The sequence below is a fragment of the Myxine glutinosa genome, chromosome 6 (assembly GCF_964187855.1).
Source record: "Myxine glutinosa chromosome 6, kmMyxGlut1.1, whole genome shotgun sequence".
NCBI lineage: Eukaryota > Metazoa > Chordata > Myxini > Myxiniformes > Myxinidae > Myxine > Myxine glutinosa.
Window position 1 is genome coordinate 116,661,542 of NC_136266.1, and position 144,179 is coordinate 116,805,720.

Below are 144,179 nucleotides of genomic sequence, written 5' to 3' on the forward strand. Positions count from 1 at the left end.
AAGTGTTTTTTCCACACTAATACAATGTGCAATAGTGGTTTCCTGCACCAACACAAGTGCGAAAAGTGGTTTTTCAACACTAACACAATTGCGAAAAGTGGTTTTTCAACACTATCACAAGTGCAAAAAGTGTTTTTTCCACACTAATACAAGTGCAAAAGTGGTTTCCTGCACCAACACAAGTGCGAAAAGTGGTTTTTCAACACTAACACAAGAGCGAAAAGTGGTTTTTCAACACTAACACAGGTGCGAAAAGTGGTTTTTCCACACTAATACAAGTGCAAAAGTGGTTTCCTCCACCAACACAAGTGCGAAAAGTGGTTTTTCAACACTAACACAAGTGCGAAAAGTGGTTTTTCAACACTATCACAAGTGCAAAAAGTGTTTTTTCCACACTAATACAAGTGCAAAAGTGGTTTCCTGCACCAAAACAAGTGCGAAAAGTGGTTTTTCAACACTAACACAAGTGCGAAAAGTGGTTTTTCAACACGAACACAAGTGCGAAAAGTGGTTTTTCCACACTAATACAAGTGCAAAAGTGGTTTCCTGCACCAACACAAGTGCGAAAAGTGGTTTTTCAACACTAACACAAGTGCGAAAAGTGGTTTTTCAACACTATCACAAGTGCGAAAAGTGTTTTTTCCACACTAATACAAGTGCAAAAGTGGTTTCCTGCACCAACACAAGTGCGAAAAGTGGTTTTTCAACACGAACACAAGTGCGAAAAGTGGGTTTTCAACACTAACACAAGTGCGAAAAGTGTTTTTTCCACACTAATACAAGCGCAAAAGTGGTTTCCTGCACCAACACAAGTGCGAAAAGTGGTTTTTCAACACTAACACATGTGCGAAAAGTGTTTTTTCAACACTAACACAAGTGCGAAAAATGTTTTTTCCACACTAATACAAGTGCAAAAGTGGTTTCCTGCACCAACACAAGTGCGAAAAGTGGTTTTTCAACACTAACACAAGTGCGAAAAGTGGTTTTTCAACACTAACACAAGTGCAAAAAGTGTTTTTTCCACACTAATACAAGTGCAAAAGTGGTTTCCTGCACCAACACAAGTGCGAAAAGTGGTTTTTCAACACTAACACATGTGCGAAAAGTGGTTTTTCAACACTAACACAAGTGCGAAAAGTGTTTTTTCCACACTAATACAAGTGCAAAAGTGGTTTCCTGCACCAACACAAGTGCAAAAAGTGGTTTCCTGCACCAACACAAGTGCGAAAAGTGTTTTTTCAACACTAACACAAGTGCGAAAATTGGTTTTTCAACACTATCACAAGTGCAAAAAGTGTTTTTTCCACACTAATACAAGTGCAAAAGTGGTTTCCTGCACCAACACAAGTGCGAAAAGTGGTTTTTCAACACTAACACAAGTGCAAAATGTAGTTTTTCAACACTAACACAAGTGCGAAAAGTGGTTTTTCAACACTAACACAAGTGCGAAAAGTGGTTTTCCACACTAATACAAGTGCAAAAGTGGTTTCCTGCACCAACACAAGTGCGAAAAGTGGTTTTTCAACACTAACATAAGTGCGAAAAGTGGTTTTTCAACACTATCACAAGTGCAAAAAGTGTTTTTTCCACACTAATACAAGTGCAAAAGTGGTTTCCTGCACCAACACAAGTGCGAAAAGTGGTTTTTCAACACTAACACAATTGCGAAAAGTGGTTTTTCAACACTATCACAAGTGCAAAAAGTGTTTTTTCCACACTAATACAAGTGCAAAAGTGGTTTCCTGCACCAACACAAGTGCGAAAAGTGGTTTTTCAACACTAACACAAGAGCGAAAAGTCGTTTTTCAACACTAACACAGGTACCAAAAGTGGTTTTTCCACACTAATACAAGTGCAAAAGTGGTTTCCTGCACCAACACAAGTGCGAAAAGTGGTTTTTCAACACTAACACAAGTGCGAAAAGTGGTTTTTCAACACTATCACAAGTGCAAAAAGTGCTTTTTCCACACTAATACAAGTGCAAAAGTGGTTTCCTGCACCAACACAAGTGCGAAAAGTGGTTTTTCAACACTAACACAATTGCGAAAAGTGGTTTTTCAACACTATCACAAGTGCAAAAAGTGTTTTTTCCACACTAATACAAGTGCAAAAGTGGTTTCCTGCACCAACACAAGTGCGAAAAGTGGTTTTTCAACACTAACACAAGAGCAAAAATTGGTTTTTCAACACTAACACAGGTGCCAAAAGTGGTTTTTCCACACTAATACAAGTGCAAAAGTGTTTTCCTGCACCAAAACAAGTGCGAAAAGTGGTTTTTCAACACTAACACAAGTGCGAAAAGTGGTTTTTCAACACTAACACAAGTGCGAAAAGTGGTTTTTTCCACACTAATACAAGTGCAAAAGTGGTTTCCTGCACCAACACAAGTGCGAAAAGTGTTTTTTCAACACTAACACAAGTGCGAAAAGTGGTTTTTCAACACTATCACAAGTGCAAAAAGTGTTTTTTCCACACTAATACAAGTGCAAAAGTGGTTTCCTGCACCAACACAAGTGCGAAAAGTGGTTTTTCAACACTAACACAAGTGCAAAATGTGGTTTTTCAACACTAACACAAGTGCGAAAAGTGGTTTTTCAACACTAACACAAGTGCGAAAAGTGGTTTTCCACACTAATACAAGTGCAAAAGTGGTTTCCTGCACCAACACAAGTGCGAAAAGTGGTTTTTCAACACTAACACAAGTGCGAAAAGTGGTTTTTCAACACTATCACAAGTGCAAAAAGTGTTTTTTCCACACTAATACAATGTGCAAAAGTGGTTTCCTGCACCAACACAAGTGCGAAAAGTGGTTTTTCAACACTAACACAATTGCGAAAAGTGGTTTTTCAACACTATCACAAGTGCAAAAAGTGTTTTTTCCACACTAATACAAGTGCAAAAGTGGTTTCCTGCACCAACACAAGTGCGAAAAGTGGTTTTTCAACACTAACACAAGAGCGAAAAGTGGTTTTTCAACACTAACACAGGTGCGAAAAGTGGTTTTTCCACACTAATACAAGTGCAAAAGTGGTTTCCTCCACCAACACAAGTGCGAAAAGTGGTTTTTCAACACTAACACAAGTGCGAAAAGTGGTTTTTCAACACTATCACAAGTGCAAAAAGTGTTTTTTCCACACTAATACAAGTGCAAAAGTGGTTTCCTGCACCAAAACAAGTGCGAAAAGTGGTTTTTCAACACTAACACAAGTGCGAAAAGTGGTTTTTCAACACGAACACAAGTGCGAAAAGTGGTTTTTCCACACTAATACAAGTGCAAAAGTGGTTTCCTGCACCAACACAAGTGCGAAAAGTGGTTTTTCAACACTAACACAAGTGCGAAAAGTGGTTTTTCAACACTATCACAAGTGCAAAAAGTGTTTTTTCCACACTAATACAAGTGCAAAAGTGGTTTCCTGCACCAACACAAGTGCGAAAAGTGGTTTTTCAACACGAACACAAGTGCGAAAAGTGGGTTTTCAACACTAACACAAGTGCGAAAAGTGTTTTTTCCACACTAATACAAGCGCAAAAGTGGTTTCCTGCACCAACACAAGTGCGAAAAGTGGTTTTTCAACACTAACACATGTGCGAAAAGTGTTTTTTCAACACTAACACAAGTGCGAAAAATGTTTTTTCCACACTAATACAAGTGCAAAAGTGGTTTCCTGCACCAACACAAGTGCGAAAAGTGGTTTTTCAACACTAACACAAGTGCGAAAAGTGGTTTTTCAACACTAACACAAGTGCAAAAAGTGTTTTTTCCACACTAATACAAGTGCAAAAGTGGTTTCCTGCACCAACACAAGTGCGAAAAGTGGTTTTTCAACACTAACACATGTGCGAAAAGTGGTTTTTCAACACTAACACAAGTGCGAAAAGTGTTTTTTCCACACTAATACAAGTGCAAAAGTGGTTTCCTGCACCAACACAAGTGCAAAAAGTGGTTTCCTGCACCAACACAAGTGCGAAAAGTGTTTTTTCAACACTAACACAAGTGCGAAAATTGGTTTTTCAACACTATCACAAGTGCAAAAAGTGTTTTTTCCACACTAATACAAGTGCAAAAGTGGTTTCCTGCACCAACACAAGTGCGAAAAGTGGTTTTTCAACACTAACACAAGTGCAAAATGTGGTTTTTCAACACTAACACAAGTGCGAAAAGTGGTTTTTCAACACTAACACAAGTGCGAAAAGTGGTTTTCCACACTAATACAAGTGCAAAAGTGGTTTCCTGCACCAACACAAGTGCGAAAAGTGGTTTTTCAACACTAACATAAGTGCGAAAAGTGGTTTTTCAACACTATCACAAGTGCAAAAAGTGTTTTTTCCACACTAATACAAGTGCAAAAGTGGTTTCCTGCACCAACACAAGTGCGAAAAGTGGTTTTTCAACACTAACACAATTGCGAAAAGTGGTTTTTCAACACTATCACAAGTGCAAAAAGTGTTTTTTCCACACTAATACAAGTGCAAAAGTGGTTTCCTGCACCAACACAAGTGCGAAAAGTGGTTTTTCAACACTAACACAAGAGCGAAAAGTCGTTTTTCAACACTAACACAGGTACCAAAAGTGGTTTTTCCACACTAATACAAGTGCAAAAGTGGTTTCCTGCACCAACACAAGTGCGAAAAGTGGTTTTTCAACACTAACACAAGTGCGAAAAGTGGTTTTTCAACACTATCACAAGTGCAAAAAGTGTTTTTTTCCACACTAATACAAGTGCAAAAGTGGTTTCCTGCACCAAAACAAGTGCGAAAAGTGGTTTTTCAGCACTAACACAAGTGCGAAAAGTGGTTTTTCAACACTAACACAAGTACGAAAAGTGGTTTTTCCACACTAATACAAGTGCAAAAGTGGTTTCCTGCACCAACACAAGTGCGAAAAGTGTTTTTTCAACACTAACACAAGTGCGAAAAGTGGTTTTTCAACACTATCACAAGTGCAAAAAGTGTTTTTTCCACACTAATACAAGTGCAAAAGTGGTTTCCTGCACCAACACAAGTGCGAAAAGTGGTTTTTCAACACTAACACAAGTGCAAAATGTGGTTTTTCAACACTAACACAAGTGCGAAAAGTGGTTTTTCAACACTAACACAAGTGCGAAAAGTGGTTTTCCACACTAATACAAGTGCAAAAGTGGTTTCCTGCACCAACACAAGTGCGAAAAGTGTTTTTTCAACACTAACACAAGTGCGAAAAGTGGTTTTTCAACACTATCACAAGTGCAAAAAGTGTTTTTTCCACACTAATACAAGTGCAAAAGTGGTTTCCTGCACCAACACAAGTGCGAAAAGTGGTTTTTCAACACTAACACAATTGCGAAAAGTGGTTTTTCAACACTATCACAAGTGCAAAAAGTGTTTTTTCCACACTAATACAAGTGCAAAAGTGGTTTCCTGCACCAACACAAGTGCGAAAATTGGTTTTTCAACACTAACACAAGAGCGAAAAGTGGTTTTTCAACACTAACACAGGTGCGAAAAGTGGTTTTTCCACACTAATACAAGTGCAAAAGTGGTTTCCTGCACCAACACAAGTGCGAAAAGTGGTTTTTCAACACTAACACAAGTGCGAAAAGTGGTTTTTCAACACTATCACAAGTGCAAAAAGTGTTTTTTCCACACTAATACAAGTGCAAAAGTGGTTTCCTGCACCAAAACAAGTGCGAAAAGTGGTTTTTCAACACTAACACAAGTGCGAAAAGTGGTTTTTCAACACTAACACAAGTGCGAAAAGTGGTTTTTCCACACTAATACAAGTGCAAAAGTGGTTTCCTGCACCAACACAAGTGCGAAAAGTGGTTTTTCAACACTAACACAAGTGCGAAAAGTGGTTTTTCAACACTATCACAAGTGCAAAAAGTGTTTTTTCCACACTAATACAAGTGCAAAAGTGGTTTCCTGCACCAACACAAGTGCGAAAAGTGGTTTTTCAACACGAACACAAGTGCGAAAAGTGTTTTTTCCACACTAATACAAGTGCAAAAGTGGTTTCCTGCACCAACACAAGTGCGAAAAGTGGTTTTTCAACACTAACACATGTGCGAAAAGTGGTTTTTCAACACTAACACAAGTGCGAAAAATGTTTTTTCCACACTAATACAAGTGCAAAAGTGGTTTCCTGCACCAACACAAGTGCGAAAAGTGGTTTTTCAACACTAACACAAGTGCGAAAAGTGGTTTTTCAACACTAACACAAGTGCGAAAAGTGGTTTTTCAACACTAACACAAGTGCGAAAAGTGGTTTTTCAACACTAACACAAGTGCAAAAAGTGGTTTTTCCATACTAATACAAGTGCAAAAGTGGTTTCCTGCACCAACACCAGTGCGAAAAGTGGTTTTTCAACGCTAACACATGTGCGAAAAGTGGTTTTTCAACACTAACACAAGTGCGAAAAGTGTTTTTTCCACACTAATACAAGTGCAAAAGTGGTTTCCTGCACCAACACAAGTGCGAAAAGTGGTTTTTCAACACTAACACAAGTGCGAAAGTGTTTTTTCAACACTAACACAAGTGTAAAAAGTGGTTTTCCAACACTAACACAAGTGCGAAAAGTGGTTTTTCCACACTAATACAAGTGCAAAAGTGGTTTCCTGCACCAACACAAGTGCGAAAAGTGGTTTTTCAACACTAACACAAGTGCGAAAAGTGGTTTTTCAACACTATCACAAGTGCAAAAAGTGTTTTTACCACACTAATACAAGTGCAAAAGTGGTTTCCTGCACCAACACAAGTGCGAAAAGTGGTTTTTCAACACTAACACAAGTGCGAAAAGTGGTTTTTCAACACTATCACAAGTGCAAAAAGTGTTTTTCCACACTAATACAAGTGCAAAAGTGGTTTCCTGCACCAACACAAGTGCGAAAAGTGGTTTTTCAACACTAACACAATTGCGAAAAGTGGTTTTTCAACACTATCACAAGTGCAAAAAGTGTTTTTTCCACACTAATACAAGTGCAAAAGTGGTTTCCTGCACCAACACAAGTGCGAAAAGTGGTTTTTCAACACTAACACAAGAGCAAAAAGTGGTTTTTTCAACACTAACACAGGTGCCAAAAGTGGTTTTTCCACACTAATACAAGTGCAAAAGTGGTTTCCTGCACCAACACAAGTGCGAAAAGTGGTTTTTCAACACTAACACAAGTGCGAAAAGTGGTTTTTCAACACTATCACAAGTGCAAAAAGTGTTTTTTCCACACTAATACAAGTGCAAAAGTGGTTTCCTGCACCAAAACAAGTGCGAAAAGTGGTTTTTCAACACTAACACAAGTGCGAAAAGTGGTTTTTCAACACTAACACAAGTGCGAAAAGTGGTTTTTCCACACTAATACAAGTGCAAAAGTGGTTTCCTGCACCAACACAAGTGCGAAAAGTGTTTTTTCAACACTAACACAAGTGCGAAAAGTGGTTTTTCAACACTATCACAAGTGCAAAAAGTGTTTTTTTCCACTAATAGAGTGCAAAAGTGGTTTCCTGCACCAACACAAGTGCGAAAAGTGGTTTTTCAACACTAACACAAGTGCAAAATGTGGTTTTTCAACACTAACACAAGTGCGAAAAGTGGTTTTTCAACACTAACACAAGTGCGAAAAGTGGTTTTCCACACTAATACAAGTGCAAAAGTGGTTTCCTGCACCAACACAAGTGCGAAAAGTGGTTTTTCAACAGTAACACAAGTGCGAAAAGTGGTTTTTCAACACTATCACAAGTGCAAAAAGTGTTTTTTCCACACTAATACAATGTGCAAAAGTGGTTACCTGCACCAACACAAGTGCGAAAAGTGGTTTTTCAACACTAACACAATTGCGAAAAGTGGTTTTTCAACACTATCACAAGTGCAAAAAGTGTTTTTTCCACACTAATACAAGTGCAAAAGTGGTTTCCTGCACCAACACAAGTGCGAAAAGTGGTTTTTCAACACTAACACAAGAGCGAAAAGTGGTTTTTCAACACTAACACAGGTGCGAAAAGTGGTTTTTTCCACACTAATACAAGTGCAAAAGTGGTTTCCTGCACCAACACAAGTGCGAAAAGTGGTTTTTCAACACTAACACAAGTGCGAAAAGTGGTTTCCTGCACCAACACAAGTGCGAAAAGTGGTTTTTCAACACTAACACAAGTGCGAAAAGTGGTTTTTCAACACTAACACAAGTGCGAAAAGTGGTTTTTCCACACTAATACAAGTGCAAAAATGGTTTCCTGCACCAACACAAGTGCGAAAAGTGGTTTTTCAACACTAACACAATTGCGAAAAGTGGTTTTTCAACACTAACACAATTGCGAAAAGTGGTTTTTCAACACTATCACAAGTGCAAAAAGTGTTTTTTCCACACTAATACAAGTGCAAAAGTGGTTTCCTGCACCAACACAAGTGCGAAAAGTGGTTTTTCAACACTAACACAAGAGCGAAAAGTGGTTTTTCAACACTAACACAGGTGCGAAAAGTGGTTTTTCCACACTAATACAAGTGCAAAAGTGGTTTCCTCCACCAACACAAGTGCGAAAAGTGGTTTTTCAACACTAACACAAGTGCGAAAAGTGGTTTTTCAACACTATCACAAGTGCAAAAAGTGTTTTTTCCACACTAATACAAGTGCAAAAGTGGTTTCCTGCACCAAAACAAGTGCGAAAAGTGGTTTTTCAACACTAACACAAGTGCGAAAAGTGGTTTTTCAACACGAACACAAGTGCGAAAAGTGGTTTTTCCACACTAATACAAGTGCAAAAGTGGTTTCCTGCACCAACACAAGTGCGAAAAGTGGTTTTTCAACACTAACACAAGTGCGAAAAGTGGTTTTTCAACACTATCACAAGTGCAAAAAGTGTTTTTTCCACACTAATACAAGCGCAAAAGTGGTTTCCTGCACCAACACAAGTGCGAAAAGTGGTTTTTCAACACTAACACATGTGCGAAAAGTGTTTTTTCAACACTAACACAAGTGCGAAAAATGTTTTTTCCACACTAATACAAGTGCAAAAGTGGTTTCCTGCACCAACACAAGTGCGAAAAGTGGTTTTTCAACACTAACACAAGTGCGAAAAGTGGTTTTTCAACACTAACACAAGTGCAAAAAGTGTTTTTTCCACACTAATACAAGTGCAAAAGTGGTTTCCTGCACCAACACAAGTGCGAAAAGTGGTTTTTCAACACTAACACATGTGCGAAAAGTGGTTTTTCAACACTAACACAAGTGCGAAAAGTGTTTTTTCCACACTAATACAAGTGCAAAAGTGGTTCCCTGCACCAACACAAGTGCAAAAAGTGGTTTCCTGCACCAACACAAGTGCGAAAAGTGTTTTTTCAACACTAACACAAGTGCGAAAATTGGTTTTTCAACACTATCACAAGTGCAAAAAGTGTTTTTTCCACACTAATACAAGTGCAAAAGTGGTTTCCTGCACCAACACAAGTGCGAAAAGTGGTTTTTCAACACTAACACAAGTGCAAAATGTGGTTTTTCAACACTAACACAAGTGCGAAAAGTGGTTTTTCAACACTAACACAAGTGCGAAAAGTGGTTTTCCACACTAATACAAGTGCAAAAGTGGTTTCCTGCACCAACACAAGTGCGAAAAGTGGTTTTTCAACACTAACATAAGTGCGAAAAGTGGTTTTTCAACACTATCACAAGTGCAAAAAGTGTTTTTTCCACACTAATACAAGTGCAAAAGTGGTTTCCTGCACCAACACAAGTGCGAAAAGTGGTTTTTCAACACTAACACAATTGCGAAAAGTGGTTTTTCAACACTATCACAAGTGCAAAAAGTGTTTTTTCCACACTAATACAAGTGCAAAAGTGGTTTCCTGCACCAACACAAGTGCGAAAAGTGGTTTTTCAACACTAACACAAGAGCGAAAAGTCGTTTTTCAACACTAACACAGGTACCAAAAGTGGTTTTTCCACACTAATACAAGTGCAAAAGTGGTTTCCTGCACCAACACAAGTGCGAAAAGTGGTTTTTCAACACTAACACAAGTGCGAAAAGTGGTTTTTCAACACTATCACAAGTGCAAAAAGTGTTTTTTTCCACACTAATACAAGTGCAAAAGTGGTTTCCTGCACCAAAACAAGTGCGAAAAGTGGTTTTTCAGCACTAACACAAGTGCGAAAAGTGGTTTTTCAACACTAACACAAGTACGAAAAGTGGTTTTTCCACACTAATACAAGTGCAAAAGTGGTTTCCTGCACCAACACAAGTGCGAAAAGTGTTTTTTCAACACTAACACAAGTGCGAAAAGTGGTTTTTCAACACTATCACAAGTGCAAAAAGTGTTTTTTCCACACTAATACAAGTGCAAAAGTGGTTTCCTGCACCAACACAAGTGCGAAAAGTGGTTTTTCAACACTAACACAAGTGCAAAATGTGGTTTTTCAACACTAACACAAGTGCGAAAAGTGGTTTTTCAACACTAACACAAGTGCGAAAAGTGGTTTTCCACACTAATACAAGTGCAAAAGTGGTTTCCTGCACCAACACAAGTGCGAAAAGTGGTTTTTCAACACTAACACAAGTGCGAAAAGTGGTTTTTCAACACTATCACAAGTGCAAAAAGTGTTTTTTCCACACTAATACAAGTGCAAAAGTGGTTTCCTGCACCAACACAAGTGCGAAAAGTGGTTTTTCAACACTAACACAATTGCGAAAAGTGGTTTTTCAACACTATCACAAGTGCAAAAAGTGTTTTTTCCACACTAATACAAGTGCAAAAGTGGTTTCCTGCACCAACACAAGTGCGAAAATTGGTTTTTCAACACTAACACAAGAGCGAAAAGTGGTTTTTCAACACTAACACAGGTGCGAAAAGTGGTTTTTCCACACTAATACAAGTGCAAAAGTGGTTTCCTGCACCAACACAAGTGCGAAAAGTGGTTTTTCAACACTAACACAAGTGCGAAAAGTGGTTTTTCAACACTATCACAAGTGCAAAAAGTGTTTTTTCCACACTAATACAAGTGCAAAAGTGGTTTCCTGCACCAAAACAAGTGCGAAAAGTGGTTTTTCAACACTAACACAAGTGCGAAAAGTGGTTTTTCAACACTAACACAAGTGCGAAAAGTGGTTTTTCCACACTAATACAAGTGCAAAAGTGGTTTCCTGCACCAACACAAGTGCGAAAAGTGGTTTTTCAACACTAACACAAGTGCGAAAAGTGGTTTTTCAACACTATCACAAGTGCAAAAAGTGTTTTTTCCACACTAATACAAGTGCAAAAGTGGTTTCCTGCACCAACACAAGTGCGAAAAGTGGTTTTTCAACACGAACACAAGTGCGAAAAGTGTTTTTTCCACACTAATACAAGTGCAAAAGTGGTTTCCTGCACCAACACAAGTGCGAAAAGTGGTTTTTCAACACTAACACATGTGCGAAAAGTGGTTTTTCAACACTAACACAAGTGCGAAAAATGTTTTTTCCACACTAATACAAGTGCAAAAGTGGTTTCCTGCACCAACACAAGTGCGAAAAGTGGTTTTTCAACACTAACACAAGTGCGAAAAGTGGTTTTTCAACACTAACACAAGTGCGAAAAGTGGTTTTTCAACACTAACACAAGTGCGAAAAGTGGTTTTTCAACACTAACACAAGTGCAAAAAGTGGTTTTTCCATACTAATACAAGTGCAAAAGTGGTTTCCTGCACCAACACCAGTGCGAAAAGTGGTTTTTCAACGCTAACACATGTGCGAAAAGTGGTTTTTCAACACTAACACAAGTGCGGAAAGTGTTTTTTCCACACTAATACAAGTGCAAAAGTGGTTTCCTGCACCAACACAAGTGCGAAAAGTGGTTTTTCAACACTAACACAAGTGCGAAAGTGTTTTTTCAACACTAACACAAGTGTGAAAAGTGGTTTTCCAACACTAACACAAGTGCGAAAAGTGGTTTTTCCACACTAATACAAGTGCAAAAGTGGTTTCCTGCACCAACACAAGTGCGAAAAGTGGTTTTTCAACACTAACACAAGTGCGAAAAGTGGTTTTTCAACACTATCACAAGTGCAAAAAGTGTTTTTACCACACTAATACAAGTGCAAAAGTGGTTTCCTGCACCAACACAAGTGCGAAAAGTGGTTTTTCAACACTAACACAAGTGCGAAAAGTGGTTTTTCAACACTATCACAAGTGCAAAAAGTGTTTTTCCACACTAATACAAGTGCAAAAGTGGTTTCCTGCACCAACACAAGTGCGAAAAGTGGTTTTTCAACACTAACACAATTGCGAAAAGTGGTTTTTCAACACTATCACAAGTGCAAAAAGTGTTTTTTCCACACTAATACAAGTGCAAAAGTGGTTTCCTGCACCAACACAAGTGCGAAAAGTGGTTTTTCAACACTAACACAAGAGCAAAAAGTGGTTTTTCAACACTAACACAGGTGCCAAAAGTGGTTTTTCCACACTAATACAAGTGCAAAAGTGGTTTCCTGCACCAACACAAGTGCGAAAAGTGGTTTTTCAACACTAACACAAGTGCGAAAAGTGGTTTTTCAACACTATCACAAGTGCAAAAAGTGTTTTTTCCACACTAATACAAGTGCAAAAGTGGTTTTTCAACACTAACACAAGTGCGAAAAGTGGTTTTTCAACACTATCACAAGTGCAAAAAGTGTTTTTACCACACTAATACAAGTGCAAAAGTGGTTTCCTGCACCAACACAAGTGCGAAAAGTGGTTTTTCAACACTAACACAAGTTTGAAAAGTGGTTTTTCAACATTATCACAAGTGCAAAAAGTGTTTTTTCCACACTAATACAAGTGCAAAAGTGGTATCCTGCACCAACACAACTGCGAAAAGTGGTTTTTCAACACTAACCCAAGTGCAAAAAGTGGTTTTTCAACACTAACACATGTGCGAAAAGTGGTTTTTCCACACTAATACAAGTGCAAAAGTGGTTTCCTGCACCAACACAATTGCGAAAAGTGGTTTTTCAACACTAACACAAGTGTGAAAAGTGGTTTTTCAACAAAAATCACAAGTGCAAAAAGAGTTTTTTCCACACTAATACAAGTGCAAAAGTGGTTTCCTGCACCAACACAAGTGTGAAAAGTGGTTTTTCAACACTAAGACAAGTGCGAAAAGTGGTTTTTCAACACTAACACAAGTGCGAAAAGTGGTTTTTCAACACTAACACAAGTGCGAAAAGTGGTTTTTCAACACTATCACAAGTGCAAAAAGTGTTTTTTCCACACTAATACAAGTGCAAAAGTGGTTTCCTGCACCAACACAAGTGCAAAAAGTGGGTTTTCAACACTAACACAAGAGCAAAAAGTGGTTTTTCAACACTAACACAGGTGCCAAAAGTGGTTTTTCCACACTAATACAAGTGCAAAAGTGGTTTCCTGCACCAACACAAGTGCGAAAAGTGGTTTTTCAACACTAACACAAGTGCGAAAAGTGGTTTTTCAACACTATCACAAGTGCAAAAAGTGTTTTTTCCACACTAATACAAGTGCAAAAGTGGTTTCCTGCACCAAAACAAGTGCGAAAAGTGGTTTTTCAACACTAACACAAGTGCGAAAAGTGGTTTTTCAACACTAACACAAGTGCGAAAAGTGGTTTATCCACACTAATACAAGTGCAAAAGTGGTTTCCTGCACCAACACAAGTGCGAAAAGTGTTTTTTCAACACTAACACAAGTGCGAAAAGTGGTTTTTCAACACTATCACAAGTGCAAAAAGTGTTTTTTCCACACTAATACAAGTGCAAAAGTGGTTTCCTGCACCAACACAAGTGCGAAAAGTGGTTTTTCAACACTAACACAAGTGCAAAATGTGGTTTTTCAACACTAACACAAGTGCGAAAAGTGGTTTTTCAACACTAACACAAGTGCGAAAAGTGGTTTTCCACACTAATACAAGTGCAAAAGTGGTTTCCTGCACCAACACAAGTGCGAAAAGTGGTTTTTCAACACTAACACAAGTGCGAAAAGTGGTTTTTCAACACTATCACAAGTGCAAAAAGTGTTTTTTCCACACTAATACAATGTGCAAAAGTGGTTTCCTGCACCAACACAAGTGCGAAAAGTGGTTTTTCAACACTAACACAATTGCGAAAAGTGGTTTTTCAACACTATCACAAGTGCAAAAAGTGTTTTTTCCACACTAATACAAGTGCAAAAGTGGTTTCCTGCACCAACACAAGTGCGAAAAGTGGTTTTTCAACACTAACACAAGAGCGAAAAGTGGTTTTTCAACACTAACACAGCTGCGAAAAGTGGTTTTTCCACACTAATACAAGTGCAAAAGTGGTTTCCTGCACCAACACAAGTGCGAAAAGTGGTTTTTCAACACTAACACAAGTGCGAAAAGTGGTTTTTCAACACTATCACAAGTGCAAAAAGTGTTTTTTCCACACTAATACAAGTGCAAAAGTGGTTTCCTGCACCAAAACAAGTGCGAAAAGTGGTTTTTCAACACTAACACAAGTGCGAAAAGTGGTTTTTCAACACTAACACAAGTGCGAAAAGTGGTTTTTCCACACTAATACAAGTGCAAAAGTGGTTTCCTGCACCAACACAAGTGCGAAAAGTGGTTTTTCAACACTAACACAAGTGCGAAAAGTGGTTTTTCAACACTATCACAAGTGCAAAAAGTGTTTTTTCCACACTAATACAAGTGCAAAAGTGGTTTCCTGCACCAACACAAGTGCGAAAAGTGGTTTTTCAACACGAACACAAGTGCGAAAAGTGGTTTTTCAACACTAACACAAGTGCGAAAAGTGTTTTTTCCACACTAATACAAGTGCAAAAGTGGTTTCCTGCACCAACACAAGTGCGAAAAGTGGTTTTTCAACACTAAGACAAGTGCGAAAAGTGGTTTTTCAACACTAACACAAGTGCGAAAAGTGGTTTTTCAACACTAACACAAGTGCGAAAAGTGGTTTTTCAACACTATCACAAGTGCAAAAAGTGTTTTTTCCACACTAATGCAAGTGCAAAAGTGGTTTCCTGCACCAACACAAGTGCGAAAAGTGGGTTTTCAACACTAACACAAGAGCAAAAAGTGGTTTTTCAACACTAACACAGGTGCCAAAAGTGGTTTTTCCACACTAATACAAGTGCAAAAGTGGTTTCCTGCACCAACACAAGTGCGAAAAGTGGTTTTTCAACACTAACACAAGTGCGAAAAGTGGTTTTTCAACACTATCACAAGTGCAAAAAGTGTTTTTTCCACACTAATACAAGTGCAAAAGTGGTTTCCTGCACCAAAACAAGTGTGAAAAGTGGTTTTTCAACACTAACACAAGTGCGAAAAGTGGTTTTTCAACACTAACACAAGTGCGAAAAGTGGTTTTTCCACACTAATACAAGTGCAAAAGTGGTTTCCTGCACCAACACAAGTGCGAAAAGTGTTTTTTCAACACTAACACAAGTGCGAAAAGTGGTTTTTCAACACTATCACAAGTGCAAAAAGTGTTTTTTCCACACTAATACAAGTGCAAAAGTGGTTTCCTGCACCAACACAAGTGCGAAAAGTGGTTTTTCAACACTAACACAAGTGCAAAATGTGGTTTTTCAACACTAACACAAGTGCGAAAAGTGGTTTTTCAACACTAACACAAGTGCGAAAAGTGGTTTTCCACACTAATACAAGTGCAAAAGTGGTTTCCTGCACCAACACAAGTGCGAAAAGTGGTTTTTCAACACTAACACAAGTGCGAAAAGTGGTTTTTCAACACTATCACAAGTGCAAAAAGTGTTTTTTCCACACTAATACAATGTGCAAAAGTGGTTTCCTGCACCAACACAAGTGCGAAAAGTGGTTTTTCAACACTAACACAATTGCGAAAAGTGGTTTTTCAACACTATCACAAGTGCAAAAAGTGTTTTTTCCACACTAATACAAGTGCAAAAGTGGTTTCCTGCACCAACACAAGTGCGAAAAGTGGTTTTTCAACACTAACACAAGTGCGAAAAGTGGTTTTTCAACACTATCACAAGTGCAAAAAGTGTTTTTTCCACACTAATACAAGTGCAAAAGTGGTTTCCTGCACCAACACAAGTGCGAAAAGTGGTTTTTCAACACGAACACAAGTGCGAAAAGTGGTTTTTCAACACTAACACAAGTGCGAAAAGTGTTTTTTCCACACTAATACAAGTGCAAAAGTGGTTTCCTGCACCAACACAAGTGCGAAAAGTGGTTTTTCAACACTAACACATGTGCGAAAAGTGTTTTTTCAACACTAACACAAGTGCGAAAAATGTTTTTTCCACACTAATACAAGTGCAAAAGTGGTTTCCTGCACCAACACAAGTGCGAAAAGTGGTTTTTCAACACTAACACAAGTGCGAAAAGTGGTTTTTCAACACTAACACAAGTGCGAAAAGTGGTTTTTCAACACTAACACAAGTGCGAAAAGTGGTTTTTGAACACTAACACAAGTGCGAAAAGTGGTTTTTCCACACTAATACAAGTGCAAAAGTGGTTTCCTGCACCAACACAAGTGCGAAAAGTGGTTTTTCAACACTAACACATGTGCGAAAAGTGGTTTTTCAACACTAACACAAGTGCGAAAAGTGTTTTTTCCACACTAATACAAGTGCAAAAGTGGTTTCCTGCACCAACACAAGTGCGAAAAGTGGTTTTTCAACACTAACACAAGTGCGAAAAGTGTTTTTTCAACACTAACACAAGTGCGAAAAGTGGTTTTTCAACACTAACACAAGTGTGAAAAGTGTTATTTCCACACTAATACAAGTGCAAAAGTGGTTTCCTGCACCAACGCAAGTGCGAAAAGTGGTTTTTCAACACTAACACAAGTGCGAAAAGTGTTTTTTCAACACTAACACAAGTGCGAAAAGTGGTTTTTCCACACTAATACAAGTGCAAAAGTGGTTTCCTGCACCAACACAAGTGCGAAAAGTGGTTTTTCAACACTAACACAAGTGCGAAAAGTGGTTTTTCAACACTATCACAAGTGCAAAAAGTGTTTTTACCACACTAATACAAGTGCAAAAGTGGTTTCCTGCACCAACACAAGTGCGAAAAGTGGTTTTTCAACACTAACAAAAGTTTGAAAAGTGGTTTTTCAACACTATCACAAGTGCAAAAAGTGTTTTTTCCACACTAATACAAGTGCAAAAGTGGTATCCTGCACCAACACAACTGCGAAAAGTGGTTTTTCAACACTAACCCAAGTGCAAAAAGTGGTTTTTCAACACTAACACATGTGCGAAAAGTGGTTTTTCCACACTAATACAAGTGCAAAAGTGGTTTCCTGCACCAACACAATTGTGAAAAGTGGTTTTTCAACACTAAGACAAGTGCGAAAAGTGGTTTTTCAACACTAACACAAGTGCGAAAAGTGGTTTTTCAACACTAACACAAGTGCGAAAAGTGGTTTTTCAACACTATCACAAGTGCAAAAAGTGTTTTTTCCACACTAATACAAGTGTAAAAGTGGTTTCCTGCACCAACACAAGTGCGAAAAGTGGTTTTTCAACACTAACACAAGTGCGAAAAGCGGTTTTTCAACACTAACACAAGTGCAAAAAGTGGTTTTCTGCACCAACACAAGTGCGAAAAGTGGTTTTTCCACACTAATACAAGTGTAAAAGTGGTTTACTGCACCAACACAAGTGCGAAAAGTGTTTTTTCCACACTAATACAAGTGCAAAAGTGGTTTCCTGCACCAACACAAGTGCGAAAAGTGGTTTTTCAACACTAACACATGTGCGAAAAGTGGTTTTTCAACACTAACACAAGTGCGAAAAATGTTTTTTCCACACTAATACAAGTGCAAAAGTGGTTTCCTGCACCAACACAAGTGCGAAAAGTGGTTTTTCAACACTAACACAAGTGCGAAAAGTGGTTTTTCAACACTAACACAAGTGCGAAAAGTGGTTTTTCAACACTAACACAAGTGCGAAAAGTGGTTTTTCAACACTAACACAAGTGCAAAAAGTGGTTTTTCCACACTAATACAAGTGCAAAAGTGGTTTCCTGCACCAACACCAGTGCGAAAAGTGGTTTTTCAACGCTAACACATGTGCAAAAGTGGTTTCCTGCACCAACACAAGTGCGAAAAGTGGTTTTTCAACACTAACACAAGTGCGAAAGTGTTTTTTCAACACTAACACAAGTGCGAAAAGTGGTTTTTCAACACTAACACAAGTGCGAAAAGTGGTTTTTCCACACTAATACAAGTGCAAAAGTGGTTTCCTGCACCAACACAAGTGCGAAAAGTGGTATTTCAACACTAACACAAGTGCGAAAAGTGGTTTTTCAACACTATCACAAGTGCAAAAAGTGTTTTTACCACACTAATACAAGTGCAAAAGTGGTTTCCTGCACCAACACAAGTGCGAAAAGTGGTTTTTCAACACTAACACAAGTGCGAAAAGTGGTTTTTCAACACTATCACAAGTGCAAAAAGTGTTTTTTCCACACTAATACAAGTGCAAAAGTGGTTTCCTGCACCAACACAAGTGCGAAAAGTGGTTTTTCAACACTAACACAATTGCGAAAAGTGGTTTTTCAACACTATCACAAGTGCAAAAAGTGTTTTTTCCACACTAATACAAGTGCAAAAGTGGTTTCCTGCACCAACACAAGTGCGAAAAGTGGTTTTTCAACACTAACACAAGAGCAAAAAGTGGTTTTTCAACACTAACACAGGTGCCAAAAGTGGTTTTTCCACACTAATACAAGTGCAAAAGTGGTTTCCTGCACCAACACAAGTGCGAAAAGTGGTTTTTCAACACTAACACAAGTGCGAAAAGTGGTTTTTCAACACTATCACAAGTGCAAAAAGTGTTTTTTCCACACTAATACAAGTGCAAAAGTGGTTTCCTGCACCAAAACAAGTGCGAAAAGTGGTTTTTCAACACTAACACAAGTGCGAAAAGTGGTTTTTCAACACTAACACAAGTGCGAAAAGTGGTTTTTCCACACTAATACAAGTGCAAAAGTGGTTTCCTGCACCAACACAAGTGCGAAAAGTGTTGTTTCAACACTAACACAAGTGCGAAAAGTGGTTTTTCAACACTATCACAAGTGCAAAAAGTGTTTTTTCCACACTAATACAAGTGCAAAAGTGGTTTCCTGCACCAACACAAGTGCGAAAAGTGGTTTTTCAACACTAACACAAGTGCAAAATGTGGTTTTTCAACACTAACACAAGTGCGAAAAGTGGTTTTTCAACACTAACACAAGTGCGAAAAGTGGTTTTCCACACTAATACAAGTGCAAAAGTGGTTTCCTGCACCAACACAAGTGCGAAAAGTGGTTTTTCAACACTAACACAAGTGCGAAAAGTGGTTTTTCAACACTATCACAAGTGCAAAAAGTGTTTTTTCCACACTAATACAATGTGCAAAAGTGGTTTCCTGCACCAACACAAGTGCGAAAAGTGGTTTTTCAACACTAACACAATTGCGAAAAGTGGTTTTTCAACACTATCACAAGTGCAAAAAGTGTTTTTTCCACACTAATACAAGTGCAAAAGTGGTTTCCTGCACCAACACAAGTGCGAAAAGTGGTTTTTCAACACTAACACAAGAGCGAAAAGTGGTTTTTCAACACTAACACAGGTGCGAAAAGTGGTTTTTCCACACTAATACAAGTGCAAAAGTGGTTTCCTGCACCAACACAAGTGCGAAAAGTGGTTTTTCAACACTAACACAAGTGCGAAAAGTGGTTTTTCAACACTATCACAAGTGCAAAAAGTGGTTTTTCCACACTAATACAAGTGCAAAAGTGGTTTCCTGCACCAACACAAGTGCGGGAAGTGGTTTTTCAACACTAACACAAGTGCGAAAAGTGGTTTTTCAACACTATCACAAGTGCAAAAAGTGTTTTTTCCACACTAATACAAGTGCAAAAGTGGTTTCCTGCACCAACACAAGTGCGAAAAGTGGTTTTTCAACACGAACACAAGTGCGAAAAGTGGTTTTTCAACACTAACACAAGTGCGAAAAGTGTTTTTTCCACACTAATACAAGTGCAAAAGTGGTTTCCTGCACCAACACAAGTGCGAAAAGTGGTTTTTCAACACTAACACATGTGCGAAAAGTGTTTTTTCAACACTAACACAAGTGCGAAAAATGTTTTTTCCACACTAATACAAGTGCAAAAGTGGTTTCCTGCACCAACACAAGTGCGAAAAGTGGTTTTTCAACACTAACACAAGTGCGAAAAGTGGTTTTTCAACACTAACATAAGTGCGAAAAGTGGTTTTTCAACACTAACACAAGTGCGAAAAGTGGTTTTTCAACACTAACACAAGTGCGAAAAGTGGTTTTTCCACACTAATACAAGTGCAAAAGTGGTTTCCTGCACCAACACAAGTGCGAAAAGTGGTTTTTCAACACTATCACAAGTGCAAAAAGTGTTTTTTCCACACTAATACAAGTGCAAAAGTGGTTTCCTGCACCAACACAAGTGCGAAAAGTGGTTTTTCAACACGAACACAAGTGCGAAAAGTGGTTTTTCAACACTAACACAAGTGCGAAAAGTGTTTTTTCCACACTAATACAAGTGCAAAAGTGGTTTCCTGCACCAACACAAGTGCGAAAAGTGGTTTTTCAACACTAACACATGTGCGAAAAGTGTTTTTTCAACACTAACACAAGTGCGAAAAATGTTTTTTCCACACTAATACAAGTGCAAAAGTGGTTTCCTGCACCAACACAAGTGCGAAAAGTGGTTTTTCAACACTAACACAAGTGCGAAAAGTGGTTTTTCAACACTAACACAAGTGCGAAAAGTGGTTTTTCAACACTAACACAAGTGCGAAAAGTGGTTTTTCAACACTAACACAAGTGCGAAAAGTGGTTTTTCCACACTAATACAAGTGCAAAAGTGGTTTCCTGCACCAACACAATTGCGAAAAGTGGTTTTTCAACACTAACACATGTGCGAAAAGTGGTTTTTCAACACTAACACAAGTGCGAAAAGTGTTTTTTCCACACTAATACAAGTGCAAAAGTGGTTTCCTGCACCAACACAAGTGCGAAAAGTGGTTTTTCAACACTAACACAAGTGCGAAAAGTGTTTTTTCAACACTAACACAAGTGCGAAAAGTGGTTTTTCAACACTAACACAAGTGTGAAAAGTGTTATTTCCACACTAATACAAGTGCAAAAGTGGTTTCCTGCACCAACACAAGTGCGAAAAGTGGTTTTTCAACACTAACACAAGTGCGAAAAGTGTTTTTTCAACACTAACACAAGTGCGAAAAGTGGTTTTTCCACACTAATACAAGTGCAAAAGTGGTTTCCTGCACCAACACAAGTGCGAAAAGTGGTTTTTCAACACTAACACAAGTGCGAAAAGTGGTTTTTCAACACTATCACAAGTGCAAAAAGTGTTTTTACCACACTAATACAAGTGCAAAAGTGGTTTCCTGCACCAACACAAGTGCGAAAAGTGGTTTTTCAACACTAACACAAGTTTGAAAAGTGGTTTTTCAACACTATCACAAGTGCAAAAAGTGTTTTTTCCACACTAATACAAGTGCAAAAGTGGTATCCTGCACCAACACAACTGCGAAAAGTGGTTTTTCAACACTAACCCAAGTGCAAAAAGTGGTTTTTCAACACTAACACATGTGCGAAAAGTGGTTTTTCCACACTAATACAAGTGCAAAAGTGGTTTCCTGCACCAACACAATTGCGAAAAGTGGTTTTTCAACACTAACACAAGTGCGAAAAGTGGTTTTTCAACAAAAATCACAAGTGCAAAAAGAGTTTTTTCCACACTAATACAAGTGCAAAAGTGGTTTCCTGCACCAACACAAGTGTGAAAAGTGGTTTTTCAACAGTAAGACAAGTGCGAAAAGTGGTTTTTCAACACTAACACAAGTGCGAAAAGTGGTTTTTCAACACTAACACAAGTGCGAAAAGTGGTTTTTCAACACTATCACAAGTGCAAAAAGTGTTTTTTCCACACTAATACAAGTGTAAAAGTGGTTTCCTGCACCAACACAAGTGCGAAAAGTGGTTTTTCAACACTAACACAAGTGCGAAAAGCGGTTTTTCAACACTAACACAAGTGCAAAAAGTGGTTTTCTGCACCAACACAAGTGCGAAAAGTGGTTTTTCCACACTAATACAAGTGTAAAAGTGGTTTACTGCACCAACACAAGTGCGAAAAGTGTTTTTTCCACACTAATACAAGTGCAAAAGTGGTTTCCTGCACCAACACAAGTGCGAAAAGTGGTTTTTCAACACTAACACATGTGCGAAAAGTGGTTTTTCAACACTAACACAAGTGCGAAAAATGTTTTTTCCACACTAATACAAGTGCAAAAGTGGTTTCCTGCACCAACACAAGTGCGAAAAGTGGTTTTTCAACACTAACACAAGTGCGAAAAGTGGTTTTTCAACACTAACACAAGTGCGAAAAGTGGTTTTTCAACACTAACACAAGTGCGAAAAGTGGTTTTTCAACACTAACACAAGTGCAAAAAGTGGTTTTTCCACACTAATACAAGTGCAAAAGTGGTTTCCTGCACCAACACCAGTGCGAAAAGTGGTTTTTCAACGCTAACACATGTGCAAAAGTGGTTTCCTGCACCAACACAAGTGCGAAAAGTGGTTTTTCAACACTAACACAAGTGCGAAAAGTGGTTTTTCCACACTAATACAAGTGCAAAAGTGGTTTCCTGCACCAACACAAGTGCGAAAAGTGGTTTTTCAACACTAACACAAGTGCGAAAAGTGGTTTTTCAACACTAACACAAGTGCGAAAAGTGGTTTTTCCACACTAATACAAGTGCAAAAGTGGTTTCCTGCACCAACACAAGTGCGAAAAGTGGTTTTTCAACACTAACACAAGTGCGAAAAGTGGTTTTTCAACACTATCACAAGTGCAAAAAGTGTTTTTACCACACTAATACAAGTGCAAAAGTGGTTTCCTGCACCAACACAAGTGCGAAAAGTGGTTTTTCAACACTAACACAAGTGCGAAAAGTGGTTTTTCAACACTATCACAAGTGCAAAAAGTGTTTTTTCCACACTAATACAAGTGCAAAAGTGGTTTCCTGCACCAACACAAGTGCGAAAAGTGGTTTTTCAACACTAACACAATTGCGAAAAGTGGTTTTTCAACACTATCACAAGTGCAAAAAGTGTTTTTTCCACACTAATACAAGTGCAAAAGTGGTTTCCTGCACCAACACAAGTGCGAAAAGTGGTTTTTCAACACTAACACAAGAGCAAAAAGTGGTTTTTCAACACTAACACAGGTGCCAAAAGTGGTTTTTCCACACTAATACAAGTGCAAAAGTGGTTTCCTGCACCAACACAAGTGCGAAAAGTGGTTTTTCAACACTAACACAAGTGCGAAAAGTGGTTTTTCAACACTATCACAAGTGCAAAAAGTGTTTTTTCCACACTAATACAAGTGCAAAAGTGGTTTCCTGCACCAAAACAAGTGCGAAAAGTGGTTTTTCAACACTAACACAAGTGCGAAAAGTGGTTTTTCAACACTAACACAAGTGCGAAAAGTGGTTTTTCCACACTAATACAAGTGCAAAAGTGGTTTCCTGCACCAACACAAGTGCGAAAAGTGTTTTTTCAACACTAACACAAGTGCGAAAAGTGGTTTTTCAACACTATCACAAGTGCAAAAAGTGTTTTTTCCACACTAATACAAGTGCAAAAGTGGTTTCCTGCACCAACACAAGTGCGAAAAGTGGTTTTTCAACACTAACACAAGTGCAAAATGTGGTTTTTCAACACTAACACAAGTGCGAAAAGTGGTTTTTCAACACTAACACAAGTGCGAAAAGTGGTTTTCCACACTAATACAAGTGCAAAAGTGGTTTCCTGCACCAACACAAGTGCGAAAAGTGGTTTTTCAACACTAACACAAGTGCGAAAAGTGGTTTTTCAACACTATCACAAGTGCAAAAAGTGTTTTTTCCACACTAATACAATGTGCAAAAGTGGTTTCCTGCACCAACACAAGTGCGAAAAGTGGTTTTTCAACACTAACACAATTGCGAAAAGTGGTTTTTCAACACTATCACAAGTGCAAAAAGTGTTTTTTCCACACTAATACAAGTGCAAAAGTGGTTTCCTGCACCAACACAAGTGCGAAAAGTGGTTTTTCAACACTAACACAAGAGCGAAAAGTGGTTTTTCAACACTAACACAGGTGCGAAAAGTGGTTTTTCCACACTAATACAAGTGCAAAAGTGGTTTCCTGCACCAACACAAGTGCGAAAAGTGGTTTTTCAACACTAACACAAGTGCGAAAAGTGGTTTTTCAACACTATCACAAGTGCAAAAAGTGGTTTTTCCACACTAATACAAGTGCAAAAGTGGTTTCCTGCACCAACACAAGTGCGGGAAGTGGTTTTTCAACACTAACACAAGTGCGAAAAGTGGTTTTTCAACACTATCACAAGTGCAAAAAGTGTTTTTTCCACACTAATACAAGTGCAAAAGTGGTTTCCTGCACCAACACAAGTGCGAAAAGTGGTTTTTCAACACGAACACAAGTGCGAAAAGTGGTTTTTCAACACTAACACAAGTGCGAAAAGTGTTTTTTCCACACTAATACAAGTGCAAAAGTGGTTTCCTGCACCAACACAAGTGCGAAAAGTGGTTTTTCAACACTAACACATGTGCGAAAAGTGTTTTTTCAACACTAACACAAGTGCGAAAAATGTTTTTTCCACACTAATACAAGTGCAAAAGTGGTTTCCTGCACCAACACAAGTGCGAAAAGTGGTTTTTCAACACTAACACAAGTGCGAAAAGTGGTTTTTCAACACTAACATAAGTGCGAAAAGTGGTTTTTCAACACTAACACAAGTGCGAAAAGTGGTTTTTCAACACTAACACAAGTGCGAAAAGTGGTTTTTCCACACTAATACAAGTGCAAAAGTGGTTTCCTGCACCAACACAAGTGCGAAAAGTGGTTTTTCAACACTAACACATGTGCGAAAAGTGGTTTTTCAACACTAACACAAGTGCGAAAAGTGTTTTTTCCACACTAATACAAGTGCAAAAGTGGTTTCCTGCACCAACACAAGTGCGAAAAGTGGTTTTTCAACACTAACACAAGTGCGAAAAGTGTTTTTTCAACACTAACACAAGTGCGAAAAGTGGTTTTTCAACACTAACACAAGTGCGAAAAGTGGTTTTTCCATACTAATACAAGTGCAAAAGTGGTTTCCTGCACCAACACAAGTGCGAAAAGTGGTTTTTCAACACTAACACAAGTGCGAAAAGTGGTTTTTCAACACTATCACAAGTGCAAAAAGTGTTTTTACCACACTAATACAAGTGCAAAAGTGGTTTCCTGCACCAACACAAGTGCGAAAAGTGGTTTTTCAACACTAACACAAGTGCGAAAAGTGGTTTTTCAACACTAACACAAGTGCGAAAAGTGGTTTTTCCACACTAATACAAGTGCAAAAGTGGTTTCCTGCACCAACACAAGTGCGAAAAGTGGTTTTTCAACACTAACACAAGTTTGAAAAGTGGTTTTTCAACACTATCACAAGTGCAAAAAGTGTTTTTTCCACACTAATACAAGTGCAAAAGTGGTATCCTGCACCAACACAACTGCGAAAAGTGGTTTTTCAACACTAACCCAAGTGCAAAAAGTGTTTTTTCAACACTAACACATGTGCGAAAAGTGGTTTTTCCACACTAATACAAGTGCAAAAGTGGTTTCCTGCACCAACACAATTGCGAAAAGTGGTTTTTCAACACTAACACAAGTGCGAAAAGTGGTTTTTCAACAAAAATCACAAGTGCAAAAAGAGTTTTTTCCACACTAATACAGTGTGCAAAAGTGGTTTCCTGCACCAACACAAGTGTGAAAAGTGGTTTTTCAACACTAAGACAAGTGCGAAAAGTGGTTTTTTCAACACTAACACAAGTGCGAAAAGTGGTTTTTCAACACTAACACAAGTGCGAAAAGTGGTTTTTCAGCACTATCACAAGTGCAAAAAGTGTTTTTTCCACACTAATACAAGTGTAAAAGTGGTTTCCTGCACCAACACAAGTGCGAAAAGTGGTTTTTCAACACTAACACAAGTGCGAAAAGCGGTTTTTCAACACTAACACAAGTGCGAAAAGTGGTTTTCTGCACCAACACAAGTGCGAAAAGTGGTTTTTCCACACTAATACAAGTGTAAAAGTGGTTTACTGCACCAACACAAGTGCGAAAAGTGGTTTTTCAACACTAACACAAGTGCGAAAAGTGGTTTTTCAACACTAACACAAGTGCGAAAAGTGGTTTTTCAACATTATCACAAGTGCAAAAAGTGTTTTTTCCACACTAATACAAGTGCAAAAGTGGTTTCCTGCACCAACACAAGTGTGAAAAGTGGTTTTTCAACACTAACACAAGTGCGAAAAGTGGTTTTTCAACACTAACACAAGTGCGAAAAGTGGTTTTTCAACACTAACATAAGTACGAAAAGTGGTTTTTCCACACTAATAGAAGTGCAAAAGTGGTTTCCTGCACCAACACAAGTGCGAAAAGTGGTTTTTCAACACTAACACAAGTGCGAAAAGTGGTTTTTCAACACTATCACAAGTGCAAAAAGTGTTTTTTCCACACTAATACAAGTGCAAAAGTGGTTTCCTGCACCAACACAAGTGCGAAAAGTGGTTTTTCAACACTAACACAAGTGCGAAAAGTGGTTTTTCAACACTAACACAAGTGCGAAAAGTGGTTTTTCCACACTAATACAAGTGCAAAAGTGGTTTCCTGAACCAACACAAGTGCGAAAAGTGGTTTTTCAACACTAACACAAGTGCGAAAAGTGGTTTTTCAACACTATCACAAGTGCAAAAAGTGTTTTTCCACACTAATACAAGTGCAAAAGTGGTTTCCTGCACCAACACAAGTGCGAAAAGTGGTTTTTCAACACTAACACAAGTGCGAAAAGTGGTTTTTCAACACTAACACAAGTGCGAAAAGTGGTTTTTCCACACTAGTACAAGTGAAAAAGTGGTGTCCTGCACCAACACAAGTGCGAAAAGTGGTTTTTCAACACTAACACAAGTGCGAAAAGTGGTTTTTCAACACTATCACAAGTGCAAAAAGTGTTTTTTCCACACTAATACAAGTGCAAAAGTGGTTTCCTGCACCAACACAAGTGCGAAAAGTGGTTTTTCAACACTAACACAAGTGCGAAAAGTGGTTTTTCAACACTAACACAAGTGCGAAAAGTGGTTTTTCAACACTAACACAAGTGCGAAAAGTGGTTTTTCCACACTAATACAAGTGCAAAAGTGGTATCCTGCACCAACACAACTGCGAAAAGTGGTTTTTCAACACTAACCCAAGTGCAAAAAGTGGTTTTTCAACACTAACACATGTGCGAAAAGTGGTTTTTCCACACTAATACAAGTGCAAAAGTGGTTTCCTGCACCAACACAATTGCGAAAAGTGGTTTTTCAACACTAACACAAGTGCGAAAAGTGGTTTTTCAACACTAACACAAGTGCGAAAAGTGGTTTTTCAACAAAAATCACAAGTGCAAAAAGAGTTTTTTCCACACTAATACAAGTGCAAAAGTGGTTTCCTGCACCAACACAAGTGTGAAAAGTGGTTTTTCAACACGAAGACAAGTGCGAAAAGTGGTTTTTCAACACTAACACAAGTGCGAAAAGTGGTTTTTCAACACTAACACAAGTGCGAAAAGTGGTTTTTCAACACTATCACAAGTGCAAAAAGTGTTTTTTCCACACTAATACAAGTGTAAAAGTGGTTTCCTGCACCAACACAAGTGCGAAAAGTGGTTTTTCAACACTAACACAAGTGCGAAAAGCGGTTTTTCAACACTAACACAAGTGCGAAAAGTGGTTTTCTGCACCAACACAAGTGCGAAAAGTGGTTTTTCCACACTAATACAAGTGTAAAAGTGGTTTACTGCACCAACACAAGTGCGAAAAGTGTTTTTTCCACACTAATACAAGTGCAAAAGTGGTTTCCTGCACCAACACAAGTGCGAAAAGTGGTTTTTCAACACTAACACATGTGCGAAAAGTGGTTTTTCAACACTAACACAAGTGCGAAAAGTGGTTTTTCAACACTAACACAAGTGCAAAAAGTGGTTTTTCCACACTAATACAAGTGCAAAAGTGGTTTCCTGCACCAACACCAGTGCGAAAAGTGGTTTTTCAACGCTAACACATGTGCGAAAAGTGGTTTTTCAACAATAACACAAGTGCGAAAAGTGTTTTTTCCACACTAATACAAGTGCAAAAGTGGTTTCCTGCACCAACACAAGTGCGAAAAGTGGTTTTTCAACACTAACACAAGTGCGAAAGTGTTTTTTCAACACTAACACAAGTGCGAAAAGTGGTTTTTCAACACTAACACAAGTGCGAAAAGTGGTTTTTCCACACTAATACAAGTGCAAAAGTGGTTTCCTGCACCAACACAAGTGCGAAAAGTGGTTTTTCAACACTAACACAAGTGCGAAAAGTGGTTTTTCAACACTATCACAAGTGCAAAAAGTGTTTTTACCACACTAATACAAGTGCAAAAGTGGTTTCCTGCACCAACACAAGTGCGAAAAGTGGTTTTTCAACACTAACACAAGTGCGAAAAGTGGTTTTTCAACACTATCACAAGTGCAAAAAGTGTTTTTTCCACACTAATACAAGTGCAAAAGTGGTTTCCTGCACCAACACAAGTGCGAAAAGTGGTTTTTCAACACTAACACAATTGCGAAAAGTGGTTTTTCAACACTATCACAAGTGCAAAAAGTGTTTTTTCCACACTAATACAAGTGCAAAAGTGGTTTCCTGCACCAACACAAGTGCGAAAAGTGGTTTTTCAACACTAACACAAGAGCAAAAAGTGGTTTTTCAACACTAACACAGGTGCCAAAAGTGGTTTTTCCACACGAATACAAGTGCAAAAGTGGTTTCCTGCACCAACACAAGTGCGAAAAGTGGTTTTTCAACACTAACACAAGTGCGAAAAGTGGTTTTTCAACACTATGACAAGTGCAAAAAGTGTTTTTTCCACACTAATACAAGTGCAAAAGTGGTTTCCTGCACCAAAACAAGTGCGAAAAGTGGTTTTTCAACACTAACACAAGTGCGAAAAGTGGTTTTTCAACACTAACACAAGTGCGAAAAGTGGTTTTTCCACACTAATACAAGTGCAAAAGTGGTTTCCTGCACCAACACAAGTGCGAAAAGTGTTTTTTCAACACTAACACAAGTGCGAAAAGTGGTTTTTCAACACTATCACAAGTGCAAAAAGTGTTTTTTCCACACTAATACAAGTGCAAAAGTGGTTTCCTGCACCAACACAAGTGCGAAAAGTGGTTTTTCAACACTAACACAAGTGCAAAATGTGGTTTTTCAACACTAACACAAGTGCGAAAAGTGGTTTTTCAACACTAACACAAGTGCGAAAAGTGGTTTTCCACACTAATACAAGTGCAAAAGTGGTTTCCTGCACCAACACAAGTGCGAAAAGTGGTTTTTCAACACTAACACAAGTGCGAAAAGTGGTTTTTCAACACTATCACAAGTGCAAAAAGTGTTTTTTCCACACTAATACAATGTGCAAAAGTGGTTTCCTGCACCAACACAAGTGCGAAAAGTGGTTTTTCAACACTAACACAATTGCGAAAAGTGGTTTTTCAACACTATCACAAGTGCAAAAAGTGTTTTTTCCACACTAATACAAGTGCAAAAGTGGTTTCCTGCACCAACACAAGTGCGAAAAGTGGTTTTTCAACACTAACACAAGAGCGAAAAGTGGTTTTTCAACACTAACACAGGTGCGAAAAGTGGTTTTTCCACACTAATACAAGTGCAAAAGTGGTTTCCTGCACCAACACAAGTGCGAAAAGTGGTTTTTCAACACTAACACAAGTGCGAAAAGTGGTTTTTCAACACTATCACAAGTGCAAAAAGTGTTTTTTCCACACTAATACAAGTGCAAAAGTGGTTTCCTGCACCAAAACAAGTGCAAAAAGTGGTTTTTCAACACTAACACAAGTGCGAAAAGTGGTTTTTCAACACTAACACAAGTGCGAAAAGTGGTTTTTCCACACTAATACAAGTGCAAAAGTGGTTTCCTGCACCAACACAAGTGCGAAAAGTGGTTTTTCAACACTAACACAAGTGCGAAAAGTGGTTTTTCAACACTATCACAAGTGCAAAAAGTGTTTTTTCCACACTAATACAAGTGCAAAAGTGGTTTCCTGCACCAACACAAGTGCGAAAAGTGGTTTTTCAACACGAACACAAGTGCGAAAAGTGGTTTTTCAACACTAACACAAGTGCGAAAAGTGTTTTTTCCACACTAATACAAGTGCAAAAGTGGTTTCCTGCACCAACACAAGTGCGAAAAGTGGTTTTTCAACACTAACACATGTGCGAAAAGTGTTTTTTCAACACTAACACAAGTGCGAAAAATGTTTTTTCCAAACCAACACAAGTGCGAAAAGTGGTTTTTCAACACTAACCCAAGTGCAAAAAGTGGTTTTTCAATACTAACACATGTGCGAAAAGTGGTTTTTCCACACTAATACAAGTGCAAAAGTGGTTTCCTGCACCAACACAATTGCGAAAAGTGGTTTTTCAACACTAACACAAGTGCGAAAAGTGGTTTTTCAACAAAAATCACAAGTGCAAAAAGAGTTTTTTCCACACTAATACAAGTGCAAAAGTGGTTTCCTGCACCAACACAAGTGTGAAAAGTGGTTTTTCAACACTAAGACAAGTGCGAAAAGTGGTTTTTTCAACACTAACACAAGTGCGAAAAGTGGTTTTTCAACACTAACACAAGTGCGAAAAGTGGTTTTTCAGCACTATCACAAGTGCAAAAAGTGTTTTTTCCACACTAATACAAGTGTAAAAGTGGTTTCCTGCACCAACACAAGTGCGAAAAGTGGTTTTTCAACACTAACACAAGTGCGAAAAGCGGTTTTTCAACACTAACACAAGTGCGAAAAGTGGTTTTCTGCACCAACACAAGTGCGAAAAGTGGTTTTTCCACACTAATACAAGTGTAAAAGTGGTTTACTGCACCAACACAAGTGCGAAAAGTAGTTTTTCAACACTAACACAAGTGCGAAAAGTGGTTTTTCAACACTAACACAAGTGCGAAAAGTGGTTTTCCACACTAATACAAGTGCAAAAGTGGTTTCCTGCACCAACACAAGTGCGAAAAGTGGTTTTTCAACACTAACACAAGTGCGAAAAGTGGTTTTTCAACACTATCACAAGTGCAAAAAGTGTTTTTTCCACACTAATACAATGTGCAAAAGTGGTTTCCTGCACCAACACAAGTGCGAAAAGTGGTTTTTCAACACTAACACAATTGCGAAAAGTGGTTTTTCAACACTATCACAAGTGCAAAAAGTGTTTTTTCCACACTAATACAAGTGCAAAAGTGATTTCCTGCACCAACACAAGTGCGAAAAGTGGTTTTTCAACACTAACACAAGAGCGAAAAGTGGTTTTTCAACACTAACACAGGTGCGAAAAGTGGTTTTTCCACACTAATACAAGTGCAAAAGTGGTTTCCTGCACCAACACAAGTGCGAAAAGTGGTTTTTCAACACTAACACAAGTGCGAAAAGTGGTTTTTCAACACTATCACAAGTGCAAAAAGTGTTTTTTCCACACTAATACAAGTGCAAAAGTGGTTTCCTGCACCAAAACAAGTGCGAAAAGTGGTTTTTCAACACTAACACAAGTGCGAAAAGTGGTTTTTCAACACTAACACAAGTGCGAAAAGTGGTTTTTCCACACTAATACAAGTGCAAAAGTGGTTTCCTGCACCAACACAAGTGCGAAAAGTGGTTTTTCAACACTAACACAAGTGCGAAAAGTGGTTTTTCAACACTATCACAAGTGCAAAAAGTGTTTTTTCCACACTAATACAAGTGCAAAAGTGGTTTCCTGCACCAACACAAGTGCGAAAAGTGGTTTTTCAACACGAACACAAGTGCGAAAAGTGGTTTTTCAACACTAACACAAGTGCGAAAAGTGTTTTTTCCACACTAATACAAGTGCAAAAGTGGTTTCCTGCACCAACACAAGTGCGAAAAGTGGTTTTTCAACACTAACACATGTGCGAAAAGTGTTTTTTCAACACTAACACAAGTGCGAAAAATGTTTTTTCCACACCAACACAAGTGCGAAAAGTGGTTTTTCAACACTAACCCAAGTGCAAAAAGTGGTTTTTCAACACTAACACATGTGCGAAAAGTGGTTTTTCCACACTAATACAAGTGCAAAAGTGGTTTCCTGCACCAACACAATTGCGAAAAGTGGTTTTTCAACACTAACACAAGTGCGAAAAGTGGTTTTTCAACAAAAATCACAAGTGCAAAAAGAGTTTTTTCCACACTAATACAAGTGCAAAAGTGGTTTCCTGCACCAACACAAGTGTGAAAAGTGGTTTTTCAACACTAAGACAAGTGCGAAAAGTGGTTTTTCAACACTAACACAAGTGCGAAAAGTGGTTTTTCCACACTAATACAAGTGCAAAAGTGGTTTCCTGAACCAACACAAGTGCGAAAAGTGGTTTTTCAACACTAACACAAGTGCGAAAAGTGGTTTTTCAACACTATCACAAGTGCAAAAAGTGTTTTTTCCACACTAATACAAGTGCAAAAGTGGTTTCCTGCACCAACACAAGTGCGAAAAGTGGTTTTTCAACACTAACACAAGTGCGAAAAGTGGTTTTTCCACACTAGTACAAGTGAAAAAGTGGTGTCCTGCACCAACACAAGTGCGAAAAGTGGTTTTTCAACACTAACACAAGTGCGAAAAGTGGTTTTTCAACACTATCACAAGTGCGAAAAGTGGTTTTTCAACACTAACACAATTGCGAAAAGCGGTTTTTCAACACTAACACAAGTGCGAAAAGTGGTTTTCTGCACCAACACAAGTGCGAAAAGTGGTTTTTCCACACTAATACAAGTGTAAAAGTGGTTTACTGCACCAACACAAGTGCGAAAAGTAGTTTTTCAACACTAACACAAGTGCGAAAAGTGGTTTTTCAACACTAACACAAGTGCGAAAAGTGGTTTTTCAACACTATCACAAGTGCAAAAAGTGTTTTTTCCACACTAATACAAGTGCAAAAGTGGTTTCCTGCACCAACACAAGTGTGAAAAGTGGTTTTTCCACACTAACACAAGTGCGAAAAGTGGTTTTTCAACACTAACACAAGTGCGAAAAGTGGTTTTTCAACACTAACATAAGTACGAAAAGTGGTTTTTCCACACTAATAGAAGTGCAAAAGTGGTTTCCTGCACCAACACAAGTGCGAAAAGTGGTTTTTCAACACTAACACAAGTGCGAAAAGTGGTTTTTCAACACTATCACAAGTGCAAAAAGTGTTTTTTCCACACTAATACAAGTGCAAAAGTGGTTTCCTGCACCAACACAAGTGCGAAAAGTGGTTTTTCAACACTAACACAAGTGCGAAAAGTGGTTTTTCAACACTAACACAAGTGCGAAAAGTGGTTTTTCCACACTAATACAAGTGCAAAAGTGGTTTCCTGAACCAACACAAGTGCGAAAAGTGGTTTTTCAACACTAACACAAGTGCGAAAAGTGGTTTTTCAACACTATCACAAGTGCAAAAAGTGTTTTTTCCACACTAATACAAGTGCAAAAGTGGTTTCCTGCACCAACACAAGTGCGAAAAGTGGTTTTTCAACACTAACACAAGTGCGAAAAGTGGTTTTTCAACACTAACACTAGTGCGAAAAGTGGTTTTTCCACACTAGTACAAGTGTAAAAGTGGTGTCCTGCACCAACACAAGTGCGAAAAGTGGTTTTTCAACACTAACACAAGTGCGAAAAGTGGTTTTTCAACACTATCACAAGTGCAAAAAGTGTTTTTTCCACACTAATACAAGTGCAAAAGTGGTTTCCTGCACCAACACAAGTGCGAAAAGTGGTTTTTCAACACTAACACAAGTGCGAAAAGTGGTTTTTCAACACTAACACAAGTGCGAAAAGTGGTTTTTCCACACTAATACAAGTGCAAAAGTGGTATCCTGCACCAACACAACTGCGAAAAGTGGTTTTTCAACACTAACCCAAGTGCAAAAAGTGGTTTTTCAACACTAACACATGTGCGAAAAGTGGTTTTCCACACTAATACAAGTGCAAAAGTGGTTTCCTGCACCAACACAATTGCGAAAAGTGGTTTTTCAACACTAACACAAGTGCGAAAAGTGGTTTTTCAACACTAACACAAGTGCGAAAAGTGGTTTTTCAACAAAAATCACAAGTGCAAAAAGAGTTTTTTCCACACTAATACAAGTGCAAAAGTGGTTTCCTGCACCAACACAAGTGTGAAAAGTGGTTTTTCAACACTAAGACAAGTGCGAAAAGTGGTTTTTCAACACTAACACAAGTGCGAAAAGTGGTTTTTCAACACTAACACAAGTGCGAAAAGTGGTTTTTCAACACTATCACAAGTGCAAAAAGTGTTTTTTCCACACTAATACAAGTGTAAAAGTGGTTTCCTGCACCAACACAAGTGCGAAAAGTGGTTTTTCAACACTAACACAAGTGCGAAAAGCGGTTTTTCAACACTAACACAAGTGCGAAAAGTGGTTTTCTGCACCAACACAAGTGCGAAAAGTGGTTTTTCCACACTAATACAAGTGTAAAAGTGGTTTACTGCACCAACACAAGTGCGAAAAGTGTTTTTTCCACACTAATACAAGTGCAAAAGTGGTTTCCTGCACCAACACAAGTGCGAAAAGTGGTTTTTCAACACTAACACATGTGCGAAAAGTGGTTTTTCAACACTAACACAAGTGCGAAAAGTGGTTTTTCAACACTAACACAAGTGCAAAAAGTGGTTTTTCCACACTAATACAAGTGCAAAAGTGGATTCCTGCACCAACACCAGTGCGAAAAGTGGTTTTTCAACGCTAACACATGTGCGAAAAGTGGTTTTTCAACACTAACACAAGTGCGAAAAGTGTTTTTTCCACACTAATACAAGTGCAAAAGTGGTTTCCTGCACCAACACAAGTGCGAAAAGTGGTTTTTCAACACTAACACAAGTGCGAAAGTGTTTTTTCAACACTAACACAAGTGCGAAAAGTGGTTTTTCAACACTAACACAAGTGCGAAAAGTGGTTTTTCCACACTAATACAAGTGCAAAAGTGGTTTCCTGCACCAACACAAGTGCGAAAAGTGGTTTTTCAACACTAACACAAGTGCGAAAAGTGGTTTTTCAACACTATCACAAGTGCCAAAAGTGTTTTTACCACACTAATACAAGTGCAAAAGTGGTTTCCTGCACCAACACAAGTGCGAAAAGTGGTTTTTCAACACTAACACAAGTGCGAAAAGTGGTTTTTCAACACTATCACAAGTGCAAAAAGTGTTTTTTCCACACTAATACAAGTGCAAAAGTGGTTTCCTGCACCAACACAAGTGCGAAAAGTGGTTTTTCAACACTAACACAATTGCGAAAAGTGGTTTTTCAACACTATCACAAGTGCAAAAAGTGTTTTTTTCCACACTAATACAAGTGCAAAAGTGGTTTCCTGCACCAACACAAGTGCGAAAAGTGGTTTTTCAACACTAACACAAGAGCAAAAAGTGGTTTTTCAACACTAACACAGGTGCCAAAAGTGGTTTTTCCACACGAATACAAGTGCAAAAGTGGTTTCCTGCACCAACACAAGTGCGAAAAGTGGTTTTTCAACACTAACACAAGTGCGAAAAGTGGTTTTTCAACACTATGACAAGTGCAAAAAGTGTTTTTTCCACACTAATACAAGTGCAAAAGTGGTTTCCTGCACCAAAACAAGTGCGAAAAGTGGTTTTTCAACACTAACACAAGTGCGAAAAGTGGTTTTTCAACACTAACACAAGTGCGAAAAGTGGTTTTTCCACACTAATACAAGTGCAAAAGTGGTTTCCTGCACCAACACAAGTGCGAAAAGTGTTTTTTCAACACTAACACAAGTGCGAAAAGTGGTTTTTCAACACTATCACAAGTGCAAAAAGTGTTTTTTCCACACTAATACAAGTGCAAAAGTGGTTTCCTGCACCAACACAAGTGCGAAAAGTGGTTTTTCAACACTAACACAAGTGCAAAATGTGGTTTTTCAACACTAACACAAGTGCGAAAAGTGGTTTTTCAACACTAACACAAGTGCGAAAAGTGGTTTTCCACACTAATACAAGTGCAAAAGTGGTTTCCTGCACCAACACAAGTGCGAAAAGTGGTTTTTCAACACTAACACAAGTGCGAAAAGTGGTTTTTCAACACTATCACAAGTGCAAAAAGTGTTTTTTCCACACTAATACAATGTGCAAAAGTGGTTTCCTGCACCAACACAAGTGCGAAAAGTGGTTTTTCAACACTAACACAATTGCGAAAAGTGGTTTTTCAACACTATCACAAGTGCAAAAAGTGTTTTTTCCACACTAATACAAGTGCAAAAGTGGTTTCCTGCACCAACACAAGTGCGAAAAGTGCTTTTTCAACACTAACACAAGAGCGAAAAGTGGTTTTTCAACACTAACACAGGTGCGAAAAGTGGTTTTTCCACACTAATACAAGTGCAAAAGTGGTTTCCTGCACCAACACAAGTGCGAAAAGTGGTTTTTCAACACTAACACAAGTGCGAAAAGTGGTTTTTCAACACTATCACAAGTGCGAAAGGTGGTTTTTCCACACTAATACAAGTGCAAAAGTGGTTTCCTGCACCAACACAAGTGCGAAAAGTGGTTTTTCAACACTAACACAAGTGCGAAAAGTGGTTTTTCAACACTATCACAAGTGCAAAAAGTGTTTTTTCCACACTAATACAAGTGCAAAAGTGGTTTCCTGCACCAACACAAGTGCGAAAAGTGGTTTTTCAACACGAACACATGTGCGAAAAGTGGTTTTTCAACACTAACACAAGTGCGAAAAGTGTTTTTTCCACACTAATACAAGTGCAAAAGTGGTTTCCTGCACCAACACAAGTGCGAAAAGTGGTTTTTCAACACTAACACATGTGCGAAAAGTGTTTTTTCAACACTAACACAAGTGCGAAAAATGTTTTTTCCACACCAACACAAGTGCGAAAAGTGGTTTTTCAACACTAACCCAAGTGCAAAAAGTGGTTTTTCAACACTAACACATGTGCGAAAAGTGGTTTTCCACACTAATACAAGTGCAAAAGTGGTTTCCTGCACCAACACAATTGCGAAAAGTGGTTTTTCAACACTAACACAAGTGCGAAAAGTGGTTTTTCAACAAAAATCACAAGTGCAAAAAGAGTTTTTTCCACACTAATACAAGTGCAAAAGTGGTTTCCTGCATCAACACAAGTGTGAAAAGTGGTTTTTCAACACTAAGACAAGTGCGAAAAGTGGTTTTTTCAACACTAACACAAGTGCGAAAAGTGGTTTTTCAACACTAACACAAGTGCGAAAAGTGGTTTTTCAGCACTATCACAAGTGCAAAAAGTGTTTTTTCCACACTAATACAAGTGTAAAAGTGGTTTCCTGCACCAACACAAGTGCGAAAAGTGGTTTTTCAACACTAACACAAGTGCGAAAAGTGGTTTTTCAACACTATCACAAGTGCAAAAAGTGTTTTTTCCACACTAATACAAGTGCAAAAGTGGTTTCCTGCACCAAAACAAGTGCAAAAAGTGGTTTTTCAACACTAACACAAGTGCGAAAAGTGGTTTTTCAACACTAACACAAGTGCGAAAGGTGGTTTTTCCACACTAATACAAGTGCAAAAGTGGTTTCCTGCACCAACACAAGTGCGAAAAGTGGTTTTTCAACACTAACACAAGTGCGAAAAGTGGTTTTTCAACACTATCACAAGTGCAAAAAGTGTTTTTTCCACACTAATACAAGTGCAAAAGTGGTTTCCTGCACCAACACAAGTGCGAAAAGTGGTTTTTCAACACGAACACATGTGCGAAAAGTGGTTTTTCAACACTAACACAAGTGCGAAAAGTGTTTTTTCCACACTAATACAAGTGCAAAAGTGGTTTCCTGCACCAACACAAGTGCGAAAAGTGGTTTTTCAACACTAACACATGTGCGAAAAGTGTTTTTTCAACACTAACACAAGTGCGAAAAATGTTTTTTCCACACCAACACAAGTGCGAAAAGTGGTTTTTCAACACTAACCCAAGTGCAAAAAGTGGTTTTTCAACACTAACACATGTGCGAAAAGTGGTTTTCCACACTAATACAAGTGCAAAAGTGGTTTCCTGCACCAACACAATTGCGAAAAGTGGTTTTTCAACACTAACACAAGTGCGAAAAGTGGTTTTTCAACAAAAATCACAAGTGCAAAAAGAGTTTTTTCCACACTAATACAAGTGCAAAAGTGGTTTCCTGCATCAACACAAGTGTGAAAAGTGGTTTTTCAACACTAAGACAAGTGCGAAAAGTGGTTTTTTCAACACTAACACAAGTGCGAAAAGTGGTTTTTCAACACTAACACAAGTGCGAAAAGTGGGTTTTCAGCACTATCACAAGTGCAAAAAGTGTTTTTTCCACACTAATACAAGTGTAAAAGTGGTTTCCTGCACCAACACAAGTGCGAAAAGTGGTTTTTCAACACTAACACAAGTGCGAAAAGCGGTTTTTCAACACTAACACAAGTGCGAAAAGTGGTTTTCTGCACCAACACAAGTGCGAAAAGTGGTTTTTCCACACTAATACAAGTGTAAAAGTGGTTTACTGCACCAACACAAGTGCGAAAAGTGGTTTTTCAACACTAACACAAGTGCGAAAAGTGGTTTTTCAACACTAACACAAGTGCGAAAAGTGGTTTTTCAACACTATCACAAGTGCAAAAAGTGTTTTTTCCACACTAATACAAGTGCAAAAGTGGTTTCCTGCACCAACACAAGTGCGAAAAGTGGTTTTTCAACACTAACACAAGAGCAAAAAGTGGTTTTTCAACACTAACACAGGTGCCAAAAGTGGTTTTTCCACACTAATACAAGTGCAAAAGTGGTTTCCTGCACCAACACAAGTGCGAAAAGTGGTTTTTCAACACTAACACAAGTGCGAAAAGTGGTTTTTCAACACTATCACAAGTGCAAAAAGTGTTTTTTCCACACTAATACAAGTGCAAAAGTGGTTTCCTGCACCAAAACAAGTGCGAAAAGTGGTTTTTCAACACTAACACAAGTGCGAAAAGTGGTTTTTCAACACTAACACAAGTGCGAAAAGTGGTTTTTCCACACTAATACAAGTGCAAAAGTGGTTTCCTGCACCAACACAAGTGCGAAAAGTGTTTTTTCAACACTAACACAAGTGCGAAAAGTGGTTTTTCAACACTATCACAAGTGCAAAAAGTGTTTTTTCCACACTAATACAAGTGCAAAAGTGGTTTCCTGCACCAACACAAGTGCGAAAAGTGGTTTTTCAACACTAACACAAGTGCAAAATGTGGTTTTTCAACACTAACACAAGTGCGAAAAGTGGTTTTTCAACACTAACACAAGTGCGAAAAGTGGTTTTCCACACTAATACAAGTGCAAAAGTGGTTTCCTGCACCAACACAAGTGCGAAAAGTGGTTTTTCAACACTAACACAAGTGCGAAAAGTGGTTTTTCAACACTAACACAAGTGCGAAAAGTGGTTTTCCACACTAATACAAGTGCAAAAGTGGTTTCCTGCACCAACACAAGTGCGAAAAGTGGTTTTTCAACACTAACACAAGTGCGAAAAGTGGTTTTTCAACACTATCACAAGTGCAAAAAGTGTTTTTTCCACACTAATACAAGTGCAAAAGTGGTTTCCTGCACCAACACAAGTGCGAAAAGTGGTTTTTCAACACTAACACAAGAGCGAAAAGTGGTTTTTCAACACTAACACAGCTGCGAAAAGTGGTTTTTCCACACTAATACAAGTGCAAAAGTGGTTTCCTGCACCAACACAAGTGCGAAAAGTGGTTTTTCAACACTAACACAATTGCGAAAAGTGGTTTTTCAACACTATCACAAGTGCAAAAAGTGTTTTTTCCACACTAATACAAGTGCAAAAGTGGTTTCCTGCACCAACACAAGTGCGAAAAGTGGTTTTTCAACACTAACACAAGAGCAAAAAGTGGTTTTTCAACACTAACACAGGTGCCAAAAGTGGTTTTTCCACACTAATACAAGTGCAAAAGTGGTTTCCTGCACCAACACAAGTGCGAAAAGTGGTTTTTCAACACTAACACAAGTGCGAAAAGTGGTTTTTCAACACTATCACAAGTGCAAAAAGTGTTTTTTCCACACTAATACAAGTGCAAAAGTGGTTTCCTGCACCAAAACAAGTGCGAAAAGTGGTTTTTCAACACTAACACAAGTGCGAAAAGTGGTTTTTCAACACTAACACAAGTGCGAAAAGTGGTTTTTCCACACTAATACAAGTGCAAAAGTGGTTTCCTGCACCAACACAAGTGCGAAAAGTGTTTTTTCAACACTAACACAAGTGCGAAAAGTGGTTTTTCAACACTATCACAAGTGCAAAAAGTGTTTTTTCCACACTAATACAAGTGCAAAAGTGGTTTCCTGCACCAACACAAGTGCGAAAAGTGGTTTTTCAACACTAACACAAGTGCAAAATGTGGTTTTTCAACACTAACACAAGTGCGAAAAGTGGTTTTTCAACACTAACACAAGTGCGAAAAGTGGTTTTCCACACTAATACAAGTGCAAAAGTGGTTTCCTGCACCAACACAAGTGCGAAAAGTGGTTTTTCAACACTAACACAAGTGCGAAAAGTGGTTTTTCAACACTAACACAATTGCGAAAAGTGGTTTTTCAACACTATCACAAGTGCAAAAAGTGTTTTTTCCACACTAATACAAGTGCAAAAGTGGTTTCCTGCGCCAACACAAGTGCGAAAAGTGGTTTTTCAACACTAACACAAGAGCGAAAAGTGGTTTTTCAACACTAACACAGCTGCGAAAAGTGGTTTTTCCACACTAATACAAGTGCAAAAGTGGTTTCCTGCACCAACACAAGTGCGAAAAGTGGTTTTTCAACACTAACACAAGTGCGAAAAGTGGTTTTTCAACACTATCACAAGTGCAAAAAGTGTTTTTTCCACACTAATACAAGTGCAAAAGTGGTTTCCTGCACCAAAACAAGTGCGAAAAGTGGTTTTTCAACACTAACACAAGTGCGAAAAGTGGTTTTTCAACACTAACACAAGTGCGAAAAGTGGTTTTTCCACACTAATACAAGTGCAAAAGTGGTTTCCTGCACCAACACAAGTGCGAAAAGTGGTTTTTCAACACTAACACAAGTGCGAAAAGTGGTTTTTCAACACTATCACAAGTGCAAAAAGTGTTTTTTCCACACTAATACAAGTGCAAAAGTGGTTTCCTGCACCAACACAAGTGCGAAAAGTGGTTTTTCAACACGAACACAAGTGCGAAAAGTGGTTTTTCAACACTAACACAAGTGCGAAAAGTGTTTTTTCCACACTAATACAAGTGCAAAAGTGGTTTCCTGCACCAACACAAGTGCGAAAAGTGGTTTTTCAACACTAACACATGTGCGAAAAGTGTTTTTTCAACACTAACACAAGTGCGAAAAATGTTTTTTCCACACTAATACAAGTGCAAAAGTGGTTTCCTGCACCAACACAAGTGCGAAAAGTGGTTTTTCAACACTAACACAAGTGCGAAAAGTGGTTTTTCAACACTAACACAAGTGCGAAAAGTGGTTTTTCAACACTAACACAAGTGCGAAAAGTGGTTTTTCAACACTAACACAAGTGCGAAAAGTGGTTTTTCCACACTAATACAAGTGCAAAAGTGGTTTCCTGCACCAACACAAGTGCGAAAAGAGGTTTTTCAACACTAACACATGTGCGAAAAGTGGTTTTTCAACACTAACACAAGTGCGAAAAGTGTTTTTTCCACACTAATACAAGTGCAAAAGTGGTTTCCTGCACCAACACAAGTGCGAAAAGTGGTTTTTCAACACTAACACAAGTGCGAAAAGTGTTTTTTCAACACTAACACAAGTGCGAAAAGTGGTTTTTCAACACTAACACAAGTGCGAAAAGTGTATTTCCACACTAATACAAGTGCAAAAGTGGTTTCCTGCACCAACACAAGTGCGAAAAGTGGTTTTTCAACACTAACACAAGTGCGAAAAGTATTTTTTCAACACTAACACAAGTGCGAAAAGTGGTTTTTCCACACTAATACAAGTGCAAAAGTGGTTTCCTGCACCAACACAAGTGCGAAAAGTGGTTTTTCAACACTAACACAAGTGCGAAAGTGTTTTTTCAACACTAACACAAGTGCGAAAAGTGGTTTTTCAACACTAACACAAGTGCGAAAAGTGGTTTTTCCACACTAATACAAGTGCAAAAGTGGTTTCCTGCACCAACACAAGTGCGAAAAGTGGTTTTTCAACACTAACACAAGTGCGAAAAGTGGTTTTTCAACACTATCACAAGTGCAAAAAGTGTTTTTACCACACTAATACAAGTGCAAAAGTGGTTTCCTGCACCAACACAAGTGCGAAAAGTGGTTTTTCAACACTAACACAAGTGCGAAAAGTGGTTTTTCAACACTATCAAAAGTGCAAAAAGTGTTTTTTCCACACTAATACAAGTGCAAAAGTGGTTTCCTGCACCAACACAAGTGCGAAAAGTGGTTTTTCAACACTAACACAATTGCGAAAAGTGGTTTTTCAACACTATCACAAGTGCAAAAAGTGTTTTTTCCACACTAATACAAGTGCAAAAGTGGTTTCCTGCACCAACACAAGTGCGAAAAGTGGTTTTTCAACACTAACACAAGAGCAAAAAGTGGTTTTTCAACACTAACACAGGTGCCAAAAGTGGTTTTTCCACACTAATACAAGTGCAAAAGTGGTTTCCTGCACCAACACAAGTGTGAAAAGTGGTTTTTCAACACTAACACAAGTGCGAAAAGTGGTTTTTCAACACTATCACAAGTGCAAAAAGTGTTTTTTCCACACTAATACAAGTGCAAAAGTGGTTTCCTGCACCAAAACAAGTGCGAAAGGTGGTTTTTCAACACTAACACAAGTGCGAAAAGTGGTTTTTCAACACTAACACAAGTGCGAAAAGTGGTTTTTCCACACTAATACAAGTGCAAAAGTGGTTTCCTGCACCAACACAAGTGCGAAAAGTGTTTTTTCAACACTAACACAAGTGCGAAAAGTGGTTTTTCAACACTATCACAAGTGCAAAAAGTGTTTTTTCCACACTAATACAAGTGCAAAAGTGGTTTCCTGCACCAACACAAGTGCGAAAAGTGGTTTTTCAACACTAACACAAGTGCAAAATGTGGTTTTTCAACACTAACACAAGTGCGAAAAGTGGTTTTTCAACACTAACACAAGTGCGAAAAGTGGTTTTCCACACTAATACAAGTGCAAAAGTGGTTTCCTGCACCAACACAAGTGCGAAAAGTGGTTTTTCAACACTAACACAAGTGCGAAAAGTGGTTTTTCAACACTATCACAAGTGCAAAAAGTGTTTTTTCCACACTAATACAATGTGCAAAAGTGGTTTCCTGCACCAACACAAGTGCGAAAAGTGGTTTTTCAACACTAACACAATTGCGAAAAGTGGTTTTTCAACACTATCACAAGTGCAAAAAGTGTTTTTTCCACACTAATACAAGTGCAAAAGTGGTTTCCTGCACCAACACAAGTGCGAAAAGTGGTTTTTCAACACTAACACAAGAGCGAAAAGTGGTTTTTCAACACTAACACAGGTGCGAAAAGTGGTTTTTCCACACTAATACAAGTGCAAAAGTGGTTTCCTGCACCAACACAAGTGCGGAAAGTGGTTTTTCAACACTAACACAAGTGCGAAAAGTGGTTTTTCAACACTATCACAAGTGCAAAAAGTGTTTTTTCCACACTAATACAAGTGCAAAAGTGGTTTCCTGCACCAACACAAGTGCGAAAAGTGGTTTTTCAACACGAACACAAGTGCGAAAAGTGGTTTTTCAACACTAACACAAGTGCGAAAAGTGTTTTTTCCACACTAATACAAGTGCAAAAGTGGTTTCCTGCACCAACACAAGTGCGAAAAGTGGTTTTTCAACACTAACACATGTGCGAAAAGTGTTTTTTCAACACTAACACAAGTGCGAAAAATGTTTTTTCCACACTAATACAAGTGCAAAAGTGGTTTCCTGCACCAACACAAGTGCGAAAAGTGGTTTTTCAACACTAACACAAGTGCGAAAAGTGGTTTTTCAACACTAACACAAGTGCGAAAAGTGGTTTTTCAACACTAACACAAGTGCGAAAAGTGGTTTTTCAACACTAACACAAGTGCGAAAAGTGGTTTTTCCACACTAATACAAGTGCAAAAGTGGTTTCCTGCACCAACACAAGTGCGAAAAGTGGTTTTTCAACACTAACACATGTGCGAAAAGTGGTTTTTCAACACTAACACAAGTGCGAAAAGTGTTTTTTCCACACTAATACAAGTGCAAAAGTGGTTTCCTGCACCAACACAAGTGCGAAAAGTGGTTTTTCAACACTAACACAAGTGCGAAAAGTGTTTTTTCAACACTAACACAAGTGCGAAAAGTGGTTTTTCAACACTAACACAAGTGCGAAAAGTGGTTTTTCCACACTAATACAAGTGCAAAAGTGGTTTCCTGCACCAACACAAGTGCGAAAAGTGGTTTTTCAACACTAACACAAGTGCGAAAAGTGGTTTTTCAACACTATCACAAGTGCAAAAAGTGTTTTTACCACACTAATACAAGTGCAAAAGTGGTTTCCTGCACCAACACAAGTGCGAAAAGTGGTTTTTCAACACTAACACAAGTGCGAAAAGTGGTTTTTCAACACTAACACAAGTGCGAAAAGTGGTTTTTCCACACTAATACAAGTGCAAAAGTGGTTTCCTGCACCAACACAAGTGCGAAAAGTGGTTTTTCAACACTAACACAAGTTTGAAAAGTGGTTTTTCAACACTATCACAAGTGCAAAAAGTGTTTTTTCCACACTAATACAAGTGCAAAAGTGGTATCCTGCACCAACACAACTGCGAAAAGTGGTTTTTCAACACTAACCCAAGTGCAAAAAGTGGTTTTTCAACACTAACACATGTGCGAAAAGTGGTTTTTCCACACTAATACAAGTGCAAAAGTGGTTTCCTGCACCAACACAATTGCGAAAAGTGGTTTTTCAACACTAACACAAGTGCGAAAAGTGGTTTTTCAACAAAAATCACAAGTGCAAAAAGAGTTTTTTCCACACTAATACAAGTGCAAAAGTGGTTTCCTGCACCAACACAAGTGTGAAAAGTGGTTTTTCAACACTAAGACAAGTGCGAAAAGTGGTTTTTTCAACACTAACACAAGTGCGAAAAGTGGTTTTTCAACACTAACACAAGTGCGAAAAGTGGTTTTTCAGCACTATCACAAGTGCAAAAAGTGTTTTTTCCACACTAATACAAGTGTAAAAGTGGTTTCCTGCACCAACACAAGTGCGAAAAGTGGTTTTTCAACACTAACACAAGTGCGAAAAGCGGTTTTTCAACACTAACACAAGTGCGAAAAGTGGTTTTCTGCACCAACACAAGTGCGAAAAGTGGTTTTTCCACACTAATACAAGTGTAAAAGTGGTTTACTGCACCAACACAAGTGCGAAAAGTGGTTTTTCAACACTAACACAAGTGCGAAAAGTGGTTTTTCAACACTAACACAAGTGCGAAAAGTGGTTTTTCAACATTATCACAAGTGCAAAAAGTGTTTTTTCCACACTAATACAAGTGCAAAAGTGGTTTCCTGCACCAACACAAGTGTGAAAAGTGGTTTTTCAACACTAACACAAGTGCGAAAAGTGGTTTTTCAACACTAACACAAGTGCGAAAAGTGGTTTTTCAACACTAACATAAGTACGAAAAGTGGTTTTTCCACACTAATAGAAGTGCAAAAGTGGTTTCCTGCACCAACACAAGTGCGAAAAGTGGTTTTTCAACACTAACACAAGTGCGAAAAGTGGTTTTTCAACACTATCACAAGTGCAAAAAGTGTTTTTTCCACACTAATACAAGTGCAAAAGTGGTTTCCTGCACCAACACAAGTGCGAAAAGTGGTTTTTCAACACTAACACAAGTGCGAAAAGTGGTTTTTCAACACTAACACAAGTGCGAAAAGTGGTTTTTCCACACTAATACAAGTGCAAAAGTGGTTTCCTGAACCAACACAAGTGCGAAAAGTGGTTTTTCAACACTAACACAAGTGCGAAAAGTGGTTTTTCAACACTATCACAAGTGCAAAAAGTGTTTTTCCACACTAATACAAGTGCAAAAGTGGTTTCCTGCACCAACACAAGTGCGAAAAGTGGTTTTTCAACACTAACACAAGTGCGAAAAGTGGTTTTTCAACACTAACACAAGTGCGAAAAGTGGTTTTTCCACACTAGTACAAGTGAAAAAGTGGTGTCCTGCACCAACACAAGTGCGAAAAGTGGTTTTTCAACACTAACACAAGTGCGAAAAGTGGTTTTTCAACACTATCACAAGTGCAAAAAGTGTTTTTTCCACACTAATACAAGTGCAAAAGTGGTTTCCTGCACCAACACAAGTGCGAAAAGTGGTTTTTCAACACTAACACAAGTGCGAAAAGTGGTTTTTCAACACTAACACAAGTGCGAAAAGTGGTTTTTCAACACTAACACAAGTGCGAAAAGTGGTTTTTCCACACTAATACAAGTGCAAAAGTGGTATCCTGCACCAACACAACTGCGAAAAGTGGTTTTTCAACACTAACCCAAGTGCAAAAAGTGGTTTTTCAACACTAACACATGTGCGAAAAGTGGTTTTTCCACACTAATACAAGTGCAAAAGTGGTTTCCTGCACCAACACAATTGCGAAAAGTGGTTTTTCAACACTAACACAAGTGCGAAAAGTGGTTTTTCAACACTAACACAAGTGCGAAAAGTGGTTTTTCAACAAAAATCACAAGTGCAAAAAGAGTTTTTTCCACACTAATACAAGTGCAAAAGTGGTTTCCTGCACCAACACAAGTGTGAAAAGTGGTTTTTCAACACTAAGACAAGTGCGAAAAGTGGTTTTTCAACACTAACACAAGTGCGAAAAGTGGTTTTTCAACACTAACACAAGTGCGAAAAGTGGTTTTTCAACACTATCACAAGTGCAAAAAGTGTTTTTTCCACACTAATACAAGTGTAAAAGTGGTTTCCTGCACCAACACAAGTGCGAAAAGTGGTTTTTCAACACTAACACAAGTGCGAAAAGTGGTTTTTCAACACTAACACAAGTGCGAAAAGTGGTTTTCTGCACCAACACAAGTGCGAAAAGTGGTTTTTCCACACTAATACAAGTGTAAAAGTGGTTTACTGCACCAACACAAGTGCGAAAAGTGTTTTTTCCACACTAATACAAGTGCAAAAGTGGTTTCCTGCACCAACACAAGTGCGAAAAGTGGTTTTTCAACACTAACACATGTGCGAAAAGTGGTTTTTCAACACTAACACAAGTGCGAAAAGTGGTTTTTCAACACTAACACAAGTGCAAAAAGTGGTTTTTCCACACTAATACAAGTGCAAAAGTGGTTTCCTGCACCAACACCAGTGCGAAAAGTGGTTTTTCAACGCTAACACATGTGCGAAAAGTGGTTTTTCAACAATAACACAAGTGCGAAAAGTGTTTTTTCCACACTAATACAAGTGCAAAAGTGGTTTCCTGCACCAACACAAGTGCGAAAAGTGGTTTTTCAACACTAACACAAGTGCGAAAGTGTTTTTTCAACACTAACACAAGTGCGAAAAGTGGTTTTTCAACACTAACACAAGTGCGAAAAGTGGTTTTTCCACACTAATACAAGTGCAAAAGTGGTTTCCTGCACCAACACAAGTGCGAAAAGTGGTTTTTCAACACTAACACAAGTGCGAAAAGTGGTTTTTCAACACTATCACAAGTGCAAAAAGTGTTTTTACCACACTAATACAAGTGCAAAAGTGGTTTCCTGCACCAACACAAGTGCGAAAAGTGGTTTTTCAACACTAACACAAGTGCGAAAAGTGGTTTTTCAACACTATCACAAGTGCAAAAAGTGTTTTTTCCACACTAATACAAGTGCAAAAGTGGTTTCCTGCACTAACACAAGTGCGAAAAGCGGTTTTTCAACACTAACACAAGTGCGAAAAGTGGTTTTCTGCACCAACACAAGTGCGAAAAGTGGTTTTTCCACACTAATACAAGTGTAAAAGTGGTTTACTGCACCAACACAAGTGCGAAAAGTGTTTTTTCCACACTAATACAAGTGCAAAAGTGGTTTCCTGCACCAACACAAGTGCGAAAAGTGGTTTTTCAACACTAACACATGTGCGAAAAGTGGTTTTTCAACACTAACACAAGTGCGAAAAGTGGTTTTTCAACACTAACACAAGTGCAAAAAGTGGTTTTTCCACACTAATACAAGTGCAAAAGTGGATTCCTGCACCAACACCAGTGCGAAAAGTGGTTTTTTAACGCTAACACATGTGCGAAAAGTGGTTTTTCAACACTAACACAAGTGCGAAAAGTGTTTTTTCCACACTAATACAAGTGCAAAAGTGGTTTCCTGCACCAACACAAGTGCGAAAAGTGGTTTTTCAACACTAACACAAGTGCGAAAGTGTTTTTTCAACACTAACACAAGTGCGAAAAGTGGTTTTTCAACACTAACACAAGTGCGAAAAGTGGTTTTTCCACACTAATACAAGTGCAAAAGTGGTTTCCTGCACCAACACAAGTGCGAAAAGTGGTTTTTCAACACTAACACAAGTGCGAAAAGTGGTTTTTCAACACTATCACAAGTGCCAAAAGTGTTTTTACCACACTAATACAAGTGCAAAAGTGGTTTCCTGCACCAACACAAGTGCGAAAAGTGGTTTTTCAACACTAACACAAGTGCGAAAAGTGGTTTTTCAACACTATCACAAGTGCAAAAAGTGTTTTTTCCACACTAATACAAGTGCAAAAGTGGTTTCCTGCACCAACACAAGTGCGAAAAGTGGTTTTTCAACACTAACACAATTGCGAAAAGTGGTTTTTCAACACTATCACAAGTGCAAAAAGTGTTTTTTTCCACACTAATACAAGTGCAAAAGTGGTTTCCTGCACCAACACAAGTGCGAAAAGTGGTTTTTCAACACTAACACAAGAGCAAAAAGTGGTTTTTCAACACTAACACAGGTGCCAAAAGTGGTTTTTCCACACGAATACAAGTGCAAAAGTGGTTTCCTGCACCAACACAAGTGCGAAAAGTGGTTTTTCAACACTAACACAAGTGCGAAAAGTGGTTTTTCAACACTATGACAAGTGCAAAAAGTGTTTTTTCCACACTAATACAAGTGCAAAAGTGGTTTCCTGCACCAAAACAAGTGCGAAAAGTGGTTTTTCAACACTAACACAAGTGCGAAAAGTGGTTTTTCAACACTAACACAAGTGCGAAAAGTGGTTTTTCCACACTAATACAAGTGCAAAAGTGGTTTCCTGCACCAACACAAGTGCGAAAAGTGTTTTTTCAACACTAACACAAGTGCGAAAAGTGGTTTTTCAACACTATCACAAGTGCAAAAAGTGTTTTTTCCACACTAATACAAGTGCAAAAGTGGTTTCCTGCACCAACACAAGTGCGAAAAGTGGTTTTTCAACACTAACACAAGTGCAAAATGTGGTTTTTCAACACTAACACAAGTGCGAAAAGTGGTTTTTCAACACTAACACAAGTGCGAAAAGTGGTTTTCCACACTAATACAAGTGCAAAAGTGGTTTCCTGCACCAACACAAGTGCGAAAAGTGGTTTTTCAACACTAACACAAGTGCGAAAAGTGGTTTTTCAACACTATCACAAGTGCAAAAAGTGTTTTTTCCACACTAATACAATGTGCAAAAGTGGTTTCCTGCACCAACACAAGTGCGAAAAGTGGTTTTTCAACACTAACACAATTGCGAAAAGTGGTTTTTCAACACTATCACAAGTGCAAAAAGTGTTTTTTCCACACTAATACAAGTGCAAAAGTGGTTTCCTGCACCAACACAAGTGCGAAAAGTGCTTTTTCAACACTAACACAAGAGCGAAAAGTGGTTTTTCAACACTAACACAGGTGCGAAAAGTGGTTTTTCCACACTAATACAAGTGCAAAAGTGGTTTCCTGCACCAACACAAGTGCGAAAAGTGGTTTTTCAACACTAACACAAGTGCGAAAAGTGGTTTTTCAACACTATCACAAGTGCAAAAAGTGTTTTTTCCACACTAATACAAGTGCAAAAGTGGTTTCCTGCACCAAAACAAGTGCAAAAAGTGGTTTTTCAACACTAACACAAGTGCGAAAAGTGGTTTTTCAACACTAACACAAGTGCGAAAGGTGGTTTTTCCACACTAATACAAGTGCAAAAGTGGTTTCCTGCACCAACACAAGTGCGAAAAGTGGTTTTTCAACACTAACACAAGTGCGAAAAGTGGTTTTTCAACACTATCACAAGTGCAAAAAGTGTTTTTTCCACACTAATACAAGTGCAAAAGTGGTTTCCTGCACCAACACAAGTGCGAAAAGTGGTTTTTCAACACGAACACATGTGCGAAAAGTGGTTTTTCAACACTAACACAAGTGCGAAAAGTGTTTTTTCCACACTAATACAAGTGCAAAAGTGGTTTCCTGCACCAACACAAGTGCGAAAAGTGGTTTTTCAACACTAACACATGTGCGAAAAGTGTTTTTTCAACACTAACACAAGTGCGAAAAATGTTTTTTCCACACCAACACAAGTGCGAAAAGTGGTTTTTCAACACTAACCCAAGTGCAAAAAGTGGTTTTTCAACACTAACACATGTGCGAAAAGTGGTTTTCCACACTAATACAAGTGCAAAAGTGGTTTCCTGCACCAACACAATTGCGAAAAGTGGTTTTTCAACACTAACACAAGTGCGAAAAGTGGTTTTTCAACAAAAATCACAAGTGCAAAAAGAGTTTTTTCCACACTAATACAAGTGCAAAAGTGGTTTCCTGCATCAACACAAGTGTGAAAAGTGGTTTTTCAACACTAAGACAAGTGCGAAAAGTGGTTTTTTCAACACTAACACAAGTGCGAAAAGTGGTTTTTCAACACTAACACAAGTGCGAAAAGTGGTTTTTCAGCACTATCACAAGTGCAAAAAGTGTTTTTTCCACACTAATACAAGTGTAAAAGTGGTTTCCTGCACCAACACAAGTGCGAAAAGTGGTTTTTCAACACTAACACAAGTGCGAAAAGCGGTTTTTCAACACTAACACAAGTGCGAAAAGTGGTTTTCTGCACCAACACAAGTGCGAAAAGTGGTTTTTCCACACTAATACAAGTGTAAAAGTGGTTTACTGCACCAACACAAGTGCGAAAAGTGGTTTTTCAACACTAACACAAGTGCGAAAAGTGGTTTTTCAACACTAACACAAGTGCGAAAAGTGGTTTTTCAACACTATCACAAGTGCAAAAAGTGTTTTTTCCACACTAATACAAGTGCAAAAGTGGTTTCCTGCACCAACACAAGTGCGAAAAGTGGTTTTTCAACACTAACACAAGAGCAAAAAGTGGTTTTTCAACACTAACACAGGTGCCAAAAGTGGTTTTTCCACACTAATACAAGTGCAAAAGTGGTTTCCTGCACCAACACAAGTGCGAAAAGTGGTTTTTCAACACTAACACAAGTGCGAAAAGTGGTTTTTCAACACTATCACAAGTGCAAAAAGTGTTTTTTCCACACTAATACAAGTGCAAAAGTGGTTTCCTGCACCAAAACAAGTGCGAAAAGTGGTTTTTCAACACTAACACAAGTGCGAAAAGTGGTTTTTCAACACTAACACAAGTGCGAAAAGTGGTTTTTCCACACTAATACAAGTGCAAAAGTGGTTTCCTGCACCAACACAAGTGCGAAAAGTGTTTTTTCAACACTAACACAAGTGCGAAAAGTGGTTTTTCAACACTATCACAAGTGCAAAAAGTGTTTTTTCCACACTAATACAAGTGCAAAAGTGGTTTCCTGCACCAACACAAGTGCGAAAAGTGGTTTTTCAACACTAACACAAGTGCAAAATGTGGTTTTTCAACACTAACACAAGTGCGAAAAGTGGTTTTTCAACACTAACACAAGTGCGAAAAGTGGTTTTCCACACTAATACAAGTGCAAAAGTGGTTTCCTGCACCAACACAAGTGCGAAAAGTGGTTTTTCAACACTAACACAAGTGCGAAAAGTGGTTTTTCAACACTAACACAAGTGCGAAAAGTGGTTTTCCACACTAATACAAGTGCAAAAGTGGTTTCCTGCACCAACACAAGTGCGAAAAGTGGTTTTTCAACACTAACACAAGTGCGAAAAGTGGTTTTTCAACACTATCACAAGTGCAAAAAGTGTTTTTTCCACACTAATACAAGTGCAAAAGTGGTTTCCTGCACCAACACAAGTGCGAAAAGTGGTTTTTCAACACTAACACAAGAGCGAAAAGTGGTTTTTCAACACTAATACAGCTGCGAAAAGTGGTTTTTCCACACTAATACAAGTGCAAAAGTGGTTTCCTGCACCAACACAAGTGCGAAAAGTGGTTTTTCAACACTAACACAATTGCGAAAAGTGGTTTTTCAACACTATCACAAGTGCAAAAAGTGTTTTTTCCACACTAATACAAGTGCAAAAGTGGTTTCCTGCACCAACACAAGTGCGAAAAGTGGTTTTTCAACACTAACACAAGAGCAAAAAGTGGTTTTTCAACACTAACACAGGTGCCAAAAGTGGTTTTTCCACACTAATACAAGTGCAAAAGTGGTTTCCTGCACCAACACAAGTGCGAAAAGTGGTTTTTCAACACTAACACAAGTGCGAAAAGTGGTTTTTCAACACTATCACAAGTGCAAAAAGTGTTTTTTCCACACTAATACAAGTGCAAAAGTGGTTTCCTGCACCAAAACAAGTGCGAAAAGTGGTTTTTCAACACTAACACAAGTGCGAAAAGTGGTTTTTCAACACTAACACAAGTGCGAAAAGTGGTTTTTCCACACTAATACAAGTGCAAAAGTGGTTTCCTGCACCAACACAAGTGCGAAAAGTGTTTTTTCAACACTAACACAAGTGCGAAAAGTGGTTTTTCAACACTATCACAAGTGCAAAAAGTGTTTTTTCCACACTAATACAAGTGCAAAAGTGGTTTCCTGCACCAACACAAGTGCGAAAAGTGGTTTTTCAACACTAACACAAGTGCAAAATGTGGTTTTTCAACACTAACACAAGTGCGAAAAGTGGTTTTTCAACACTAACACAAGTGCGAAAAGTGGTTTTCCACACTAATACAAGTGCAAAAGTGGTTTCCTGCACCAACACAAGTGCGAAAAGTGGTTTTTCAACACTAACACAAGTGCGAAAAGTGGTTTTTCAACACTATCACAAGTGCAAAAAGTGTTTTTTCCACACTAATACAATGTGCAAAAGTGGTTTCCTGCACCAACACAAGTGCGAAAAGTGGTTTTTCAACACTAACACAATTGCGAAAAGTGGTTTTTCAACACTATCACAAGTGCAAAAAGTGTTTTTTCCACACTAATACAAGTGCAAAAGTGGTTTCCTGCACCAACACAAGTGCGAAAAGTGGTTTTTCAACACTAACACAAGAGCGAAAAGTGGTTTTTCAACACTAACACAGCTGCGAAAAGTGGTTTTTCCACACTAATACAAGTGCAAAAGTGGTTTCCTGCACCAACACAAGTGCGAAAAGTGGTTTTTCAACACTAACACAAGTGCGAAAAGTGGTTTTTCAACACTATCACAAGTGCAAAAAGTGTTTTTTCCACACTAATACAAGTGCAAAAGTGGTTTCCTGCACCAAAACAAGTGCGAAAAGTGGTTTTTCAACACTAACACAAGTGCGAAAAGTGGTTTTTCAACACTAACACAAGTGCGAAAAGTGGTTTTTCCACACTAATACAAGTGCAAAAGTGGTTTCCTGCACCAACACAAGTGCGAAAAGTGGTTTTTCAACACTAACACAAGTGCGAAAAGTGGTTTTTCAACACTATCACAAGTGCAAAAAGTGTTTTTTCCACACTAATACAAGTGCAAAAGTGGTTTCCTGCACCAACACAAGTGCGAAAAGTGGTTTTTCAACACGAACACAAGTGCGAGAAGTGGTTTTTCAACACTAACACAAGTGCGAAAAGTGTTTTTTCCACACTAATACAAGTGCAAAAGTGGTTTCCTGCACCAACACAAGTGCGAAAAGTGGTTTTTCAACACTAACACATGTGCGAAAAGTGTTTTTTCAACACTAACACAAGTGCGAAAAATGTTTTTTCCACACTAATACAAGTGCAAAAGTGGTTTCCTGCACCAACACAAGTGCGAAAAGTGGTTTTTCAACACTAACACAAGTGCGAAAAGTGGTTTTTCAACACTAACACAAGTGCGAAAAGTGGTTTTTCAACACTAACACAAGTGCGAAAAGTGGTTTTTCAACACTAACACAAGTGCGAAAAGTGGTTTTTCCACACTAATACAAGTGCAAAAGTGGTTTCCTGCACCAACACAAGTGCGAAAAGTGGTTTTTCAACACTAACACATGTGCGAAAAGTGGTTTTTCAACACTAACACAAGTGCGAAAAGTGTTTTTTCCACACTAATACAAGTGCAAAAGTGGTTTCCTGCACCAACACAAGTGCGAAAAGTGGTTTTTCAACACTAACACAAGTGCGAAAAGTGTTTTTTCAACACTAACACAAGTGCGAAAAGTGGTTTTTCAACACTAACACAAGTGCGAAAAGTGTTATTTCCACACTAATACAAGTGCAAAAGTGGTTTCCTGCACCAACACAAGTGCGAAAAGTGGTTTTTCAACACTAACACAAGTGCGAAAAGTATTTTTTCAACACTAACACAAGTGCGAAAAGTGGTTTTTCCACACTAATACAAGTGCAAAAGTGGTTTCCTGCACCAACACAAGTGCGAAAAGAGGTTTTTCAACACTAACACAAGTGCGAAAGTGTTTTTTCAACACTAACACAAGTGCGAAAAGTGGTTTTTCAACACTAACACAAGTGCGAAAAGTGGTTTTTCCACACTAATACAAGTGCAAAAGTGGTTTCCTGCACCAACACAAGTGCGAAAAGTGGTTTTTCAACACTAACACAAGTGCGAAAAGTGGTTTTTCAACACTATCACAAGTGCAAAAAGTGTTTTTACCACACTAATACAAGTGCAAAAGTGGTTTCCTGCACCAACACAAGTGCGAAAAGTGGTTTTTCAACACTAACACAAGTGCGAAAAGTGGTTTTTCAACACTATCAAAAGTGCAAAAAGTGTTTTTTCCACACTAATACAAGTGCAAAAGTGGTTTCCTGCACCAACACAAGTGCGAAAAGTGGTTTTTCAACACTAACACAATTGCGAAAAGTGGTTTTTCAACACTATCACAAGTGCAAAAAGTGTTTTTTCCACACTAATACAAGTGCAAAAGTGGTTTCCTGCACCAACACAAGTGCGAAAAGTGGTTTTTCAACACTAACACAAGAGCAAAAAGTGGTTTTTCAACACTAACACAGGTGCCAAAAGTGGTTTTTCCACACTAATACAAGTGCAAAAGTGGTTTCCTGCACCAACACAAGTGCGAAAAGTGGTTTTTCAACACTAACACAAGTGCGAAAAGTGGTTTTTCAACACTATCACAAGTGCAAAAAGTGTTTTTTCCACACTAATACAAGTGCAAAAGTGGTTTCCTGCACCAAAACAAGTGCGAAAGGTGGTTTTTCAACACTAACACAAGTGCGAAAAGTGGTTTTTCAACACTAACACAAGTGCGAAAAGTGGTTTTTCCACACTAATACAAGTGCAAAAGTGGTTTCCTGCACCAACACAAGTGCGAAAAGTGTTTTTTCAACACTAACACAAGTGCGAAAAGTGGTTTTTCAACACTATCACAAGTGCAAAAAGTGTTTTTTCCACACTAATACAAGTGCAAAAGTGGTTTCCTGCACCAACACAAGTGCGAAAAGTGGTTTTTCAACACTAACACAAGTGCAAAATGTGGTTTTTCAACACTAACACAAGTGCGAAAAGTGGTTTTTCAACACTAACACAAGTGCGAAAAGTGGTTTTCCACACTAATACAAGTGCAAAAGTGGTTTCCTGCACCAACACAAGTGCGAAAAGTGGTTTTTCAACACTAACACAAGTGCGAAAAGTGGTTTTTCAACACTATCACAAGTGCAAAAAGTGTTTTTTCCACACTAATACAATGTGCAAAAGTGGTTTCCTGCACCAACACAAGTGCGAAAAGTGGTTTTTCAACACTAACACAATTGCGAAAAGTGGTTTTTCAACACTATCACAAGTGCAAAAAGTGTTTTTTCCACACTAATACAAGTGCAAAAGTGGTTTCCTGCACCAACACAAGTGCGAAAAGTGGTTTTTCAACACTAACACAAGAGCGAAAAGTGGTTTTTCAACACTAACACAGGTGCGAAAAGTGGTTTTTCCACACTAATACAAGTGCAAAAGTGGTTTCCTGCACCAACACAAGTGCGAAAAGTGGTTTTTCAACACTAACACAAGTGCGAAAAGTGGTTTTTCAACACTATCACAAGTGCAAAAAGTGGTTTTTTCCACACTAATACAAGTGCAAAAGTGGTTTCCTGCACCAACACAAGTGCGGAAAGTGGTTTTTCAACACTAACACAAGTGCGAAAAGTGGTTTTTCAACACTATCACAAGTGCAAAAAGTGTTTTTTCCACACTAATACAAGTGCAAAAGTGGTTTCCTGCACCAACACAAGTGCGAAAAGTGGTTTTTCAACACGAACACAAGTGCGAAAAGTGGTTTTTCAACACTAACAAAAGTGCGAAAAGTGTTTTTTCCACACTAATACAAGTGCAAAAGTGGTTTCCTGCACCAACACAAGTGCGAAAAGTGGTTTTTCAACACTAACACATGTGCGAAAAGTGTTTTTTCAACACTAACACAAGTGCGAAAAATGTTTTTTCCACACTAATACAAGTGCAAAAGTGGTTTCCTGCACCAACACAAGTGCGAAAAGTGGTTTTTCAACACTAACACAAGTGCGAAAAGTGGTTTTTCAACACTAACACAAGTGCGAAAAGTGGTTTTTCAACACTAACACAAGTGCGAAAAGTGGTTTTTCAACACTAACACAAGTGCGAAAAGTGGTTTTTCCACACTAATACAAGTGCAAAAGTGGTTTCCTGCACCAACACAAGTGCGAAAAGTGGTTTTTCAACACTAACACATGTGCGAAAAGTGGTTTTTCAACACTAACACAAGTGCGAAAAGTGTTTTTTCCACACTAATACAAGTGCAAAAGTGGTTTCCTGCACCAACACAAGTGCGAAAAGTGGTTTTTCAACACTAACACAAGTGCGAAAAGTGTTTTTTCAACACTAACACAAGTGCGAAAAGTGGTTTTTCAACACTAACACAAGTGCGAAAAGTGGTTTTTCCACACTAATACAAGTGCAAAAGTGGTTTCCTGCACCAACACAAGTGCGAAAAGTGGTTTTTCAACACTAACACAAGTGCGAAAAGTGGTTTTTCAACACTATCACAAGTGCAAAAAGTGTTTTTACCACACTAATACAAGTGCAAAAGTGGTTTCCTGCACCAACACAAGTGCGAAAAGTGGTTTTTCAACACTAACACAAGTGCGAAAAGTGGTTTTTCAACACTAACACAAGTGCGAAAAGTGGTTTTTCCACACTAATACAAGTGCAAAAGTGGTTTCCTGCACCAACACAAGTGCGAAAAGTGGTTTTTCAACACTAACACAAGTTTGAAAAGTGGTTTTTCAACACTATCACAAGTGCAAAAAGTGTTTTTTCCACACTAATACAAGTGCAAAAGTGGTATCCTGCACCAACACAACTGCGAAAAGTGGTTTTTCAACACTAACCCAAGTGCAAAAAGTGGTTTTTCAACACTAACACATGTGCGAAAAGTGGTTTTTCCACACTAATACAAGTGCAAAAGTGGTTTCCTGCACCAACACAATTGCGAAAAGTGGTTTTTCAACACTAACACAAGTGCGAAAAGTGGTTTTTCAACAAAAATCACAAGTGCAAAAAGAGTTTTTTCCACACTAATACAAGTGCAAAAGTGGTTTCCTGCACCAACACAAGTGTGAAAAGTGGTTTTTCAACACTAAGACAAGTGCGAAAAGTGGTTTTTTCAACACTAACACAAGTGCGAAAAGTGGTTTTTCAACACTAACACAAGTGCGAAAAGTGGTTTTTCAGCACTATCACAAGTGCAAAAAGTGTTTTTTCCACACTAATACAAGTGTAAAAGTGGTTTCCTGCACCAACACAAGTGCGAAAAGTGGTTTTTCAACACTAACACAAGTGCGAAAAGCGGTTTTTCAACACTAACACAAGTGCGAAAAGTGGTTTTCTGCATCAACACAAGTGCGAAAAGTGGTTTTTCCACACTAATACAAGTGTAAAAGTGGTTTACTGCACCAACACAAGTGCGAAAAGTGGTTTTTCAACACTAACACAAGTGCGAAAAGTGGTTTTTCAACACTAACACAAGTGCGAAAAGTGGTTTTTCAACATTATCACAAGTGCAAAAAGTGTTTTTTCCACACTAATACAAGTGCAAAAGTGGTTTCCTGCACCAACACAAGTGTGAAAAGTGGTTTTTCAACACTAACACAAGTGCGAAAAGTGGTTTTTCAACACTAACACAAGTGCGAAAAGTGGTTTTTCAACACTAACATAAGTACGAAAAGTGGTTTTTCCACACTAATAGAAGTGCAAAAGTGGTTTCCTGCACCAACACAAGTGCGAAAAGTGGTTTTTCAACACTAACACAAGTGCGAAAAGTGGTTTTTCAACACTATCACAAGTGCAAAAAGTGTTTTTTCCACACTAATACAAGTGCAAAAGTGGTTTCCTGCACCAACAGAAGTGCGAAAAGTGGTTTTTCAACACTAACACAAGTGCGAAAAGTGGTTTTTCAACACTAACACAAGTGCGAAAAGTGGTTTTTCCACACTAATACAAGTGCAAAAGTGGTTTCCTGAACCAACACAAGTGCGAAAAGTGGTTTTTCAACACTAACACAAGTGCGAAAAGTGGTTTTTCAACACTATCACAAGTGCAAAAAGTGTTTTTCCACACTAATACAAGTGCAAAAGTGGTTTCCTGCACCAACACAAGTGCGAAAAGTGGTTTTTCAACACTAACACAAGTGCGAAAAGTGGTTTTTCAACACTAACACAAGTGCGAAAAGTGGTTTTTCCACACTAGTACAAGTGAAAAAGTGGTGTCCTGCACCAACACAAGTGCGAAAAGTGGTTTTTCAACACTAACACAAGTGCGAAAAGTGGTTTTTCAACACTATCACAAGTGCAAAAAGTGTTTTTTCCACACTAATACAAGTGCAAAAGTGGTTTCCTGCACCAACACAAGTGCGAAAAGTGGTTTTTCAACACTAACACAAGTGCGAAAAGTGGTTTTTCAACACTAACACAAGTGCGAAAAGTGGTTTTTCAACACTAACACAAGTGCGAAAAGTGGTTTTTCCACACTAATACAAGTGCAAAAGTGGTATCCTGCACCAACACAACTGCGAAAAGTGGTTTTTCAACACTAACCCAAGTGCAAAAAGTGGTTTTTCAACACTAACACATGTGCGAAAAGTGGTTTTTCCACACTAATACAAGTGCAAAAGTGGTTTCCTGCACCAACACAATTGCGAAAAGTGGTTTTTCAACACTAACACAAGTGCGAAAAGTGGTTTTTCAACACTAACACAAGTGCGAAAAGTGGTTTTTCAACAAAAATCACAAGTGCAAAAAGAGTTTTTTCCACACTAATACAAGTGCAAAAGTGGTTTCCTGCACCAACACAAGTGTGAAAAGTGGTTTTTCAACACTAAGACAAGTGCGAAAAGTGGTTTTTCAACACTAACACAAGTGCGAAAAGTGGTTTTTCAACACTAACACAAGTGCGAAAAGTGGTTTTTCAACACTATCACAAGTGCAAAAAGTGTTTTTTCCACACTAATACAAGTGTAAAAGTGGTTTCCTGCACCAACACAAGTGCGAAAAGTGGTTTTTCAACACTAACACAAGTGCGAAAAGCGGTTTTTCAACACTAACACAAGTGCGAAAAGTGGTTTTCTGCACCAACACAAGTGCGAAAAGTGCTTTTTCCACACTAATACAAGTGTAAAAGTGGTTTACTGCACCAACACAAGTGCGAAAAGTGTTTTTTCCACACTAATACAAGTGCAAAAGTGGTTTCCTGCACCAACACAAGTGCGAAAAGTGGTTTTTCAACACTAACACATGTGCGAAAAGTGGTTTTTCAACACTAACACAAGTGCGAAAAGTGGTTTTTCAACACTAACACAAGTGCAAAAAGTGGTTTTTCCACACTAATACAAGTGCAAAAGTGGTTTCCTGCACCAACACCAGTGCGAAAAGTGGTTTTTCAACGCTAACACATGTGCGAAAAGTGGTTTTTCAACAATAACACAAGTGCGAAAAGTGTTTTTTCCACACTAATACAAGTGCAAAAGTGGTTTCCTGCACCAACACAAGTGCGAAAAGTGGTTTTTCAACACTAACACAAGTGCGAAAGTGTTTTTTCAACACTAACACAAGTGCGAAAAGTGGTTTTTCAACACTAACACAAGTGCGAAAAGTGGTTTTTCCACACTAATACAAGTGCAAAAGTGGTTTCCTGCACCAACACAAGTGCGAAAAGTGGTTTTTCAACACTAACACAAGTGCGAAAAGTGGTTTTTCAACACTATCACAAGTGCAAAAAGTGTTTTTACCACACTAATACAAGTGCAAAAGTGGTTTCCTGCACCAACACAAGTGCGAAAAGTGGTTTTTCAACACTAACACAAGTGCGAAAAGTGGTTTTTCAACACTATCACAAGTGCAAAAAGTGTTTTTTCCACACTAATACAAGTGCAAAAGTGGTTTCCTGCACCAACACAAGTGCGAAAAGTGGTTTTTCAACACTAACACAATTGCGAAAAGTGGTTTTTCAACACTATCACAAGTGCAAAAAGTGTTTTTTCCACACTAATACAAGTGCAAAAGTGGTTTCCTGCACCAACACAAGTGCGAAAAGTGGTTTTTCAACACTAACACAAGAGCAAAAAGTGGTTTTTCAACACTAACACAGGTGCCAAAAGTGGTTTTTCCACACGAATACAAGTGCAAAAGTGGTTTCCTGCACCAACACAAGTGCGAAAAGTGGTTTTTCAACACTAACACAAGTGCGAAAAGTGGTTTTTCAACACTATGACAAGTGCAAAAAGTGTTTTTTCCACACTAATACAAGTGCAAAAGTGGTTTCCTGCACCAAAACAAGTGCGAAAAGTGGTTTTTCAACACTAACACAAGTGCGAAAAGTGGTTTTTCAACACTAACACAAGTGCGAAAAGTGGTTTTTCCACACTAATACAAGTGCAAAAGTGGTTTCCTGCACCAACACAAGTGCGAAAAGTGTTTTTTCAACACTAACACAAGTGCGAAAAGTGGTTTTTCAACACTATCACAAGTGCAAAAAGTGTTTTTTCCACACTAATACAAGTGCAAAAGTGGTTTCCTGCACCAACACAAGTGCGAAAAGTGGTTTTTCAACACTAACACAAGTGCAAAATGTGGTTTTTCAACACTAACACAAGTGCGAAAAGTGGTTTTTCAACACTAACACAAGTGCGAAAAGTGGTTTTTCCACACTAATACAAGTGCAAAAGTGGTTTCCTGCACCAACACAAGTGCGAAAAGTGGTTTTTCAACACTAACACAAGTGCGAAAAGTGGTTTTTCAACACTATCACAAGTGCAAAAAGTGTTTTTTCCACACTAATACAATGTGCAAAAGTGGTTTCCTGCACCAACACAAGTGCGAAAAGTGGTTTTTCAACACTAACACAATTGCGAAAAGTGGTTTTTCAACACTATCACAAGTGCAAAAAGTGTTTTTTCCACACTAATACAAGTGCAAAAGTGGTTTCCTGCACCAACACAAGTGCGAAAAGTGGTTTTTCAACACTAACACAAGAGCGAAAAGTGGTTTTTCAACACTAACACAGGTGCGAAAAGTGGTTTTTCCACACTAATACAAGTGCAAAAGTGGTTTCCTGCACCAACACAAGTGCGAAAAGTGGTTTTTCAACACTAACACAAGTGCGAAAAGTGGTTTTTCAACACTATCACAAGTGCAAAAAGTGTTTTTTCCACACTAATACAAGTGCAAAAGTGGTTTCCTGCACCAAAACAAGTGCGAAAAGTGGTTTTTCAACACTAACACAAGTGCGAAAAGTGGTTTTTCAACACTAACACAAGTGCGAAAAGTGGTTTTTCCACACTAATACAAGTGCAAAAGTGGTTTCCTGCACCAACACAAGTGCGAAAAGTGGTTTTTCAACACTAACACAAGTGCGAAAAGTGGTTTTTCAACACTATCACAAGTGCAAAAAGTGTTTTTTCCACACTAATACAAGTGCAAAAGTGGTTTCCTGCACCAACACAAGTGCGAAAAGTGGTTTTTCAACACGAACACAAGTGCGAAAAGTGGTTTTTCAACACTAACACAAGTGCGAAAAGTGGTTTTTCAACACTAACACAAGTGCGAAAAGTGGTTTTTCCACACTAATACAAGTGCAAAAGTGGTATCCTGCACCAACACAACTGCGAAAAGTGGTTTTTCAACACTAACCCAAGTGCAAAAAGTGGTTTTTCAACACTAACACATGTGCGAAAAGTGGTTTTTCCACACTAATACAAGTGCAAAAGTGGTTTCCTGCACCAACACAATTGCGAAAAGTGGTTTTTCAACACTAACACAAGTGCGAAAAGTGGTTTTTCAACACTAACACAAGTGCGAAAAGTGGTTTTTCAACAAAAATCACAAGTGCAAAAAGAGTTTTTTCCACACTAATACAAGTGCAAAAGTGGTTTCCTGCACCAACACAAGTGTGAAAAGTGGTTTTTCAACACTAAGACAAGTGCGAAAAGTGGTTTTTCAACACTAACACAAGTGCGAAAAGTGGTTTTTCAACACTAACACAAGTGCGAAAAGTGGTTTTTCAACACTATCACAAGTGCAAAAAGTGTTTTTTCCACACTAATACAAGTGTAAAAGTGGTTTCCTGCACCAACACAAGTGCGAAAAGTGGTTTTTCAACACTAACACAAGTGCGAAAAGCGGTTTTTCAACACTAACACAAGTGCGAAAAGTGGTTTTCTGCACCAACACAAGTGCGAAAAGTGGTTTTTCCACACTAATACAAGTGTAAAAGTGGTTTACTGCACCAACACAAGTGCGAAAAGTGTTTTTTCCACACTAATACAAGTGCAAAAGTGGTTTCCTGCACCAACACAAGTGCGAAAAGTGGTTTTTCAACACTAACACATGTGCGAAAAGTGGTTTTTCAACACTAACACAAGTGCGAAAAGTGGTTTTTCAACACTAACACAAGTGCAAAAAGTGGTTTATCCACACTAATACAAGTGCAAAAGTGGTTTCCTGCACCAACACCAGTGCGAAAAGTGGTTTTTCAACGCTAACACATGTGCGAAAAGTGGTTTTTCAACAATAACACAAGTGCGAAAAGTGTTTTTTCCACACTAATACAAGTGCAAAAGTGGTTTCCTGCACCAACACAAGTGCGAAAAGTGGTTTTTCAACACTAACACAAGTGCGAAAGTGTTTTTTCAACACTAACACAAGTGCGAAAAGTGGTTTTTCAACACTAACACAAGTGCGAAAAGTGGTTTTTCCACACTAATACAAGTGCAAAAGTGGTTTCCTGCACCAACACAAGTGCGAAAAGTGGTTTTTCAACACTAACACAAGTGCGAAAAGTGGTTTTTCAACACTATCACAAGTGCAAAAAGTGTTTTTACCACACTAATACAAGTGCAAAAGTGGTTTCCTGCACCAACACAAGTGCGAAAAGTGGTTTTTCAACACTAACACAAGTGCGAAAAGTCGTTTTTCAACACTATCACAAGTGCAAAAAGTGTTTTTTCCACACTAATACAAGTGCAAAAGTGGTTTCCTGCACCAACACAAGTGCGAAAAGTGGTTTTTCAACACTAACACAATTGCGAAAAGTGGTTTTTCAACACTATCACAAGTGCAAAAAGTGTTTTTTCCACACTAATACAAGTGCAAAAGTGGTTTCCTGCACCAACACAAGTGCGAAAAGTGGTTTTTCAACACTAACACAAGAGCAAAAAGTGGTTTTTCAACACTAACACAGGTGCCAAAAGTGGTTTTTCCACACGAATACAAGTGCAAAAGTGGTTTCCTGCACCAACACAAGTGCGAAAAGTGGTTTTTCAACACTAACACAAGTGCGAAAAGTGGTTTTTCAACACTATGACAAGTGCAAAAAGTGTTTTTTCCACACTAATTCAAGTGCAAAAGTGGTTTCCTGCACCAAAACAAGTGCGAAAAGTGGTTTTTCAACACTAACACAAGTGCGAAAAGTGGTTTTTCAACACTAACACAAGTGCGAAAAGTGGTTTTTCCACACTAATACAAGTGCAAAAGTGGTTTCCTGCACCAACACAAGTGCGAAAAGTGTTTTTTCAACACTAACACAAGTGCGAAAAGTGGTTTTTCAACACTATCACAAGTGCAAAAAGTGTTTTTTCCACACTAATACAAGTGCAAAAGTGGTTTCCTGCACCAACACAAGTGCGAAAAGTGGTTTTTCAACACTAACACAAGTGCAAAATGTGGTTTTTCAACACTAACACAAGTGCGAAAAGTGGTTTTTCAACACTAACACAAGTGCGAAAAGTGGTTTTCCACACTAATACAAGTGCAAAAGTGGTTTCCTGCACCAACACAAGTGCGAAAAGTGGTTTTTCAACACTAACACAAGTGCGAAAAGTGGTTTTTCAACACTATCACAAGTGCAAAAAGTGTTTTTTCCACACTAATACAATGTGCAAAAGTGGTTTCCTGCACCAACACAAGTGCGAAAAGTGGTTTTTCAACACTAACACAATTGCGAAAAGTGGTTTTTCAACACTATCACAAGTGCAAAAAGTGTTTTTTCCACACTAATACAAGTGCAAAAGTGGTTTCCTGCACCAACACAAGTGCGAAAAGTGGTTTTTCAACACTAACACAAGAGCGAAAAGTGGTTTTTCAACACTAACACAGGTGCGAAAAGTGGTTTTTCCACACTAATACAAGTGCAAAAGTGGTTTCCTGCACCAACACAAGTGCGAAAAGTGGTTTTTCAACACTAACACAAGTGCGAAAAGTGGTTTTTCAACACTATCACAAGTGCAAAAAGTGTTTTTTCCACACTAATACAAGTGCAAAAGTGGTTTCCTGCACCAAAACAAGTGCGAAAAGTGGTTTTTCAACACTAACACAAGTGCGAAAAGTGGTTTTTCAACACTAACACAAGTGCGAAAAGTGGTTTTTCCACACTAATACAAGTGCAAAAGTGGTTTCCTGCACCAACACAAGTGCGAAAAGTGGTTTTTCAACACTAACACAAGTGCGAAAAGTGGTTTTTCAACACTATCACAAGTGCAAAAAGTGTTTTTTCCACACTAATACAAGTGCAAAAGTGGTTTCCTGCACCAACACAAGTGCGAAAAGTGGTTTTTCAACACGAACACAAGTGCGAAAAGTGGTTTTTCAACACTAACACAAGTGCGAAAAGTGTTTTTTCCACACTAATACAAGTGCAAAAGTGGTTTCCTGCACCAACACAAGTGCGAAAAGTGGTTTTTCAACACTAACACATGTGCGAAAAGTGTTTTTTCAACACTAACACAAGTGCGAAAAATGTTTTTTCCACACCAACACAAGTGCGAAAAGTGGTTTTTCAACACTAACCCAAGTGCAAAAAGTGGTTTTTCAACACTAACACATGTGCGAAAAGTGGTTTTTCCACACTAATACAAGTGCAAAAGTGGTTTCCTGCACCAACACAATTGCGAAAAGTGGTTTTTCAACACTAACACAAGTGCGAAAAGTGGTTTTTCAACAAAAATCACAAGTGCAAAAAGAGTTTTTTCCACACTAATACAAGTGCAAAAGTGGTTTCCTGCACCAACACAAGTGTGAAAAGTGGTTTTTCAACACTAAGACAAGTGCGAAAAGTGGTTTTTTCAACACTAACACAAGTGCGAAAAGTGGTTTTTCAACACTAACACAAGTGCGAAAAGTGGTTTTTCAGCACTATCACAAGTGCAAAAAGTGTTTTTTCCACACTAATACAAGTGTAAAAGTGGTTTCCTGCACCAACACAAGTGCGAAAAGTGGTTTTTCAACACTAACACAAGTGCGAAAAGCGGTTTTTCAACACTAACACAAGTGCGAAAAGTGGTTTTCTGCACCAACACAAGTGCGAAAAGTGGTTTTTCCACACTAATACAAGTGTAAAAGTGGTTTACTGCACCAACACAAGTGCGAAAAGTAGTTTTTCAACACTAACACAAGTGCGAAAAGTGGTTTTTCAACACTAACACAAGTGCGAAAAGTGGTTTTCCACACTAATACAAGTGCAAAAGTGGTTTCCTGCACCAACACAAGTGCGAAAAGTGGTTTTTCAACACTAACACAAGTGCGAAAAGTGGTTTTTCAACACTATCACAAGTGCAAAAAGTGTTTTTTCCACACTAATACAATGTGCAAAAGTGGTTTCCTGCACCAACACAAGTGCGAAAAGTGGTTTTTCAACACTAACACAATTGCGAAAAGTGGTTTTTCAACACTATCACAAGTGCAAAAAGTGTTTTTTCCACACTAATACAAGTGCAAAAGTGATTTCCTGCACCAACACAAGTGCGAAAAGTGGTTTTTCAACACTAATACAAGAGCGAAAAGTGGTTTTTCAACACTAACACAGGTGCGAAAAGTGGTTTTTCCACACTAATACAAGTGCAAAAGTGGTTTCCTGCACCAACACAAGTGCGAAAAGTGGTTTTTCAACACTAACACAAGTGCGAAAAGTGGTTTTTCAACACTATCACAAGTGCAAAAAGTGTTTTTTCCACACTAATACAAGTGCAAAAGTGGTTTCCTGCACCAAAACAAGTGCGAAAAGTGGTTTTTCAACACTAACACAAGTGCGAAAAGTGGTTTTTCAACACTAACACAAGTGCGAAAAGTGGGTTTTCCACACTAATACAAGTGCAAAAGTGGTTTCCTGCACCAACACAAGTGCGAAAAGTGGTTTTTCAACACTAACACAAGTGCGAAAAGTGGTTTTTCAACACTATCACAAGTGCAAAAAGTGTTTTTTCCACACTAATACAATGTGCAAAAGTGGTTTCCTGCACCAACACAAGTGCGAAAAGTGGTTTTTCAACACTAACACAATTGCGAAAAGTGGTTTTTCAACACTATCACAAGTGCAAAAAGTGTTTTTTCCACACTAATACAAGTGCAAAAGTGATTTCCTGCACCAACACAAGTGCGAAAAGTGGTTTTTCAACACTAACACAAGAGCGAAAAGTGGTTTTTCAACACTAACACAGGTGCGAAAAGTGGTTTTTCCACACTAATACAAGTGCAAAAGTGGTTTCCTGCACCAACACAAGTGCGAAAAGTGGTTTTTCAACACTAACACAAGTGCGAAAAGTGGTTTTTCAACACTATCACAAGTGCAAAAAGTGTTTTTTCCACACTAATACAAGTGCAAAAGTGGTTTCCTGCACCAAAACAAGTGCGAAAAGTGGTTTTTCAACACTAACACAAGTGCGAAAAGTGGTTTTTCAACACTAACACAAGTGCGAAAAGTGGTTTTTCCACACTAATACAAGTGCAAAAGTGGTTTCCTGCACCAACACAAGTGCGAAAAGTGGTTTTTCAACACTAACACAAGTGCGAAAAGTGGTTTTTCAACACTATCACAAGTGCAAAAAGTGTTTTTTCCACACTAATACAAGTGCAAAAGTGGTTTCCTGCACCAACACAAGTGCGAAAAGTGGTTTTTCAACACGAACACAAGTGCGAAAAGTGGTTTTTCAACACTAACACAAGTGCGAAAAGTGTTTTTTCCACACTAATACAAGTGCAAAAGTGGTTTCCTGCACCAACACAAGTGCGAAAAGTGGTTTTTCAACACTAACACATGTGCGAAAAGTGTTTTTTCAACACTAACACAAGTGCGAAAAATGTTTTTTCCACACCAACACAAGTGCGAAAAGTGGTTTTTCAACACTAACCCAAGTGCAAAAAGTGGTTTTTCAACACTAACACATGTGCGAAAAGTGGTTTTTCCACACTAATACAAGTGCAAAAGTGGTTTCCTGCACCAACACAATTGCGAAAAGTGGTTTTTCAACACTAACACAAGTGCGAAAAGTGGTTTTTCAACAAAAATCACAAGTGCAAAAAGAGTTTTTTCCACACTAATACAAGTGCAAAAGTGGTTTCCTGCACCAACACAAGTGTGAAAAGTGGTTTTTCAACACTAAGACAAGTGCGAAAAGTGGTTTTTTCAACACTAACACAAGTGCGAAAAGTGGTTTTTCAACACTAACACAAGTGCGAAAAGTGGTTTTTCAGCACTATCACAAGTGCAAAAAGTGTTTTTTCCACACTAATACAAGTGTAAAAGTGGTTTCCTGCACCAACACAAGTGCGAAAAGTGGTTTTTCAACACTAACACAAGTGCGAAAAGCGGTTTTTCAACACTAACACAAGTGCGAAAAGTGGTTTTCTGCACCAACACAAGTGCGAAAAGTGGTTTTTCCACACTAATACAAGTGTAAAAGTGGTTTACTGCACCAACACAAGTGCGAAAAGTAGTTTTTCAACACTAACACAAGTGCGAAAAGTGGTTTTTCAACACTAACACAAGTGCGAAAAGTGGTTTTTCAACACTATCACAAGTGCAAAAAGTGTTTTTTCCACACTAATACAAGTGCAAAAGTGGTTTCCTGCACCAACACAAGTGTGAAAAGTGGTTTTTCCACACTAACACAAGTGCGAAAAGTGGTTTTTCAACACTAACACAAGTGCGAAAAGTGGTTTTTCAACACTAACATAAGTACGAAAAGTGGTTTTTCCACACTAATAGAAGTGCAAAAGTGGTTTCCTGCACCAACACAAGTGCGAAAAGTGGTTTTTCAACACTAACACAAGTGCGAAAAGTGGTTTTTCAACACTATCACAAGTGCAAAAAGTGTTTTTTCCACACTAATACAAGTGCAAAAGTGGTTTCCTGCACCAACACAAGTGCGAAAAGTGGTTTTTCAACACTAACACAAGTGCGAAAAGTGGTTTTTCAACACTAACACAAGTGCGAAAAGTGGTTTTTCCACACTAATACAAGTGCAAAAGTGGTTTCCTGAACCAACACAAGTGCGAAAAGTGGTTTTTCAACACTAACACAAGTGCGAAAAGTGGTTTTTCAACACTATCACAAGTGCAAAAAGTGTTTTTTCCACACTAATACAAGTGCAAAAGTGGTTTCCTGCACCAACACAAGTGCGAAAAGTGGTTTTTCAACACTAACACAAGTGCGAAAAGTGGTTTTTCAACACTAACACTAGTGCGAAAAGTGGTTTTTCCACACTAGTACAAGTGAAAAAGTGGTGTCCTGCACCAACACAAGTGCGAAAAGTGGTTTTTCAACACTAACACAAGTGCGAAAAGTGGTTTTTCAACACTATCACAAGTGCAAAAAGTGTTTTTTCCACACTAATACAAGTGCAAAAGTGGTTTCCTGCACCAACACAAGTGCGAAAAGTGGTTTTTCAACACTAACACAAGTGCGAAAAGTGGTTTTTCAACACTAACACAAGTGCGAAAAGTGGTTTTTCAACACTAACACAAGTGCGAAAAGTGGTTTTTCCACACTAATACAAGTGCAAAAGTGGTATCCTGCACCAACACAACTGCGAAAAGTGGTTTTTCAACACTAACCCAAGTGCAAAAAGTGGTTTTTCAACACTAACACATGTGCGAAAAGTGGTTTTTCCACACTAATACAAGTGCAAAAGTGGTTTCCTGCACCAACACAATTGCGAAAAGTGGTTTTTCAACACTAACACAAGTGCGAAAAGTGGTTTTTCAACACTAACACAAGTGCGAAAAGTGGTTTTTCAACAAAAATCACAAGTGCAAAAAGAGTTTTTTCCACACTAATACAAGTGCAAAAGTGGTTTCCTGCACCAACACAAGTGTGAAAAGTGGTTTTTCAACACTAAGACAAGTGCGAAAAGTGGTTTTTCAACACTAACACAAGTGCGAAAAGTGGTTTTTCAACACTAACACAAGTGCGAATAGTGGTTTTTCAACACTATCACAAGTGCAAAAAGTGTTTTTTCCACACTAATACAAGTGTAAAAGTGGTTTCCTGCACCAACACAAGTGCGAAAAGTGGTTTTTCAACACTAACACAAGTGCGAAAAGCGGTTTTTCAACACTAACACAAGTGCGAAAAGTGGTTTTCTGCACCAACACAAGTGCGAAAAGTGGTTTTTCCACACTAATACAAGTGTAAAAGTGGTTTACTGCACCAACACAAGTGCGAAAAGTGTTTTTTCCACACTAATACAAGTGCAAAAGTGGTTTCCTGCACCAACACAAGTGCGAAAAGTGGTTTTTCAACACTAACACATGTGCGAAAAGTGGTTTTTCAACACTAACACAAGTGCGAAAAGTGGTTTTTCAACACTAACACAAGTGCAAAAAGTGGTTTTTCCACACTAATACAAGTGCAAAAGTGGATTCCTGCACCAACACCAGTGCGAAAAGTGGTTTTTCAACGCTAACACATGTGCGAAAAGTGGTTTTTCAACACTAACACAAGTGCGAAAAGTGTTTTTTCCACACTAATACAAGTGCAAAAGTGGTTTCCTGCACCAACACAAGTGCGAAAAGTGGTTTTTCAACACTAACACAAGTGCGAAAGTGTTTTTTCAACACTAACACAAGTGCGAAAAGTGGTTTTTCAACACTAACACAAGTGCGAAAAGTGGTTTTTCCACACTAATACAAGTGCAAAAGTGGTTTCCTGCACCAACACAAGTGCGAAAAGTGGTTTTTCAACACTAACACAAGTGCGAAAAGTGGTTTTTCAACACTATCACAAGTGCAAAAAGTGTTTTTACCACACTAATACAAGTGCAAAAGTGGTTTCCTGCACCAACACAAGTGCGAAAAGTGGTTTTTCAACACTAACACAATTGCGAAAAGTGGTTTTTCAACACTATCACAAGTGCAAAAAGTGTTTTTTCCACACTAATACAAGTGCAAAAGTGGTTTCCTGCACCAACACAAGTGCGAAAAGTGGTTTTTCAACACTAACACAAGAGCAAAAAGTGGTTTTTCAACACTAACACAGGTGCCAAAAGTGGTTTTTCCACACGAATACAAGTGCAAAAGTGGTTTCCTGCACCAACACAAGTGCGAAAAGTGGTTTTTCAACACTAACACAAGTGCGAAAAGTGGTTTTTCAACACTATGACAAGTGCAAAAAGTGTTTTTTCCACACTAATACAAGTGCAAAAGTGGTTTCCTGCACCAAAACAAGTGCGAAAAGTGGTTTTTCAACACTAACACAAGTGCGAAAAGTGGTTTTTCAACACTAACACAAGTGCGAAAAGTGGTTTTTCCACACTAATACAAGTGCAAAAGTGGTTTCCTGCACCAACACAAGTGCGAAAAGTGTTTTTTCAACACTAACACAAGTGCGAAAAGTGGTTTTTCAACACTATCACAAGTGCAAAAAGTGTTTTTTCCACACTAATACAAGTGCAAAAGTGGTTTCCTGCACCAACACAAGTGCGAAAAGTGGTTTTTCAACACTAACACAAGTGCAAAATGTGGTTTTTCAACACTAACACAAGTGCGAAAAGTGGTTTTTCAACACTAACACAAGTGCGAAAAGTGGTTTTCCACACTAATACAAGTGCAAAAGTGGTTTCCTGCACCAACACAAGTGCGAAAAGTGGTTTTTCAACACTAACACAAGTGCGAAAAGTGGTTTTTCAACACTATCACAAGTGCAAAAAGTGTTTTTTCCACACTAATACAATATGCAAAAGTGGTTTCCTGCACCAACACAAGTGCGAAAAGTGGTTTTTCAACACTAACACAATTGCGAAAAGTGGTTTTTCAACACTATCACAAGTGCAAAAAGTGTTTTTTCCACACTAATACAAGTGCAAAAGTGGTTTCCTGCACCAACACAAGTGCGAAAAGTGGTTTTTCAACACTAACACAAGAGCGAAAAGTGGTTTTTCAACACTAACACAGGTGCGAAAAGTGGTTTTTCCACACTAATACAAGTGCAAAAGTGGTTTCCTGCACCAACACAAGTGCGAAAAGTGGTTTTTCAACACTAACACAAGTGCGAAAAGTGGTTTTTCAACACTATCACAAGTGCAAAAAGTGTTTTTTCCACACTAATACAAGTGCAAAAGTGGTTTCCTGCACCAAAACAAGTGCGAAAAGTGGTTTTTCAACACTAACACAAGTGCGAAAAGTGGTTTTTCAACACTAACACAAGTGCGAAAGGTGGTTTTTCCACACTAATACAAGTGCAAAAGTGGTTTCCTGCACCAACACAAGTGCGAAAAGTGGTTTTTCAACACTAACACAAGTGCGAAATGTGGTTTTTCAACACTATCACAAGTGCAAAAAGTGTTTTTTCCACACTAATACAAGTGCAAAAGTGGTTTCCTGCACCAACACAAGTGCGAAAAGTGGTTTTTCAACACGAACACAAGTGCGAAAAGTGGTTTTTCAACACTAACACAAGTGCGAAAAGTGTTTTTTCCACACTAATACAAGTGCAAAAGTGGTTTCCTGCACCAACACAAGTGCGAAAAGTGGTTTTTCAACACTAACACATGTGCGAAAAGTGTTTTTTCAACACTAACACAAGTGCGAAAAATGTTTTTTCCACACCAACACAAGTGCGAAAAGTGGTTTTTCAACACTAACCCAAGTGCAAAAAGTGGTTTTTCAACACTAACACATGTGCGAAAAGTGGTTTTTCCACACTAATACAAGTGCAAAAGTGGTTTCCTGCACCAACACAATTGCGAAAAGTGGTTTTTCAACACTAACACAAGTGCGAAAAGTGGTTTTTCAACAAAAATCACAAGTGCAAAAAGAGTTTTTTCCACACTAATACAAGTGCAAAAGTGGTTTCCTGCACCAACACAAGTGTGAAAAGTGGTTTTTCAACACTAAGACAAGTGCGAAAAGTGGTTTTTTCAACACTAACACAAGTGCGAAAAGTGGTTTTTCAACACTAACACAAGTGCGAAAAGTGGTTTTTCAGCACTATCACAAGTGCAAAAAGTGTTTTTTCCACACTAATACAAGTGTAAAAGTGGTTTCCTGCACCAACACAAGTGCGAAAAGTGGTTTTTCAACACTAACACAAGTGGGAAAAGCGGTTTTTCAACACTAACACAAGTGCGAAAAGTGGTTTTCTGCACCAACACAAGTGCGAAAAGTGGTTTTTCCACACTAATACAAGTGTAAAAGTGGTTTACTGCACCAACACAAGTGCGAAAAGTGGTTTTTCAACACTAACACAAGTGCGAAAAGTGGTTTTTCAACACTAACACAAGTGCGAAAAGTGGTTTTTCAACACTATCACAAGTGCAAAAAGTGTTTTTTCCACACTAATACAAGTGTAAAAGTGGTTTCCTGCACCAACACAAGTGCGAAAAGTGGTTTTTCAACACTAACACAAGTGCGAAAGCGGTTTTTCAACACTAACACAAGTGCGAAAAGTGGTTTTCTGCACCAACACAAGTGCGAAAAGTGGTTTTTCCACACTAATACAAGTGTAAAAGTGGTTTACTGCACCAACACAAGTGCGAAAAGTAGTTTTTCAACACTAACACAAGTGCGAAAAGTGGTTTTTCAACACTAACACAAGTGCGAAAAGTGGTTTTTCAACACTATCACAAGTGCAAAAAGTGTTTTTTCCACACTAATACAAGTGCAAAAGTGGTTTCCTGCACCAACACAAGTGTGAAAAGTGGTTTTTCCACACTAACACAAGTGCGAAAAGTGGTTTTTCAACACTAACACAAGTGCGAAAAGTGGTTTTTCAACACTAACATAAGTACGAAAAGTGGTTTTTCCACACTAATAGAAGTGCAAAAGTGGTTTCCTGCACCAACACAAGTGCGAAAAGTGGTTTTTCAACACTAACACAAGTGCGAAAAGTGGTTTTTCAACACTATCACAAGTGCAAAAAGTGTTTTTTCCACACTAATACAAGTGCAAAAGTGGTTTCCTGCACCAACACAAGTGCGAAAAGTGGTTTTTCAACACTAACACAAGTGCGAAAAGTGGTTTTTCAACACTAACACAAGTGCGAAAAGTGGTTTTTCCACACTAATACAAGTGCAAAAGTGGTTTCCTGAACCAACACAAGTGCGAAAAGTGGTTTTTCAACACTAACACAAGTGCGAAATTGGTTTTTCAACACTATCACAAGTGCAAAAAGTGTTTTTTCCACACTAATACAAGTGCAAAAGTGGTTTCCTGCACCAACACAAGTGCGAAAAGTGGTTTTTCAACACTAACACAAGTGCGAAAAGTGGTTTTTCAACACTAACACTAGTGCGAAAAGTGGTTTTTCCACACTAGTACAAGTGAAAAAGTGGTGTCCTGCACCAACACAAGTGCGAAAAGTGGTTTTTCAACACTAACACAAGTGCGAAAAGTGGTTTTTCAACACTATCACAAGTGCAAAAAGTGTTTTTTCCACACTAATACAAGTGCAAAAGTGGTTTCCTGCACCAACACAAGTGCGAAAAGTGGTTTTTCAACACTAACACAAGTGCGAAAAGTGGTTTTTCAACACTAACACAAGTGCGAAAAGTGGTTTTTCAACACTAACACAAGTGCGAAAAGTGGTTTTTCCACACTAATACAAGTGCAAAAGTGGTATCCTGCACCAACACAACTGCGAAAAGTGGTTTTTCAACACTAACCCAAGTGCAAAAAGTGGTTTTTCAACACTAACACATGTGCGAAAAGTGGTTTTTCCACACTAATACAAGTGCAAAAGTGGTTTCCTGCACCAACACAATTGCGAAAAGTGGTTTTTCAACACTAACACAAGTGCGAAAAGTGGTTTTTCAACACTAACACAAGTGCGAAAAGTGGTTTTTCAACAAAAATCACAAGTGCAAAAAGAGTTTTTTCCACACTAATACAAGTGCAAAAGTGGTTTCCTGCACCAACACAAGTGTGAAAAGTGGTTTTTCAACACTAAGACAAGTTTTTTTTTTTTTTTTTCCACACTAATACAAACCGCTTTTCGCACTTTTCGCACTTGTGTTAGTGCGAAAAGTGGTTTTTCAACACTAACACAAGTGCGAAAAGTGGTTTTTCAACACTAACACAAGTGCGAAAAGTGGTTTTTCAACACTATCACAAGTGCAAAAAGTGTTTTTTCCACACTAATACAAGTGTAAAAGTGGTTTCCTGCACCAACACAAGTGCGAAAAGTGGTTTTTCAACACTAACACAAGTGCGAAAAGCGGTTTTTCAACACTAACACAAGTGCGAAAAGTGGTTTTCTGCACCAACACAAGTGCGAAAAGTGGTTTTTCAACACTAACACAAGTGCGAAAAGTGGTTTTTCAACACTAACACTAGTGCGAAAAGTGGTTTTTCCACACTAGTACAAGTGAAAAAGTGGTGTCCTGCACCAACACAAGTGCGAAAAGTGGTTTTTCAACACTAACACAAGTGCGAAAAGTGGTTTTTCAACACTATCACAAGTGCAAAAAGTGTTTTTTCCACACTAATACAAGTGCAAAAGTGGTTTCCTGCACCAACACAAGTGCGAAAAGTGGTTTTTCAACACTAACACAAGTGCGAAAAGTGGTTTTTCAACACTAACACAAGTGCGAAAAGTGGTTTTTCAACACTAACACAAGTGCGAAAAGTGGTTTTTCCACACTAATACAAGTGCAAAAGTGGTATCCTGCACCAACACAACTGCGAAAAGTGGTTTTTCAACACTAACCCAAGTGCAAAAAGTGGTTTTTCAACACTAACACATGTGCGAAAAGTGGTTTTTCCACACTAATACAAGTGCAAAAGTGGTTTCCTGCACCAACACAATTGCGAAAAGTGGTTTTTCAACACTAACACAAGTGCGAAAAGTGGTTTTTCAACACTAACACAAGTGCGAAAAGTGGTTTTTCAACAAAAATCACAAGTGCAAAAAGAGTTTTTTCCACACTAATACAAGTGCAAAAGTGGTTTCCTGCACCAACACAAGTGTGAAAAGTGGTTTTTCAACACTAAGACAAGTTTTTTTTTTTTTCCACACTAATACAAACCGCTTTTCGCACTTTTCGCACTTGTGTTAGTGCGAAAAGTGGTTTTTCAACACTAACACAAGTGCGAAAAGTGGTTTTTCAACACTAACACAAGTGCGAAAAGTGGTTTTTCAACACTATCACAAGTGCAAAAAGTGTTTTTTCCACACTAATACAAGTGTAAAAGTGGTTTCCTGCACCAACACAAGTGCGAAAAGTGGTTTTTCAACACTAACACAAGTGCGAAAAGCGGTTTTTCAACACTAACACAAGTGCGAAAAGTGGTTTTCTGCACCAACACAAGTGCGAAAAGTGGTTTTTCCACACTAATACAAGTGTAAAAGTGGTTTACTGCACCAACACAAGTGCGAAAAGTGTTTTTTCCACACTAATACAAGTGCAAAAGTGGTTTCCTGCACCAACACAAGTGCGAAAAGTGGTTTTTCAACACTAACACATGTGCGAAAAGTGGTTTTTCAACACTAACACAAGTGCGAAAAGTGGTTTTTCAACACTAACACAAGTGCAAAAAGTGGTTTTTCCACACTAATACAAGTGCAAAAGTGGATTCCTGCACCAACACCAGTGCGAAAAGTGGTTTTTCAACGCTAACACATGTGCGAAAAGTGGTTTTTCAACACTAACACAAGTGCGAAAAGTGTTTTTTCCACACTAATACAAGTGCAAAAGTGGTTTCCTGCACCAACACAAGTGCGAAAAGTGGTTTTTCAACACTAACACAAGTGCGAAAGTGTTTTTTCAACACTAACACAAGTGCGAAAAGTGGTTTTTCAACACTAACACAAGTGCGAAAAGTGGTTTTTCCACACTAATACAAGTGCAAAAGTGGTTTCCTGCACCAACACAAGTGCGAAAAGTGGTTTTTCAACACTAACACAAGTGCGAAAAGTGGTTTTTCAACACTATCACAAGTGCAAAAAGTGTTTTTACCACACTAATACAAGTGCAAAAGTGGTTTCCTGCACCAACACAAGTGCGAAAAGTGGTTTTTCAACACTAACACAAGTGCGAAAAGTGGTTTTTCAACACTATCACAAGTGCAAAAAGTGTTTTTTCCACACTAATACAAGTGCAAAAGTGGTTTCCTGCACCAACACAAGTGCGAAAAGTGGTTTTTCAACACTAACACAATTGCGAAAAGTGGTTTTTCAACACTATCACAAGTGCAAAAAGTGTTTTTTCCACACTAATACAAGTGCAAAAGTGGTTTCCTGCACCAACACAAGTGCGAAAAGTGGTTTTTCAACACTAACACAAGAGCAAAAAGTGGTTTTTCAACACTAACACAGGTGCCAAAAGTGGTTTTTCCACACGAATACAAGTGCAAAAGTGGTTTCCTGCACCAACACAAGTGCGAAAAGTGGATTTTCAACACTAACACAAGTGCGAAAAGTGGTTTTTCAACACTATGACAAGTGCAAAAAGTGTTTTTTCCACACTAATACAAGTGCAAAAGTGGTTTCCTGCACCAAAACAAGTGCGAAAAGTGGTTTTTCAACACTAACACAAGTGCGAAAAGTGGTTTTTCAACACTAACACAAGTGCGAAAAGTGGTTTTTCCACACTAATACAAGTGCAAAAGTGGTTTCCTGCACCAACACAAGTGCGAAAAGTGTTTTTTCAACACTAACACAAGTGCGAAAAGTGGTTTTTCAACACTATCACAAGTGCAAAAAGTGTTTTTTCCACACTAATACAAGTGCAAAAGTGGTTTCCTGCACCAACACAAGTGCGAAAAGTGGTTTTTCAACACTAACACAAGTGCAAAATGTGGTTTTTCAACACTAACACAAGTGCGAAAAGTGGTTTTTCAACACTAACACAAGTGCGAAAAGTGGTTTTCCACACTAATACAAGTGCAAAAGTGGTTTCCTGCACCAACACAAGTGCGAAAAGTGGTTTTTCAACACTAACACAAGTGCGAAAAGTGGTTTTTCAACACTATCACAAGTGCAAAAAGTGTTTTTTCCACACTAATACAATGTGCAAAAGTGGTTTCCTGCACCAACACAAGTGCGAAAAGTGGTTTTTCAACACTAACACAATTGCGAAAAGTGGTTTTTCAACACTATCACAAGTGTAAAAAGTGTTTTTTCCACACTAATACAAGTGCAAAAGTGGTTTCCTGCACCAACACAAGTGCGAAAAGTGGTTTTTCAACACTAACACAAGAGCGAAAAGTGGTTTTTCAACACTAACACAGGTGCGAAAAGTGGTTTTTCCACACTAATACAAGTGCAAAAGTGGTTTCCTGCACCAACACAAGTGCGAAAAGTGGTTTTTCAACACTAACACAAGTGCGAAAAGTGGTTTTTCAACACTATCACAAGTGCAAAAAGTGTTTTTTCCACACTAATACAAGTGCAAAAGTGGTTTCCTGCACCAAAACAAGTGCGAAAAGTGGTTTTTCAACACTAACACAAGTGCGAAAAGTGGTTTTTCAACACTAACACAAGTGCGAAAGGTGGTTTTTCCACACTAATACAAGTGCAAAAGTGGTTTCCTGCACCAACACAAGTGCGAAAAGTGGTTTTTCAACACTAACACAAGTGCGAAAAGTGGTTTTTCAACACTATCACAAGTGCAAAAAGTGTTTTTTCCACACTAATACAAGTGCAAAAGTGGTTTCCTGCACCAACACAAGTGCGAAAAGTGGTTTTTCAACACGAACACAAGTGCGAAAAGTGGTTTTTCAACACTAACACAAGTGCGAAAAGTGTTTTTTCCACACTAATACAAGTGCAAAAGTGGTTTCCTGCACCAACACAAGTGCGAAAAGTGGTTTTTCAACACTAACACATGTGCGAAAAGTGTTTTTTCAACACTAACACAAGTGCGAAAAATGTTTTTTCCACACCAACACAAGTGCGAAAAGTGGTTTTTCAACACTAACCCAAGTGCAAAAAGTGGTTTTTCAACACTAACACATGTGCGAAAAGTGGTTTTTCCACACCAATACAAGTGCAAAAGTGGTTTCCTGCACCAACACAATTGCGAAAAGTGGTTTTTCAACACTAACACAAGTGCGAAAAGTGGTTTTTCAACAAAAATCACAAGTGCAAAAAGAGTTTTTTCCACACTAATACAAGTGCAAAAGTGGTTTCCTGCACCAACACAAGTGTGAAAAGTGGTTTTTCAACACTAAGACAAGTGCGAAAAGTGGTTTTTTCAACACTAACACAAGTGCGAAAAGTGGTTTTTCAACACTAACACAAGTGCGAAAAGTGGTTTTTCAGCACTATCACAAGTGCAAAAAGTGTTTTTTCCACACTAATACAAGTGTAAAAGTGGTTTCCTGCACCAACACAAGTGCGAAAAGTGGTTTTTCAACACTAACACAAGTGCGAAAAGCGGTTTTTCAACACTAACACAAGTGCGAAAAGTGGTTTTCTGCACCAACACAAGTGCGAAAAGTGGTTTTTCCACACTAATACAAGTGTAAAAGTGGTTTACTGCACCAACACAAGTGCGAAAAGTGGTTTTTCAACACTAACACAAGTGCGAAAAGTGGTTTTTCAACACTAACACAAGTGCGAAAAGTGGTTTTTAAACACTATCACAAGTGCAAAAAGTGTTTTTTCCACACTAATACAAGTGCAAAAGTGGTTTCCTGCACCAACACAAGTGTGAAAAGTGGTTTTTCAACACTAACACAAGTGCGAAAAGTGGTTTTTCAACACTAACACAAGTGCGAAAAGTGGTTTTTCAACACTAACATAAGTACGAAAAGTGGTTTTCCACACTAATAGAAGTGCAAAAGTGGTTTCCTGCACCAACACAAGTGCGAAAAGTGGTTTTTCAACACTAACACAAGTGCGAAAAGTGGTTTTTCAACACTATCACAAGTGCAAAAAGTGTTTTTTCCACACTAATACAAGTGCAAAAGTGGTTTCCTGCACCAACACAAGTGCGAAAAGTGGTTTTTCAACACTAACACAAGTGCGAAAAGTGGTTTTTCAACACTAACACAAGTGCGAAAAGTGGTTTTTCCACACTAATACAAGTGCAAAAGTGGTTTCCTGAACCAACACAAGTGCGAAAAGTGGTTTTTCAACACTAACACAAGTGCGAAAAGTGGTTTTTCAACACTATCACAAGTGCAAAAAGTGTTTTTTCCACACTAATACAAGTGCAAAAGTGGTTTCCTGCACCAACACAAGTGCGAAAAGTGGTTTTTCAACACTAACACAAGTGCGAAAAGTGGTTTTTCCACACTAATACAAGTGCAAAAGTGGTGTCCTGCACCAACACAAGTGCGAAAAGTGGTTTTTCAACACTAACACAAGTGCGAAAAGTGGTTTTTCAACACTATCACAAGTGCAAAAAGTGTTTTTTCCACACTAATACAAGTGCAAAAGTGGTTTCCTGCACCAACACAAGTGCGAAAAGTGGTTTTTCAACACTAACACAAGTGCGAAAAGTGGTTTTTCAACACTAACACAAGTGCGAAAAGTGGTTTTTCAACACTAACACAAGTGCGAAAAGTGGTTTTTCCACACTAATACAAGTGCAAAAGTGGTATCCTGCACCAACACAACTGCGAAAAGTGGTTTTTCAACACTAACCCAAGTGCAAAAAGTGGTTTTTCAACACTAACACATGTGCGAAAAGTGGTTTTTCCACACTAATACAAGTGCAAAAGTGGTTTCCTGCACCAACACAATTGCGAAAAGTGGTTTTTCAACACTAACACAAGTGCGAAAAGTGGTTTTTCAACACTAACACAAGTGCGAAAAGTGGTTTTTCAACAAAAATCACAAGTGCAAAAAGAGTTTTTTCCACACTAATACAAGTGCAAAAGTGGTTTCCTGCACCAACACAAGTGTGAAAAGTGGTTTTTCAACACTAAGACAAGTTTTTTTTTTTTTCCACACTAATACAAACCGCTTTTCGCACTTTTCGCACTTGTGTTAGTGCGAAAAGTGGTTTTTCAACACTAACACAAGTGCGAAAAGTGGTTTTTCAACACTAACACAAGTGCGAAAAGTGGTTTTTCAACACTATCACAAGTGCAAAAAGTGTTTTTTCCACACTAATACAAGTGTAAAAGTGGTTTCCTGCACCAACACAAGTGCGAAAAGTGGTTTTTCAACACTAACACAAGTGCGAAAAGCGGTTTTTCAACACTAACACAAGTGCGAAAAGTGGTTTTCTGCACCAACACAAGTGCGAAAAGTGGTTTTTCCACACTAATACAAGTGTAAAAGTGGTTTACTGCACCAACACAAGTGCGAAAAGTGTTTTTTCCACACTAATACAAGTGCAAAAGTGGTTTCCTGCACCAACACAAGTGCGAAAAGTGGTTTTTCAACACTAACACATGTGCGAAAAGTGGTTTTTCAACACTAACACAAGTGCGAAAAGTGGTTTTTCAACACTAACACAAGTGCAAAAAGTGGTTTTTCCACACTAATACAAGTGCAAAAGTGGATTCCTGCACCAACACCAGTGCGAAAAGTGGTTTTTCAACGCTAACACATGTGCGAAAAGTGGTTTTTCAACACTAACACAAGTGCGAAAAGTGTTTTTTCCACACTAATACAAGTGCAAAAGTGGTTTCCTGCACCAACACAAGTGCGAAAAGTGGTTTTTCAACACTAACACAAGTGCGAAAGTGTTTTTTCAACACTAACACAAGTGCGAAAAGTGGTTTTTCAACACTAACACAAGTGCGAAAAGTGGTTTTTCCACACTAATACAAGTGCAAAAGTGGTTTCCTGCACCAACACAAGTGCGAAAAGTGGTTTTTCAACACTAACACAAGTGCGAAAAGTGGTTTTTCAACACTATCACAAGTGCAAAAAGTGTTTTTACCACACTAATACAAGTGCAAAAGTGGTTTCCTGCACCAACACAAGTGCGAAAAGTGGTTTTTCAACACTAACACAAGTGCGAAAAGTGGTTTTTCAACACTATCACAAGTGCAAAAAGTGTTTTTTCCACACTAATACAAGTGCAAAAGTGGTTTCCTGCACCAACACAAGTGCGAAAAGTGGTTTTTCAACACTAACACAATTGCGAAAAGTGGTTTTTCAACACTATCACAAGTGCAAAAAGTGTTTTTTCCACACTAATACAAGTGCAAAAGTGGTTTCCTGCACCAACACAAGTGCGAAAAGTGGTTTTTCAACACTAACACAAGAGCAAAAAGTGGTTTTTCAACACTAACACAGGTGCCAAAAGTGGTTTTTCCACACGAATACAAGTGCAAAAGTGGTTTCCTGCACCAACACAAGTGCGAAAAGTGGATTTTCAACACTAACACAAGTGCGAAAAGTGGTTTTTCAACACTATGACAAGTGCAAAAAGTGTTTTTTCCACACTAATACAAGTGCAAAAGTGGTTTCCTGCACCAAAACAAGTGCGAAAAGTGGTTTTTCAACACTAACACAAGTGCGAAAAGTGGTTTTTCAACACTAACACAAGTGCGAAAAGTGGTTTTTCCACACTAATACAAGTGCAAAAGTGGTTTCCTGCACCAACACAAGTGCGAAAAGTGTTTTTTCAACACTAACACAAGTGCGAAAAGTGGTTTTTCAACACTATCACAAGTGCAAAAAGTGTTTTTTCCACACTAATACAAGTGCAAAAGTGGTTTCCTGCACCAACACAAGTGCGAAAAGTGGTTTTTCAACACTAACACAAGTGCAAAATGTGGTTTTTCAACACTAACACAAGTGCGAAAAGTGGTTTTTCAACACTAACACAAGTGCGAAAAGTGGTTTTCCACACTAATACAAGTGCAAAAGTGGTTTCCTGCACCAACACAAGTGCGAAAAGTGGTTTTTCAACACTAACACAAGTGCGAAAAGTGGTTTTTCAACACTATCACAAGTGCAAAAAGTGTTTTTTCCACACTAATACAATGTGCAAAAGTGGTTTCCTGCACCAACACAAGTGCGAAAAGTGGTTTTTCAACACTAACACAATTGCGAAAAGTGGTTTTTCAACACTATCACAAGTGTAAAAAGTGTTTTTTCCACACTAATACAAGTGCAAAAGTGGTTTCCTGCACCAACACAAGTGCGAAAAGTGGTTTTTCAACACTAACACAAGAGCGAAAAGTGGTTTTTCAACACTAACACAGGTGCAAAAAGTGGTTTTTCCACACTAATACAAGTGCAAAAGTGGTTTCCTGCACCAACACAAGTGCGAAAAGTGGTTTTTCAACACTAACACAAGTGCGAAAAGTGGTTTTTCAACACTATCACAAGTGCAAAAAGTGTTTTTTCCACACTAATACAAGTGCAAAAGTGGTTTCCTGCACCAAAACAAGTGCGAAAAGTGGTTTTTCAACACTAACACAAGTGCGAAAAGTGGTTTTTCAACACTAACACAAGTGCGAAAGGTGGTTTTTCCACACTAATACAAGTGCAAAAGTGGTTTCCTGCACCAACACAAGTGCGAAAAGTGGTTTTTCAACACTAACACAAGTGCGAAAAGTGGTTTTTCAACACTATCACAAGTGCAAAAAGTGTTTTTTCCACACTAATACAAGTGCAAAAGTGGTTTCCTGCACCAACACAAGTGCGAAAAGTGGTTTTTCAACACGAACACAAGTGCGAAAAGTGGTTTTTCAACACTAACACAAGTGCGAAAAGTGTTTTTTCCACACTAATACAAGTGCAAAAGTGGTTTCCTGCACCAACACAAGTGCGAAAAGTGGTTTTTCAACACTAACACATGTGCGAAAAGTGTTTTTTCAACACTAACACAAGTGCGAAAAATGTTTTTTCCACACCAACACAAGTGCGAAAAGTGGTTTTTCAACACTAACCCAAGTGCAAAAAGTGGTTTTTCAACACTAACACATGTGCGAAAAGTGGTTTTTCCACACCAATACAAGTGCAAAAGTGGTTTCCTGCACCAACACAATTGCGAAAAGTGGTTTTTCAACACTAACACAAGTGCGAAAAGTGGTTTTTCAACAAAAATCACAAGTGCAAAAAGAGTTTTTTCCACACTAATACAAGTGCAAAAGTGGTTTCCTGCACCAACACAAGTGTGAAAAGTGGTTTTTCAACACTAAGACAAGTGCGAAAAGTGGTTTTTTCAACACTAACACAAGTGCGAAAAGTGGTTTTTCAACACTAACACAAGTGCGAAAAGTGGTTTTTCAGCACTATCACAAGTGCAAAAAGTGTTTTTTCCACACTAATACAAGTGTAAAAGTGGTTTCCTGCACCAACACAAGTGCGAAAAGTGGTTTTTCAACACTAACACAAGTGCGAAAAGCGGTTTTTCAACACTAACACAAGTGCGAAAAGTGGTTTTCTGCACCAACACAAGTGCGAAAAGTGGTTTTTCCACACTAATACAAGTGTAAAAGTGGTTTACTGCACCAACACAAGTGCGAAAAGTGGTTTTTCAACACTAACACAAGTGCGAAAAGTGGTTTTTCAACACTAACACAAGTGCGAAAAGTGGTTTTTAAACACTATCACAAGTGCAAAAAGTGTTTTTTCCACACTAATACAAGTGCAAAAGTGGTTTCCTGCACCAACACAAGTGTGAAAAGTGGTTTTTCAACACTAACACAAGTGCGAAAAGTGGTTTTTCAACACTAACACAAGTGCGAAAAGTGGTTTTTCAACACTAACATAAGTACGAAAAGTGGTTTTCCACACTAATAGAAGTGCAAAAGTGGTTTCCTGCACCAACACAAGTGCGAAAAGTGGTTTTTCAACACTAACACAAGTGCGAAAAGTGGTTTTTCAACACTATCACAAGTGCAAAAAGTGTTTTTTCCACACTAATACAAGTGCAAAAGTGGTTTCCTGCACCAACACAAGTGCGAAAAGTGGTTTTTCAACACTAACACAAGTGCGAAAAGTGGTTTTTCAACACTAACACAAGTGCGAAAAGTGGTTTTTCCACACTAATACAAGTGCAAAAGTGGTTTCCTGAACCAACACAAGTGCGAAAAGTGGTTTTTCAACACTAACACAAGTGCGAAAAGTGGTTTTTCAACACTATCACAAGTGCAAAAAGTGTTTTTTCCACACTAATACAAGTGCAAAAGTGGTTTCCTGCACCAACACAAGTGCGAAAAGTGGTTTTTCAACACTAACACAAGTGCGAAAAGTGGTTTTTCCACACTAGTACAAGTGAAAAAGTGGTGTCCTGCACCAACACAAGTGCGAAAAGTGGTTTTTCAACACTAACACAAGTGCGAAAAGTGGTTTTTCAACACTATCACAAGTGCAAAAAGTGTTTTTTCCACACTAATACAAGTGCAAAAGTGGTTTCCTGCACCAACACAAGTGCAAAAAGTGGTTTTTCAACACTAACACAAGTGCGAAAAGTGGTTTTTCAACACTAACACAAGTGCGAAAAGTGGTTTTTCAACACTAACACAAGTGCGAAAAGTGGTTTTTCCACACTAATACAAGTGCAAAAGTGGTATCCTGCACCAACACAACTGCGAAAAGTGGTTTTTCAACACTAACCCAAGTGCAAAAAGTGGTTTTTCAACACTAACACATGTGCGAAAAGTGGTTTTTCCACACTAATACAAGTGCAAAAGTGGTTTCCTGCACCAACACAATTGCGAAAAGTGGTTTTTCAACACTAACACAAGTGCGAAAAGTGGTTTTTCAACACTAACACAAGTGCGAAAAGTGGTTTTTCAACAAAAATCACAAGTGCAAAAAGAGTTTTTTCCACACTAATACAAGTGCAAAAGTGGTTTCCTGCACCAACACAAGTGTGAAAAGTGGTTTTTCAACACTAAGACAAGTGCGAAAAGTGGTTTTTCAACACTAACACAAGTGCGAAAAGTGGTTTTTCAACACTAACACAAGTGCGAAAAGTGGTTTTTCAACACTATCACAAGTGCAAAAAGTGTTTTTTCCACACTAATACAAGTGTAAAAGTGGTTTCCTGCACCAACACAAGTGCGAAAAGTGGTTTTTCAACACTAACACAAGTGCGAAAAGCGGTTTTTCAACACTAACACAAGTGCGAAAAGTGGTTTTCTGCACCAACACAAGTGCGAAAAGTGGTTTTTCCACACTAATACAAGTGTAAAAGTGGTTTACTGCACCAACACAAGTGCGAAAAGTGTTTTTTCCACACTAATACAAGTGCAAAAGTGGTTTCCTGCACCAACACAAGTGCGAAAAGTGGTTTTTCAACACTAACACATGTGCGAAAAGTGGTTTTTCAACACTAACACAAGTGCGAAAAGTGGTTTTTCAACACTAACACAAGTGCAAAAAGTGGTTTTTCCACACTAATACAAGTGCAAAAGTGGATTCCTGCACCAACACCAGTGCGAAAAGTGGTTTTTCAACGCTAACACACGTGCGAAAAGTGGTTTTTCAACACTAACACAAGTGGGAAAAGTGTTTTTTCCACACTAATACAAGTGCAAAAGTGGTTTCCTGCACCAACACAAGTGCGAAAAGTGGTTTTTCAACACTAACACAAGTGCGAAGGTGTTTTTTCAACACTAACACAAGTGCGAAAAGTGGTTTTTCAACACTAACACAAGTGCGAAAAGTGGTTTTTCCACACTAATACAAGTGCAAAAGTGGTTTCCTGCACCAACACAAGTGCGAAAAGTGGTTTTTCAACACTAACACAAGTGCGAAAAGTGGTTTTTCAACACTATCACAAGTGCAAAAAGTGTTTTTACCACACTAATACAAGTGCAAAAGTGGTTTCCTGCACCAACACAAGTGCGAAAAGTGGTTTTTCAACACTAACACAAGTGCGAAAAGTGGTTTTTCAACACTATCACAAGTGCAAAAAGTGTTTTTCCACACTAATACAAGTGCAAAAGTGGTTTCCTGCACCAACACAAGTGCGAAAAGTGGTTTTTCAACACTAACACAATTGCGAAAAGTGGTTTTTCAACACTATCACAAGTGCAAAAAGTGTTTTTTCCACACTAATACAAGTGCAAAAGTGGTTTCCTGCACCAACACAAGTGCGAAAAGTGGTTTTTCAACACTAACACAATTGCGAAAAGTGGTTTTTCAACAAAAATCACAAGTGCAAAAAGAGTTTTTTCCACACTAATACAAGTGCAAAAGTGGTTTACTGCACCAACACAAGTGTGAAAAGTGGTTTTTCAACACTAAGACAAGTGCGAAAATGGTTTTTCAACACTAACACAAGTGCGAAAAGTGGTTTTTCAACACTAACACAAGTGCGAAAAGTGGTTTTTCAACACTATCACAAGTGCAAAAAGTGTTTTTTCCACACTAATACAAGTGTAAAAGTGGTTTCCTGCACCAACACAAGTGCAAAAAGTGGTTTTTCAACACTAACACAAGTGCGAAAAGCGGTTTTTCAACACTAACACAAGTGCGAAAAGTGGTTTTCTGCACCAACACAAATGCGAAAAGTGGTTTTTCCACACTAATACAAGTGTAAAAGTGGTTTACTGCACCAACACAAGTGCGAAAAGTGTTTTTTCCACACTAATACAAGTGCAAAAGTGGTTTCCTGCACCAACACAAGTGCGAAAAGTGGTTTTTCAACACTAACACATGTGCGAAAAGTGGTTTTTCAACACTAACACAAGTGCGAAAAGTGGTTTTTCAACACTAACACAAGTGCAAAAAGTGGTTTTTCCACACTAATACAAGTGCAAAAGTGGTTTCCTGCACCAACACCAGTGCGAAAAGTGGTTTTTCAACGCTAACACATGTGCGAAAAGTGGTTTTTCAACAATAACACAAGTGCGAAAAGTGTTTTTTCCACACTAATACAAGTGCAAAAGTGGTTTCCTGCACCAACACAAGTGCGAAAAGTGGTTTTTCAACACTAACACAAGTGCGAAAGTGTTTTTTCAACACTAACACAAGTGCGAAAAGTGGTTTTTCAACACTAACACAAGTGCGAAAAGTGGTTTTTCCACACTAATACAAGTGCAAAAGTGGTTTCCTGCACCAACACAAGTGCGAAAAGTGGTTTTTCAACACTAACACAAGTGCGAAAAGTGGTTTTTCAACACTATCACAAGTGCAAAAAGTGTTTTTACCACACTAATACAAGTGCAAAAGTGGTTTCCTGCACCAACACAAGTGCGAAAAGTGGTTTTTCAACACTAACACAAGTGCGAAAAGTGGTTTTTCAACACTATCACAAGTGCAAAAAGTGTTTTTTCCACACTAATACAAGTGCAAAAGTGGTTTCCTGCACCAACACAAGTGCGAAAAGTGGTTTTTCAACACTAACACAATTGCGAAAAGTGGTTTTTCAACACTATCACAAGTGCAAAAAGTGTTTTTTCCACACTAATACAAGTGCAAAAGTGGTTTCCTGCACCAACACAAGTGCGAAAAGTGGTTTTTCAACACTAACACAAGAGCAAAAAGTGGTTTTTCAACACTAACACAGGTGCCAAAAGTGGTTTTTCCACACGAATACAAGTGCAAAAGTGGTTTCCTGCACCAACACAAGTGCGAAAAGTGGTTTTTCAACACTAACACAAGTGCGAAAAGTGGTTTTTCAACACTATGACAAGTGCAAAAAGTGTTTTTTCCACACTAATACAAGTGCAAACGTGGTTTCCTGCACCAAAACAAGTGCGAAAAGTGGTTTTTCAACACTAACACAAGTGCGAAAAGTGGTTTTTCAACACTAACACAAGTGCGAAAAGTGGTTTTTCCACACTAATACAAGTGCAAAAGTGGTTTCCTGCACCAACACAAGTGCGAAAAGTGTTTTTTCAACACTAACACAAGTGCGAAAAGTGGTTTTTCAACACTATCACAAGTGCAAAAAGTGTTTTTTCCACACTAATACAAGTGCAAAAGTGGTTTCCTGCACCAACACAAGTGCGAAAAGTGGTTTTTCAACACTAACACAAGTGCAAAATGTGTTTTTTCAACACTAACACAAGTGCGAAAAGTGGTTTTTCAACACTAACACAAGTGCGAAAAGTGGTTTTCCACACTAATACAAGTGCAAAAGTGGTTTCCTGCACCAACACAAGTGCGAAAAGTGGTTTTTCAACACTAACACAAGTGCGAAAAGTGGTTTTTCAACACTATCACAAGTGCAAAAAGTGTTTTTTCCACACTAATACAATGTGCAAAAGTGGTTTCCTGCACCAACACAAGTGCGAAAAGTGGTTTTTCAACACTAACACAATTGCGAAAAGTGGTTTTTCAACACTATCACAAGTGCAAAAAGTGTTTTTTCCACACTAATACAAGTGCAAAAGTGGTTTCCTGCACCAACACAAGTGCGAAAAGTGGTTTTTCAACACTAACACAAGAGCGAAAAGTGGTTTTTCAACACCAACACAGGTGCGAAAAGTGGTTTTTCCACACTAATACAAGTGCAAAAGTGGTTTCCTGCACCAACACAAGTGCGAAAAGTGGTTTTTCAACACTAACACAAGTGCGAAAAGTGGTTTTTCAACACTATCACAAGTGCAAAAAGTGTTTTTTCCACACTAATACAAGTGCAAAAGTGGTTTCCTGCACCAAAACAAGTGCGAAAAGTGGTTTTTCAACACTAACACAAGTGCGAAAAGTGGTTTTTCAACACTAACACAAGTGCGAAAAGTGGTTTTTCCACACTAATACAAGTGCAAAAGTGGTTTCCTGCACCAACACAAGTGCGAAAAGTGGTTTTTCAACACTAACACAAGTGCGAAAAGTGGTTTTTCAACACTATCACAAGTGCAAAAAGTGTTTTTTCCACACTAATACAAGTGCAAAAGTGGTTTCCTGCACCAACACAAGTGCGAAAAGTGGTTTTTCAACACGAACACAAGTGCGAAAAGTGGTTTTTCAACACTAACACAAGTGCGAAAAGTGTTTTTTCCACACTAATACAAGTGCAAAAGTGGTTTCCTGTACCAACACAAGTGCGAAAAGTGGTTTTTCAACACTAACACATGTGCGAAAAGTGTTTTTTCAACACTAACACAAGTGCGAAAAATGTTTTTTCCACACCAACACAAGTGCGAAAAGTGGTTTTTCAACACTAACCCAAGTGCAAAAAGTGGTTTTTCAACACTAACACATGTGCGAAAAGTGGTTTTTCCACACTAATACAAGTGCAAAAGTGGTTTCCTGCACCAACACAATTGCGAAAAGTGGTTTTTCAACACTAACACAAGTGCGAAAAGTGGTTTTTCAACAAAAATCACAAGTGCAAAAAGAGTTTTTTCCACACTAATACAAGTGCAAAAGTGGTTTCCTGCACCAACACAAGTGTGAAAAGTGGTTTTTCAACACTAAGACAAGTGCGAAAAGTGGTTTTTTCAACACTAACACAAGTGCGAAAAGTGGTTTTTCAACACTAACACAAGTGCGAAAAGTGGTTTTTCAGCACTATCACAAGTGCAAAAAGTGTTTTTTCCACACTAATACAAGTGTAAAAGTGGTTTCCTGCACCAACACAAGTGCGAAAAGTGGTTTTTCAACACTAACACAAGTGCGAAAAGCGGTTTTTCAACACTAACACAAGTGCGAAAAGTGGTTTTCTGCACCAACACAAGTGCGAAAAGTGGTTTTTCCACACTAATACAAGTGTAAAAGTGGTTTACTGCACCAACACAAGTGCGAAAAGTAGTTTTTCAACACTAACACAAGTGCGAAAAGTGGTTTTTCAACACTAACACAAGTGCGAAAAGTGGTTTTCCACACTAATACAAGTGCAAAAGTGGTTTCCTGCACCAACACAAGTGCGAAAAGTGGTTTTTCAACACTAACACAAGTGCGAAAAGTGGTTTTTCAACACTATCACAAGTGCAAAAAGTGTTTTTTCCACACTAATACAATGTGCAAAAGTGGTTTCCTGCACCAACACAAGTGCGAAAAGTGGTTTTTCAACACTAACACAATTGCGAAAAGTGGTTTTTCAACACTATCACAAGTGCAAAAAGTGTTTTTTCCACACTAATACAAGTGCAAAAGTGATTTCCTGCACCAACACAAGTGCGAAAAGTGGTTTTTCAACACTAACACAAGAGCGAAAAGTGGTTTTTCAACACTAACACAGGTGCGAAAAGTGGTTTTTCCACACTAATACAAGTGCAAAAGTGGTTTCCTGCACCAACACAAGTGCGAAAAGTGGTTTTTCAACACTAACACAAGTGCGAAAAGTGGTTTTTCAACACTATCACAAGTGCAAAAAGTGTTTTTTCCACACTAATACAAGTGCAAAAGTGGTTTCCTGCACCAAAACAAGTGCGAAAAGTGGTTTTTCAACACTAACACAAGTGCGAAAAGTGGTTTTTCAACACTAACACAAGTGCGAAAAGTGGTTTTTCCACACTAATACAAGTGCAAAAGTGGTTTCCTGCACCAACACAAGTGCGAAAAGTGGTTTTTCAACACTAACACAAGTGCGAAAAGTGGTTTTTCAACACTATCACAAGTGCAAAAAGTGTTTTTTCCACACTAATACAAGTGCAAAAGTGGTTTCCTGCACCAACACAAGTGCGAAAAGTGGTTTTTCAACACGAACACAAGTGCGAAAAGTGGTTTTTCAACACTAACACAAGTGCGAAAAGTGTTTTTTCCACACTAATACAAGTGCAAAAGTGGTTTCCTGCACCAACACAAGTGCGAAAAGTGGTTTTTCAACACTAACACATGTGCGAAAAGTGTTTTTTCAACACTAACACAAGTGCGAAAAATGTTTTTTCCACACCAACACAAGTGCGAAAAGTGGTTTTTCAACACTAACCCAAGTGCAAAAAGTGGTTTTTCAACACTAACACATGTGCGAAAAGTGGTTTTTCCACACTAATACAAGTGCAAAAGTGGTTTCCTGCACCAACACAATTGCGAAAAGTGGTTTTTCAACACTAACACAAGTGCGAAAAGTGGTTTTTCAACACTATCACAAGTGCAAAAAGTGTTTTTTCCACACTAATACAAGTGTAAAAGTGGTTTCCTGCACCAACACAAGTGCGAAAAGTGGTTTTTCAACACTAACACAAGTGCGAAAAGCGGTTTTTCAACACTAACACAAGTGCGAAAAGTGGTTTTCTGCACCAACACAAATGCGAAAAGTGGTTTTTCCACACTAATACAAGTGTAAAAGTGGTTTACTGCACCAACACAAGTGCGAAAAGTGTTTTTTCCACACTAATACAAGTGCAAAAGTGGTTTCCTGCACCAACACAAGTGCGAAAAGTGGTTTTTCAACACTAACACATGTGCGAAAAGTGGTTTTTCAACACTAACACAAGTGTGAAAAGTGGTTTTTCAACACTAACACAAGTGCAAAAAGTGGTTTTTCCACACTAATACAAGTGCAAAAGTGGTTTCCTGCACCAACACCAGTGCGAAAAGTGGTTTTTCAACGCTAACACATGTGCGAAAAGTGGTTTTTCAACAATAACACAAGTGCGAAAAGTGTTTTTTCCACACTAATACAAGTGCAAAAGTGGTTTCCTGCACCAACACAAGTGCGAAAAGTGGTTTTTCAACACTAACACAAGTGCGAAAGTGTTTTTTCAACACTAACACAAGTGCGAAAAGTGGTTTTTCAACACTAACACAAGTGCGAAAAGTGGTTTTTCCACACTAATACAAGTGCAAAAGTGGTTTCCTGCACCAACACAAGTGCGAAAAGTGGTTTTTCAACACTAACACAAGTGCGAAAAGTGGTTTTTCAACACTATCACAAGTGCAAAAAGTGTTTTTACCACACTAATACAAGTGCAAAAGTGGTTTCCTGCACCAACACAAGTGCGAAAAGTGGTTTTTCAACACTAACACAAGTGCGAAAAGTGGTTTTTCAACACTATCACAAGTGCAAAAAGTGTTTTTTCCACACTAATACAAGTGCAAAAGTGGTTTCCTGCACCAACACAAGTGCGAAAAGTGGTTTTTCAACACTAACACAATTGCGAAAAGTGGTTTTTCAACACTATCACAAGTGCAAAAAGTGTTTTTTCCACACTAATACAAGTGCAAAAGTGGTTTCCTGCACCAACACAAGTGCGAAAAGTGGTTTTTCAACACTAACACAAGAGCAAAAAGTGGTTTTTCAACACTAACACAGGTGCCAAAAGTGGTTTTTCCACACGAATACAAGTGCAAAAGTGGTTTCCTGCACCAACACAAGTGCGAAAAGTGGTTTTTCAACACTAACACAAGTGCGAAAAGTGGTTTTTCAGCACTATCACAAGTGCAAAAAGTGTTTTTTCCACACTAATACAAGTGTAAAAGTGGTTTCCTGCACCAACACAAGTGCGAAAAGTGTTTTTCAACACTAACACAAGTGCGAAAAGTGGTTTTCTGCACCAACACAAGTGCGAAAAGTGGTTTTTCCACACTAATACAAGTGTAAAAGTGGTTTACTGCACCAACACAAGTGCGAAAAGTAGTTTTTCAACACTAACACAAGTGCGAAAAGTGGTTTTTCAACACTAACACAAGTGCGAAAAGTGGTTTTTCAACACTATCACAAGTGCAAAAAGTGTTTTTTCCACACTAATACAAGTGCAAAAGTGGTTTCCTGCACCAACACAAGTGTGAAAAGTGGTTTTTCCACACTAACACAAGTGCGAAAAGTGGTTTTTCAACACTAACACAAGTGCGAAAAGTGGTTTTTCAACACTAACATAAGTACGAAAAGTGGTTTTTCCACACTAATAGAAGTGCAAAAGTGGTTTCCTGCACCAACACAAGTGCGAAAAGTGGTTTTTCAACACTAACACAAGTGCGAAAAGTGGTTTTTCAACACTATCACAAGTGCAAAAAGTGTTTTTTCCACACTAATACAAGTGCAAAAGTGGTTTCCTGCACCAACACAAGTGCGAAAAGTGGTTTTTCAACACTAACACAAGTGCGAAAAGTGGTTTTTCAACACTAACACAAGTGCGAAAAGTGGTTTTTCCACACTAATACAAGTGCAAAAGTGGTTTCCTGAACCAACACAAGTGCGAAAAGTGGTTTTTCAACACTAACACAAGTGCGAAAAGTGGTTTTTCAACACTATCACAAGTGCAAAAAGTGTTTTTTCCACACTAATACAAGTGCAAAAGTGGTTTCCTGCACCAACACAAGTGCGAAAAGTGGTTTTTCAACACTAACACAAGTGCGAAAAGTGGTTTTTCAACACTAACACTAGTGCGAAAAGTGGTTTTTCCACACTAGTACAAGTGAAAAAGTGGTGTCCTGCACCAACACAAGTGCGAAAAGTGGTTTTTCAACACTAACACAAGTGCGAAAAGTGGTTTTTCAACACTATCACAAGTGCAAAAAGTGTTTTTTCCACACTAATACAAGTGCAAAAGTGGTTTCCTGCACCAACACAAGTGCGAAAAGTGGTTTTTCAACACTAACACAAGTGCGAAAAGTGGTTTTTCAACACTAACACAAGTGCGAAAAGTGGTTTTTCAACACTAACACAAGTGCGAAAAGTGGTTTTTCCACACTAATACAAGTGCAAAAGTGGTATCCTGCACCAACACAACTGCGAAAAGTGGTTTTTCAACACTAACCCAAGTGCAAAAAGTGGTTTTTCAACACTAACACATGTGCGAAAAGTGGTTTTTCCACACTAATACAAGTGCAAAAGTGGTTTCCTGCACCAACACAATTGCGAAAAGTGGTTTTTCAACACTAACACAAGTGCGAAAAGTGGTTTTTCAACACTAACACAAGTGCGAAAAGTGGTTTTTCAACAAAAATCACAAGTGCAAAAAGAGTTTTTTCCACACTAATACAAGTGCAAAAGTGGTTTCCTGCACCAACACAAGTGTGAAAAGTGGTTTTTCAACACTAAGACAAGTGCGAAAAGTGGTTTTTCAACACTAACACAAGTGCGAAAAGTGGTTTTTCAACACTAACACAAGTGCGAAAAGTGGTTTTTCAACACTATCACAAGTGCAAAAAGTGTTTTTTCCACACTAATACAAGTGTAAAAGTGGTTTCCTGCACCAACACAAGTGCGAAAAGTGGTTTTTCAACACTAACACAAGTGCGAAAAGCGGTTTTTCAACACTAACACAAGTGCGAAAAGTGGTTTTCTGCACCAACACATGTGCGAAAAGTGGTTTTTCCACACTAATACAAGTGTAAAAGTGGTTTACTGCACCAACACAAGTGCGAAAAGTGTTTTTTCCACACTAATACAAGTGCAAAAGTGGTTTCCTGCACCAACACAAGTGCGAAAAGTGGTTTTTCAACACTAACACATGTGCGAAAAGTGGTTTTTCAACACTAACACAAGTGCGAAAAGTGGTTTTTCAACACTAACACAAGTGCAAAAAGTGGTTTTTCCACACTAATACAAGTGCAAAAGTGGATTCCTGCACCAACACCAGTGCGAAAAGTGGTTTTTCAACGCTAACACATGTGCGAAAAGTGGTTTTTCAACACTAACACAAGTGCGAAAAGTGTTTTTTCCACACTAATACAAGTGCAAAAGTGGTTTCCTGCACCAACACAAGTGCGAAAAGTGGTTTTTCAACACTAACACAAGTGCGAAAGTGTTTTTTCAACACTAACACAAGTGCGAAAAGTGGTTTTTCAACACTAACACAAGTGCGAAAAGTGGTTTTTCCACACTAATACAAGTGCAAAAGTGGTTTCCTGCACCAACACAAGTGCGAAAAGTGGTTTTTCAACACTAACACAAGTGCGAAAAGTGGTTTTTCAACACTATCACAAGTGCAAAAAGTGTTTTTACCACACTAATACAAGTGCAAAAGTGGTTTCCTGCACCAACACAAGTGCGAAAAGTGGTTTTTCAACACTAACACAAGTGCGAAAAGTGGTTTTTCAACACTATCACAAGTGCAAAAAGTGTTTTTTCCACACTAATACAAGTGCAAAAGTGGTTTCCTGCACCAACACAAGTGCGAAAAGTGGTTTTTCAACACTAACACAATTGCGAAAAGTGGTTTTTCAACACTATCACAAGTGCAAAAAGTGTTTTTTCCACACGAATACAAGTGCAAAAGTGGTTTCCTGCACCAACACAAGTGCGAAAAGTGGTTTTTCAACACTAACACAAGTGCGAAAAGTGGTTTTTCAACACTATGACAAGTGCAAAAAGTGTTTTTTCCACACTAATACAAGTGCAAAAGTGGTTTCCTGCACCAAAACAAGTGCGAAAAGTGGTTTTTCAACACTAACACAAGTGCGAAAAGTGGTTTTTCAACACTAACACAAGTGCGAAAAGTGGTTTTTCCACACTAATACAAGTGCAAAAGTGGTTTCCTGCACCAACACAAGTGCGAAAAGTGTTTTTTCAACACTAACACAAGTGCGAAAAGTGGTTTTTCAACACTATCACAAGTGCAAAAAGTGTTTTTTCCACACTAATACAAGTGCAAAAGTGGTTTCCTGCACCAACACAAGTGCGAAAAGTGGTTTTTCAACACTAACACAAGTGCAAAATGTGGTTTTTCAACACTAACACAAGTGCGAAAAGTGGTTTTTCAACACTAACACAAGTGCGAAAAGTGGTTTTCCACACTAATACAAGTGCAAAAGTGGTTTCCTGCACCAACACAAGTGCGAAAAGTGGTTTTTCAACACTAACACAAGTGCGAAAAGTGGTTTTTCAACACTATCACAAGTGCAAAAAGTGTTTTTTCCACACTAATACAATATGCAAAAGTGGTTTCCTGCACCAACACAAGTGCGAAAAGTGGTTTTTCAACACTAACACAATTGCGAAAAGTGGTTTTTCAACACTATCACAAGTGCAAAAAGTGTTTTTTCCACACTAATACAAGTGCAAAAGTGGTTTCCTGCACCAAAACAAGTGCGAAAAGTGGTTTTTCAACACTAACACAAGTGCGAAAAGTGGTTTTTCAACACTAACACAAGTGCGAAAGGTGGTTTTTCCACACTAATACAAGTGCAAAAGTGGTTTCCTGCACCAACACAAGTGCGAAAAGTGGTTTTTCAACACTAACACAAGTGCGAAAAGTGGTTTTTCAACACTATCACAAGTGCAAAAAGTGTTTTTTCCACACTAATACAAGTGCAAAAGTGGTTTCCTGCACCAACACAAGTGCGAAAAGTGGTTTTTCAACACGAACACAAGTGCGAAAAGTGGTTTTTCAACACTAACACAAGTGCGAAAAGTGTTTTTTCCACACTAATACAAGTGCAAAAGTGGTTTCCTGCACCAACACAAGTGCGAAAAGTGGTTTTTCAACACTAACACATGTGCGAAAAATGTTTTTTCCACACCAACACAAGTGCGAAAAGTGGTTTTTCAACACTAACCCAAGTGCAAAAAGTGGTTTTTCAACACTAACACATGTGCGAAAAGTGGTTTTTCCACACTAATACAAGTGCAAAAGTGGTTTCCTGCACCAACACAATTGCGAAAAGTGGTTTTTCAACACTAACACAAGTGCGAAAAGTGGTTTTTCAACAAAAATCACAAGTGCAAAAAGAGTTTTTTCCACACTAATACAAGTGCAAAAGTGGTTTCCTGCACCAACACAAGTGTGAAAAGTGGTTTTTCAACACTAAGACAAGTGCGAAAAGTGGTTTTTTCAACACTAACACAAGTGCGAAAAGTGGTTTTTCAACACTAACACAAGTGCGAAAAGTGGTTTTTCAGCACTATCACAAGTGCAAAAAGTGTTTTTTCCACACTAATACAAGTGTAAAAGTGGTTTCCTGCACCAACACAAGTGCGAAAAGTGGTTTTTCAACACTAACACAAGTGCGAAAAGCGGTTTTTCAACACTAACACAAGTGCGAAAAGTGGTTTTCTGCACCAACACAAGTGCGAAAAGTGGTTTTTCCACACTAATACAAGTGTAAAAGTGGTTTACTGCACCAACACAAGTGCGAAAAGTGGTTTTTCAACACTAACACAAGTGCGAAAAGTGGTTTTTCAACACTAACACAAGTGCGAAAAGTGGTTTTTCAACACTATCACAAGTGCAAAAAGTGTTTTTTCCACACTAATACAAGTGTAAAAGTGGTTTCCTGCACCAACACAAGTGCGAAAAGTGGTTTTTCAACACTAACACAAGTGCGAAAGCGGTTTTTCAACACTAACACAAGTGCGAAAAGTGGTTTTCTGCACCAACACAAGTGCGAAAAGTGGTTTTTCCACACTAATACAAGTGTAAAAGTGGTTTACTGCACCAACACAAGTGCGAAAAGTAGTTTTTCAACACTAACACAAGTGCGAAAAGTGGTTTTTCAACACTAACACAAGTGCGAAAAGTGGTTTTTCAACACTATCACAAGTGCAAAAAGTGTTTTTTCCACACTAATACAAGTGCAAAAGTGGTTTCCTGCACCAACACAAGTGTGAAAAGTGGTTTTTCCACACTAACACAAGTGCGAAAAGTGGTTTTTCAACACTAACACAAGTGCGAAAAGTGGTTTTTCAACACTAACATAAGTACGAAAAGTGGTTTTTCCACACTAATAGAAGTGCAAAAGTGGTTTCCTGCACCAACACAAGTGCGAAAAGTGGTTTTTCAACACTAACACAAGTGCGAAAAGTGGTTTTTCAACACTATCACAAGTGCAAAAAGTGTTTTTTCCACACTAATACAAGTGCAAAAGTGGTTTCCTGCACCAACACAAGTGCGAAAAGTGGTTTTTCAACACTAACACAAGTGCGAAAAGTGGTTTTTCAACACTAACACAAGTGCGAAAAGTGGTTTTCCACACTAATACAAGTGCAAAAGTGGTTTCCTGAACCAACACAAGTGCGAAAAGTGGTTTTTCAACACTAACACAAGTGCGAAATTGGTTTTTCAACACTATCACAAGTGCAAAAAGTGTTTTTTCCACACTAATACAAGTGCAAAAGTGGTTTCCTGCACCAACACAAGTGCGAAAAGTGGTTTTTCAACACTAACACAAGTGCGAAAAGTGGTTTTTCAACACTAACACTAGTGCGAAAAGTGGTTTTTCCACACTAGTACAAGTGAAAAAGTGGTGTCCTGCACCAACACAAGTGCGAAAAGTGGTTTTTCAACACTAACACAAGTGCGAAAAGTGGTTTTTCAACACTATCACAAGTGCAAAAAGTGTTTTTTCCACACTAATACAAGTGCAAAAGTGGTTTCCTGCACCAACACAAGTGCGAAAAGTGGTTTTTCAACACTAACACAAGTGCGAAAAGTGGTTTTTCAACACTAACACAAGTGCGAAAAGTGGTTTTTCAACACTAACACAAGTGCGAAAAGTGGTTTTTCCACACTAATACAAGTGCAAAAGTGGTATCCTGCACCAACACAACTGCGAAAAGTGGTTTTTCAACACTAACCCAAGTGCAAAAAGTGGTTTTTCAACACTAACACATGTGCGAAAAGTGGTTTTTCCACACTAATACAAGTGCAAAAGTGGTTTCCTGCACCAACACAATTGCGAAAAGTGGTTTTTCAACACTAACACAAGTGCGAAAAGTGGTTTTTCAACACTAACACAAGTGCGAAAAGTGGTTTTTCAACAAAAATCACAAGTGCAAAAAGAGTTTTTTCCACACTAATACAAGTGCAAAAGTGGTTTCCTGCACCAACACAAGTGCGAAAAGTGGTTTTTCAACACTAACACAAGTGCAAAATGTGGTTTTTCAACACTAACACAAGTGCGAAAAGTGGTTTTTCCACACTAATACAAGTGCAAAAGTGGTTTCCTGAACCAACACAAGTGCGAAAAGTGGTTTTTCAACACTAACACAAGTGCGAAAAGTGGTTTTTCAACACTATCACAAGTGCAAAAAGTGTTTTTTCCACACTAATACAAGTGCAAAAGTGGTTTCCTGCACCAACACAAGTGCGAAAAGTGGTTTTTCAACACTAACACAAGTGCGAAAAGTGGTTTTTCAACACTAACACTAGTGCGAAAAGTGGTTTTTCCACACTAGTACAAGTGAAAAAGTGGTGTCCTGCACCAACACAAGTGCGAAAAGTGGTTTTTCAACACTAACACAAGTGCGAAAAGTGGTTTTTCAACACTATCACAAGTGCAAAAAGTGTTTTTTCCACACTAATACAAGTGCAAAAGTGGTTTCCTGCACCAACACAAGTGCGAAAAGTGGTTTTTCAACACTAACACAAGTGCGAAAAGTGGTTTTTCAACACTAACACAAGTGCGAAAAGTGGTTTTTCAACACTAACACAAGTGCGAAAAGTGGTTTTTCCACACTAATACAAGTGCAAAAGTGGTATCCTGCACCAACACAACTGCGAAAAGTGGTTTTTCAACACTAACCCAAGTGCAAAAAGTGGTTTTTCAACACTAACACATGTGCGAAAAGTGGTTTTTCCACACTAATACAAGTGCAAAAGTGGTTTCCTGCACCAACACAATTGCGAAAAGTGGTTTTTCAACACTAACACAAGTGCGAAAAGTGGTTTTTCAACACTAACACAAGTGCGAAAAGTGGTTTTTCAACAAAAATCACAAGTGCAAAAAGAGTTTTTTCCACACTAATACAAGTGCAAAAGTGGTTTCCTGCACCAACACAAGTGTGAAAAGTGGTTTTTCAACACTAAGACAAGTGCGAAAAGTGGTTTTTCAACACTAACACAAGTGCGAAAAGTGGTTTTTCAACACTAACACAAGTGCGAAAAGTGGTTTTTCAACACTATCACAAGTGCAAAAAGTGTTTTTTCCACACTAATACAAGTGTAAAAGTGGTTTCCTGCACCAACACAAGTGCGAAAAGTGGTTTTTCAACACTAACACAAGTGCGAAAAGTGGTTTTTCCACACTAATACAAGTGCAAAAGTGGTTTCCTGAACCAACACAAGTGCGAAAAGTGGTTTTTCAACACTAACACAAGTGCGAAAAGTGGTTTTTCAACACTATCACAAGTGCAAAAAGTGTTTTTTCCACACTAATACAAGTGCAAAAGTGGTTTCCTGCACCAACACAAGTGCGAAAAGTGGTTTTTCAACACTAACACAAGTGCGAAAAGTGGTTTTTCAACACTAACACTAGTGCGAAAAGTGGTTTTTCCACACTAGTACAAGTGAAAAAGTGGTGTCCTGCACCAACACAAGTGCGAAAAGTGGTTTTTCAACACTAACACAAGTGCGAAAAGTGGTTTTTCAACACTATCACAAGTGCAAAAAGTGTTTTTTCCACACTAATACAAGTGCAAAAGTGGTTTCCTGCACCAACACAAGTGCGAAAAGTGGTTTTTCAACACTAACACAAGTGCGAAAAGTGGTTTTTCAACACTAACACAAGTGCGAAAAGTGGTTTTTCAACACTAACACAAGTGCGAAAAGTGGTTTTTCCACACTAATACAAGTGCAAAAGTGGTATCCTGCACCAACACAACTGCGAAAAGTGGTTTTTCAACACTAACCCAAGTGCAAAAAGTGGTTTTTCAACACTAACACATGTGCGAAAAGTGGTTTTTCCACACTAATACAAGTGCAAAAGTGGTTTCCTGCACCAACACAATTGCGAAAAGTGGTTTTTCAACACTAACACAAGTGCGAAAAGTGGTTTTTCAACACTAACACAAGTGCGAAAAGTGGTTTTTCAACAAAAATCACAAGTGCAAAAAGAGTTTTTTCCACACTAATACAAGTGCAAAAGTGGTTTCCTGCACCAACACAAGTGTGAAAAGTGGTTTTTCAACACTAAGACAAGTGCGAAAAGTGGTTTTTCAACACTAACACAAGTGCGAAAAGTGGTTTTTCAACACTAACACAAGTGCGAAAAGTGGTTTTTCAACACTATCACAAGTGCAAAAAGTGTTTTTTCCACACTAATACAAGTGTAAAAGTGGTTTCCTGCACCAACACAAGTGCGAAAAGTGGTTTTTCAACACTAACACAAGTGCGAAAAGCGGTTTTTCAACACTAACACAAGTGCGAAAAGTGGTTTTCTGCACCAACACAAGTGCGAAAAGTGGTTTTTCCACACTAATACAAGTGTAAAAGTGGTTTACTGCACCAACACAAGTGCGAAAAGTGTTTTTTCCACACTAATACAAGTGCAAAAGTGGTTTCCTGCACCAACACAAGTGCGAAAAGTGGTTTTTCAACACTAACACATGTGCGAAAAGTGGTTTTTCAACACTAACACAAGTGCGAAAAGTGGTTTTTCAACACTAACACAAGTGCAAAAAGTGGTTTTTCCACACTAATACAAGTGCAAAAGTGGATTCCTGCACCAACACCAGTGCGAAAAGTGGTTTTTCAACGCTAACACATGTGCGAAAAGTGGTTTTTCAACACTAACACAAGTGCGAAAAGTGTTTTTTCCACACTAATACAAGTGCAAAAGTGGTTTCCTGCACCAACACAAGTGCGAAAAGTGGTTTTTCAACACTAACACAAGTGCGAAAGTGTTTTTTCAACACTAACACAAGTGCGAAAAGTGGTTTTTCAACACTAACACAAGTGCGAAAAGTGGTTTTTCCACACTAATACAAGTGCAAAAGTGGTTTCCTGCACCAACACAAGTGCGAAAAGTGGTTTTTCAACACTAACACAAGTGCGAAAAGTGGTTTTTCAACACTATCACAAGTGCAAAAAGTGTTTTTACCACACTAATACAAGTGCAAAAGTGGTTTCCTGCACCAACACAAGTGCGAAAAGTGGTTTTTCAACACTAACACAAGTGCGAAAAGTGGTTTTTCAACACTATCACAAGTGCAAAAAGTGTTTTTTCCACACTAATACAAGTGCAAAAGTGGTTTCCTGCACCAACACAAGTGCGAAAAGTGGTTTTTCAACACTAACACAATTGCGAAAAGTGGTTTTTCAACACTATCACAAGTGCAAAAAGTGTTTTTTCCACACGAATACAAGTGCAAAAGTGGTTTCCTGCACCAACACAAGTGCGAAAAGTGGTTTTTCAACACTAACACAAGTGCGAAAAGTGGTTTTTCAACACTATGACAAGTGCAAAAAGTGTTTTTTCCACACTAATACAAGTGCAAAAGTGGTTTCCTGCACCAAAACAAGTGCGAAAAGTGGTTTTTCAACACTAACACAAGTGCGAAAAGTGGTTTTTCAACACTAACACAAGTGCGAAAAGTGGTTTTTCCACACTAATACAAGTGCAAAAGTGGTTTCCTGCACCAACACAAGTGCGAAAAGTGTTTTTTCAACACTAACACAAGTGCGAAAAGTGGTTTTTCAACACTATCACAAGTGCAAAAAGTGTTTTTTCCACACTAATACAAGTGCAAAAGTGGTTTCCTGCACCAACACAAGTGCGAAAAGTGGTTTTTCAACACTAACACAAGTGCAAAATGTGGTTTTTCAACACTAACACAAGTGCGAAAAGTGGTTTTTCAACACTAACACAAGTGCGAAAAGTGGTTTTCCACACTAATACAAGTGCAAAAGTGGTTTCCTGCACCAACACAAGTGCGAAAAGTGGTTTTTCAACACTAACACAAGTGCGAAAAGTGGTTTTTCAACACTATCACAAGTGCAAAAAGTGTTTTTTCCACACTAATACAATATGCAAAAGTGGTTTCCTGCACCAACACAAGTGCGAAAAGTGGTTTTTCAACACTAACACAATTGCGAAAAGTGGTTTTTCAACACTATCACAAGTGCAAAAAGTGTTTTTTCCACACTAATACAAGTGCAAAAGTGGTTTCCTGCACCAAAACAAGTGCGAAAAGTGGTTTTTCAACACTAACGCAAGTGCGAAAAGTGGTTTTTCAACACTAACACAAGTGCGAAAGGTGGTTTTTCCACACTAATACAAGTGCAAAAGTGGTTTCCTGCACCAACACAAGTGCGAAAAGTGGTTTTTCAACACTAACACAAGTGCGAAAAGTGGTTTTTCAACACTATCACAAGTGCAAAAAGTGTTTTTTCCACACTAATACAAGTGCAAAAGTGGTTTCCTGCACCAACACAAGTGCGAAAAGTGGTTTTTCAACACGAACACAAGTGCGAAAAGTGGTTTTTCAACACTAACACAAGTGCGAAAAGTGTTTTTTCCACACTAATACAAGTGCAAAAGTGGTTTCCTGCACCAACACAAGTGCGAAAAGTGGTTTTTCAACACTAACACATGTGCGAAAAATGTTTTTTCCACACCAACACAAGTGCGAAAAGTGGTTTTTCAACACTAACCCAAGTGCAAAAAGTGGTTTTTCAACACTAACACATGTGCGAAAAGTGGTTTTTCCACACTAATACAAGTGCAAAAGTGGTTTCCTGCACCAACACAATTGCGAAAAGTGGTTTTTCAACACTAACACAAGTGCGAAAAGTGGTTTTTCAACAAAAATCACAAGTGCAAAAAGAGTTTTTTCCACACTAATACAAGTGCAAAAGTGGTTTCCTGCACCAACACAAGTGTGAAAAGTGGTTTTTCAACACTAAGACAAGTGCGAAAAGTGGTTTTTTCAACACTAACACAAGTGCGAAAAGTGGTTTTTCAACACTAACACAAGTGCGAAAAGTGGTTTTTCAGCACTATCACAAGTGCAAAAAGTGTTTTTTCCACACTAATACAAGTGTAAAAGTGGTTTCCTGCACCAACACAAGTGCGAAAAGTGGTTTTTCAACACTAACACAAGTGCGAAAAGCGGTTTTTCAACACTAACACAAGTGCGAAAAGTGGTTTTCTGCACCAACACAAGTGCGAAAAGTGGTTTTTCCACACTAATACAAGTGTAAAAGTGGTTTACTGCACCAACACAAGTGCGAAAAGTGGTTTTTCAACACTAACACAAGTGCGAAAAGTGGTTTTTCAACACTAACACAAGTGCGAAAAGTGGTTTTTCAACACTATCACAAGTGCAAAAAGTGTTTTTTCCACACTAATACAAGTGTAAAAGTGGTTTCCTGCACCAACACAAGTGCGAAAAGTGGTTTTTCAACACTAACACAAGTGCGAAAGCGGTTTTTCAACACTAACACAAGTGCGAAAAGTGGTTTTCTGCACCAACACAAGTGCGAAAAGTGGTTTTTCCACACTAATACAAGTGTAAAAGTGGTTTACTGCACCAACACAAGTGCGAAAAGTAGTTTTTCAACACTAACACAAGTGCGAAAAGTGGTTTTTCAACACTAACACAAGTGCGAAAAGTGGTTTTTCAACACTATCACAAGTGCAAAAAGTGTTTTTTCCACACTAATACAAGTGCAAAAGTGGTTTCCTGCACCAACACAAGTGTGAAAAGTGGTTTTTCCACACTAACACAAGTGCGAAAAGTGGTTTTTCAACACTAACACAAGTGCGAAAAGTGGTTTTTCAACACTAACATAAGTACGAAAAGTGGTTTTTCCACACTAATAGAAGTGCAAAAGTGGTTTCCTGCACCAACACAAGTGCGAAAAGTGGTTTTTCAACACTAACACAAGTGCGAAAAGTGGTTTTTCAACACTATCACAAGTGCAAAAAGTGTTTTTTCCACACTAATACAAGTGCAAAAGTGGTTTCCTGCACCAACACAAGTGCGAAAAGTGGTTTTTCAACACTAACACAAGTGCGAAAAGTGGTTTTTCAACACTAACACAAGTGCGAAAAGTGGTTTTCCACACTAATACAAGTGCAAAAGTGGTTTCCTGAACCAACACAAGTGCGAAAAGTGGTTTTTCAACACTAACACAAGTGCGAAATTGGTTTTTCAACACTATCACAAGTGCAAAAAGTGTTTTTTCCACACTAATACAAGTGCAAAAGTGGTTTCCTGCACCAACACAAGTGCGAAAAGTGGTTTTTCAACACTAACACAAGTGCGAAAAGTGGTTTTTCAACACTAACACTAGTGCGAAAAGTGGTTTTTCCACACTAGTACAAGTGAAAAAGTGGTGTCCTGCACCAACACAAGTGCGAAAAGTGGTTTTTCAACACTAACACAAGTGCGAAAAGTGGTTTTTCAACACTATCACAAGTGCAAAAAGTGTTTTTTCCACACTAATACAAGTGCAAAAGTGGTTTCCTGCACCAACACAAGTGCGAAAAGTGGTTTTTCAACACTAACACAAGTGCGAAAAGTGGTTTTTCAACACTAACACAAGTGCGAAAAGTGGTTTTTCAACACTAACACAAGTGCGAAAAGTGGTTTTTCCACACTAATACAAGTGCAAAAGTGGTATCCTGCACCAACACAACTGCGAAAAGTGGTTTTTCAACACTAACCCAAGTGCAAAAAGTGGTTTTTCAACACTAACACATGTGCGAAAAGTGGTTTTTCCACACTAATACAAGTGCAAAAGTGGTTTCCTGCACCAACACAATTGCGAAAAGTGGTTTTTCAACACTAACACAAGTGCGAAAAGTGGTTTTTCAACACTAACACAAGTGCGAAAAGTGGTTTTTCAACAAAAATCACAAGTGCAAAAAGAGTTTTTTCCACACTAATACAAGTGCAAAAGTGGTTTCCTGCACCAACACAAGTGTGAAAAGTGGTTTTTCAACACTAAGACAAGTTTTTTTTTTTTTTTTTTTTCCACACTAATACAAACCGCTTTTCGCACTTTTCGCACTTGTGTTAGTGCGAAAAGTGGTTTTTCAACACTAACACAAGTGCGAAAAGTGGTTTTTCAACACTAACACAAGTGCGAAAAGTGGTTTTTCAACACTATCACAAGTGCAAAAAGTGTTTTTTCCACACTAATACAAGTGTAAAAGTGGTTTCCTGCACCAACACAAGTGCGAAAAGTGGTTTTTCAACACTAACACAAGTGCGAAAAGCGGTTTTTCAACACTAACACAAGTGCGAAAAGTGGTTTTCTGCACCAACACAAGTGCGAAAAGTGGTTTTTCCACACTAATACAAGTGTAAAAGTGGTTTACTGCACCAACACAAGTGCGAAAAGTGTTTTTTCCACACTAATACAAGTGCAAAAGTGGTTTCCTGCACCAACACAAGTGCGAAAAGTGGTTTTTCAACACTAACACATGTGCGAAAAGTGGTTTTTCAACACTAACACAAGTGCGAAAAGTGGTTTTTCAACACTAACACAAGTGCAAAAAGTGGTTTTTCCACACTAATACAAGTGCAAAAGTGGATTCCTGCACCAACACCAGTGCGAAAAGTGGTTTTTCAACGCTAACACATGTGCGAAAAGTGGTTTTTCAACACTAACACAAGTGCGAAAAGTGTTTTTTCCACACTAATACAAGTGCAAAAGTGGTTTCCTGCACCAACACAAGTGCGAAAAGTGGTTTTTCAACACTAACACAAGTGCGAAAGTGTTTTTTCAACACTAACACAAGTGCGAAAAGTGGTTTTTCAACACTAACACAAGTGCGAAAAGTGGTTTTTCCACACTAATACAAGTGCAAAAGTGGTTTCCTGCACCAACACAAGTGCGAAAAGTGGTTTTTCAACACTAACACAAGTGCGAAAAGTGGTTTTTCAACACTATCACAAGTGCAAAAAGTGTTTTTACCAGACTAATACAAGTGCAAAAGTGGTTTCCTGCACCAACACAAGTGCGAAAAGTGGTTTTTCAACACTAACACAAGTGCGAAAAGTGGTTTTTCAACACTATCACAAGTGCAAAAAGTGTTTTTTCCACACTAATACAAGTGCAAAAGTGGTTTCCTGCACCAACACAAGTGCGAAAAGTGGTTTTTCAACACTAACACAATTGCGAAAAGTGGTTTTTCAACACTATCACAAGTGCAAAAAGTGTTTTTTCCACACTAATACAAGTGCAAAAGTGGTTTCCTGCACCAACACAAGTGCGAAAAGTGGTTTTTCAACACTAACACAAGAGCAAAAAGTGGTTTTTCAACACTAACACAGGTGCCAAAAGTGGTTTTTCCACACGAATACAAGTGCAAAAGTGGTTTCCTGCACCAACACAAGTGCGAAAAGTGGTTTTTCAACACTAACACAAGTGCGAAAAGTGGTTTTTCAACACTATGACAAGTGCAAAAAGTGTTTTTTCCACACTAATACAAGTGCAAAAGTGGTTTCCTGCACCAAAACAAGTGCGAAAAGTGGTTTTTCAACACTAACACAAGTGCGAAAAGTGGTTTTTCAACACTAACACAAGTGCGAAAAGTGGTTTTTCCACACTAATACAAGTGCAAAAGTGGTTTCCTGCACCAACACAAGTGCGAAAAGTGTTTTTTCAACACTAACACAAGTGCGAAAAGTGGTTTTTCAACACTATCACAAGTGCAAAAAGTGTTTTTTCCACACTAATACAAGTGCAAAAGTGGTTTCCTGCACCAACACAAGTGCGAAAAGTGGTTTTTCAACACTAACACAAGTGCAAAATGTGGTTTTTCAACACTAACACAAGTGCGAAAAGTGGTTTTTCAACACTAACACAAGTGCGAAAAGTGGTTTTCCACACTAATACAAGTGCAAAAGTGGTTTCCTGCACCAACACAAGTGCGAAAAGTGGTTTTTCAACACTAACACAAGTGCGAAAAGTGGTTTTTCAACACTATCACAAGTGCAAAAAGTGTTTTTTCCACACTAATACAATGTGCAAAAGTGGTTTCCTGCACCAACACAAGTGCGAAAAGTGGTTTTTCAACACTAACACAATTGCGAAAAGTGGTTTTTCAACACTATCACAAGTGTAAAAAGTGTTTTTTCCACACTAATACAAGTGCAAAAGTGGTTTCCTGCACCAACACAAGTGCGAAAAGTGGTTTTTCAACACTAACACAAGAGCGAAAAGTGGTTTTTCAACACTAACACAGGTGCGAAAAGTGGTTTTTCCACACTAATACAAGTGCAAAAGTGGTTTCCTGCACCAACACAAGTGCGAAAAGTGGTTTTTCAACACTAACACAAGTGCGAAAAGTGGTTTTTCAACACTATCACAAGTGCAAAAAGTGTTTTTTCCACACTAATACAAGTGCAAAAGTGGTTTCCTGCACCAAAACAAGTGCGAAAAGTGGTTTTTCAACACTAACACAAGTGCGAAAAGTGGTTTTTCAACACTAACACAAGTGCGAAAGGTGGTTTTTCCACACTAATACAAGTGCAAAAGTGGTTTCCTGCACCAACACAAGTGCGAAAAGTGGTTTTTCAACACTAACACAAGTGCGAAAAGTGGTTTTTCAACACTATCACAAGTGCAAAAAGTGTTTTTTCCACACTAATACAAGTGCAAAAGTGGTTTCCTGCACCAACACAAGTGCGAAAAGTGGTTTTTCAACACGAACACAAGTGCGAAAAGTGGTTTTTCAACACTAACACAAGTGCGAAAAGTGTTTTTTCCACACTAATACAAGTGCAAAAGTGGTTTCCTGCACCAACACAAGTGCGAAAAGTGGTTTTTCAACACTAACACATGTGCGAAAAGTGTTTTTTCAACACTAACACAAGTGCGAAAAATGTTTTTTCCACACCAACACAAGTGCGAAAAGTGGTTTTTCAACACTAACCCAAGTGCAAAAAGTGGTTTTTCAACACTAACACATGTGCGAAAAGTGGTTTTTCCACACTAATACAAGTGCAAAAGTGGTTTCCTGCACCAACACAATTGCGAAAAGTGGTTTTTCAACACTAACACAAGTGCGAAAAGTGGTTTTTCAACAAAAATCACAAGTGCAAAAAGAGTTTTTTCCACACTAATACAAGTGCAAAAGTGGTTTCCTGCACCAACACAAGTGTGAAAAGTGGTTTTTCAACACTAAGACAAGTGCGAAAAGTGGTTTTTTCAACACTAACACAAGTGCGAAAAGTGGTTTTTCAACACTAACACAAGTGCGAAAAGTGGTTTTTCAGCACTATCACAAGTGCAAAAAGTGTTTTTTCCACACTAATACAAGTGTAAAAGTGGTTTCCTGCACCAACACAAGTGCGAAAAGTGGTTTTTCAACACTAACACAAGTGCGAAAAGCGGTTTTTCAACACTAACACAAGTGCGAAAAGTGGTTTTCTGCACCAACACAAGTGCGAAAAGTGGTTTTTCCACACTAATACAAGTGTAAAAGTGGTTTACTGCACCAACACAAGTGCGAAAAGTGGTTTTTCAACACTAACACAAGTGCGAAAAGTGGTTTTTCAACACTAACACAAGTGCGAAAAGTGGTTTTTCAACACTATCACAAGTGCAAAAAGTGTTTTTTCCACACTAATACAAGTGCAAAAGTGGTTTCCTGCACCAACACAAGTGTGAAAAGTGGTTTTTCAACACTAACACAAGTGCGAAAAGTGGTTTTTCAACACTAACACAAGTGCGAAAAGTGGTTTTTCAACACTAACATAAGTACGAAAAGTGGTTTTTCCACACTAATAGAAGTGCAAAAGTGGTTTCCTGCACCAACACAAGTGCGAAAAGTGGTTTTTCAACACTAACACAAGTGCGAAAAGTGGTTTTTCAACACTATCACAAGTGCAAAAAGTGTTTTTTCCACACTAATACAAGTGCAAAAGTGGTTTCCTGCACCAACACAAGTGCGAAAAGTGGTTTTTCAACACTAACACAAGTGCGAAAAGTGGTTTTTCAACACTAACACAAGTGCGAAAAGTGGTTTTTCCACACTAATACAAGTGCAAAAGTGGTTTCCTGAACCAACACAAGTGCGAAAAGTGGTTTTTCAACACTAACACAAGTGCGAAAAGTGGTTTTTCAACACTATCACAAGTGCAAAAAGTGTTTTTTCCACACTAATACAAGTGCAAAAGTGGTTTCCTGCACCAACACAAGTGCGAAAAGTGGTTTTTCAACACTAACACAAGTGCGAAAAGTGGTTTTTCCACACTAGTACAAGTGAAAAAGTGGTGTCCTGCACCAACACAAGTGCGAAAAGTGGTTTTTCAACACTAACACAAGTGCAAAAAGTGGTTTTTCAACACTATCACAAGTGCAAAAAGTGTTTTTTCCACACTAATACAAGTGCAAAAGTGGTTTCCTGCACCAACACAAGTGCAAAAAGTGGTTTTTCAACACTAACACAAGTGCGAAAAGTGGTTTTTCAACACTAACACAAGTGCGAAAAGTGGTTTTTCAACACTAACACAAGTGCGAAAAGTGGTTTTTCCACACTAATACAAGTGCAAAAGTGGTATCCTGCACCAACACAACTGCGAAAAGTGGTTTTTCAACACTAACCCAAGTGCAAAAAGTGGTTTTTCAACACTAACACATGTGCGAAAAGTGGTTTTTCCACACTAATACAAGTGCAAAAGTGGTTTCCTGCACCAACACAATTGCGAAAAGTGGTTTTTCAACACTAACACAAGTGCGAAAAGTGGTTTTTCAACACTAACACAAGTGCGAAAAGTGGTTTTTCAACAAAAATCACAAGTGCAAAAAGAGTTTTTTCCACACTAATACAAGTGCAAAAGTGGTTTCCTGCACCAACACAAGTGTGAAAAGTGGTTTTTCAACACTAAGACAAGTGCGAAAAGTGGTTTTTCAACACTAACACAAGTGCGAAAAGTGGTTTTTCAACACTAACACAAGTGCGAAAAGTGGTTTTTCAACACTATCACAAGTGCAAAAAGTGTTTTTTCCACACTAATACAAGTGTAAAAGTGGTTTCCTGCACCAACACAAGTGCGAAAAGTGGTTTTTCAACACTAACACAAGTGCGAAAAGCGGTTTTTCAACACTAACACAAGTGCGAAAAGTGGTTTTCTGCACCAACACAAGTGCGAAAAGTGGTTTTTCCACACTAATACAAGTGTAAAAGTGGTTTACTGCACCAACACAAGTGCGAAAAGTGTTTTTTCCACACTAATACAAGTGCAAAAGTGGTTTCCTGCACCAACACAAGTGCGAAAAGTGGTTTTTCAACACTAACACATGTGCGAAAAGTGGTTTTTCAACACTAACACAAGTGCGAAAAGTGGTTTTTCAACACTAACACAAGTGCAAAAAGTGGTTTTTCCACACTAATACAAGTGCAAAAGTGGATTCCTGCACCAACACCAGTGCGAAAAGTGGTTTTTCAACGCTAACACACGTGCGAAAAGTGGTTTTTCAACACTAACACAAGTGGGAAAAGTGTTTTTTCCACACTAATACAAGTGCAAAAGTGGTTTCCTGCACCAACACAAGTGCGAAAAGTGGTTTTTCAACACTAACACAAGTGCGAAGGTGTTTTTTCAACACTAACACAAGTGCGAAAAGTGGTTTTTCAACACTAACACAAGTGCGAAAAGTGGTTTTTCCACACTAATACAAGTGCAAAAGTGGTTTCCTGCACCAACACAAGTGCGAAAAGTGGTTTTTCAACACTAACACAAGTGCGAAAAGTGGTTTTTCAACACTATCACAAGTGCAAAAAGTGTTTTTACCACACTAATACAAGTGCAAAAGTGGTTTCCTGCACCAACACAAGTGCGAAAAGTGGTTTTTCAACGCTAACACACGTGCGAAAAGTGGTTTTTCAACACTAACACAAGTGGGAAAAGTGTTTTTTCCACACTAATACAAGTGCAAAAGTGGTTTCCTGCACCAACACAAGTGCGAAAAGTGGTTTTTCAACACTAACACAAGTGCGAAGGTGTTTTTTCAACACTAACACAAGTGCGAAAAGTGGTTTTTCAACACTAACACAAGTGCGAAAAGTGGTTTTTCCACACTAATACAAGTGCAAAAGTGGTTTCCTGCACCAACACAAGTGCGAAAAGTGGTTTTTCAACACTAACACAAGTGCGAAAAGTGGTTTTTCAACACTATCACAAGTGCAAAAAGTGTTTTTACCACACTAATACAAGTGCAAAAGTGGTTTCCTGCACCAACACAAGTGCGAAAAGTGGTTTTTCAACACTAACACAAGTGCGAAAAGTGGTTTTTCAACACTATCACAAGTGCAAAAAGTGTTTTTCCACACTAATACAAGTGCAAAAGTGGTTTCCTGCACCAACACAAGTGCGAAAAGTGGTTTTTCAACACTAACACAATTGCGAAAAGTGGTTTTTCAACACTATCACAAGTGCAAAAAGTGTTTTTTCCACACTAATACAAGTGCAAAAGTGGTTTCCTGCACCAACACAAGTGCGAAAAGTGGTTTTTCAACACTAACACAATTGCGAAAAGTGGTTTTTCAACAAAAATCACAAGTGCAAAAAGAGTTTTTTCCACACTAATACAAGTGCAAAAGTGGTTTCCTGCACCAACACAAGTGTGAAAAGTGGTTTTTCAACACTAAGACAAGTGCGAAAAGTGGTTTTTCAACACTAACACAAGTGCGAAAAGTGGTTTTTCAACACTAACACAAGTGCGAAAAGTGGTTTTTCAACACTATCACAAGTGCAAAAAGTGTTTTTTCCACACTAATACAAGTGTAAAAGTGGTTTCCTGCACCAACACAAGTGCGAAAAGAGGTTTTTCAACACTAACACAAGTGCGAAAAGCGGTTTTTCAACACTAACACAAGTGCGAAAAGTGGTTTTCTGCACCAACACAAATGCGAAAAGTGGTTTTTCCACACTAATACAAGTGTAAAAGTGGTTTACTGCACCAACACAAGTGCGAAAAGTGTTTTTTCCACACTAATACAAGTGCAAAAGTGGTTTCCTGCACCAACACAAGTGCGAAAAGTGGTTTTTCAACACTAACACATGTGCGAAAAGTGGTTTTTCAACACTAACACAAGTGCGAAAAGTGGTTTTTCAACACTAACACAAGTGCAAAAAGTGGTTTTTCCACACTAATACAAGTGCAAAAGTGGTTTCCTGCACCAACACCAGTGCGAAAAGTGGTTTTTCAACGCTAACACATGTGCGAAAAGTGGTTTTTCAACAATAACACAAGTGCGAAAAGTGTTTTTTCCACACTAATACAAGTGCAAAAGTGGTTTCCTGCACCAACACAAGTGCGAAAAGTGGTTTTTCAACACTAACACAAGTGCGAAAGTGTTTTTTCAACACTAACACAAGTGCGAAAAGTGGTTTTTCAACACTAACACAAGTGCGAAAAGTGGTTTTTCCACACTAATACAAGTGCAAAAGTGGTTTCCTGCACCAACACAAGTGCGAAAAGTGGTTTTTCAACACTAACACAAGTGCGAAAAGTGGTTTTTCAACACTATCACAAGTGCAAAAAGTGTTTTTACCACACTAATACAAGTGCAAAAGTGGTTTCCTGCACCAACACAAGTGCGAAAAGTGGTTTTTCAACACTAACACAAGTGCGAAAAGTGGTTTTTCAACACTATCACAAGTGCAAAAAGTGTTTTTTCCACACTAATACAAGTGCAAAAGTGGTTTCCTGCACCAACACAAGTGCGAAAAGTGGTTTTTCAACACTAACACAATTGCGAAAAGTGGTTTTTCAACACTATCACAAGTGCAAAAAGTGTTTTTTCCACACTAATACAAGTGCAAAAGTGGTTTCCTGCACCAACACAAGTGCGAAAAGTGGTTTTTCAACACTAACACAAGAGGAAAAAGTGGTTTTTCAACACTAACACAGGTGCCAAAAGTGGTTTTTCCACACGAATACAAGTGCAAAAGTGGTTTCCTGCACCAACACAAGTGCGAAAAGTGGTTTTTCAACACTAACACAAGTGCGAAAAGTGGTTTTTCAACACTATGACAAGTGCAAAAAGTGTTTTTTCCACACTAATACAAGTGCAAACGTGGTTTCCTGCACCAAAACAAGTGCGAAAAGTGGTTTTTCAACACTAACACAAGTGCGAAAAGTGGTTTTTCAACACTAACACAAGTGCGAAAAGTGGTTTTTCCACACTAATACAAGTGCAAAAGTGGTTTCCTGCACCAACACAAGTGCGAAAAGTGTTTTTTCAACACTAACACAAGTGCGAAAAGTGGTTTTTCAACACTATCACAAGTGCAAAAAGTGTTTTTTCCACACTAATACAAGTGCAAAAGTGGTTTCCTGCACCAACACAAGTGCGAAAAGTGGTTTTTCAACACTAACACAAGTGCAAAATGTGGTTTTTCAACACTAACACAAGTGCGAAAAGTGGTTTTTCAACACTAACACAAGTGCGAAAAGTGGTTTTCCACACTAATACAAGTGCAAAAGTGGTTTCCTGCACCAACACAAGTGCGAAAAGTGGTTTTTCAACACTAACACAAGTGCGAAAAGTGGTTTTTCAACACTATCACAAGTGCAAAAAGTGTTTTTTCCACACTAATACAATGTGCAAAAGTGGTTTCCTGCACCAACACAAGTGCGAAAAGTGGTTTTTCAACACTAACACAATTGCGAAAAGTGGTTTTTCAACACTATCACAAGTGCAAAAAGTGTTTTTTCCACACTAATACAAGTGCAAAAGTGGTTTCCTGCACCAACACAAGTGCGAAAAGTGGTTTTTCAACACTAACACAAGAGCGAAAAGTGGTTTTTCAACACCAACACAGGTGCGAAAAGTGGTTTTTCCACACTAATACAAGTGCAAAAGTGGTTTCCTGCACCAACACAAGTGCGAAAAGTGGTTTTTCAACACTAACACAAGTGCGAAAAGTGGTTTTTCAACACTATCACAAGTGCAAAAAGTGTTTTTTCCACACTAATACAAGTGCAAAAGTGGTTTCCTGCACCAAAACAAGTGCGAAAAGTGGTTTTTCAACACTAACACAAGTGCGAAAAGTGGTTTTTCAACACTAACACAAGTGCGAAAAGTGGTTTTTCCACACTAATACAAGTGCAAAAGTGGTTTCCTGCACCAACACAAGTGCGAAAAGTGGTTTTTCAACACTAACACAAGTGCGAAAAGTGGTTTTTCAACACTATCACAAGTGCAAAAAGTGTTTTTTCCACACTAATACAAGTGCAAAAGTGGTTTCCTGCACCAACACAAGTGCGAAAAGTGGTTTTTCAACACGAACACAAGTGCGAAAAGTGGTTTTTCAACACTAACACAAGTGCGAAAAGTGTTTTTTCCACACTAATACAAGTGCAAAAGTGGTTTCCTGTACCAACACAAGTGCGAAAAGTGGTTTTTCAACACTAACACATGTGCGAAAAGTGTTTTTTCAACACTAACACAAGTGCGAAAAATGTTTTTTCCACACCAACACAAGTGCGAAAAGTGGTTTTTCAACACTAACCCAAGTGCAAAAAGTGGTTTTTCAACACTAACACATGTGCGAAAAGTGGTTTTTCCACACTAATACAAGTGCAAAAGTGGTTTCCTGCACCAACACAATTGCGAAAAGTGGTTTTTCAACACTAACACAAGTGCGAAAAGTGGTTTTTCAACAAAAATCACAAGTGCAAAAAGAGTTTTTTCCACACTAATACAAGTGCAAAAGTGGTTTCCTGCACCAACACAAGTGTGAAAAGTGGTTTTTCAACACTAAGACAAGTGCGAAAAGTGGTTTTTTCAACACTAACACAAGTGCGAAAAGTGGTTTTTCAACACTAACACAAGTGCGAAAAGTGGTTTTTCAGCACTATCACAAGTGCAAAAAGTGTTTTTTCCACACTAATACAAGTGTAAAAGTGGTTTCCTGCACCAACACAAGTGCGAAAAGTGGTTTTTCAACACTAACACAAGTGCGAAAAGCGGTTTTTCAACACTAACACAAGTGCGAAAAGTGGTTTTCTGCACCAACACAAGTGCGAAAAGTGGTTTTTCCACACTAATACAAGTGTAAAAGTGGTTTACTGCACCAACACAAGTGCGAAAAGTAGTTTTTCAACACTAACACAAGTGCGAAAAGTGGTTTTTCAACACTAACACAAGTGCGAAAAGTGGTTTTCCACACTAATACAAGTGCAAAAGTGGTTTCCTGCACCAACACAAGTGCGAAAAGTGGTTTTTCAACACTAACACAAGTGCGAAAAGTGGTTTTTCAACACTATCACAAGTGCAAAAAGTGTTTTTTCCACACTAATACAATGTGCAAAAGTGGTTTCCTGCACCAACACAAGTGCGAAAAGTGGTTTTTCAACACTAACACAATTGCGAAAAGTGGTTTTTCAACACTATCACAAGTGCAAAAAGTGTTTTTTCCACACTAATACAAGTGCAAAAGTGATTTCCTGCACCAACACAAGTGCGAAAAGTGGTTTTTCAACACTAACACAAGAGCGAAAAGTGGTTTTTCAACACTAACACAGGTGCGAAAAGTGGTTTTTCCACACTAATACAAGTGCAAAAGTGGTTTCCTGCACCAACACAAGTGCGAAAAGTGGTTTTTCAACACTAACACAAGTGCGAAAAGTGGTTTTTCAACACTATCACAAGTGCAAAAAGTGTTTTTTCCACACTAATACAAGTGCAAAAGTGGTTTCCTGCACCAAAACAAGTGCGAAAAGTGGTTTTTCAACACTAACACAAGTGCGAAAAGTGGTTTTTCAACACTAACACAAGTGCGAAAAGTGGTTTTTCCACACTAATACAAGTGCAAAAGTGGTTTCCTGCACCAACACAAGTGCGAAAAGTGGTTTTTCAACACTAACACAAGTGCGAAAAGTGGTTTTTCAACACTATCACAAGTGCAAAAAGTGTTTTTTCCACACTAATACAAGTGCAAAAGTGGTTTCCTGCACCAACACAAGTGCGAAAAGTGGTTTTTCAACACGAACACAAGTGCGAAAAGTGGTTTTTCAACACTAACACAAGTGCGAAAAGTGTTTTTTCCACACTAATACAAGTGCAAAAGTGGTTTCCTGCACCAACACAAGTGCGAAAAGTGGTTTTTCAACACTAACACATGTGCGAAAAGTGTTTTTTCAACACTAACACAAGTGCGAAAAATGTTTTTTCCACACCAACACAAGTGCGAAAAGTGGTTTTTCAACACTAACCCAAGTGCAAAAAGTGGTTTTTCAACACTAACACATGTGCGAAAAGTGGTTTTTCCACACTAATACAAGTGCAAAAGTGGTTTCCTGCACCAACACAATTGCGAAAAGTGGTTTTTCAACACTAACACAAGTGCGAAAAGTGGTTTTTCAACACTATCACAAGTGCAAAAAGTGTTTTTTCCACACTAATACAAGTGTAAAAGTGGTTTCCTGCACCAACACAAGTGCGAAAAGTGGTTTTTCAACACTAACACAAGTGCGAAAAGCGGTTTTTCAACACTAACACAAGTGCGAAAAGTGGTTTTCTGCACCAACACAAATGCGAAAAGTGGTTTTTCCACACTAATACAAGTGTAAAAGTGGTTTACTGCACCAACACAAGTGCGAAAAGTGTTTTTTCCACACTAATACAAGTGCAAAAGTGGTTTCCTGCACCAACACAAGTGCGAAAAGTGGTTTTTCAACACTAACACATGTGCGAAAAGTGGTTTTTCAACACTAACACAAGTGCGAAAAGTGGTTTTTCAACACTAACACAAGTGCAAAAAGTGGTTTTTCCACACTAATACAAGTGCAAAAGTGGTTTCCTGCACCAACACCAGTGCGAAAAGTGGTTTTTCAACGCTAACACATGTGCGAAAAGTGGTTTTTCAACAATAACACAAGTGCGAAAAGTGTTTTTTCCACACTAATACAAGTGCAAAAGTGGTTTCCTGCACCAACACAAGTGCGAAAAGTGGTTTTTCAACACTAACACAAGTGCGAAAGTGTTTTTTCAACACTAACACAAGTGCGAAAAGTGGTTTTTCAACACTAACACAAGTGCGAAAAGTGGTTTTTCCACACTAATACAAGTGCAAAAGTGGTTTCCTGCACCAACACAAGTGCGAAAAGTGGTTTTTCAACACTAACACAAGTGCGAAAAGTGGTTTTTCAACACTATCACAAGTGCAAAAAGTGTTTTTACCACACTAATACAAGTGCAAAAGTGGTTTCCTGCACCAACACAAGTGCGAAAAGTGGTTTTTCAACACTAACACAAGTGCGAAAAGTGGTTTTTCAACACTATCACAAGTGCAAAAAGTGTTTTTTCCACACTAATACAAGTGCAAAAGTGGTTTCCTGCACCAACACAAGTGCGAAAAGTGGTTTTTCAACACTAACACAATTGCGAAAAGTGGTTTTTCAACACTATCACAAGTGCAAAAAGTGTTTTTTCCACACTAATACAAGTGCAAAAGTGGTTTCCTGCACCAACACAAGTGCGAAAAGTGGTTTTTCAACACTAACACAAGAGCAAAAAGTGGTTTTTCAACACTAACACAGGTGCCAAAAGTGGTTTTTCCACACGAATACAAGTGCAAAAGTGGTTTCCTGCACCAACACAAGTGCGAAAAGTGGTTTTTCAACACTAACACAAGTGCGAAAAGTGGTTTTTCAACACTATGACAAGTGCAAAAAGTGTTTTTTCCACACTAATACAAGTGCAAAAGTGGTTTCCTGCACCAAAACAAGTGCGAAAAGTGGTTTTTCAACACTAACACAAGTGCGAAAAGTGGTTTTTCAACACTAACACAAGTGCGAAAAGTGGTTTTTCCACACTAATACAAGTGCAAAAGTGGTTTCCTGCACCAACACAAGTGCGAAAAGTGTTTTTTCAACACTAACACAAGTGCGAAAAGTGGTTTTTCAACACTATCACAAGTGCAAAAAGTGTTTTTTCCACACTAATACAAGTGCAAAAGTGGTTTCCTGCACCAACACAAGTGCGAAAAGTGGTTTTTCAACACTAACACAAGTGCAAAATGTGGTTTTTCAACACTAACACAAGTGCGAAAAGTGGTTTTTCAACACTAACACAAGTGCGAAAAGTGGTTTTCCACACTAATACAAGTGCAAAAGTGGTTTCCTGCACCAACACAAGTGCGAAAAGTGGTTTTTCAACACTAACACAAGTGCGAAAAGTGGTTTTTCAACACTATCACAAGTGCAAAAAGTGTTTTTTCCACACTAATACAATGTGCAAAAGTGGTTTCCTGCACCAACACAAGTGCGAAAAGTGGTTTTTCAACACTAACACAATTGCGAAAAGTGGTTTTTCAACACTATCACAAGTGCAAAAAGTGTTTTTTCCACACTAATACAAGTGCAAAAGTGGTTTCCTGCACCAACACAAGTGCGAAAAGTGGTTTTTCAACACTAACACAAGAGCGAAAAGTGGTTTTTCAACACCAACACAGGTGCGAAAAGTGGTTTTTCCACACTAATACAAGTGCAAAAGTGGTTTCCTGCACCAACACAAGTGCGAAAAGTGGTTTTTCAACACTAACACAAGTGCGAAAAGTGGTTTTTCAACACTATCACAAGTGCAAAAAGTGTTTTTTCCACACTAATACAAGTGCAAAAGTGGTTTCCTGCACCAAAACAAGTGCGAAAAGTGGTTTTTCAACACTAACACAAGTGCGAAAAGTGGTTTTTCAACACTAACACAAGTGCGAAAAGTGGTTTTTCCACACTAATACAAGTGCAAAAGTGGTTTCCTGCACCAACACAAGTGCGAAAAGTGGTTTTTCAACACTAACACAAGTGCGAAAAGTGGTTTTTCAACACTATCACAAGTGCAAAAAGTGTTTTTTCCACACTAATACAAGTGCAAAAGTGGTTTCCTGCACCAACACAAGTGCGAAAAGTGGTTTTTCAACACGAACACAAGTGCGAAAAGTGGTTTTTCAACACTAACACAAGTGCGAAAAGTGTTTTTTCCACACTAATACAAGTGCAAAAGTGGTTTCCTGCACCAACACAAGTGCGAAAAGTGGTTTTTCAACACTAACACATGTGCGAAAAGTGTTTTTTCAACACTAACACAAGTGCGAAAAATGTTTTTTCCACACCAACACAAGTGCGAAAAGTGGTTTTTCCAACACTAACCCAAGTGCAAAAAGTGGTTTTTCAACACTAACACATGTGCGAAAAGTGGTTTTTCCACACTAATACAAGTGCAAAAGTGGTTTCCTGCACCAACACAATTGCGAAAAGTGGTTTTTCAACACTAACACAAGTGCGAAAAGTGGTTTTTCAACAAAAATCACAAGTGCAAAAAGAGTTTTTTCCACACTAATACAAGTGCAAAAGTGGTTTCCTGCACCAAAACAAGTGTGAAAAGTGGTTTTTCAACACTAAGACAAGTGCGAAAAGTGGTTTTTTCAACACTAACACAAGTGCGAAAAGTGGTTTTTCAACACTAACACAAGTGCGAAAAGTGGTTTTTCAGCACTATCACAAGTGCAAAAAGTGTTTTTTCCACACTAATACAAGTGTAAAAGTGGTTTCCTGCACCAACACAAGTGCGAAAAGTGGTTTTTCAACACTAACACAAGTGCGAAAAGCGGTTTTTCAACACTAACACAAGTGCGAAAAGTGGTTTTCTGCACCAACACAAGTGCGAAAAGTGGTTTTTCCACACTAATACAAGTGTAAAAGTGGTTTACTGCACCAACACAAGTGCGAAAAGTAGTTTTTCAACACTAACACAAGTGCGAAAAGTGGTTTTTCAACACTAACACAAGTGCGAAAAGTGGTTTTCCACACTAATACAAGTGCAAAAGTGGTTTCCTGCACCAACACAAGTGCGAAAAGTGGTTTTTCAACACTAACACAAGTGCGAAAAGTGGTTTTTCAACACTATCACAAGTGCAAAAAGTGTTTTTTCCACACTAATACAATGTGCAAAAGTGGTTTCCTGCACCAACACAAGTGCGAAAAGTGGTTTTTCAACACTAACACAATTGCGAAAAGTGGTTTTTCAACACTATCACAAGTGCAAAAAGTGTTTTTTCCACACTAATACAAGTGCAAAAGTGATTTCCTGCACCAACACAAGTGCGAAAAGTGGTTTTTCAACACTAACACAAGAGCGAAAAGTGGTTTTTCAACACTAACACAGGTGCGAAAAGTGGTTTTTCCACACTAATACAAGTGCAAAAGTGGTTTCCTGCACCAACACAAGTGCGAAAAGTGGTTTTTCAACACTAACACAAGTGCGAAAAGTGGTTTTTCAACACTATCACAAGTGCAAAAAGTGTTTTTTCCACACTAATACAAGGGCAAAAGTGGTTTCCTGCACCAAAACAAGTGCGAAAAGTGGTTTTTCAACACTAACACAAGTGCGAAAAGTGGTTTTTCAACACTAACACAAGTGCGAAAAGTGGTTTTTCCACACTAATACAAGTGCAAAAGTGGTTTCCTGCACCAACACAAGTGCGAAAAGTGGTTTTTCAACACTAACACAAGTGCGAAAAGTGGTTTTTCAACACTATCACAAGTGCAAAAAGTGTTTTTTCCACACTAATACAAGTGCAAAAGTGGTTTCCTGCACCAACACAAGTGCGAAAAGTGGTTTTTCAACACGAACACAAGTGCGAAAAGTGGTTTTTCAACACTAACACAAGTGCGAAAAGTGTTTTTTCCACACTAATACAAGTGCAAAAGTGGTTTCCTGCACCAACACAAGTGCGAAAAGTGGTTTTTCAACACTAACACATGTGCGAAAAGTGTTTTTTCAACACTAACACAAGTGCGAAAAATGTTTTTTCCACACCAACACAAGTGCGAAAAGTGGTTTTTCAACACTAACCCAAGTGCAAAAAGTGGTTTTTCAACACTAACACATGTGCAAAAAGTGGTTTTTCCACACTAATACAAGTGCAAAAGTGGTTTCCTGCACCAACACAATTGCGAAAAGTGGTTTTTCAACACTAACACAAGTGCGAAAAGTGGTTTTTCAACAAAAATCACAAGTGCAAAAAGAGTTTTTTCCACACTAATACAAGTGCAAAAGTGGTTTCCTGCACCAACACAAGTGTGAAAAGTGGTTTTTCAACACTAAGACAAGTGCGAAAAGTGGTTTTTTCAACACTAACACAAGTGCGAAAAGTGGTTTTTCAACACTAACACAAGTGCGAAAAGTGGTTTTTCAGCACTATCACAAGTGCAAAAAGTGTTTTTTCCACACCAATACAAGTGTAAAAGTGGTTTCCTGCACCAACACAAGTGCGAAAAGTGGTTTTTCAACACTAACACAAGTGCGAAAAGCGGTTTTTCAACACTAACACAAGTGCGAAAAGTGGTTTTCTGCACCAACACAAGTGCGAAAAGTGGTTTTTCCACACTAATACAAGTGTAAAAGTGGTTTACTGCACCAACACAAGTGCGAAAAGTAGTTTTTCAACACTAACACAAGTGCGAAAAGTGGTTTTTCAACACTAACACAAGTGCGAAAAGTGGTTTTTCAACACTATCACAAGTGCAAAAAGTGTTTTTTCCACACTAATACAAGTGCAAAAGTGGTTTCCTGCACCAACACAAGTGTGAAAAGTGGTTTTTCCACACTAACACAAGTGCGAAAAGTGGTTTTTCAACACTAACACAAGTGCGAAAAGTGGTTTTTCAACACTAACATAAGTACGAAAAGTGGTTTTTCCACACTAATAGAAGTGCAAAAGTGGTTTCCTGCACCAACACAAGTGCGAAAAGTGGTTTTTCAACACTAACACAAGTGCGAAAAGTGGTTTTTCAACACTATCACAAGTGCAAAAAGTGTTTTTTCCACACTAATACAAGTGCAAAAGTGGTTTCCTGCACCAACACAAGTGCGAAAAGTGGTTTTTCAACACTAACACAAGTGCGAAAAGTGGTTTTTCAACACTAACACAAGTGCGAAAAGTGGTTTTTCCACACTAATACAAGTGCAAAAGTGGTTTCCTGAACCAACACAAGTGCGAAAAGTGGTTTTTCAACACTAACACAAGTGCGAAAAGTGGTTTTTCAACACTATCACAAGTGCAAAAAGTGTTTTTTCCACACTAATACAAGTGCAAAAGTGGTTTCCTGCACCAACACAAGTGCGAAAAGTGGTTTTTCAACACTAACACAAGTGCGAAAAGTGGTTTTTCAACACTAACACTAGTGCGAAAAGTGGTTTTTCCACACTAGTACAAGTGAAAAAGTGGTGTCCTGCACCAACACAAGTGCGAAAAGTGGTTTTTCAACACTAACACAAGTGCGAAAAGTGGTTTTTCAACACTATCACAAGTGCAAAAAGTGTTTTTTCCACACTAATACAAGTGCAAAAGTGGTTTCCTGCACCAACACAAGTGCGAAAAGTGGTTTTTCAACACTAACACAAGTGCGAAAAGTGGTTTTTCAACACTAACACAAGTGCGAAAAGTGGTTTTTCAACACTAACACAAGTGCGAAAAGTGGTTTTTCCACACTAATACAAGTGCAAAAGTGGTATCCTGCACCAACACAACTGCGAAAAGTGGTTTTTCAACACTAACCCAAGTGCAAAAAGTGGTTTTTCAACACTAACACATGTGCGAAAAGTGGTTTTTCCACACTAATACAAGTGCAAAAGTGGTTTCCTGCACCAACACAATTGCGAAAAGTGGTTTTTCAACACTAACACAAGTGCGAAAAGTGGTTTTTCAACACTAACACAAGTGCGAAAAGTGGTTTTTCAACAAAAATCACAAGTGCAAAAATAGTTTTTTCCACACTAATACAAGTGCAAAAGTGGTTTCCTGCACCAACACAAGTGTGAAAAGTGGTTTTTCAACACTAAGACAAGTGCGAAAAGTGGTTTTTCAACACTAACACAAGTGCGAAAAGTGGTTTTTCAACACTAACACAAGTGCGAAAAGTGGTTTTTCAACACTATCACAAGTGCAAAAAGTGTTTTTTCCACACTAATACAAGTGTAAAAGTGGTTTCCTGCACCAACACAAGTGCGAAAAGTGGTTTTTCAACACTAACACAAGTGCGAAAAGCGGTTTTTCAACACTAACACAAGTGCGAAAAGTGGTTTTCTGCACCAACACAAGTGCGAAAAGTGGTTTTTCCACACTAATACAAGTGTAAAAGTGGTTTACTGCACCAACACAAGTGCGAAAAGTGTTTTTTCCACACTAATACAAGTGCAAAAGTGGTTTCCTGCACCAACACAAGTGCGAAAAGTGGTTTTTCAACACTAACACATGTGCGAAAAGTGGTTTTTCAACACTAACACAAGTGCGAAAAGTGGTTTTTCCACACTAATACAAGTGCAAAAGTGGTTTCCTGCACCAACACAAGTGCGAAAAGTGGTTTTTCAACACTAACACAAGTGCGAAAAGTGGTTTTTCAACACTATCACAAGTGCAAAAAGTGTTTTTTCCACACTAATACAAGTGCAAAAGTGGTTTCCTGCACCAAAACAAGTGCGAAAAGTGGTTTTTCAACACTAACACAAGTGCGAAAAGTGGTTTTTCAACACTAACACAAGTGCGAAAAGTGGTTTTTCCACACTAATACAAGTGCAAAAGTGGTTTCCTGCACCAACACAAGTGCGAAAAGTGGTTTTTCAACACTAACACAAGTGCGAAAAGTGGTTTTTCAACACTATCACAAGTGCAAAAAGTGTTTTTTCCACACTAATACAAGTGCAAAAGTGGTTTCCTGCACCAACACAAGTGCGAAAAGTGGTTTTTCAACACGAACACAAGTGCGAAAAGTGGTTTTTCAACACTAACACAAGTGCGAAAAGTGTTTTTTCCACACTAATACAAGTGCAAAAGTGGTTTCCTGCACCAACACAAGTGCGAAAAGTGGTTTTTCAACACTAACACATGTGCGAAAAGTGTTTTTTCAACACTAACACAAGTGCGAAAAATGTTTTTTCCACACCAACACAAGTGCGAAAAGTGGTTTTTCAACACTAACCCAAGTGCAAAAAGTGGTTTTTCAACACTAACACATGTGCAAAAAGTGGTTTTTCCACACTAATACAAGTGCAAAAGTGGTTTCCTGCACCAACACAATTGCGAAAAGTGGTTTTTCAACACTAACACAAGTGCGAAAAGTGGTTTTTCAACAAAAATCACAAGTGCAAAAAGAGTTTTTTCCACACTAATACAAGTGCAAAAGTGGTTTCCTGCACCAACACAAGTGTGAAAAGTGGTTTTTCAACACTAAGACAAGTGCGAAAAGTGGTTTTTTCAACACTAACACAAGTGCGAAAAGTGGTTTTTCAACACTAACACAAGTGCGAAAAGTGGTTTTTCAGCACTATCACAAGTGCAAAAAGTGTTTTTTCCACACTAATACAAGTGTAAAAGTGGTTTCCTGCACCAACACAAGTGCGAAAAGTGGTTTTTCAACACTAACACAAGTGCGAAAAGTGGTTTTTCAACACTAACACAAGTGCGAAAAGTGGTTTTCTGCACCAACACAAGTGCGAAAAGTGGTTTTTCCACACTAATACAAGTGTAAAAGTGGTTTACTGCACCAACACAAGTGCGAAAAGTAGTTTTTCAACACTAACACAAGTGCGAAAAGTGGTTTTTCAACACTAACACAAGTGCGAAAAGTGGTTTTTCAACACTATCACAAGTGCAAAAAGTGTTTTTTCCACACTAATACAAGTGCAAAAGTGGTTTCCTGCACCAACACAAGTGTGAAAAGTGGTTTTTCCACACTAACACAAGTGCGAAAAGTGGTTTTTCAACACTAACACAAGTGCGAAAAGTGGTTTTTCAACACTAACATAAGTACGAAAAGTGGTTTTTCCACACTAATAGAAGTGCAAAAGTGGTTTCCTGCACCAACACAAGTGCGAAAAGTGGTTTTTCAACACTAACACAAGTGCGAAAAGTGGTTTTTCAACACTATCACAAGTGCAAAAAGTGTTTTTTCCACACTAATACAAGTGCAAAAGTGGTTTCCTGCACCAACACAAGTGCGAAAAGTGGTTTTTCAACACTAACACAAGTGCGAAAAGTGGTTTTTCAACACTAACACAAGTGCGAAAAGTGGTTTTTCCACACTAATACAAGTGCAAAAGTGGTTTCCTGAACCAACACAAGTGCGAAAAGTGGTTTTTCAACACTAACACAAGTGCGAAAAGTGGTTTTTCAACACTATCACAAGTGCAAAAAGTGTTTTTTCCACACTAATACAAGTGCAAAAGTGGTTTCCTGCACCAACACAAGTGCGAAAGTGGTTTTTCAACACTAACACAAGTGCGAAAAGTGGTTTTTCAACACTAACACTAGTGCGAAAAGTGGTTTTTCCACACTAGTACAAGTGAAAAAGTGGTGTCCTGCACCAACACAAGTGCGAAAAGTGGTTTTTCAACACTAACACAAGTGCGAAAAGTGGTTTTTCAACACTATCACAAGTGCAAAAAGTGTTTTTTCCACACTAATACAAGTGCAAAAGTGGTTTCCTGCACCAACACAAGTGCGAAAAGTGGTTTTTCAACACTAACACAAGTGCGAAAAGTGGTTTTTCAACACTAACACAAGTGCGAAAAGTGGTTTTTCAACACTAACACAAGTGCGAAAAGTGGTTTTTCCACACTAATACAAGTGCAAAAGTGGTATCCTGCACCAACACAACTGCGAAAAGTGGTTTTTCAACACTAACCCAAGTGCAAAAAGTGGTTTTTCAACACTAACACATGTGCGAAAAGTGGTTTTTCCACACTAATACAAGTGCAAAAGTGGTTTCCTGCACCAACACAATTGCGAAAAGTGGTTTTTCAACACTAACACAAGTGCGAAAAGTGGTTTTTCAACACTAACACAAGTGCGAAAAGTGGTTTTTCAATAAAAATCACAAGTGCAAAAAGAGTTTTTCCACACTAATACAAGTGCAAAAGTGGTTTCCTGCACCAACACAAGTGTGAAAAGTGGTTTTTCAACACTAAGACAAGTGCGAAAAGTGGTTTTTCAACACTAACACAAGTGCGAAAAGTGGTTTTTCAACACTAACACAAGTGCGAAAAGTGGTTTTTCAACACTATCACAAGTGCAAAAAGTGTTTTTTCCACACTAATACAAGTGTAAAAGTGGTTTCCTGCACCAACACAAGTGCGAAAAGTGGTTTTTCAACACTAACACAAGTGCGAAAAGCGGTTTTTCAACACTAACACAAGTGCGAAAAGTGGTTTTCTGCACCAACACAAGTGCGAAAAGTGGTTTTTCCACACTAATACAAGTGTAAAAGTGGTTTACTGCACCAACACAAGTGCGAAAAGTGTTTTTTCCACACTAATACAAGTGCAAAAGTGGTTTCCTGCACCAACACAAGTGCGAAAAGTGGTTTTTCAACACTAACACATGTGCGAAAAGTGGTTTTTCAACACTAACACAAGTGCGAAAAGTGGTTTTTCAACACTAACACAAGTGCAAAAAGTGGTTTTTCCACACTAATACAAGTGCAAAAGTGGATTCCTGCACCAACACCAGTGCGAAAAGTGGTTTTTCAACGCTAACACATGTGCGAAAAGTGGTTTTTCAACACTAACACAAGTGCGAAAAGTGTTTTTTCCACACTAATACAAGTGCAAAAGTGGTTTCCTGCACCAACACAAGTGCGAAAAGTGGTTTTTCAACACTAACACAAGTGCGAAAGTGTTTTTTCAACACTAACACAAGTGCGAAAAGTGGTTTTTCAACACTAACACAAGTGCGAAAAGTGGTTTTGCCACACTAATACAAGTGCAAAAGTGGTTTCCTGCACCAACACAAGTGCGAAAAGTGGTTTTTCAACACTAACACAAGTGCGAAAAGTGGTTTTTCAACACTATCACAAGTGCAAAAAGTGTTTTTACCACACTAATACAAGTGCAAAAGTGGTTTCCTGCACCAACACAAGTGCGAAAAGTGGTTTTTCAACACTAACACAAGTGCGAAAAGTGGTTTTTCAACACTATCACAAGTGCAAAAAGTGTTTTTTCCACACTAATACAAGTGCAAAAGTGGTTTCCTGCACCAACACAAGTGCGAAAAGTGGTTTTTCAACACTAACACAATTGCGAAAAGTGGTTTTTCAACACTATCACAAGTGCAAAAAGTGTTTTTTCCACACTAATACAAGTGCAAAAGTGGTTTCCTGCACCAACACAAGTGCGAAAAGTGGTTTTTCAACACTAACACAAGAGCAAAAAGTGGTTTTTCAACACTAACACAGGTGCCAAAAGTGGTTTTTCCACACGAATACAAGTGCAAAAGTGGTTTCCTGCACCAACACAAGTGCGAAAAGTGGTTTTTCAACACTAACACAAGTGCGAAAAGTGGTTTTTCAACACTATGACAAGTGCAAAAAGTGTTTTTTCCACACTAATACAAGTGCAAAAGTGGTTTCCTGCACCAAAACAAGTGCGAAAAGTGGTTTTTCAACACTAACACAAGTGCGAAAAGTGGTTTTTCAACACTAACACAAGTGCGAAAAGTGGTTTTTCCACACTAATACAAGTGCGAAAAGTGGTTTTTCAACACTAACACAAGTGCGAAAAGTGGTTTTTCAACACTAACACAAGTGCGAAAAGTGGTTTTTCCACACTAATACAAGTGCAAAAGTGGTTTCCTGCACCAACACAAGTGCGAAAAGTGTTTTTTCAACACTAACACAAGTGCGAAAAGTGGTTTTTCAACACTATCACAAGTGCAAAAAGTATTTTTTCCACACTAATACAAGTGCAAAAGTGGTTTCCTGCACCAACACAAGTGCGAAAAGTGGTTTTTCAACACTAACACAAGTGCAAAATGTGGTTTTTCAACACTAACACAAGTGCGAAAAGTGGTTTTTCAAACACTAACACAAGTGCGAAAAGTGGTTTTCCACACTAATACAAGTGCAAAAGTGGTTTCCTGCACCAACACAAGTGCGAAAAGTGGTTTTTCAACACTAACACAAGTGCGAAAAGTGGTTTTTCAACACTATCACAAGTGCAAAAAGTGTTTTTTCACACTAATACAATGTGCAAAAGTGGTTTCCTGCACCAACACAAGTGCGAAAAGTGGTTTTTCAACACTAACACAATTGCGAAAAGTGGTTTTTCAACACTATCACAAGTGCAAAAAGTGTTTTTTCCACACTAATACAAGTGCAAAAGTGGTTTCCTGCACCAACACAAGTGCGAAAAGTGGTTTTTCAACACTAACACAAGAGCGAAAAGTGGTTTTTCAACACTAACACAGGTGCGAAAAGTGGTTTTTCCACACTAATACAAGTGCAAAAGTGGTTTCCTGCACCAACACAAGTGCGAAAAGTGGTTTTTCAACACTAACACAAGTGCGAAAAGTGGTTTTTCAACACTATCACAAGTGCAAAAAGTGTTTTTTCCACACTAATACAAGTGCAAAAGTGGTTTCCTGCACCAAAACAAGTGCGAAAAGTGGTTTTTCAACACTAACACAAGTGCGAAAAGTGGTTTTTCAACACTAACACAAGTGCGAAAGGTGGTTTTTCCACACTAATACAAGTGCAAAAGTGGTTTCCTGCACCAACACAAGTGCGAAAAGTGGTTTTTCAACACTAACACAAGTGCGAAAAGTGGTTTTTCAACACTATCACAAGTGCAAAAAGTGTTTTTTCCACACTAATACAAGTGCAAAAGTGGTTTCCTGCACCAACACAAGTGCGAAAAGTGGTTTTTCAACACGAACACAAGTGCGAAAAGTGGTTTTTCAACACTAACACATGTGCGAAAAGTGTTTTTTCAACACTAACACAAGTGCAAAAAATGTTTTTTCCACACCAACACAAGTGCGAAAAGTGGTTTTTCAACACTAACCCAAGTGCAAAAAGTGGTTTTTCAACACTAACACATGTGCGAAAAGTGGTTTTTCCACACTAATACAAGTGCAAAAGTGGTTTCCTGCACCAACACAATTGCGAAAAGTGGTTTTTCAACACTAACACAAGTGCGAAAAGTGGTTTTTCAACAAAAATCACAAGTGCAAAAAGAGTTTTTTCCACACTAATACAAGTGCAAAAGTGGTTTCCTGCACCAACACAAGTGTGAAAAGTGGTTTTTCAACACTAAGACAAGTGCGAAAAGTGGTTTTTTCAACACTAACACAAGTGCGAAAAGTGGTTTTTCAACACTAACACAAGTGCGAAAAGTGGTTTTTCAGCACTATCACAAGTGCAAAAAGTGTTTTTTCCACACTAATACAAGTGTAAAAGTGGTTTCCTGCACCAACACAAGTGCGAAAAGTGGTTTTTCAACACTAACACAAGTGCGAAAAGCGGTTTTTCAACACTAACACAAGTGCGAAAAGTGGTTTTCTGCACCAACACAAGTGCGAAAAGTGGTTTTTCCACACTAATACAAGTGTAAAAGTGGTTTACTGCACCAACACAAGTGCGAAAAGTGGTTTTTCAACACTAACACAAGTGCGAAAAGTGGTTTTTCAACACTAACACAAGTGCGAAAAGTGGTTTTTCAACACTATCACAAGTGCAAAAAGTGTTTTTTCCACACTAATACAAGTGCAAAAGTGGTTTCCTGCACCAACACAAGTGTGAAAAGTGGTTTTTCAACACTAACACAAGTGCGAAAAGTGGTTTTTCAACACTAACACAAGTGCGAAAAGTGGTTTTTCAACACTAACATAAGTACGAAAAGTGGTTTTTCCACACTAATAGAAGTGCAAAAGTGGTTTCCTGCACCAACACAAGTGCGAAAAGTGGTTTTTCAACACTAACACAAGTGCGAAAAGTGGTTTTTCAACACTATCACAAGTGCAAAAAGTGTTTTTTCCACACTAATACAAGTGCAAAAGTGGTTTCCTGCACCAACACAAGTGCGAAAAGTGGTTTTTCAACACTAACACAAGTGCGAAAAGTGGTTTTTCAACACTAACACAAGTGCGAAAAGTGGTTTTTCCACACTAATACAAGTGCAAAAGTGGTTTCCTGAACCAACACAAGTGCGAAAAGTGGTTTTTCAACACTAACACAAGTGCGAAAAGTGGTTTTTCAACACTATCACAAGTGCAAAAAGTGTTTTTTCCACACTAATACAAGTGCAAAAGTGGTTTCCTGCACCAACACAAGTGCGAAAAGTGGTTTTTCAACACTAACACAAGTGCGAAAAGTGGTTTTTCAACACTAACACAAGTGCGAAAAGTGGTTTTTCCACACTAGTACAAGTGAAAAAGTGGTGTCCTGCACCAACACAAGTGCGAAAAGTGGTTTTTCAACACTAACACAAGTGCGAAAAGTGGTTTTTCAACACTATCACAAGTGCAAAAAGTGTTTTTTCCACACTAATACAAGTGCAAAAGTGGTTTCCTGCACCAACACAAGTGCGAAAAGTGGTTTTTCAACACTAACACAAGTGCGAAAAGTGGTTTTTCAACACTAACACAAGTGCGAAAAGTGGTTTTTCAACACTAACACAAGTGCGAAAAGTGGTTTTTCCACACTAATACAAGTGCAAAAGTGGTATCCTGCACCAACACAACTGCGAAAAGTGGTTTTTCAACACTAACCCAAGTGCAAAAAGTGGTTTTTCAACACTAACACATGTGCGAAAAGTGGTTTTTCCACACTAATACAAGTGCAAAAGTGGTTTCCTGCACCAACACAATTGCGAAAAGTGGTTTTTCAACACTAACACAAGTGCGAAAAGTGGTTTTTCAACACTAACACAAGTGCGAAAAGTGGTTTTTCAACAAAAATCACAAGTGCAAAAAGAGTTTTTTCCACACTAATACAAGTGCAAAAGTGGTTTCCTGCACCAACACAAGTGTGAAAAGTGGTTTTTCAACACTAAGACAAGTGCGAAAAGTGGTTTTTCAACACTAACACAAGTGCGAAAAGTGGTTTTTCAACACTAACACAAGTGCGAAAAGTGGTTTTTCAACACTATCACAAGTGCAAAAAGTGTTTTTTCCACACTAATACAAGTGTAAAAGTGGTTTCCTGCACCAACACAAGTGCGAAAAGTGGTTTTTCAACACTAACACAAGTGCGAAAAGCGGTTTTTCAACACTAACACAAGTGCGAAAAGTGGTTTTCTGCACCAACACAAGTGCGAAAAGTGGTTTTTCCACACTAATACAAGTGTAAAAGTGGTTTACTGCACCAACACAAGTGCGAAAAGTGTTTTTTCCACACTAATACAAGTGCAAAAGTGGTTTCCTGCACCAACACAAGTGCGAAAAGTGTTTTTTCAACACTAACACATGTGCGAAAAGTGGTTTTTCAACACTAACACAAGTGCGAAAAGTGGTTTTTCAACACTAACACAAGTGCAAAAAGTGGTTTTTCCATACTAATACAAGTGCAAAAGTGGATTCCTGCACCAACACCAGTGCGAAAAGTGGTTTTTCAACGCTAACACACGTGCGAAAAGTGGTTTTTCAACACTAACACAAGTGGGAAAAGTGTTTTTTCCACACTAATACAAGTGCAAAAGTGGTTTCCTGCACCAACACAAGTGCGAAAAGTGGTTTTTCAACACTAACACAAGTGCGAAGGTGTTTTTTCAACACTAACACAAGTGCGAAAAGTGGTTTTTCAACACTAACACAAGTGCGAAAAGTGGTTTTTCCACACTAATACAAGTGCAAAAGTGGTTTCCTGCACCAACACAAGTGCGAAAAGTGGTTTTTCAACACTAACACAAGTGCGAAAAGTGGTTTTTCAACACTATCACAAGTGCAAAAAGTGTTTTTACCACACTAATACAAGTGCAAAAGTGGTTTCCTGCACCAACACAAGTGCGAAAAGTGGTTTTTCAACACTAACACAAGTGCGAAAAGTGGTTTTTCAACACTATCACAAGTGCAAAAAGTGTTTTTTCCACACTAATACAAGTGCAAAAGTGGTTTCCTGCACCAACACAAGTGCGAATAGTGGTTTTTCAACACTAACACAATTGCGAAAAGTGGTTTTTCAACACTATCACAAGTGCAAAAAGTGTTTTTTCCACACTAATACAAGTGCAAAAGTGGTTTCCTGCACCAACACAAGTGTGAAAAGTGGTTTTTCAACACTAAGACAAGTGCGAAAAGTGGTTTTTTCAACACTAACACAAGTGCGAAAAGTGGTTTTTCAACACTAACACAAGTGCGAAAAGTGGTTTTTCAGCACTATCACAAGTGCAAAAAGTGTTTTTTCCACACTAATACAAGTGTAAAAGTGGTTTCCTGCACCAACACAAGTGCGAAAAGTGGTTTTTCAACACTAACACAAGTGCGAAAAGCGGTTTTTCAACACTAACACAAGTGCAAAAAGTGGTTTTCTGCACCAACACAAGTGCGAAAAGTGGTTTTTCCACACTAATACAAGTGTAAAAGTGGTTTACTGCACCAACACAAGTGCGAAAAGTGGTTTTTCAACACTAACACAAGTGCGAAAAGTGGTTTTTCAACACTAACACAAGTGCGAAAAGTGGTTTTTCAACACTATCACAAGTGCAAAAAGTGTTTTTTCCACACTAATACAAGTGCAAAAGTGGTTTCCTGCACCAACACAAGTGTGAAAAGTGGTTTTTCAACACTAACACAAGTGCGAAAAGTGGTTTTTCAACACTAACACAAGTGTGAAAAGTGGTTTTTCAACACTAACATAAGTACGAAAAGTGGTTTTTCCACACTAATAGAAGTGCAAAAGTGGTTTCCTGCACCAACACAAGTGCGAAAAGTGGTTTTTCAACACTAACACAAGTGCGAAAAGTGGTTTTTCAACACTATCACAAGTGCAAAAAGTGTTTTTTCCACACTAATACAAGTGCAAAAGTGGTTTCCTGCACCAACACAAGTGCGAAAAGTGGTTTTTCAACACTAACACAAGTGCGAAAAGTGGTTTTTCAACACTAACACAAGTGCGAAAAGTGGTTTTTCCACACTAATACAAGTGCAAAAGTGGTTTCCTGAACCAACACAAGTGCGAAAAGTGGTTTTTCAACACTAACACAAGTGCGAAAAGTGGTTTTTCAACACTATCACAAGTGCAAAAAGTGTTTTTTCCACACTAATACAAGTGCAAAAGTGGTTTCCTGCACCAACACAAGTGCGAAAAGTGGTTTTTCAACACTAACACAAGTGCGAAAAGTGGTTTTTCAACACTAACACAAGTGCGAAAAGTGGTTTTTCCACACTAGTACAAGTGAAAAAGTGGTGTCCTGCACCAACACAAGTGCGAAAAGTGGTTTTTCAACACTAACACAAGTGCGAAAAGTGGTTTTTCAACACTATCACAAGTGCAAAAAGTGTTTTTTCCACACTAATACAAGTGCAAAAGTGGTTTCCTGCACCAACACAAGTGCGAAAAGTGGTTTTTCAACACTAACACAAGTGCGAAAAGTGGTTTTTCAACACTAACACAAGTGCGAAAAGTGGTTTTTCAACACTAACACAAGTGCGAAAAGTGGTTTTTCCACACTAATACAAGTGCAAAAGTGGTATCCTGCACCAACACAACTGCGAAAAGTGGTTTTTCAACACTAACCCAAGTGCAAAAAGTGGTTTTTCAACACTAACACATGTGCGAAAAGTGGTTTTTCCACACTAATACAAGTGCAAAAGTGGTTTCCTGCACCAACACAATTGCGAAAAGTGGTTTTTCAACACTAACACAAGTGCGAAAAGTGGTTTTTCAACACTAACACAAGTGCGAAAAGTGGTTTTTCAACAAAAATCACAAGTGCAAAAAGAGTTTTTTCCACACTAATACAAGTGCAAAAGTGGTTTCCTGCACCAACACAAGTGTGAAAAGTGGTTTTTCAACACTAAGACAAGTGCGAAAAGTGGTTTTTCAACACTAACACAAGTGCGAAAAGTGGTTTTTCAACACTAACACAAGTGCGAAAAGTGGTTTTTCAACACTATCACAAGTGCAAAAAGTGTTTTTTCCACACTAATACAAGTGTAAAAGTGGTTTCCTGCACCAACACAAGTGCGAAAAGTGGTTTTTCAACACTAACACAAGTGCGAAAAGCGGTTTTTCAACAAAAATCACAAGTGCAAAAAGAGTTTTTTCCACACTAATACAAGTGCAAAAGTGGTTTCCTGCACCAACACAAGTGCGAAAAGTGGTTTTTCAACACTAACACAAGTGCGAAAAGTGGTTTTTCAACAAAAATCACAAGTGCAAAAAGAGTTTTTTCCACACTAATACAAGTGCAAAAGTGGTTTCCTGCACCAACACAAGTGTGAAAAGTGGTTTTTCAACACTAAGACAAGTGCGAAAAGTGGTTTTTTCAACACTAACACAAGTGCGAAAAGTGGTTTTTCAACACTAACACAAGTGCGAAAAGTGGTTTTTCAGCACTATTACAAGTGCAAAAAGTGTTTTTTCCACACTAATACAAGTGTAAAAGTGGTTTCCTGCACCAACACAAGTGCGAAAAGTGGTTTTTCAACACTAACACAAGTGCGAAAAGCGGTTTTTCAACACTAACACAAGTGCGAAAAGTGGTTTTCTGCACCAACACAAGTGCGAAAAGTGGTTTTTCCACACTAATACAAGTGTAAAAGTGGTTTACTGCACCAACACAAGTGCGAAAAGTGGTTTTTCAACACTAACACAAGTGCGAAAAGTGGTTTTTCAACACTAACACAAGTGCGAAAAGTGGTTTTTCAACACTATCACAAGTGCAAAAAGTGTTTTTTCCACACTAATACAAGTGCAAAAGTGGTTTCCTGCACCAACACAAGTGTGAAAAGTGGTTTTTCAACACTAACACAAGTGCGAAAAGTGGTTTTTCAACACTAACACAAGTGCGAAAAGTGGTTTTTCAACACTAACATAAGTACGAAAAGTGGTTTTTCCACACTAATAGAAGTGCAAAAGTGGTTTCCTGCACCAACACAAGTGCGAAAAGTGGTTTTTCAACACTAACACAAGTGCGAAAAGTGGTTTTTCAACGCTATCACAAGTGCAAAAAGTGTTTTTTCCACACTAATACAAGTGCAAAAGTGGTTTCCTGCACCAACACAAGTGCGAAAAGTGGTTTTTCAACACTAACACAAGTGCGAAAAGTGGTTTTTCAACACTAACACAAGTGCGAAAAGTGGTTTTTCCACACTAATACAAGTGCAAAAGTGGTTTCCTGAACCAACACAAGTGCGAAAAGTGGTTTTTCAACACTAACACAAGTGCGAAAAGTGGTTTTTCAACACTATCACAAGTGCAAAAAGTGTTTTTTCCACACTAATACAAGTGCAAAAGTGGTTTCCTGCACCAACACAAGTGCGAAAAGTGGTTTTTCAACACTAACACAAGTGCGAAAAGTGGTTTTTCAACACTAACACAAGTGCGAAAAGTGGTTTTTCCACACTAGTACAAGTGAAAAAGTGGTGTCCTGCACCAACACAAGTGCGAAAAGTGGTTTTTCAACACTAACACAAGTGCGAAAAGTGGTTTTTCAACACTATCACAAGTGCAAAAAGTGTTTTTTCCACACTAATACAAGTGCAAAAGTGGTTTCCTGCACCAACACAAGTGCGAAAAGTGGTTTTTCAACACTAACACAAGTGCGAAAAGTGGTTTTTCAACACTAACACAAGTGCGAAAAGTGGTTTTTCAACACTAACACAAGTGCGAAAAGTGGTTTTTCCACACTAATACAAGTGCAAAAGTGGTATCCTGCACCAACACAACTGCGAAAAGTGGTTTTTCAACACTAACCCAAGTGCAAAAAGTGGTTTTTCAACACTAACACATGTGCGAAAAGTGGTTTTTCCACACTAATACAAGTGCAAAAGTGGTTTCCTGCACCAACACAATTGCGAAAAGTGGTTTTTCAACACTAACACAAGTGCGAAAAGTGGTTTTTCAACACTAACACAAGTGCGAAAAGTGGTTTTTCAACAAAAATCACAAGTGCAAAAAGAGTTTTTTCCACACTAATACAAGTGCAAAAGTGGTTTCCTGCACCAACACAAGTGTGAAAAGTGGTTTTTCAACACTAAGACAAGTGCGAAAAGTGGTTTTTCAACACTAACACAAGTGCGAAAAGTGGTTTTTCAACACTAACACAAGTGCGAAAAGTGGTTTTTCAACACTATCACAAGTGCAAAAAGTGTTTTTTCCACACTAATACAAGTGTAAAAGTGGTTTCCTGCACCAACACAAGTGCGAAAAGTGGTTTTTCAACACTAACACAAGTGCGAAAAGCGGTTTTTCAACACTAACACAAGTGCGAAAAGTGGTTTTCTGCACCAACACAAGTGCGAAAAGTGGTTTTTCCACACTAATACAAGTGTAAAAGTGGTTTACTGCACCAACACAAGTGCAAAAAGTGTTTTTTCCACACTAATACAAGTGCAAAAGTGGTTTCCTGCACCAACACAAGTGCGAAAAGTGTTTTTTCAACACTAACACATGTGCGAAAAGTGGTTTTTCAACACTAACACAAGTGCAAAAAGTGGTTTTTCCACACTAATACAAGTGCAAAAGTGGATTCCTGCACCAACACCAGTGCGAAAAGTGGTTTTTCAACGCTAACACACGTGCGAAAAGTGGTTTTTCAACACTAACACAAGTGGGAAAAGTGTTTTTTCCACACTAATACAAGTGCAAAAGTGGTTTCCTGCACCAACACAAGTGCGAAAAGTGGTTTTTCAACACTAACACAAGTGCGAAGGTGTTTTTTCAACACTAACACAAGTGCGAAAAGTGGTTTTTCAACACTAACACAAGTGCGAAAAGTGGTTTTTCCACACTAATACAAGTGCAAAAGTGGTTTCCTGCACCAACACAAGTGCGAAAAGTGGTTTTTCAACACTAACACAAGTGCGAAAAGTGGTTTTTCAACACTATCACAAGTGCAAAAAGTGTTTTTACCACACTAATACAAGTGCAAAAGTGGTTTCCTGCACCAACACAAGTGCGAAAAGTGGTTTTTCAACACTAACACAAGTGCGAAAAGTGGTTTTTCAACACTATCACAAGTGCAAAAAGTGTTTTTTCCACACTAATACAAGTGCAAAAGTGGTTTCCTGCACCAACACAAGTGCGAAAAGTGGTTTTTCAACACTAACACAATTGCGAAAAGTGGTTTTTCAACACTATCACAAGTGCAAAAAGTGTTTTTTCCACACTAATACAAGTGCAAAAGTGGTTTCCTGCACCAACACAAGTGTGAAAAGTGGTTTTTCAACACTAAGACAAGTGCGAAAAGTGGTTTTTTCAACACTAACACAAGTGCGAAAAGTGGTTTTTCAACACTAACACAAGTGCGAAAAGTGGTTTTTCAGCACTATCACAAGTGCAAAAAGTGTTTTTTCCACACTAATACAAGTGTAAAAGTGGTTTCCTGCACCAACACAAGTGCGAAAAGTGGTTTTTCAACACTAACACAAGTGCGAAAAGCGGTTTTTCAACACTAACACAAGTGCGAAAAGTGGTTTTCTGCACCAACACAAGTGCGAAAAGTGGTTTTTCCACACTAATACAAGTGTAAAAGTGGTTTACTGCACCAACACAAGTGCGAAAAGTGGTTTTTCAACACTAACACAAGTGCGAAAAGTGGTTTTTCAACACTAACACAAGTGCGAAAAGTGGTTTTTCAACACTATCACAAGTGCAAAAAGTGTTTTTTCCACACTAATACAAGTGCAAAAGTGGTTTCCTGCACCAACACAAGTGTGAAAAGTGGTTTTTCAACACTAACACAAGTGCGAAAAGTGGTTTTTCAACACTAACACAAGTGCGAAAAGTGGTTTTTCAACACTAACATAAGTACGAAAAGTGGTTTTTCCACACTAATAGAAGTGCAAAAGTGGTTTCCTGCACCAACACAAGTGCGAAAAGTGGTTTTTCAACACTAACACAAGTGCGAAAAGTGGTTTTTCAACACTATCACAAGTGCAAAAAGTGTTTTTTCCACACTAATACAAGTGCAAAAGTGGTTTCCTGCACCAACACAAGTGCGAAAAGTGGTTTTTCAACACTAACACAAGTGCGAAAAGTGGTTTTTCAACACTAACACAAGTGCGAAAAGTGGTTTTTCCACACTAATACAAGTGCAAAAGTGGTTTCCTGAACCAACACAAGTGCGAAAAGTGGTTTTTCAACACTAACACAAGTGCGAAAAGTGGTTTTTCAACACTATCACAAGTGCAAAAAGTGTTTTTTCCACACTAATACAAGTGCAAAAGTGGTTTCCTGCACCAACACAAGTGCGAAAAGTGGTTTTTCAACACTAACACAAGTGCGAAAAGTGGTTTTTCAACACTAACACAAGTGCGAAAAGTGGTTTTTCCACACTAGTACAAGTGAAAAAGTGGTGTCCTGCACCAACACAAGTGCGAAAAGTGGTTTTTCAACACTAACACAAGTGCGAAAAGTGGTTTTTCAACACTATCACAAGTGCAAAAAGTGTTTTTTCCACACTAATACAAGTGCAAAAGTGGTTTCCTGCACCAACACAAGTGCGAAAAGTGGTTTTTCAACACTAACACAAGTGCGAAAAGTGGTTTTTCAACACTAACACAAGTGCGAAAAGTGGTTTTTCAACACTAACACAAGTGCGAAAAGTGGTTTTTCCACACTAATACAAGTGCAAAAGTGGTATCCTGCACCAACACAACTGCGAAAAGTGGTTTTTCAACACTAACCCAAGTGCAAAAAGTGGTTTTTCAACACTAACACATGTGCGAAAAGTGGTTTTTCCACACTAATACAAGTGCAAAAGTGGTTTCCTGCACCAACACAATTGCGAAAAGTGGTTTTTCAACACTAACACAAGTGCGAAAAGTGGTTTTTCAACACTAACACAAGTGCGAAAAGTGGTTTTTCAACAAAAATCACAAGTGCAAAAAGAGTTTTTTCCACACTAATACAAGTGCAAAAGTGGTTTCCTGCACCAACACAAGTGTGAAAAGTGGTTTTTCAACACTAAGACAAGTGCGAAAAGTGGTTTTTCAACACTAACACAAGTGCGAAAAGTGGTTTTTCAACACTAACACAAGTGCGAAAAGTGGTTTTTCAACACTATCACAAGTGCAAAAAGTGTTTTTTCCACACTAATACAAGTGTAAAAGTGGTTTCCTGCACCAACACAAGTGCGAAAAGTGGTTTTTCAACACTAACACAAGTGCGAAAAGCGGTTTTTCAACACTAACACAAGTGCGAAAAGTGGTTTTCTGCACCAACACAAGTGCGAAAAGTGGTTTTTCCACACTAATACAAGTGTAAAAGTGGTTTACTGCACCAACACAAGTGCGAAAAGTGTTTTTTCCACACTAATACAAGTGCAAAAGTGGTTTCCTGCACCAACACAAGTGCGAAAAGTGTTTTTTCAACACTAACACATGTGCGAAAAGTGGTTTTTCAACACTAACACAAGTGCGAAAAGTGGTTTTTCAACACTAACACAAGTGCAAAAAGTGGTTTTTCCACACTAATACAAGTGCAAAAGTGGATTCCTGCACCAACACCAGTGCGAAAAGTGGTTTTTCAACGCTAACACACGTGCGAAAAGTGGTTTTTCAACACTAACACAAGTGGGAAAAGTGTTTTTTCCACACTAATACAAGTGCAAAAGTGGTTTCCTGCACCAACACAAGTGCGAAAAGTGGTTTTTCAACACTAACACAAGTGCGAAGGTGTTTTTTCAACACTAACACAAGTGCGAAAAGTGGTTTTTCAACACTAACACAAGTGCGAAAAGTGGTTTTTCCACACTAATACAAGTGCAAAAGTGGTTTCCTGCACCAACACAAGTGCGAAAAGTGGTTTTTCAACACTAACACAAGTGCGAAAAGTGGTTTTTCAACACTATCACAAGTGCAAAAAGTGTTTTTACCACACTAATACAAGTGCAAAAGTGGTTTCCTGCACCAACACAAGTGCGAAAAGTGGTTTTTCAACACTAACACAAGTGCGAAAAGTGGTTTTTCAACACTATCACAAGTGCAAAAAGTGTTTTTTCCACACTAATACAAGTGCAAAAGTGGTTTCCTGCACCAACACAAGTGCGAAAAGTGGTTTTTCAACACTAACACAATTGCGAAAAGTGGTTTTTCAACACTATCACAAGTGCAAAAAGTGTTTTTTCCACACTAATACAAGTGCAAAAGTGGTTTCCTGCACCAACACAAGTGCGAAAAGTGGTTTTTCAACACTAACACAAGAGCAAAAAGTGGTTTTTCAACACTAACACAGGTGCCAAAAGTGGTTTTTCCACACGAATACAAGTGCAAAAGTGGTTTCCTGCACCAACACAAGTGCGAAAAGTGGTTTTTCAACACTAACACAAGTGCGAAAAGTGGTTTTTCAACACTATGACAAGTGCAAAAAGTGTTTTTTCCACACTAATACAAGTGCAAAAGTGGTTTCCTGCACCAAAACAAGTGCGAAAAGTGGTTTTTCAACACTAACACAAGTGCGAAAAGTGGTTTTTCAACACTAACACAAGTGCGAAAAGTGGTTTTTCCACACTAATACAAGTGCAAAAGTGGTTTCCTGCACCAACACAAGTGCGAAAAGTGGTTTTTCAACACTAACACAAGTGCGAAAAGTGGTTTTTCAACACTATCACAAGTGCAAAAAGTGTTTTTACCACACTAATACAAGTGCAAAAGTGGTTTCCTGCACCAACACAAGTGCGAAAAGTGGTTTTTCAACACTAACACAAGTGCGAAAAGTGGTTTTTCAACACTATCACAAGTGCAAAAAGTGTTTTTTCCACACTAATACAAGTGCAAAAGTGGTTTCCTGCACCAACACAAGTGCGAAAAGTGGTTTTTCAACACTAACACAAGAGCAAAAAGTGGTTTTTCAACACTAACACAGGTGCCAAAAGTGGTTTTTCCACACGAATACAAGTGCAAAAGTGGTTTCCTGCACCAACACAAGTGCGAAAAGTGGTTTTTCAACACTAACACAAGTGCGAAAAGTGGTTTTTCAACACTATGACAAGTGCAAAAAGTGTTTTTTCCACACTAATACAAGTGCAAAAGTGGTTTCCTGCACCAACACAAGTGCGAAAAGTGTTTTTTCAACACTAACACAAGTGCGAAAAGTGGTTTTTCAACACTATCACAAGTGCAAAAAGTGTTTTTTCCACACTAACACAAGTGCGAAAAGTGGTTTTTCCACACTAATACAAGTGCAAAAGTGGTTTCCTGCACCAACACAAGTGCGAAAAGTGGTTTTTCAACACTAACACAAGTGCAAAATGTGGTTTTTCAACACTAACACAAGTGCGAAAAGTGGTTTTTCAACACTAACACAAGTGCGAAAAGTGGTTTTCCACACTAATACAAGTGCAAAAGTGGTTTCCTGCACCAACACAAGTGCGAAAAGTGGTTTTTCAACACTAACACAAGTGCGAAAAGTGGTTTTTCAACACTATCACAAGTGCAAAAAGTGTTTTTTCCACACTAATACAATGTGCAAAAGTGGTTTCCTGCACCAACACAAGTGCGAAAAGTGGTTTTTCAACACTAACACAATTGCGAAAAGTGGTTTTTCAACACTATCACAAGTGCAAAAAGTGTTTTTTCCACACTAATACAAGTGCAAAAGTGGTTTCCTGCACCAACACAAGTGCGAAAAGTGGTTTTTCAACACTAACACAAGAGCGAAAAGTGGTTTTTCAACACTAACACAGGTGCGAAAAGTGGTTTTTCCACACTAATACAAGTGCAAAAGTGGTTTCCTGCACCAACACAAGTGCGAAAAGTGGTTTTTCAACACTAACACAAGTGCGAAAAGTGGTTTTTCAACACCATCACAAGTGCAAAAAGTGTTTTTTCCACACTAATACAAGTGCAAAAGTGGTTTCCTGCACCAAAGCAAGTGCGAAAAGTGGTTTTTCAACACTAACACAAGTGCGAAAAGTGGTTTTTCAACACTAACACAAGTGCGAAAAGTGGTTTTTCCACACTAATACAAGTGCAAAAGTGGTTTCCTGCACCAACACAAGTGCGAAAAGTGGTTTTTCAACACTAACACAAGTGCGAAAAGTGGTTTTTCAACACTATCACAAGTGCAAAAAGTGTTTTTTCCACACTAATACAAGTGCAAAAGTGGTTTCCTGCACCAACACAAGTGCGAAAAGTGGTTTTTCAACACGAACACAAGTGCGAAAAGTGGTTTTTCAACACTAACACAAGTGCGAAAAGTGTTTTTTCCACACTAATACAAGTGCAAAAGTGGTTTCCTGCACCAACACAAGTGCGAAAAGTGGTTTTTCAACACTAACACATGTGCGAAAAGTGTTTTTTCAACACTAACAAAAGTGCGAAAAATGTTTTTTCCACACCAACACAAGTGCGAAAAGTGGTTTTTCAACACTAACCCAAGTGCAAAAAGTGGTTTTTCAACACTAACACATGTGCGAAAGTGGTTTTTCCACACTAATACAAGTGCAAAAGTGGTTTCCTGCACCAACACAATTGCGAAAAGTGGTTTTTCAACACTAACACAAGTGCGAAAAGTGGTTTTTCAACAAAAATCACAAGTGCAAAAAGAGTTTTTTCCACACTAATACAAGTGCAAAAGTGGTTTCCTGCACCAACACAAGTGTGAAAAGTGGTTTTTCAACACTAAGACAAGTGCGAAAAGTGGTTTTTTCAACACTAACACAAGTGCGAAAAGTGGTTTTTCAACACTAACACAAGTGCGAAAAGTGGTTTTTCAGCAC